The sequence below is a fragment of the Diplotaxodon limnothrissa genome, linkage group LG4 (assembly GCF_057381915.1).
Source record: "Diplotaxodon limnothrissa isolate DT_005_m linkage group LG4, D_limnothrissa_male_GT1.1, whole genome shotgun sequence".
NCBI classification, from domain to species: domain Eukaryota; kingdom Metazoa; phylum Chordata; class Actinopteri; order Cichliformes; family Cichlidae; genus Diplotaxodon; species Diplotaxodon limnothrissa.
This window is the reverse complement of record NC_140599.1, coordinates 13,017,833-13,151,915: the sequence shown is the minus strand read 5'-3', so window position 1 is coordinate 13,151,915 and position 134,083 is coordinate 13,017,833. Positions and strand designations below refer to the sequence as shown.

General features: G+C 40.7%; 1 protein-coding gene across 1 annotated transcript; it reads left to right on the top strand.

The window, feature by feature from the left end:
• The first annotated feature begins 32,089 nt into the window (after window positions 1-32,089).
• Window positions 32,090-124,895, top strand: LOC146633419 (protein kinase C beta type). The gene is made up of 17 exons (XM_085352224.1): window positions 32,090-32,489; window positions 33,722-33,753; window positions 63,082-63,164; window positions 72,301-72,412; window positions 72,777-72,905; window positions 82,540-82,696; window positions 83,231-83,365; window positions 85,487-85,583; window positions 91,373-91,516; window positions 104,375-104,548; window positions 106,405-106,496; window positions 107,516-107,578; window positions 108,555-108,693; window positions 112,188-112,268; window positions 112,765-112,872; window positions 119,716-119,856; window positions 124,615-124,895. Exons 1-17 carry the CDS (start codon window positions 32,311-32,313, stop codon window positions 124,789-124,791), a joined length of 2,043 nt encoding a protein of 680 aa, XP_085208350.1. The 5' UTR covers window positions 32,090-32,310; the 3' UTR covers window positions 124,792-124,895.
• The last annotated feature ends 9,188 nt before the right edge of the window (window positions 124,896-134,083 follow it).

Genomic DNA, 134,083 nt, shown 5'->3' with positions numbered 1-134,083 from the left:
TAAAGGCTCTAGCCCTGAGGAGAAACATTCATTTTATTACACTGGATGCATGCCACAGCTCCTTCTGCTTGTGCTGCATGTCAGTGTTGGATTTCCTTGCATGCATTGCAGATGTACTCTAAATTTGTATAATGATACATTGAGCAATGCAGTTTTGCAACAGTGTATGCACACGTGTCTTGCATTTACATGATAATGCGCTTGGTGTTTACTTCAATGTTTGCACATGCTCCATGAGTTTCATTTCTGTGAAACAGGGAGAGAATCAAGAGACAGATGCACACCTTCACGCTGCATGCTGCACAGAACGTCCATGGAGGAGTGAATACATACAAGATATCACCAGGGCACCCATTAAATCCAATAACAGCTGCATTTTTTCAAGCACCTTTAATCATCTAAAAGCCATCAGTGGTGTTACGGTCTACATAGCATGGGTGGCGTGCACAACAGTGAGGGTTCTCGAAATCCTGGCGGTGATATATGGGTTTTAGAGCAAAATGCAGATGACAGCTTTCTCGAGGAAGGCCTTTTTTATTTCAGCAAAGACATCAACAAGTAACATTTTGTTTGTATTACTGCAGTATGACTCAGAAAAATACAAATTACAGCTACTGAAACAGCCTGCATGCAATCCAAAACCATTCACAGTGTTATGAAAAAATAATGTGAGTTCCTCGTTTCCTCAGAGATTTTTTTGTTTTGTTTTTTGCATGTACATTTAGTAACTACAGCTTGTTTTGTTGTTTTCATGCCGCTGCACAGCAGGACACAATGACGTGGTGATGCATCCCAAAAATAAAAAGTTAACATTATTGTGACATTATTTCTGGCCTTACCTCAGGGACAGAAACACACTGTTTCATCATGTTTCACCTGTGGTCAGATATTGAATTGGTGTATGAAGATACAAAGTTTATAGATTCATTGCAGCCACGCCCATATTGTGAGCCCTGCCTGTTGTTGTGCCAATAATAGTTAGCTTTTTTTGGAATTTCATACCTTCTGAAAAACATTCATGTAAACTGGAACTCTACTGGTTCACTAATTTGTGCATACTAGACCATTACCAGAGGGATGTTTTTCTTTTCCTTTTCTTTATTTTGTTAAGCCACTTAACACTTTTTCAGCATGCAGTGATTCCCAAAACACACCAGGCCATGGATTGGCCTCCCCAATACCTGTAGATCAACATTACTGAAGCAGTATGGGACAAAGAACGAAACAAAAGGGAGCCAATATCCAAAGAAGAGCTTTGAATGTTTTTCAAGAAGCCTGGAGAACTATTCCTGAAGACTGCTAAGCTTTTTAAGCAAGTTCAGACTGTGTTAAAGAATAAAGGTGATGAAACCAAATATTGAATTTCAAGCTTTTTAGAATTGTATAAACTCTGTTTTTGCCTTCTTTATTCATGCTTGTGCATATCTCAAATAATCACACCATCTATTCCCCAATGTCCTCAGTAAAATAAAGAGAAATTAAGGTTATCAAAAGACTTTAGCACAGTACGGCATGTCCTGCACAATAACAAGCATTAGTTGCCAAAAATCAGCAGATGAAAAACAGCACGAACATGTCCCAGCACCGCACACATTTCTGCAACAGCAAGCTGTTGTTTTAATGTCCTTTATCACCTTTACTTTTTCTTTTTGGGTCTGCAGAGATGTTGGCAACAGTAATTTACAATGTTTCTGTCATGGTGAAATGGAATTAAAGGACTCAGGTGCGAGACTCCTTGCAGAGTGACAGTGAATTTATTCACAGTGAAAAGGTGAGTCAATAGTTCGAGTCTGTAATCCAGAAAGAGCAGTGCAGTTATACGATGACTTCTCCCCGCAGTGACAGTGCTGTAATAATCCAAAACCGCTCCTTGTGCCGGCTCCTCCTCCGATCTCTGAATCCTGAGGGCAGATGAGAAAAGCACACGCACTGTAATACAACCGTCTCTCTTTCACAAGCTGAGTATACTAGCCACGATTACGCTACCCGGTTTAGTTCAACGTTCCAGCGTTGGTTGTGACTCGACTGCACCGTTAAATAGGGCTGCTTCAGATCAGCTGTAGCCGGCGAAGTAATTACGTCCAGGTGCGACGCTTCCAGCTCCGGACCCACCCCTCGGGTCAGCTGCCGTGCCGTGCCACGGCTTCCAGAGGTACATGTCTCCGCAGCAAAACACATGCACAAGATGGAGAGGAGACACGACACAGTACACACAAACACCCCCAAAGAGTGGCAAGGTAATCGGTGAGGACCACCTAACCGTGACAGTTTCAACTTGTCCTGTAGTCCTGAAACAAATGATCAAGCAGCGTTTTAATCGGTTCTCCTATCACAAAACAGCCTGTGTATCAACTCATGTCCTTTTGTGTCTGTACTTTCATTTTAAAGGAGATTCAAAAGTGGACCTGAAATCATTTACAATAATTCATAATCTTCTGGAAAACACTGTTTGTTCTACTTTCACTTGCCCTGGATGATGTTATTTGCATTTTGACTGTGATAACACATGAATAGCTACCTCAGTTATCTTTTAGGCAACGCTTCCATTGGATGCTGTAAAGCTGCTATGCTACATCTGTAATTGCCAGTGCGCAGTGGTGCAGTAAATCATAAAGCGAATCACTTTTAGTGGTGTATAAACTTTATGATAGCCTTTTACTTTATGTTCATCAGTTTCATTTTCATTTAAGATGTAAAATCCCAATCATAAGACCATAACTGAAGAGGTGAAAGATTAAATAGTAATAATCAAGACAATAAAAAGGAGAGCGAAATCCACTGACGGATACTTTTAAAGATTTTGAAGACCGTGGGAGTTTGGGTAGTCAGCGGGGCAGTTTTCTAAAATTCAGGGAAAGAGTTGTGTTTTGATGCTCTTGCAAGGAATTGTGTGGATTCAGGTTTTCTAGTTAGTCAGAAGTGTTATCCGCTTTTTCTTTTGCTGGCAACCAACAAAGATGAGTTAATAATTAATCATTTGGGGGTTGTTGGGTTGTTGTTTGCTTAACAAGCAGAGCAAAAAGCTTCTCAGGAAAGCAGCACCCACGACTGTTTTTGTAGTTGTTGTCTGCTTTTTTAGTTTTGGTTTTTTTATCTTTCTGAATGTTATTGTGTGCAAGGGTTGGATACAGGCAGGACAAGAACGGGCAGGCCTTGGTCACGCCTGTCTGAAGTTCCAGCAGGGTAAATTTGATCCAGTCCTTCCTGTATTCTGTTAAAACATGACTGAGCTGGAATGAAAGTGGAAGTGGAGTTAGAGTGAAATGAGAAGCTGCATTTCGGCTAATCTTCGGCAGTTATAGGAAGGAGGTTCTGAGGAGGCACCGGGACAGAAAACACAAGACACACGAAAAAAAAGCAACTGTGCATGAGATCACAGTAAAGCCGTTTTCCACGAATTCCTGCAACATTTGGAAGCAATTACAGAATTTCGAACCTTACTGGAAGCCGTATAAAAATCCCTCATCCTTCAGTCATCTCTTTTCCTGCCTCATGTTAAACATTTTTGTTCTATCAGGTTGCAAAAAAACAAAAAGATTAGATTGTTATTTTTCCTTTAAGATTTATTTTCAATCTGCTTGTTCTGAGATCCGTTCCTGAGCCTTAACGTGTCTTTTCCTGCTCCACAGACTTATTCTTGGCTTCCTAGGGTTTGGTCTTGCACAAACAGATGCTTTTTAAAGGAAATATTTCTCCTGTTCCATGACAAGAGTGTGGACTTTGATTTACTTATTAGTCCTGCTAATTGCTTGTTGTTTCCTGCTACAAAGGCTCTCTGTGCTTTTAACTATGTGCTTTTAAACTGCTGTTTCCAAAGAGCCATCAGCAGAATGGCCCTGTACAGAAATTCCTCTTAAACCTACTCTTTGGATCCTCTCTTATAAGATGCAAAGGTTTACTGTAAAACAGCTACAGCAGGAGAACAGCAGTTTCATAAGAAGGGACACTCCGACGAACCGGTCAGACAGCTGGCTGACTAAACATGAAAGGAGCTTCCCCATTGTGATATTTACATTAAATGTTTTCCGGAGAAATGCACAGCCTACTAGGAAGATCTTCATTTCCTATTAACGCGGCACACAAACTGTCTCAGAAATCCGCTTTGGTCTGCTGCCAACTTTAACTTCTGATCTATTATTTGCAGATGACACAAATATTTTTTGTTCTGGGGGGAATCTAAAGGAGCTGCTGGATACAATTACTTCAGAAATGTGCAAAATTAAAAAATGGTTTAACAGGAACAAACTATCGCTAAATCTAAGTAAAACTAAAATTATCTTATTTGGGAATTCCCTTAGAAATGCACAAGTGCAGATTCATGTAGATGGTGTGGAAATTGAAAGAGTACTTGAACATAAGTTTCTTGGTGTGATTATAGATGATAAATTAAACTGGAAGTCTCATATAAATCATATACATAACAAAATTTCAAGAAGTGTCTCAATCTTGAGTAAAGTAAAACACATTCTGGACCACAAATCACTCCACATTCTCTATTGTTCCCTGATTGCACCGTATTTGAATTACTGTGCAGAGGTTTGGGGCAATACTTACAAATGTTCGCTATCATCAATCTTTATATTACAAAAAAGGGCCATAAGGATAATCCATAAAACTGGTTACAGAGATCATACAAATCCACTATTCTTAAAATCAAAAATTCTAAAATTCACAGATCTGGTTCATTTTCTCACAGCACAAATTATATATAAAGCAATAAATAACCTGCTTCCTGACAATATTCTAAAAATGTTTTCTAAAAGGGAACGGGGATACAATTTGAGGGGGGAATTAAATTTAAAATTAGAATTAAATTTAAAACATCCTCGTATCCGTACAACATTAAAAAGTTTTTGCATCTCTGTGTGTGGAGTGAAGCTGTGGAACAGACTAAGTAAAGATATGAAGCAATGTCCAAGCATGGCGCAGTTTAAAAAGCGGTTTAAGGATATGGTTTTTACAGGGTACAGGGAAAAGGTAGAGATTTGATAGGGTGTTCTTGTCTAATATTTTCATGTGTGTGCGCATGCACGGGTTTGTTGGTATGGGTATATATATATGTGTATATGTATGTATATGTATGTATGTATGTATGTATATATATATATATGTGTATGTGTATATATATATATATATATGTATATATATATGTGTATGTGTGTGTATGTATGTGTGTATATATATATATATATATATATATATATATATATATATATATATATATATATATATATATATATATATATTAAATATATATATATATATATATATATTAAATATATATATTAAATATATATTAAATATATAAAATTGTAGGTTGTGTATCCTTCAGGTGTTAATGGGGTTATTGAAAATGTGTATATGTGCGTATGTGTGTATATACGTAGGTATGGATAGATAGAAACATATATGTGTATATATTAAAAAAAAAAAAAAAAAATTACACATAACATATAATGTAATTACAAGGAGGTATTTCTGTAGTCTATTGATACTAGATAGTGGAAAAGGGGTGGGATTAAATAAGCTTATGCTTCTTCCTGCTCCTTTTTGAACATGGACGTTATTTGGAGTTGTGGTTGCTCGTTTTCCTTTTGTTTGCTTTGTTCATTTGTCTCTTTTAATTCTATTTTTTTTTTTTATACTTTTTCAACATGTTCAAAATAAAGATTCAATCAATCAATCAATCAATTATCTGAGCCGTGTTTTTATTGGGGTGTTTACTAATCAGACATGCATGAAACAGTTTTTTAACACGTGGAGAGTCAAACAAAGCGACGGGTCGGCTCTCGGTCACGTGCTTGACAAAGGGGCTAAAGTGGACATTGTGTGTCTAGTCTGTGACTGTCTTTGTTTGCTGATGTATCACTGGCATCGGGACTACAAAAGACATCATGCAGTGGAAAATTTTGATTTCTTTTGGTGGGCCTTTTGGGGAGATTCCAAACTGAACTGATTGATAGTTGGTATATGTTAATCACGTGAGCTACAATGTCTTGAAATTCACCCAGAGTTCTTGAATGGACCACTTCTGTTTACTAAATGGAAAGAACCGGTATCCGGACAAACACACTATATACAGACAATGTTTTCTAGTTGCAGGGGTGGGCCATGTGAAACCGGTTGCATTTTGGAAGGCCGGGAGATGATTTATGGAAGCAAGGACAAGAAAAATAAAATAATGATCCTCAGCAGATATTTGTTTTGTTTTATGGCAATATTATTCTACGCATTAGTTGCAAAATGACTATGAGGGTAGGAATGTGGTGGAACTGCTTACAAATATTCACTGATGCTATATTTCCCCCTGCTTTGTTTATTTAGTTTAAAATTTAGCAGTCGGATAGCTAAAGCAAATACTGTAATATATGCCCACTGTATAGGAGAAATAAATGTAACAAAAATGCACCACATATAATCCAAAACCTCAGTAAATGTACTTTCTGCCACTTCCTAAAATATGCTGAAACATCAGGGAAACATGAAGTGATACTCTATATATAATGATGACCCTGTCCAACAACATGTTTTGATGAATACGCCACGTGGGTATGAGTGTGTGCGCGTGCGCATGATTAGCACGTGATTTATTCTCATAAACCTTGTGTGTTTATGTTTACCTGAAGTGCTTCTGTCTGCGAGGGCGAGCCCATCGCCTAACAAGGTTCAGGGATGCAATGACTGCATGCTTTCATGCAAGCATCTGTTTATGGAAAGAGTTTGTGCAGTTTGTGATCATGTCACAGATAAAATATCTACACTGACCCCGGCTGACAGGCTCTGTAAAAAAGGACGAACGCTTCCTCCCCAAGCGTTCGTCCTTTTTTATTTATTTTTTTCTTTTATATTCGTCCTTCATTTCTTTTTTTTACAAACAGCGCAGTCCAGATGAATGCGTTATATAGCCACTCAATTACAAGGCGTTGCAACACTTTATGAGGCACAAATAAAACACTTAAGAAGAAATAAAAGTGAAACTTTAGCTATGGGAATTCTAGAAGCATGACTAGATTAGAAGTGAGGAATGAATTCGCTCATGCAATAACAGCAGTGTCTGACGAACTTTTTAACAAAAAACTGATCCCCGTCTCCTCAGTCATGTCTCCGTGGCTGTCCCTGTTCCCTGTCTTGTGTAGTTAATATGTCCATCGTCCTGGTCTGTGTGTTTTTTATCTTTCCTGTTCCCATGTTCTTCCTGCACTCCCCAGTTGTCGTGTCTCCGTGTTTGGTTTTTCCCAGTCCCACTGTCAAGTTTGTGCATCTTAGTCTGAGTCTCAATGTGTGTTTACTTCCTGTCTTATTTTGTCAGTCCCCTGTCTTGTGCACTTTGTCTTGTTAGTCAGATTTACTTCACCTGTGTTTCCTGGTGTGTTCTATCTCCCAAATTACCTCATGTGGGTATTCTCATACTCAGTTGGCTTCAGTTCCTTCTTGTAATCTCTCTCGTGTTGTGTGTTCTTTCATCTGTCTGGCAAGTTGCCAGTTAGTTTTATGCTGCTGTAAGTTTGCCATTTGGTTACCACTCAAGGAGATACAACGATACAAGGCGAAGAATAACTGCCACACCACTCCTTAAATACACCAGCTTCATTGAGCCAAACAGTCCTCAGGTGTGCCTACTATGGAAACCCTGTGTGCCAAGGCCTCACTCGGCCACCCACCTGTTTCTAAAAAAAGAAAATGGAGAAGAATTTAAAACCCAGCACGCAGCTACAGTAAAAAGGTGGAATCCAGTGAATCAGCTGTAACTTTAGCCAGCTGTAACGGCCAGATGCTGAAGTAACATACTGCTACTGCAACATTATGAACATCTGCACCAAAAACACCACTCCATTTTTCTGGCTATACTGCTGTGAATGATGCATTTGCTTATTTTACATTGGTGTGTGTGATAAGCAAACATTTTACCTCTGTTTACTGTCACCAAGTCAGTCCGCTCTCAGTTGTTGGCTTTCAGTGCATTTGTGAGTCATCTAATCTAATTAATTAATCTGTAACATCATGGACACGTTGCATACTTCTCATCCCACTACAGTTTTTAAAACACGCTGGAAATTTGGTGAACAGGGATTTCAACTCGCTCTCAGTTCCTGCAGGCTCGACATGCTGGGAACTGTGTTTAAACTTTGGCCTTCTGCCCTTCCTGCATAAAGTGGATACAAATGGCAGAGCAATCCTGGCACATGTGCAATGGAAGTCCAAAATGTTCCTTCCAAAAATAAATCTTTGGTTGTAAAATTATTGCTTGTGGGTTGTAATGTTTATGCACTCTTATGTTTGTTTTTTCAAACACACAATGGCTGAGATGACCCCGTTCGTTGCTGAGAATAATTATGAAACCAACCCTTAACCCTCTGTTTTGGATTATTTATTTTTTTAAGGGGAGTTTTTTCAGGAAATAATCAATAAATATTAAAGTTATTGCCAAGACACTGTAGGAGAGCAGCCAAAAATCGCATATTGTGATACACAGGTTAAAGGTTAGAGCTGAGGTTACAGCCCGAGACCTTTTCACAAACCCTCTTTGTTAACAAAAGCCATTGAAATCTCAAACTATAAATGCATAGTCACTAGAGAATTCAAGCGTTTTTAGAGTAAAAGAAAAATTAGAGCATTTGAATGCAGTTGATGTATGGCGAGGGTGTAAAAAGAGCTGTAAGGTTTCAAAATGAGAGTCAAATCGAACCACTACCAATTCCTGAACCTGTTCTTTATGTTAAGGTAGGGAGTCCTGTTCATTTGTACTTTGCTGTTTCACCTCCAAGTTCTGGGAAATGGCAAGGCGGTTTAAGACACAAAGCTGCAAAGAGTGCAGGGTTTAGGGGAAGAGGATGGAGGATTGCATCTTTGCACATACAGATTTGTAATCAGTGCAAACATGCGAGCATATACTCACAGGCTAGACAGAGGCACACCTAGCTGCGAGCACAGGCACATAGGCACGCATAGGATAAATATCACTGCTAACAGCGAACTCACCGTTGTTTACATTTGCAAGCACGCGCATACGTTCGTTTGTTTGGGTTTTTGAATTCGACTGCACGTGCCTCTTGTCTGTTGCACGGCTTGCGTGCGCGCAGAAACAATTACGGACTATTTGCCTAACAGTTTGTGTGTGTGGTCAGATTGCGGTTTCCCTCAGCAGAAATGGCCTTTTTCAAGGAACACGAAAGCGAAAGTAAGCACTCAGATCTGCCCTCTCCACATAGTAACAGATAATTTAGATACCATTTGAGATTTATGATTGGCTCTTCTGTCCACTCTGGCTTTAGGTGGCGCTGGAAAAGTGGAAAATTAACCCATGATTTTTGTTTGTTTGTTTGTTTGGTTGGCTGTTTGGTTGTTTGGTTGTTTGGTTGTTTGTTTGTTTGTTAAGGGGGCTGTAATTGAGCAGTTGTTTGGAATGCAAAAATCTAAGGGCACAGGGCTACCATCTAATAACATAGTTAAAATAGTTAAAGTACATTCAAATGATGGGACTCATTTGACTGAAGCTTTGTCGATTCTTCTTGATTTCCTCAGTGTCCCCTTCTAGCAGCTGTTGATTCTCACGTGAAAAGATAAGAATGGACATTGAAAAGTAATGCAGTTGAGCAGGTTTCAATAGAAATACGCTGTCAGTATTTTGCAATGGCAGTTGACAATGAGAGGCATTTATTGTGTTAATACAAAGTGATTAAACAAAGCAGAGGATAAGATAAGCTTTCAGTTTAAGAATGCTATCTCAAAAATTATTTAAACCGGGAAAGTTTGATTGATTGATTGATTGATTGATTGATTGGTAATTTATTTCAACATGTGAACAATATACAAGTACATTTAGAAAAGAAATGAGAGAAAAAAAATATACTATACAAATTACATACAAAAAAACATTCTGATTAATTTACATGTTGAAAGGGAGTGGGAAGAAGTATACACTTATTTAATCCCACCCCTGTCCCATAAATTATCAGTGAATATTTAGTCAGCTTCCTTACTGATATAATTTGTAATAAAAATAGTGAACAGATTTCTGATATACTATATACTATAATATCACATCATGAATTTTTTGTTTGTTTGTTTTTAAATAGAGACATTCACTTAATTTAAATATTTTCCTTTTCTTTATGTCTATCTGATTAACAAGTCAAAGGCAGTTCAGTGGCTAATCATTTCATAGTTTTGTCTTCTGTCTCCCATTGTTTGTGGTTTGTACTGTATCCTCTTGTCCTTCTCTTCTCGTTCCTCTCTCTCCCAAAAGGTTGTGGCAGTTGACCGCCTCTCTCTGACTTTGGTTCTACTGCTTTCTTCTCGTCAAAAGAGAGTTTTTCCTTCCCACTATTGAAAGTATTAACTCATAGCAGGGCTTTTGACTTTTAGGGTTTTCTCCTAAATATTTGGTGTTTTACCTTATAGCACAAAGCATATTGGGGCAGCTTTTGTTTTGACTTGGTGCTTTAAACATGAACTAAATTAAATTAAATGGAACTGATATGAACTAATTCCTGTTCTTCTGGGAGTTTTATGGGGGGTGGGGGTGTCATGGCCTCATTATCAGCCCTTATAAGTCCTGCTCGAAGTTCTTTTATGCAATAAATGATTCACTTTCAGTATTTATCATTAGATCTGCCTTCTGGTAAAGGAAGCTTATCACTGTTTGGCCATTTGGGGGTCAACAAAGCAGCACTTCCTGTGCCGTCATTCTTTGTCTAATTTATCGTCAACTGTTTCCTATTTTAAAAGATAAAGAGTCATCATATTTATATTGGTTTTACCGTAATGCTTCTAAACCTTTGCCTGTAGTGCTTTCTTTGAAGTGTGCTTCATTGTAAAACATATGATTCATCATGTTTGTATGCGTGATGCGTACACTGATCAAATACTAACTTAAACTTTTGGGTTATGTTTGTTTTATTCACGCCAATTAGAACATCATCACAGAACAAATTTTTTATATTTTTCACATTTTAGTATCATTTCACTGACACTCGTCCGTCTGTTACTGTAAGAACTCTGTGGTGACTGCCCTGACAGCGCTACTTCTCGGTTTTTATTCAGAGCTGCTGTGTTGTCACTACACATTTTATGGTTTTATTGGTGATTGCGTTGCGCCTACGACTTAATTCATAGTGTGTGTGTGTACACATACAGAGATAACAGTTTTATCTCACAACTGTGCAGCTGTAAATATCAACGGATTCAGTTGCAGACATGCTATTAATGCTTGCATTTCTGCACACATTACTGTTGCCACCAGCTACTAACTTACAGTTGTACAGAAAGTTGATGACAGGGCAGCATGTTCAGGTTGGCCTTGTGACTTCATAAATTTAACAATAGCTAATCTTACTTACTGCGAAGAGGCTTTTTCTGATATATGACCTTTTTTATCACAAGTACAGAGTTCATAGGAAGTCCTGTCTTATTAAGGCCACAAAGAACAAAATATCAAAAAAACCCAAAAACCTGTTAGATTGGTTTTAAGAAAAATAAGGTACTTTTTGCTGCATATTTTCAGAATGTATCTTTATTGGCCGACAGACAACTTAAACTTCGTGAACTTGAAAATTACTCACATTTTTTTGGCTATGATAAAATCAATCATCTAGCGACTCAAGCTCGTGCAATCATTAGGCGACTTTGGAGTCTTATTTTCAGGGCATGTGTGATTACAGAAAGCGTATATAGACTAATAACCGCGTAGAGTCAGTGTGACAAAATGAAAATGAAAGAATATATCTGCCAACTCCTGGGTGAAGTTGTTAAGTATACAATCCCTGAAACAATGACAGTCTGTTCAGCTCGAGATCTAAAATTTTAAAGCCTGACTGCTCCTTGCTAAAAAAATATGGGTGTTACAAAAGTCATTCATTTTGAAGGTATGGGTGCATCTTGATAAAACAAGTGAAAGCTAGTTAAAACTAGTCACAACTGCAACAACTGTGGCACGTCAGGATCAAATTACCGAGCTATTGTGTAAAAGTTGATAAGCCACAATCCTGGTTTGGAAAAATCAAGACCTGTCTGGACTGTAGAAATAGAAAAATGAAGCAGCTACAGTCGCGCTTAAAAGTACTGTCTCCATTGGTGCTTTCTTATCTTTTGTTCGTCTGTTTGTTTTTGGACTTGACTGTTTCAGATCATCAAATAAAGGAAATGGATAACCCGAGTAAATGGAAACTAGAGCTCCAAGGAGAAAACCACTCCTGATCAAAAAGAACACAAAGCGTCATCTCATGTTTCCCCCAAAAAACATCTTGATGATCCCTATGAGTTTTGGGAAAATACTCTGTGGACTCATGAGACAAAAGTTGGACTTTGTTACATCAGCAATTTGTGAAAAGAACATCATGGCAACAGTCAAAAATGGCGGCAGCACTGCTTTGCTGCTTCAGGAGTGTCAAGGTAGCTGTGTGGATGTGGAGAAGAGTGGAGCCAAATGTAGGACTCGCAGGCTGGCAGAGGATGTGGACGGTGTTTATTATGATGGCAGGATGAACAGAATATGAGATGACCGACTGGCTGACTGAACTGAACTGGACTGAAAACGTCCACGTCGGACAATGACAATGAATGAGAGGAAACGAAGGACTTAAATACACAGGCTACTGATGATGACAAGAGACAGATGAGTACACAGCTGCACACAGGAAGAAGAATTAAACATCCATCCATTCACTTCCACTTATTCTTTTCAGAAGAAAGGAGCCAGCTATCTTAGGGCGAGAAAAATGGTACACCCCGGACAGGTCGCCAGTCTGTCGCAGGGCTATCACATATACACAGACGACTCTATGGGCAATTTAGAGTTTCAAACTGCATGTCTTTGGACTGTAGGAGGAAGCCACAGTACCTGGAGAGAACCCACGCAAACACGGGGAGAACATGCTAACTCAACACAGAAAGACCTCGGACCGATGGTGGAATTGAACTCAGGACCTTCCTGCTGTGAGGCAACAGTGAATTAAACATATTAAATGGTAAATGGCCTGTATTTATATAGCGCTTTACTAGTCCCTAAGGACCCCAAAGCGCTTTACATATCCAGTCATCCACCCATTCACATACACATTCACACACTGGTGATGGCAGCTACATTGTAGCCACAGCCACCCTGGGGCGCACTGACAGAGGCGAGGCTGCCGGACACTGGCGCCACCAGGCTCTCTGACCACCACCAGTAGGCAACGGGTGAAGTGTCTTGCCCAAGGATACAACGACCGAGACTGTCCAAGCCGGGGCTCGAACCGGCAACCTTCCGATTACAAAGCGAACTCCCAACTCTTGAGCCACGATCGCCCCATTACACATATATTACACAGAAACAGATGACTAACACAGTAAAACAGGAAACATGAAATAAACAGAGCACATGAACAGACTGAAAACCCTGGGTCAACGACCCAGGAACCCTGATGGGGTTGATGGGAACCGTTAATGCTGCTCTCTACCAGAAACTCCTGAAGAAAAAAATGAAGGTTTTGGACTGGCCCAGTCAAAGTATGGACTTCAGTCCAATTGAGATGCTTTGGCCACGTAGGTTTGGATAGGTTCTTCTTACTTAATGAATGAAATCATCATTTACAAACTGCATTTTGCATTTTAGTCTGTTATCTTTGTCTAATATTAAATTTTAGACATTGATGGAGTGAACGGGAATGCGAACAGCCACATATGTAGTTGTCTGATACGAACAAAACCAGCGACAGAGTCAAAAGCTGAGTGCATATTTCCTGGAAACTGCTACGTCATGAATACTTTACCTCATGGTTTAATATCTTGACCTTTCCTGGATATATTACTGTGAACACAAAATACCAAAATACTTACAAGAATACCTATATGGCCATAAATACCCCCTCCACACACACACACACACACACACACACACACACACGCACACACACGCACACACACGCACACACACGCACACACACACACACACACACACACCTACACAGATGAACAAACAGTTACATGCTTAACACAGCCCTAATCGCAAACTTTAATCTTTCCGCTTCACAGTCATAAGCTAACCTTTGATAAATGCACCTAGTCTGGCAGAGATCTGTGGTCACCCTCCCTTCCACGCTGACTCAGTTAAAGCTGTGTAACCCCCCACCCCCTACCCCCAACTGTTAGCTTGGTAATAATTCTTACCTGATATTAATCATCTAATAACGCAGAAACCCATAAGCCAATGACATAATATATGAGTGATAGCATCTCTCTCTGCACCATGAATCGAGGGAGGTTTTTTTTCTTTTTTTAAATTCCACTTCTCTTTTTTCCACTGATGATTTCAAGCGTCGTGGCTAACTATAGGACAGATCTATTTTAATAAAGCGACCAGACGTTTACACCTATTTGACATTTAACCCTGATGCGGCCTCCATGATCTCATGTGTTAAAAACATCTTGCTCCTGGAATTACACCTTTCACTTTCAGCGAAATGTAACGATGAAATGAAAGTGACACCCGTCGAGAGGGAATGTTAACGTTCGGTTATTATGGTCAAATGCACTGCCCATGTTTCTCCATACTGTAGTCTCAGTATATGTGTCTTATTCTGGTATCCAAAACCATAAGAAAAAACAGGGAAACATCACTTCTCTATAATAATCTGGTATTTCAGAAGAAGAGGATGTTAGTGAGCCGTTTACAGTAAATACACGTATTCACACAAAAACACACACAAACTTTGGATTTGTTATGATTTGTTGCTGTTTCACTTGTGTTTTCAGCACTTGTCATGCCAGAAAAGAAACGGCCCATTAAGTACTAATGATGTATTTGCGCAAGACTGAGTTGTGATTCGCTAATACTGCTATAATTCTCAGTGCAAATATATGACGATGCCACAACAGCAATAAAAATCTGATTGGAAAATGGCTGAGCATTGTCATGTCACGAGCTGTGAGCATGATGGGGATGAAAAACTTTAAGTGGGCATAAGTCATAATAAAAAAAAACCCAACTCAGGTGTAAATAGTGAAAAGTAGGTGATAGGTGATGTTGGGTTGGTGTCACAGTCTCAGTGGGCTTTTTGCACAAAAGCCACTTTGACACGAAACAGTAACAGGTGGTACCAAGCTTATTAAAACTGAAGATTAGTAACGCCTGTGTTACGTGTCAGAATGCATGTTGAGAGAGGCTTTGCACTGTAGACATGTAGCCATTCATCAATAAAGGAGACACAAAGTTAATGCAACATTGAGGCGAGATATTTGCACAGTGCATACTTGCACCCCAGCCGAAAGTTGCAGGAAATTTGTTTGTTTAGCTTTGCATAAATAATGGAAACAGATGAAAGCAGCTACCCTCGAACTGTCTGATATCTTGATATCACTCAGCAGAGATATGTTTGACCTATTTTTTACAGATTATAGGCCAACAAGTCATTTATAATAGTTTTAAAGTCCCACAATCATTTTTAGGATAAATATGGGAGATCATTTTGGGCACAGCAACAGCAGTGGTCGTGCTGTGCGCCAGCTGTGACATCACCGCTGCCTCGTCCTTGTTTATATTGGCGGTGGGCTCACAGCAGTCTTCTCTAGAGCAACAGGTGTCTCCACTCAGAAAAAAAAAACACCCACTTCACACCAAAGCTGGTATAGAAATACACGAAGGCTTCTCCAGACGGTATCATTTGTTTCAGGCAGCTGCTGCATCTCACTTTCTATTATCTGGGAATCCCTGAGCTCCTGCACTTCTATGTCATCGAAATCACGGTTAAGACAAACCGATGATCGCAATCATACTCAGCTGTCTTTGGCTCAGCCCCAGGCTACAAAAATATACCCAAAATGACGTAAAAAGGGCGGTGCGTGCCAGCTGTTGTGATGTCAGTTTTGACGTTAGCCAGGACTGTGAGCACAAACCAGGTGTGACAGTGAAAGACGTAAAGCTAAACCACTTGTGATTCACAAGTGGTTTGCCAATGAGCTTCCAGAGTCCCTTGGTTTCACAGTGAAATCTACACCGTGCAAACCAAGGCTAGTCTTAAAAAGCTAAAACGGCGATCCCGAAAACACCGAGTTCAAGGATTCGCAATCTGACCTCACGGTTGCTGCATCCATCTTTTATATACAGTCTGTGCTATCTCCTCGTTTGATGACATGTTTTGTAACACTGACCAATAGGAATGAAGTGGTCTTCCTCGCACAACTGGTAGCATGACAAAAAGAGGCACAAACTAAAAGATAAGCTCCACGACCTCCCCGTACCCTAAGTGATTAAGATTGACATATCGATAAAGACGTGGTTTGACGACTATTAGAATAGTTTTTCCGATAATGGCTCCATAGGCAGAGACCACACTCACTAATATCTGACACATACCCAGGTATTTATTCTATAAGCAGGCCTGACATGTGACAGAAACTGCTCTGTCTGGAAAAGAGCTTTAAGGGTTATTCCTAGTAGACTTTCAAGGGGAGAAGAATAAAAGATACACTGCATTTTGGGATCAACTTGAAAGAAATGTAAAAGCGAGGTCAGAAGTCAAATGAGACCTAATATTTGGATCCAAACAGTAATGAGATATTTAGAATCTCCATATATAATTCCCTGTAAACAGTTTTAAGTACCTCAATATGGTATTAGTATCATTTAGACCTTCAGATCAGTCTATTGACCTTAAAGGAGAGGTCAGAGGTCACATGTAACGTGATTTTTTAAAGCTTTATTTTTCTATATGTTACACACCACACTTGTAAGACTCATAGTTTTAAGATCATGAACTAGATCGTGAAGTTGACCTTGAAGGCTGTGGTGGATGTAAACCAGATTTTAATAGATTGTCAACATGAATCCATTCTACACCCCAACAAAGGTTTATCAGAATTCATTCAAAACTTTACGAGCTATTATGTTTGCAGACAGAATGACACGCATGCAAACACTACCAAAATATAAGCCCCTTGGTGGATTTGACTAAATAATAAAACAATCTAAAAGTCAAAGTTTGTGCTTCATTAACCAAAGCAAATCGACAATGCCATAATTAATTAATAAAGCTAAACTCATCTATCTTCACCTTCTGCATTGTTACGCATTTTACTCAAGAAATCACCTCATCCTTTTTTTAATCAACTGTTTTTCCCTGTCTTCCTTTTCATGCCACTCTTTTCTTGATATAATGAGTGTCATGTTGATTTTTAGCATTGTTGGCAGTCCCTGGCCAGTTGACTTTGCACCTTCACAGCACAAAGGCTTTTTAGTCTCATATCAATCACCTGCGATCCGTGTGCGGTCCCATGGCCATGTTTAGTTTCAGTGTACAAAAGCTGCTTACAGTTGAAAAACTCAAAAGAAGTCCCACCCATATGAATCACTTTACAAATGTTTGCAATTCGCCCAGGCCTACACGTGATGTATATGCGGCTGTCACAAAAGACAACAACAGCTCATGACAAATCCTAAACTCAAACAGCCTCAGGAAAGGAGCCGGGCGTTACTTCACGGGTGCATGTGTCCAGTAGGAGTGGTGCCTTCGCCCAATCAATCACAGTGGAGCTTTGGTGATTAATAAATCAGTATAATGTATATCTGCAGTGTTTACTGTAGATGTCTGCTTTTAGTGTGTGGCCAAATCTCGTTGGTTGGGTGGAGATATTGTGAAAAGTCAGACAAAAGGTCCTTTTTAAAGACTGAAATCACACCCTAGTCAATTATAATCCTCTTGAAATTTCTTATTGCAGTAACTGCATTTTAATCAGCCGTTTATGACACACAAGTATTTCCCCGTTATTTATTCTTCAGCAAATTTAAAAAATAGACACAATTTTATTTACTGTGTATTATTTGTAAAATGTATTAGTTTACAAGATGTCTTTTTCCAGAGCTTGTCACTCATCATATTCTTGTGATGTTGGAATACTGTGGCGGACTAACAAACGATGGAAACTCGATACAGCGATCAAGAAAGCTTACAAATACAAAGCGTTGTCTCCCTCTAGTGGCAGGAAAAAAATGTCATAAAATAGGATGCACCATAACCTGTTTTGTTTTTTATTCCAAGTCTTCATGGAATCACTTTGCAGCTTCACCGTTTAAGTTTTTATTATGAGAATGAAAGAAATGTTGAAAAGCAGCGTAAAAACACAGCAAAGCTTTGGCTGAAATAGGATCAGTGGATTGGCAAACAGCAAGAAAGGGCTTGCCACGTGGCAAAAGGCTGGAAAGTACGAAAAGCATATAGTCTATGGCAGAGGGTGTCATGCATAAGGCCTGTGGGCCAAGCAAGGACTGCAATTTGGAGTCCCATTGGACCGCTTTAGAACGTGAGGGAGGACATAATTTTGGGCATTTAACTGTGTTTTTATAAGTTTTACATTTTTCCTGCTGATAAAGATCTTCCTCACACCTCTTTACATCACACCAAAGTAATAAATAAACAATTAAACGATTAAACCTTCCTGGTTTTTTTGGGACTATAGAATTTTCTGCTTTTACAGTGATTAATAAGCTTTAATTATAGGACAGTCTGAGCAATGAGATATCAGAACTTTGACCTTTTTTAATGATTTATGGCACAAAAGTTGCTGAAACAGATTTCTTTCATTTACTAGAGCAGAGTCTCTTTGTTATGCAGGAAAAACTAACATGTGCCTTTGAAATTGAACTTTCTTTTGTAATACTAACATACAGTAGCAGTCAAAAGGTTGGACAAACTTTCTCATTTAATGGTGTTTCTTTATTTTCATGACTATTTACATTGTGGATTCTCACTGAAGGCATTAAAACTATGAATGAACACAAGGAATTATGTAACAAAAAAGTGTTAAACAACTCAAAGCATGTTTTATATTTTAGATTCAAAATAGCCGTGCTTTGCTTTGGGTTTCCAACAGTCAGAAAGGGTTTTACTGCCAAATGTTGAGCAGATTTACAACATTAGGAAATTGCTGCAGTACTTTGTGCGAAACATACTATAAGTCAAGCACTTAAATAAAAATAAGAATAAGGGAGGGGAGCAGGTCAAACAGACTGTGTCCAGGGTGAGAAGGGTCAGCTAAGATCCGAGCTGCACGAACCAGTGTCCTGGACGTGTACAGGTCCTGCAGAGATGGGAGTCTGCAGCCAATCACCTTCTCAGCAGAGCGCACAACATGCTGCAGTCTCTGTTTGTCCCTGATGGTGGCTCCAGTATACCACACAGTGATGAAGCAGCTGAGGCTGGACTCGATGATTGCAGTGTAGAATTGCATCATCGTCCCTGTTGGCAGGTTACATTTCTTCAGCTGCCTCAGGAAGTACATCCTCTGCTGCACCTTTTTTATGACGGAGGTGATGGTGGGCTCCCACTTGAGTTCCTGGGTGATGGTGGTACCCAGGAAGTGGAATGAGTCCACAGTGGTGATGAAGATGATGGGGGGAGTGGGGATGTTTGCTTCCTGAAGTCCACAATAATCTCCACTGTCTTCTGGGCATTCAGCTCCAGGTTGTTGCGGCTGCACCAGCACACCAGACGTTCAACCTCCACCCTGTAGGCAGACTCATCCCCGTCCGAGATGAGTCCAATAATGGTGGTGTCATGTACAAACTTAATTAGCTTGACAACCTGGTGGTTGGAGGTGCAGCTGTTGGCGCACAGGGAGAAGGCTTGAAGGAGTTCCAGAGATGCTGAGCACTTGTTAGCTCTTTCGCCGTCACTCTGCGGTCCATCTCATCCCAAACCATCTCCATTGGGTTTAGTTCATGTGAAGGTGGATGTCAGGCCTGGTGCAGCACTTCATCACTCTCCTTCTTGGTCAAATAGCCCTAACACAGCCTGGAGGTGTGTTTGGGGTCATAGTCCTGTTGAAAAATAAATGATGGTCCAACTAAACGCAAACCAGATGGGATGGCATGTTGCTGTATGATGCTGTGGTAGCCATGCTGGTTCAGTGAGCCTTCAATTCTGATTAAATCCCCAACAGTGTCACCAGCAACCTTGCATGTATAGATCATCCGTTCACCTTTTCTGCGACGCACAAACACACGGCGGGTGGGACCAAAGATCTCAAATTTGGACTCATCTGATGTCCACTCCTTGTGTTTCTTGTGTGGCATTTATCTGGGCTCTAATCTGAGGTGCTGATAACTTGCGATTTCGAAGATTTAGCAAATTTACTGACTGACTGACCTTCAATTCCTAAAGTAATGATGTACTGCCGTTTCTCTTAGAATTCATATTATGGCAAGAACAAATCAGCTAACAGTTGTCAAACAGGGCTGTCAGCTGTGTACCAACCCGACTTCTGCACAACATAACTGATGGTCCCAACCCATTAAGAAGGCGAGAAATTCCACAAATTAACCATGACAAGGCCCACCTGTGAAGTGAAAATCATCATGAAGTTCATTGAGAGAAGGCCAAGGGTTTGCAGCACTCTCAACAAAGCAAAGGAATCTAAAATATAAAACATATTTAGAGTCATTCATCATTTTTTTCTTTGCTCTATATAATTCCATATATTTGATGTCTTCAGTTTGTGTCTATGATGTAGAAAGTAGTAAAAATAAAGGAAAAACATTAAATGAGAAGGTGTGTCCAAACTTTTGACTGGTAGTGTATCTATTAGATTAAGTGTGCAGTTAAACTTCTTCACACTGATACACTCAAGATCAAAGATGGCTGCATGTGGCCCACAGCGTAATGGGAATTTGACATCCCTTGGTCTATTGGGCGAGCTCAAATTACAGCTCAAAGCCACTAGAGTGCGCTGTTTTATCATTTTGGATCAAACTCTTGAGGTACAGAGAGATGAAAGGGAAAGCTGAAAGAGCTACTGTGGATGAGAGACAGCCAAAGACAGAGCGAGAGAGACAGGTCATAATAAGGTGCTGTGTGGGTGTGTTTGCGAGGTGAAAGCTGGAGATCACCACTAGGCTGGAGGTAGAAAGTCTCTCACTATTTTCTCCCTCTTTCTCTCTATTTTCCTCCAGCTCCAGCTCTCTCATCTGTCTTTCCCATGAGATGCAGTCTTTCTGTATAAATAGCAGTACTGTACGCAGTATAATCAGCCTTTTTTTTCTCGTTCCACATCACACATTTGATGTTCAGGGATTTCTTCAGAGGAGCAATTAGCATTAGATTACCGTATGTACAACTATATTCTTGAGTGGGCAGAGAACATATCACAGAGTGTGCTTTCTAACTAAAGAAAACGCCAGTGTGTTACTATCTCTGTACAATATCTGCCTTCAAATTAGATCATGTGAAGGATCTGAAACTTTTCGCATCAAATGTGTGTAAGGATCTGAACAGCTGTGGAAAAAAGGTGAGCTTGCATCCCATGAAAAGTGTCTGATGCCTCCGATGGGGTTGGTTGAGCGCCTTGTGTGGAGTGCGCCTGGATAATGACCCCTCCATGCATGCTATTATCTCCTGGTGAAGCTTCTCTCCAAAACGTGAAGCTAAGCACATGGAAGCATGTGCACGAGAAGAGAAATGTTGTTTACATCCTCCCCAGGCCAGTGGTGGGAGTAAGCAGCAGCGAGAAGAAGCACACAGTGAGAGGGGAATTGGCTGATCCAGTGTGGGAGAAAAAGGGAAAATGTGCAAAAAATACAACAATAAATATGAAATGTTCTCCAGCAAAACACTGCTTTCTGCGCTTCTAGCTTTGGCTGGCTTGCCAACACAGGTGCGCTAGAACAATAAGGTGCACACACACTCACACACACATGAAAAATCATTGTTATTTTGCATCTAGTGCCTGAGCACATACTGGTCTTTTCCTTTACAGAAATGATATGATTTCAATGCCCACATGTGTATCTGTCTCATCTACGCGTACGTATATGTTTAATCAAAGGCCTCAGTGTACTGTGAATGCAAATAAGCAGTGCATTCAATTGTACTAGCCCTTTAAGTTTACTTGCTTACACTGACTAATCTCTTCTTCCTAGCTGCATGCATGTTTCTTCCTTAAGCGCCATTGCCTTCTCTGAATAAGGGCAGTGATCGTTTTTTATCTTTTGGATGTGTGGTGTTGTTTTTTGAATTCACATTTTCTGAGTCTATTTTTCAGTCATCTAAAGTAAAATATATTCAGTGCATTTTACTAAGAAATACATCGAGCTGACCTATTTCAGCAGCCTTTAATGTTCACGTGACTTATCCTTTACTTACCCCCACAATAAACAGGTCTCTTAAACTCTTCATTTCAATATTATTTTTTCAAAGGACAGCCAGTATAGTTCCTCTTACACTGTGATGACTAATGGCTTAAACAAATGTGCTCAATTCCGATTTCCAGCTGTCCTTCGTGACAAACTCCAGAAAAATCTTGGAAAGTTTCCTTCAGATCAGCTTACATTAGGTTTTACATGCTACATGAAAATAATTTCTGAATGCAGAGATGATGAAATTTTCAAAATCCAAACAAAACTGATGTTTTACCTCTTAAAGTCATATGGGTTCATTCCCCTGCATGTTTGGATTTGTCCATATATCCATACGTACATACAACTGTCACAGTGAGTTTGTTAAATGAAGCCAATAAAACCACATGCAAAAAAGTGTGACAAGATCCTGCGACTACAGAATGAACACGGCTGCACCTAGACATTCTCCACATAAAATTATCAACTATTACTAATACTATGAATTATGAATTATGAAGAATCAGTGACATTTCCCTCACTATCCATTGGGTTGTACCAGTCCTGTCCAGCATTCTCCCACACTGCCTTTTCCAACTCAACAGAAGGTGGTGAACAGTTGACAGAACTTACAAAAATCATCATCAGTCTTCGGGCACAGAAACTAATAACAAGCCAGGACTTGTTCTAAGACCGCGATGGAAACAATGCTCTTATCCACTGGGGAAAACCCCAACACACAGGTGCTGAAATAGGGGATACAAGCATACCCACTGCTGTTCGCCACCTTTCATTAAGGGCAGCTCTAGAGTCCAGCTTGTCTATGTCTAGCTGGTATCTGCCAGCTTTGAGTGCTAGCTCAAGCTCCTTTCCCACCAGAGAGGTGATGTTCCATGTATCTAAACCCAGTTTCAGCAACAGGGCATCGGACTGCCAAGAACTCCACCTTCAAACATACTGTACATACAAGCCCTTCCTCATGGCCTGGCTCCAAGGAATGGGCCGAGTAACCCCAATTCAGATCAGGTATCATGAGCCATTACTTTACCTTTCATAAGGATCTCGTGATTCACACTTAGTCTGCCCTTAATCTAGGACTGGTTTGCCTTGGGAGACCTATCATGGGGAAAATTACACCTAGGATCACTAGGCCACAAAAGTTCCTCAACCAATATATGGTGGCATTTCATGGAGGCATGTTATTGTACAAAAATGGTAACTATGCTGGTACTTATACAAGGCTTTTCTACTTTAAATGAGTTTGAGTAGATTTGTACAGGACTTTATTTTATGCCTTTCTAAGCACTTTCTAACTAACACCCACCCTCTCACCCTCTGATGAATACATCAGGGTGATTTGGGCTTCAGTATCTTGCCCAACGGCACTCCAACATGCGGATTGGAGGAGATCAAATCACTGACCCTCTGATTGGTGGGCAACCCACTCTATCTCCTGAACCACAGAAAAAGGGAGAGCTGCATGTGGGTTCTATTTTGTAAGGCTTGAAACACAGAGATTTTAGTCTTGTGCACAGATCCTGAGCTGACCTGTTTGCGCTGCTCAGAGGGAGTAAACAAGATTTCTGGCAGTTTCCTTGGCCCCATTAGTAATGTGGCCATCACCCACGCCAATCAATCAGAACTGGTATGTTTGTAAAGAAGCACAGCTTACTGCGAAGCATAATTTATCAAATCATTACACTGAATCTAAAACCATTAATGAGATCAATTTTGCATCAAAGCTGAAGAGCCCAGTTGAGTGATTTGAATTCGGGGCTTGCTGTTAAAAATAAATAAATAAAATCATCAGAGAGAAAATATTCAGAATATGACATGTGATTGACCTCAAGTTCAGTAACTGTTCCTGAAAATGTACATTTGCATAAATACGACTGTTTTAGCGACCCAAAACAAAAAGCTTGTTTCTTATATAACTATTATCTTACAGTAAATACACACACACACGCAGTAAAACGTCAATAACACTGCAGACGTCATTTACATAGATCGCCCCGAAGCTGCCAGATCTGCTGGAGGTGTCAAACGGGAACACAACAGCTGTACACCCATGCAGATTCAACAAAGGGTTTTAAACAGAGTACGCTTGTACGCAATAGACACATTCATTTAACCACAAGCAGACACACAGGCGTGCACACAGCCAAGGAGAGACAGAGAAAGAGAGAGAGAGAGAGAGAGAGAGAGAGAGAGAAGTGCAGATATGCAAATCTAGTGTGAAAGCAGAAGAATGTGCTCGCTGTGGTTTCGGATCAATGATGTTTGAGCTGTATTAACCACCCTTAAAATGAGAGGGGGAGGTTGAGGGGTGCAGAAAAAGAGAGTGTGACAGAGACTAGATGAGAGGTGGAGATGAGAGTGAGACATAAAGGAAAAGAAGAACTTGGTATGTCATCAGAGACAACCAAGTTGCATAAGGGAGGTAATTGTGCCTGTAAGAGTGGGTTCACCATATACTTACCTTAATCTAAACATACCTGCGTTTGTGTGTGTGTGTGTGTGTGTGTGTGTGTGTGTGTGTGTGTGTGTGTGTGTGTGTGTGTGTGTGTGGGATGCCTAATACAGCAGGACGTATTCGCTCCGCAGACCGGCTGGTATAGGCCACAAAGAGTGTGTGGGAGTAGATAGACAAAATGTGTTTATATGCATGTAAGGGTTATAGCTTCAAAGTGTTGTACTTGTGCTAATAGCTGACCGTTTGCGTAAGCGTGTGCGTATGTGATAATGACAACCAGAGCAGATAATGCAGAGATGAAAGTATAAGGTTGTTTGCAATACATGAAGGTGCGAGGGGAAATCAAAAAGAACCGACTGGATACAAGTGATCAAAACTCAGTGCAGCAGTGCGTCTGCAGCAGCATAGTTAATGCGTGAGCTTCTGCATTTGTGGGAACTGCATCAGAGAGTGTTCTGCACTGTTGTCAGGAGATGATGAGGAAAAACAACAGGTTTATATAACAACTCCCTCCCTTTGTGGAGGAAAAAGATGGAAAAAAACGGGCCATGGAATTGGAGACAAAGGGCCGAAGACGGAGAGCTGAGACAGAAAAGTAGTATGTTGAACATAGAGATGGAAATCAGCAGAGAAGTAAAAGATGGGAGATATGGTTTGGAATATTGAATGTTGATATCAAGGAAGGACAAAGGAATTTAAAAAAAAAAAAGGGTGAAACAAACAGAAATCTCAGTGAAAATTTACTTCTGATCGGCATCTTTGTTCCTTCAACAAAAATCTACTTGGATTCCAATCAGCTGTTGCCAATTTTTTCAAAATGCTTCTTAATAAAGTAAAAAAAAAGCTTGAAAAAAAAGAAAAAAAAGACTAAGGTAGACTACATTAGGTACACCGAAAAGTATCAACTCCCACATTCAGATCATTTAATTCAGGTGTTCCAATCACTTCCATGACCACAGGTGTATACAATCATGCACCTAGGCATGCAGACTGCTTCTACACACATTCCAACATGGTACCATGATAGGATTTCACCTGTGCAACAAGTACAGGCCTTGCTACTAAATATTCCAATATTCCACAGTGGTATTAAAACAAAATGACTTTAACTCAGCTCCTTAGTTCCAGTGAAAGAACTCTTAATGCTTCAGCATACCAAGACATTTTGGACAATTTCATAGTCCCAACTTTGTGGGAACAGTTTGGGGTTGGCCCCTTCCTGCTCTAACATGACTGTAACCGGTGCACAAATCAAGGTCCATAAAGACATGGATGAGCGAGTTTGATGTGGAACAGTTTGACAGAACAACTTTGGGATGAATTAGATTGGAGACTGCGAGGCCAGGGCTTCTTGTCCTCACAAATGCATATCTGGAAGAATGGTCAAAATTCCCATAAACATTCCTAACCTTGTGGAAAGCCTCTCCAGAAAAGTTGAAGCTCTTATAGCTGCAAAGGGTGGGCTGATATCATATTAAATCCTATTTAGTTTAGAATGAGATGTCACTCAAAGTATTATGCATGTGATGGCAGACGAGCAGATATATTTGGCAATATAGTGTAATTATTAACACCTTTACCTTATGCAGTCTAATCATAATATTCCTGGAGGACACTGTAAAAGTCGTGAGTGCTGAGATTTAACAGTTTAGACATACTGTAAAAAAAAATCTGTGTTAGTTGAAAGAAGCAAAAAGAAGGAAAGAAAATCTTCCAGGATGTGTTTGCAGAATTGATGTTGTGGACAGCAATATCAGCCTGTGGTTAGGAGGTGGACCACTTAATTTATTACCAAATACCTGTAAAAACCAATGTTCCTGTGGAAGTACTGTAGTCACACATGTTTATTTGCTTATCTTATTAATCCTCTTTGAACAAACTGTTTATCTTGTGTACACTGTTATGGTTTTTATAACTACAGAAGCAGGGAACACAGAAAGAAAACTGAGAAACAGTGGAGATCAGGCCACCAGGCAGGCAAGCAGGGTAGCCATTAGGCACAGAGAAATATATAGTTAGCAGCCGGTATATACACCAAAAATAAACAGCAATAAACCAGAGCCAAGTGGCTGAAAAGCATCTGCTACCACAGAAATAGAACACCAAAGAGATATATAGCTGTGGCTCGACTGGATGATGAGGTGCAGGTGGGCTGACAGGTGGTTGCTATCTTGTGCAAGCAACATAATTATCATGTGCACACAAGATAATTATGTTGTATGGACAAGTTATTTTTTTATATGTGCAAAAAATGATTTGCTATAAAATTATAAGTCACAACAACAATTTCGGATGCACACAGTCACCATGTAACCCAGTGGAGTCCAGTGGAGTCACTATCAGCAGGTTGGCTATCATTCAAGCGCCGCATAACCATTTTCACAAAGGCACTGCAAACCTGGAGTTCTCTTGGACTTAATCTAACAGATGTGCATTATAGATGCTAGCTCAAATGTTAGCTTTTACCTGCCTTCTCCTTAGGACAAAGTCTGTGTGATTTCAGATTGGTCTGATGTGAGAGGAGACCAGCTAATATCCCTGTGTACTCACCACTAGAGAGTGGGTGTCATGTGCGCTACCTCTTGCACAATCTATCCTTATATTGAGGTAAGGCTGATGTTCTGTTTCTGATGCTATGTTGTTGTTGTTGTTTTCAGTGTACTATTAATAATAATAATAATAATAATTTAAAAAAAAAACCATTTGTTCCCATTGGCCTCGGTTGTATTTTACTCTGACTGGTTATTAAAATACGTGTTAGCATCTTGATGCATTCTCAATCATCCAGGTAACAAAATCCAGTTGATTCTGTTGATCGGGCCGTAGCGTTTTCAGTGGGAGAACTGCATGCTATCACACAGGCTGTAGAGGTTTCTCAGGGGGGCCTTGTGCGCACATTTCTCAAGAGTTGTCTGCCATACTGGATGTGATACAGCAACTACTCATTCAGGAAATGGACCAAAAACCTCTTTATGTTTGCTTTATTCACCAGCAGATTGCCACCAAAGTTTGCATGGGAGACGGCAACTTGTCTGCAAACACACACAAAAGTAAAACCTGCAAATGTGTGATGTGAACCCGAATATGGAAAATTGTTCAGCTTCAGCGTAAAAGTTGGGCAGTGTTGGGTGTGGTTTTGAGTCACAACCTTTAATCACAAGGAGATTTTTGCCAACTGGTTGCCTTGAAAGACAAAAATGCAGCTGATTTCAGGCTTGCCTTTTCGCTCTCTCTAGCCCCCATCCTGCATTGATAAAAGTGAAAGAGGCCGGTGGCTTTCATGTAAAGTGAATCACTTCCAGTGTACACATGCGACACAATAGACCAATTCAGTTAGACCTACTCACAGGTTATGCTCATGTCACTTGATGCCTGGCATCATAGCAAATTAAGCTGTCATTATTTTTTACAGTCTGCCAGCTGCTGAGGAGAACAATTATGCAAAAGCGCAGGTAGGTGTGCTTCTAATGTCAGAAGGTGTATGACTAAGAAAGTCTGGTGGCGGGGGGCAAAAAGGTTAACAAAAAAGAAAAGCTTCATTTCAGCTGCCAGCTAAATCTACAGCAATCTTCCAAATGATGAGACCTGAATGGATTGCACACTGTTATCTGTCCTGCAGCTGAATCAATCACATCTAGGTCATTTTAGCCAGCTGACTGCATGTGTGTGCATGTGCATGTGTGGGAGAACTCATTTGAGTTTTAGACCATTGGAGCAAAGATGTTTTGGAAAATATGGGCTGGGATGAGGCACTTAGGTGTGCTTGTTAGAATAAGAGGTGAGTGCAGCATGATGTGGACAGCATGGGCTATTTGGGGTAGATCCCTGTCCTGGAATGAGATCCATGCCTTTAATGCTACTACTATAACAGTTCTTTATGGATTTTTCAGTTTCTTGGCTGTGTGTAAATGCAGAATATGTAGTTATATGTAGAAGTTTAACGTGCTTGCTTTTTGTAAATGTAAATTCATCCTTCGACAGTTGAGCGATGCAGGTGGTTTGTAGTTTCTTGCCTCTTTCTGTGAAGCATCACACTGGCTGGTGAAATGACTCAGAAAGTCATGTAATTGATGGGTTTCATTCCAAAAATACCTTGACTGTATCTTGGAAAACTTTTTAGCATGAAATTCATCCAACAGTCGCAGATGATGATCCTTCAAAATCCCTTTGAAAGCAAAAGTCTTAAGATGAGTCACTACTCAACAACTGTGCTTGGTTTCAATGCCAGAACTCAAACTCTAAGAGGAGAGATTCTGTGTGTTTTTTTCATCCCCAAATGTTCAAATCTCCTTTTGGAAATGAACACTTCAGTTTCAAATATTGAGTATCGTTCCTTGTGTTTACAGATGGCTGTGTGTGATATTGGTGATGGAGATGACATTTTTCCCAGTTTTATCACATGCTAGCCTTACATAACCTGAACCAAATATAACTCAAGGTTAAAATGGAACTGAGATAAGAGAAAGGTGTCATTTCTGCATGTGTACAATCAATAGGCCACTGCACATTTGAAATTGTGTTTTTCAAACTTTACGTCCTTGACCGTGTTGTTTGTTTGATGACTCTTGACAAGGGAATGTTCAAGCTGTTAAAATCTTTCTTTTCCATCTTCCACCGCTTGAATAAACTCGTTTTTACTTAAATTTTGGGGGTGTTTTTTGTATGTATGCCATAAGACATATGCACTCACATTCCCCTTTAGAGTACATCTGTTCAGCTGTTTTTTAATGCAAATATCTAACCAGTTATTCATATGACAGCAACATTAAGCATTGTTGCTGATCATATCCATCTCTTTATGACCTTCTTCCAGCAGGATATGTCACAAAGGCATCTGAAACTGGTTTCTTAAACATGACAATGAGTTCACTGTAGTCAAATGGCCTCCATGGTTTCCAGTAGATCATTCCTGGGATGTGGTGGAAAAGAAGATTCATATCATGGAATGTGCAGTTGACAAAACTGCAGCAACTGTGCGATGCTATCACGTCAATATGAATCAAAATCTCTGAGGAGTGTTTCAGCACCTTGTTTAATCTGTGCCACTAAGAATTGAAGGCAAAGGGGGGTCCAACCAGTGGAAAAGTGTAACTAATGATATGGTTAGTGTAAATACATCATTCATCACATTGTTTAAGCCTTTGTAAAACATCACAATTATCGGGACTGCTCCATTTACTGGATGTAAGATTGAAAGCAGTCTCCAATAAATTACTTTTAACAATATTTTAAGCATTTTAAAACTTGTTGACATGTAGGAACATTAGGAGGGTTGCTGATTACTGTTTTTGTTGCTGCTGTCTGTGCCAGCTGCAGAGAGCTTCCTCTGAAGTGATGGGAGGACAAAACCCACAATGCTTATTTTGTGACTTTGTGCTTAAATAGGTTCTCAGATTAATAATTTACTAGCCTATTATCTCTCTACTTTGGGGGAAAAAACTGAGAGACTTTCCCACTGCACACTTTAAATTTAAGGCGACCACTTAATTTGTCTATCCTGTTTTTGTGACATTATCTGGCATTTTCAGAGAATCCCACATACTGTACACTATAACAAACGCTGGGGGGGAAACAGAGCCAGTAGACTTCATGTGTTCATGGGTGGATACATTTTGAAAAGTCCCATTTCTGATGACACAGTGAAGTGAGGCTAATTGACAAGTCAGGTGTTTTCTCCTTTTGTTTCTGTAGTTATTGATGCTAAACTATTAACAGTGTTTTTAGTTGTTTTTTTCCCAGGAAATAACTGTCACAGTATGACTTTACAGCTAGGTCAGAGGACTAATCCATATCCATATCCCTCACTCACTAATAGCCCTTTTCCACTAGTACCTACTTCATTGGCTTGACTCGATGTTGTGTTTTTAGAGTTTTCCATTAGGTGGTGGTCCCTGGTACCAGGTACTTTTTTAGTACCTACTCGGCCATGATTTCAAATGATCTGAGTCAATCTGAAACTGTGACATCAACAGACTGCATGCCACCAATTGGATAGTCAGTGGCATCACCCGATGAGCCACGAGAGCAGCTCCTTCACGAAAGCCAAACTGCCATTTTTGAAACTGGCCGAGCCGAGTAGGTACCAGTGAGGAAGGGCTATAATTTTCTTTCGGGGGGCAGAGCCTCCAGCTTTCAGGCCCCTCTTCTGTGGTTCATTTTCCAGTTTGGATTTTGGAGACAGACAGTCTCTACTTTTAAGATTAGACTTAAAACTTTGCTTTTTAATAAGGTTTGTAGTGGTGGCTGGATTAGCTGACTCTGAATTCTCCCATAGTTATACTGCTAAAACCAGGACTGTTGTCTCAAAAATCTTGATTCCTTTAGATTATTGTCATGCTCTATTTTCTTGTCTGTAAAGCGTCTATGAATCGCCTCCAGTCAGTCCAGAATGCTGCTGCAAGGCTTCTAACTCACACTCATAAATGCTCTCACATGACCCCATTGTTAAAGATTTAGATATCAGTTTAAAACCTTGATTCTTACTTTGTTTGGAACAGCTTACCTCTCTCTCTCCTTTTAAAAAACACCTGCAAACACATCTGTTCAGACAGGCATTTGTGTAATGCTTCAGGGTTTTGTGTTGTTTTGATTTTGTGTTTATTTCACTAGGTTTTTAATACCTTTGTAAAGCACTTTGTGACAGCTTCTGGTCTAGAAAAGTGCTATATACTTACATGCTATATACATGTAAGTAAACTTTATTTTAATGCTATGCTGCAATAGGCTTGGGTTGGTGTGGGAGTCTCATGATGCACTAAGTGAATTTTTACACCTATAGTTAATTCACTCTGATCCAAATCAGTTGATGGGTTTGTAAACGTGTAGCTATTCCCTGTGTTTGTTTGTTTGTTTTTTCACACAGAGGAATCCAAGTAAGGTCCAAGTAAACCAAAATCCACTTACTGGCCAGATGTGTCTGGGGCGGGAGCAGCAAACGTAGAGGAAGCAGGTTCTATGTTCAGGACTATAAGAGGCCACAGATAATTTACATTCATTTCATGGCTAGTTGCTAGCCTGGGGTTGTTTTGGTCCACGCCAATTACTGTGTTCACGCCTGTACTAACCAGAGTTTTATTTAAACAAACTGAGCACTGCAGGCGTGAAAACACTCTTAGTGTTTCTTCTTCACTTCCTCACTATCTGCAGTTAAAATCTTGTTATTATTATCCACAGCCTGTCTTTGGTCTTTTGCACATGACTGCCCACCCTTATAACAGAATCGTCTTCCCTTCAAAAGGGAGTTTTTCCTTCCCACTGTCGCCAAATGTGTTTTCTTTGCATTATTGTCGGGTGTTTATCATACAGTATAAGTGCCTATATAAACAGAGGTGAACTTAACTAAATTGAACACCATTTCTATTTCAGATTAGTTAAAGCGCGCTGCTTCTATTGGAGCTGCCACAGCAAATGAGATAATGTTAATAGTTGACGTCCCTCTCCCTCTCTCGCTCGCTCGCTCTCTCTGCTGTCAGAGCGCTTTGAAGAAAAAAGGAGGAAGCAGAGGGGAGGCAGTGTAGCGGCAGCCGTCTGCTCAACCGGAGGACAAGACAACTTAATCAGAGAAGGAAAAAAATAACCAAACTACCGAAAACTATCCATAAGCTGGTCCCAGCACCGCCGACAACACCTCCTCTCGGAACAACCCACGAAAGAAAGACTTTCCGCCTCTCCAGAGAGCGTCTGTTTCTGGCACCTGCAACTTGAGGTAGTTCATTTCCAACAACCATTAAGGCAGCTGCTTGAAAACACCGGGAGAATGGCAGACTCGGCGGCGGCCAACAGTGATGGGGAGGACGGACCCCGCGAGCCTATGCGGGGCTTCGCGCGCCAGGGAGCTCTCCGGCAGAAGAACGTGCACGAGGTGAAGGACCACAAATTCATCGCGCGCTTCTTCAAGCAGCCCACCTTCTGCAGCCACTGCACCGACTTCATCTGGTGAGGAGCTGGAACAGGGATGGACCTAGAGTTCATATTTATTTATTTTTTTAAAAAGAAAAAGTATTTAACTTAAGTCACTGCTTGTGTTGGTGCTGTTAAAGAAGACGGTAAATCCATTTACTGTGTACAGATAAGGCACTTTTTATTTATATAGGCTAAGTGAGTGGTGCAAAAGAAGGAATAAAAGGTAGGGATAAATAAAGTAGGGACAGAAGAATCGGTATCATGATGTATGCTGTTTTTTTTAAAGGAAGAAGAAGTGGGAGGTGGACTTGATTTAGTTCTCGCAAAAATAAAGACCGATTTCCGTCTTATTTTTGTACTTGTAGATACTATATGCGTTAGGTAGGGCAGAAAGGAAGCTAGAGAAATATATGTGGGTAGCTCTAAAGTTTTTTTTTTTATATAAAAAGAATAGCTGCAGACCACTGTTTGATGCTATCAAGTAGGCAGAGGAACTGAGAGAAAAGAAAGCAGGAAAAGAAAAAAGAGGAAGGAATGAAGCGCTGCCAGCACTGATAACCTGAGTGGTAACAAGAAAGTGTTGCCCTGACACAAGTCCAGCCTTCCGCCTCCTCCCACTCCTTCTCTTCCGCCTGCAGTTTCTTCTGTCAGTCACCTGTGCAGACAGGTCACCCTGCAGCCCCCCCGGGGTTTACTAGACCGTGAGCCCCATACTCCAGGGCTATTTATTATCTGTTCCCTAAAGCGTTTTAAATTTGTCAATGGCCAGATGATGATCGTCTATCTATCTATCTAGGTCAATAAGCACAATGATAAAAGAACAATGGGAGCACCAAGTGATTTCAGGCCCTGAGAGATTATCTATTTCTAGTCACTGTATGAAAATCAGCTGGCCTGGGTGTGTGTTTGTGTGTTTATGCATGTGTGTGTCCACCTGTGGGAATCTCAGCGTTTCACATACCACTGACTAGGTGTGGTGTTTGTCAGTGTCAGCATGTAACCTCAGTACCTGCCCAGCAAACTGTTTACATGATAATTAAACGACCTCTGTGCTTGCAAACCTCACTGCTGTATGTGTGTGCATGTGTGTGGTTGTGTGTGTGCTATTTTGGGCAGAAACATAATTTTAAACGTTTGCTTCCATGGAGATATCTTAAGGTTAAGCGATTAGGTTTCAGTTTCTGTTCAGTTTTTTTCCTTTTCTGTGTGTGTGTGTGTGTGCGGATGCACATTTTAACTTCTCTGTGTGCTTGTTCTCTTCACAGGGGTTTTGGGAAGCAGGGATTTCAGTGTCAAGGTAGGACAATTAAATACACACGCACACATTATTTGTCACCGATCTACTGAATCTGAATTGAAAACTTTGTCACCCCTTCCTCTCTTCTGTTCAACTTTACCTTTTTCTTATTTCTGCCTGTCTCATCTTACAAGCTCCCTTTTTTCCATCTACCCTTTTCTCCTGGGTTTTCATTTTCCTTTCCTAGAGTAAGAGAAAATCCCAAGCTCTTGTTTGTGAAGGAAACGTCCACTGAAGAAAGTAACAGCAGTTTTTCATTGAAACAACAACAACAAAAAAAAACCCCAAAAGAAAATAGGAACTTGGTAAAGATATAAGTGGTACAGTGCATTATATTTTTTGCACCATTTCCAAAGCTCATTTGTCAGGTAAAAACTAGCTCAACAGGCCGGCCAGCCTCCCTGGTGTGCAGCTAATCAAAGGCACAGCAGTCTAAAGTCCTAGTATGTTGGGATTTCATGAGAGCAAAGAATAACACCTCGACCCTTTGGGAGTAAAAATAAAATCTGATGAACAGAATAAGCGGGCAAAGATAATTTTGACATTTTAAAGTATGTCATCTTTGTTGAAAATGTCCAATTTTCTGTGTAAACAAAGCTGCAGACTTGGCTTCTCTTTTAAATAGAATAACCTAGAACTGTGTTTCTGCTTCTTCATTTCAGTGGGGAAAAGATATGTAGACAGCAGGAAGGTGATCTAGACTCATGAAATATGTCCTTGCAGACTCTCACCAGAAAAAAAACAACCTTTTGTCACGTTTTGTCGTATGTCTGCATCAGAAAAAGTATGTAATTTTGTGCCATTTGACTTGTCACACTGGAAAAAAAACCCTCCTCAAAGCAAGAGAGTAATGAATTGGCCTTATTTACGACCTTCTATGTTGAGGTTGACATTTGAATTATATGCAAAAAAAAAAGGCACTTTTCTTTCCTCTCTCATCCCTCCCTGCCAGTTTTGTCCCTCATCCTCACTTTGTCCGTCGTCTCCTAGTGTACTGTGGACAGACTCTGTGTCCGAGTTTGCAGCCTTTGCCACAGGAAATGATATAAACGACCACAGGAACGTGGCAAAAATGTGGAGGTGCTTTTTTGGCATTTATATTTTTCAATTTGTTTGAAGTCTGTGTTTTGTTTTTTTTTTCCACTGTATTAACTGCCAACTGGATGCTCAAGGATTTTCACGTCTCCTAGCAACAGTGAAACATTCAGACGCAGCCCTCTATATGCTGTGGGATGGAAGAGGTGTGCTTTAGCATAGCAGCAGGTTATCTGGTAATTGTCCCATGTGTGTATGTAACGGGTCAATATCATCCGTGCTGCTTGTTGGAAGAAATGTTGCACTGCAGGAGCCCCTAAACGCCTCTGGAGAGGAAGGAGTGTGTGTGCTGCAAACACCTGTGTGTCCTGATACCAGAGCTGGGAGGAGATTAGTGGCTAAATGGATGATTATAAAAGGAAAAGATTTATCTAATGGAAAATATCATGGATGCGTGTTGTTGTGAGTGAGAACTCATCGTTAGTTTGCACTTTCCTCCTTGGAAAAGTGTGTGGGTGTTTTTGTGTGTCCTGAGTTGCTCTCTGACCCTTTTGTCCGTCTGGAACAGGGTATCACTTCCTTAGAGCTCGGGGAGAAAGGGAATTCCTCCGCAAGGTCACACGCACTCATACACGCATGAAACACATCCGCTCACTGGCAGTGAGGTAAGGGATCAGTGTTTAGGTTGCGTCTTGGCCTTGCGTGGTCGTGCTTCTTTGACAGACGCGCAAAAACATGCAGTTTTAGAAGATTCAGAAGGAGAGAGCTCATGTGAATGAAGACAAGTATACCAGTCACAGTGACTACACGTTTTTTTTTTAGAGAAATGGTTTTTATGGCTCTCAAAGATAAATCACTATAGACCACAGTGGACAAGTTAGTTATAAGGACCCAGAATTGGCCCAGCAAAGACCCCAATAAAGCCCACAGGTTGGGTTTGGAAAATGTGAAAGAGGGCATAAATTTTGGATTTTTCCTGCCCATGAAAATATTCTAAGGAGCTTGGAAAGAAAGGAATCCTCAAATTATTATGACCTGGATGACTGAAAACCTACACAGACCCATGAAAAGTAATTAAATTATGGATTTCTGTGATTTTACACATTGCTCCTTACAAATTAAGCTCAAAGAGTCATGCTGACACATTTATTTCATTTGCAACACCAGCATTTCTTTACTTTACCTGTTGAAATTCTTTGTCTTATATTAAATATCTCACTGATTAAAGGCGTAATTAAACATCTCACACTGACACTGGAGTTTCACTGGTGCGGCCCACATAAGAACAAAGCGGGCTTTATAAAAGGAGTTTGACATTCCCGGTCTACACGGTGTGTATGAATCGATCTCCTGCTTCCATTTTTATGATTGATCGCTGTGATTTTCTTTTTCTCCTCTCGACTCCTTTGTTCACCTGTTCCTCACCTCGTGATTCTCGTCTCACAGACTGTCTGACCCTTGAACATTTATCTCCATATGATATGGAGGGTTTGCAGATATTATATATGCCTGTTTATTGCTGCAAAGCAGATGGTCAGATGACAATCAAAGAATGAGAATAGAGAGTGTAGCTGGTTTTAAAGAACAGCAGGCAGCAGCTTGCGGTGGTATTTATGATAACGAAGGATGTGGTATAGAGTCTGCGTCACAAATGATCAGATGTTTGGATGTTAGTTGGGGGGAGAGAAATGATATGCATCACTATCATTTCTCTCCCCCCATTAGCAAAGATAACTTTAAGTGCTTTTCGGCATTTAGCTGTTGTTTGTTGTTAACACATTATCAGAAGCGACTGGTTAGGGAAAGCTATCGTTAACAACATCAATTGGAACTGAAACTACCACCAGTGTTAGCACAAAGCTCCCTAAAAAATTCTCGACTCTCTTTTTTTGAGAACTGCATTTGAATGACAATTCAATAAGATTTGCATTATTTCCCAAATAATGTTTATATTTAATCTCAGTCAGCATCGTAATACAGCACCACGTAGTTACTGGACTGGTAGCACTGGTTGTGAGTGCAGTGCCAGTGCCAGTCTCAGCTGTGCTTTGTTGTGATGATAGTTGTGACATGTTTGTTGTCGGTGAGTGTGACGGCTGATTTAGACTTATGCTGTGAATTTTCTTGGGCCTACAGCATGACCTACTTGTGCTTGCGCTGGTGCATTACGTGTTACCAACCATGTGGTTGTGTCCTGGTGGTGCCAGCTATGATACAAAATAAAATGCTGGGACTTTTTGTCCTCGTACCTCACATCCATTCTGATAGTTTTAGCAATCTCTTTCCAGGAATTTCTTGATATTTGTGAGCCCTTATATTAATCCTATGATTGTTATAACTCATAAATTCAAAAACTGTGGTGTAAAAGTAGCCAGAAATGCACAGGAGTATGTCAGGTTACATCGTAGGTTACAGAGGGGTTTGAGGTTGCAATGTAGCTTTCCTGCTGAAGCATAAATCCCCAGGTAGGATTTCAGAGGGCTTGCAGATTATAAAAAAATTATAAAGTTCATAAAAATACAGTTAAAAGTTCCAAATTGTTGCCCCTCCTTCTCATTTTTCAAAGCCGTCCAGTTTGACACCCTGCTCTAAAAGCAGCTGCGGACAAAGAACCGAAAAAGAGCTGTGCAGGCAGCCAAAGGGGAAGTAAAGAACATATTTAAAAAATTAAAATGAGAAGTAGACAAAATGAGTTGCATATTTTATTTAAGGTCAGCAAGTGCAAAGGTTTGTTTTTCTCTGTTTTATGTCACTTTATAACTACATAAGCATGAAATGGTTTGGAAGTTATTTAATCTCTCAGTTATGGTAATGGCTTATCAGGAAAACCCAAAAGAGTTCAAATACTCTCTGTAAGCTACTGTCCTCTTCTGGGAATGCTGAAGTTATTTTCCATAGAGCAGATTAGTCAGTAGGTGGTAGTTTTGTGTATGCTGATCTCTTACCTGGAAGACAGGACTGATACCTCTACCGAAGCCACATTCACCCATTCACACAAGTGCTTTCTTCTTGTTTAAGCTTCTCAGTGCTTTCCTATGGAGGCATCGGATGCATTAGAGAGCTGGGGCAACTCGGGTTGCCCAAGGATATTTGGCTTGCAGGGATCGAACCACCAACCTTGCGTTTAGCAGATGACCTGCTCTACCTCCTGAGCTACAGTAACCCCTACTTTCACCTAAACCTGTCTGCTAAAGTTCGCTCAGGTCTGAGTGATTTAAATTTCATCCTCAGATGGTGAACGTTAGTGTCTGTTGGGACGTCCAGGTACCTCATTTAGCCGACATCCTGCTTCACAGTCCAGGACTCTTGTCTGACAAGTGAATCCAATGCAAACATGCCTTAAACCTGTGGTCTTATTAATTAATTTCTATTAATAAATTAAATAAAACTTATTTATATGACTTAATGGTCAGCAGAGGGCGACTGCCATAACTGCAAAAAGATGTACGTTATGTACGATTATTGGAAAATAACCTTAAATTCTCACCTAATTTATTGCCTTTGTACACACTCTCCTTATGTGCTTATGATATAAATTGCCTGTCTTAAATCTTATTTAACACAGCATAGTGTTCATCTTGTAAATCAAAGAGCTCAATACAGCAGGCTTTGCTTTAGGGCAGGATTACCTTGTGATTGACAAGCCGCTGGCTTGTTACCCTCAGTTTCTCAGTGACATCAACCTCTTGCTTGTCAGGCCAACAAAACAAAAAACAAGACAGCAGTAGCCAAATTGCCAGAGCGGAGGGTTCATGGTGGAAGTTCACAAACCACATTACTGTGGTTATGCTCAGTCAGCTCAAGCTGCTGACTGTGCCCTGGCCCCTCATTGTTGTCTATCAGCTCTCGGCAAATGTAGACGAATATCCAAATTTCCCAGAGCCTAAATTTAAGTTAAATCCAATTAAGCCCAATTCCACGTTTTGTCCAACAGCAGTCCAAGCCCCAGAGATTTTGAGTTCGTCATCATGAAGGTAGAGTCAGGGTGAATCGATTATAAACAGACTTGTAGTAACAGACACAGGCTGATGAGACAAATAGAGCGTACAGTATTTTTTAATTCTTGTTTGTTTGTTTTTTGCTTTTTTCCTATGACTATTAATAAAGAATTAAACACCAAGGCACTCCCATCTGTTGGAATTGCAGCTAATATTACTGCACACATGAATAAAGAGGCTGGTTCTGTTTTGCATTTTGTGCGTCTCGGTATCAAGTGTTGCGGGTTGGAGCAGCTGACTGCCTCGGTAGTGTTGCTGCTGTAAACAATAAACTGTAATGCCTCAGTGGGATTCTGCCGTTTTGTTGTCCATACACTAGAGAGACTGTGGGATTCAAAGGGCAGCAGCAGCTTGTGTTATGCAATGTGGTATTTCTAAGAAGCGCGCTTCCACGTTTGTGCGATTTTTGAGCGTATTCCCTACTTCTTTGAGTCGGGAGTGAGTGTGCATGCACGTGCCTCGTGTTCCATTTAATAAGCTGGTGAGCACTTATTTCCTTAATGGCTGCTTGTGCAAAACTGTGCCTGTGCTAATGCTTCCATGTGATTGGTTTCTGCTTGTGTGTGTGTGTGTCTACACGTGTTCCTAAATGAGCATGTTAATAATGAGTAGGGTTTCAGTTTGTAACAGGCTGTTGAGTATCTTCCACTGTTTCCTCACAGACTTAATGGACAAATTATCCCTTTGGAGAGCTCGAGAGGGGTGGAAGGGACAGTGAGTGGCAGGAAGTGTGGTAAACATTGCAACTAGGGGAATAAGGAGGGAAAGACAGAGAATTAGATGGAGAACAGAGAAAACGGCTGAAAGGATGGAAGATAAGCATGATGAGATGAGAAGGGTGGAGGCAGAAGCAAAGAAAGGCATAATGAAGAAGTGGGGGTGGAATTCATAGAGGGAAGAGAAGGAGTCAGGAAAGGGGGAGACAGTGAGTGGGAAGGGCGTAGGAAGAGGAGGACTGTGTGTTTGCAGGGGGGGAAAGTATGAAATATTTAGTTATCCTTCAGTTTTTGTAATAATGAAACCTATCAAGAATATACCGTACTCACTTGAAGACATGAAGCTAAGGCCAAAAGAAAGAGGAATTTATAAAGATAGAGGAAGGATAAATTAGCACAGATATAGAGGAGACGCACACCAAGTTCTGCATAATTTATTTAATGTTTATATTTAGCGTCCCGTATGTAATCATTTTGCAATGTGACGCCTGGATACACACACTGCTGTGCTATTTGTGTTGCTGATGATATCATTAAGTCAAAAGTGAGGTTTTTTGTGTGCGTTTGATTTGAAAGAATCTGCTCTGAATAAAGAGAACTGCAAAGAGGTAAAATGGTCTGGTTCTGCACTAATCTACTCTAAAAAAAAAAGTGGAATCAATTAAACCAGCGCAAATGGTTGAAAATGAGAGAAAAAGGTATGCTGGAATGACACTCCAGCAGATAGGTGGGAGATATTTTTTGCCAGGCAGAGAAGATAATGGACAGGGAAGAAGAGGTAGAAAAGAGGTGAGAGAGAGAGGGAAGATGAAATGGTGTAGGCACAGAGTGTAGATTGCACTTAAAACAAGCCCATAAAGGTGTTGTTTGCTGCAGCTATTAGCGCTTTTCAAACGGGGAAAAAAATGTATATAAAAAGCACCATTCAAGGGCTCTATTCAAGCTTCCCTTTGACTCATGCCGTCTTTTGTGCGCGAGTTTAACCGAGTGGTCTCTGGCTTTCACCATCTACCATAAAGCTGTTGTTGGGCACGGTGCCCGCAGTTCTTCTGGAATCACATAATACGTCTTCTGGCTTTTCATGAGTCTGTTCAGGTTCAAATGACTTAGTGAATATTTGCAAACACCAGTGTCTGTCGGCTATGGCGAATGCAGCTCAGGTGCTTCTGCAACTCCAACCTGTGTGGGTGGGAGGTCTCGGGATCTGCAACCTGCCTCCTACACACAGACACACACATATGCACACACGCGCACATATAAAAACACTGGGTTTTCATGCACGGACACGGATGAGCACGCGTCGCGTTGATGGTGAGATCACTGAGATCCTGCATGAACGAAAGTGGTTAAGAACATCTGTAATCCAGTGTGCTGTTTTTTCCTCCGTTAAGCCCTGTAGACGCCAACATTTTCTTTTCACCTACAGGTCTTTCCTCTCTAACTCACATCCTGTGCATTCATTTTTATTCCTCCCCTACTTACACATATCTCTAGCTTTCCGTGGTCCTTCTTTGCCCGTGTTGCTCCTTGTGTCTACTAGTCCTCCCTCTCTACCCCCCACCTCTTTCTCTATCTCCCCTTCTTCTCTCAAGTGGCTGTGTGCTGGAAGCTGTGGGCTTTGATGCTTTTATAAATAGCAAAAGTGTTCCACTGAGAGTACCAACAAATAGGATGGATGAATGGATGGATAGGTGGATGGATGGAGGGGGGAAGTGGTGAAAAGGGGTTGGAAGAGGAGGGAGGGCTGAACGCGTGGGAGTGTGAAGGGAGAACGGTGGAAATCAGCAGAATAAAGGTAAGGTTTAAAAAGTGACAGAGGCCGAGGTGTTTTTGTCGAGATAGTGGAATGAAGTGATCGAGCGTAAAAGACGCGTACCATTTTCAAGAGTTTCCTGTTATATAACACTATTGTGCGGGCTCTTGTGCCATGCCTCTGTAGTGGGTATAGCTCTGAAAGCGAGCCACAGTCGACTTATTGATAGGGCCAAAAATATTGCAGCATTATAGTGCATTGATTTCTCCATCATTCCCCTGTGTTATTCAGACACAACAAGCTTGCTTCCTAAACAGCTTAAGCCCATGGCACACTGCAACATAATATGAATCATATGTTTTAGGTGGGAAGTCTCACTCGGCTTATTGCTACTGGAGAAGATGCTGTTTTTTATTTTTATTTTATTTTATCGAATTTTATTCTACTACTGCATTTATTTTGACTCCCGAGAATAAAGCGTTTGTGTCCAACATAGGTGTAAATGTAAATACAGGAACAGAAAACATGTTGAAAGAGTGAATTCACCAAGTGGTTATACGCGTGTTGTCATAATCATATCAACATTTATTGACTTTAAGAGGAGTAGTGCTGCTCAGATGTTTACATTTGAACACAGGAAATGCACAGAGGCTAAAGTCTTTTTAATTTGCTGTTTGAAATTTTTAGTTTCAGTTTTTCACTTGCAGTTTGGTAACTTTTGCACCCTAAGACCATGCTTGTAGTAAGTGTTCTCACGTAGTCATTTCACTGTAACACCCAGTATGTTTCCTCCCATGACTTCCTCTTCTCAGTTTTAAAGTTGAGCACATTAAAGAACCGACATGTGCGTGCGCGTGTGTGTGTGTGTGTGTGTGTGCACGCGCGCATCTACCAATGTGTGAACATATCTGAGAGTGTGTTTCATGTCAGCATGTGTGTGTACCACTGCATGTTCAGTTTTATACAGAATAAGAGAGAAAGTCAAGAAGCTGAGCTTAAAATTGTGGTTTTTCATCAGCCCGTCAGAGGTGGCTATCTGCTGTATCTCTGTGAGTGCACATGTTATTCCACAGGTGTGCGTGTCTGTGTGTGCGTGTGTGAAACAAAGTCTAATTTTACTTGCCACTGAGGACTAGCTCCTTTTGCTCTGATCCACTTTCACACATCAAGTCTCTGATCACTGAGAGTGTGTTTGTTTGTATTAGTGTGTGTCTGTGTGTGCTCGTACTCACTTTCAGTTACACATTGACAGACGATCTCCTTCAGGGCTTGGTTGTCCTTGCTGCTGACATTTGCGGCAATTCTACACCCGTTGCCACGGTGACACCTTGGAGCCATATCAGGGCAAACCAGACAGTCCATGTGGGTCAGTCTTGTTTGACATCTTAAACAAAAAAGAGACTGGACAGTGTGTACACAGTACCCACAGTACTTCCTCTTTAGATTTGCAAAATAAACGAAGCAGCTTCATGGAAACATTGCAGCACTTTTGTGGTGGTTACTAGAGGTGGGAATCACCGAACACTCCACGATATGATGTTATCATGAAACATCACTCACAATACAATATTACTGCAATTTCTAACAGTATTACTGTTCATTTTTAACTGCAGTTTTTGCGATATGCTGAACAACTTTTCTGCTCTGTAAGAATATAACCAGTACAACCAGTTGGCAGCCTGTTGAGTCAAGCCTCCTGGAGTTGTGCTCATTGACAAAGACTTATTCAGACTGATGTGCATTTAGAAATTAGACAATAATTATTTGCAAACCTCCAACAAGCTCTCTGAGAGTGACTGCAGAAAGGTTGCAATCACATTGCAATCAAAAATGTTGTGAGTGAGCAATACATTCAGGCTCGGGGCAACCATGTAGTCAACACAAGGTGCAATTGGTTGCCGAATGTGAAAAAATTCAACTCAATCACCAGGTAGATATCAGGTTTTTTCTAGCTTGCTTTGAATTAGGAGGTAGCTTTGTGAACATTAGTGTGTTAGATGGTTTTTCAGTTAAATCTTTTGCTAATTTGACGTCATCTCAGAATGGCTGTGCATGACATGAGCTCTGTTATTTGTAGTATTTCCACAGTATTTAATTTATTTAATAAAGTACTGAAATTTGGTGTCCCTGCCTCCTGCGTGACCTTTGACCTTTGGCACCACAGTTCTTCCTTTAGTGTCACCTGGTGTAGTTTTCCTTTTGTTGTCGTTTTATAAGTAAATGTCAGACAAAAATCTAATCAGCTCATCAGCGTCATCTGAAATGTGTGCTAGCACAATGTTAGCATGCATAGAACATTATAACCATATGCCTAAAAGTGGATAGAGGTTTCTTGTGCCATCAGAGTAGCTCTAACCCACTGGGACATTGGCTCTCTTTAGGTTGTCCTGTGGTGACTGGCACTTGGACATTGAAAAGGGGAACCTTTATTAATCCTTTATTAATGTAGATTGTGGACTTTCTAAACATGCTCAATCAGGTCAGCTTCTTCCTGTGTGGAGATTTACAAAACACATAAGGATGAATGGTTTTATTGGAATTATGCTTCAGCATCACCTTGGAGTGAATCCTTCTGTCATGCGTGCTACCTGAACATGATTTTACAGGCAACTGATCAAATAAAAGTTAAGCATGCTCTTATTGCTGTAACACAAATGTGTTTGCTAAGTCTTTCCACCCAATTTACTGCCACCACAAAACTCAAAGTCCTTGGCTCGTCTTTTTAAACGACTTACTCTCCCAACACTTGTCTCCTACATGATCACTGTCACGGCACCTTTGCATCGCTCATTGTTGCCTGACTGGAGTGTAGGTGATCTACGAATTGAACTCGATCTATTGCATTCAGGGCAAATTGGTGATGATGATGAGATGAGCTAAATGTCTAAAACATGAGTCATGGTGTGTAGGTGTGATAGCCCACCTGGATTACTAACTGCTGGGGAACAGAAGCTGCTGTGCTTCTATTGTGGGTTTGAAAGACTTTCTTTGAAAAGGGATGCAACTGCATGATGGTTTTGTTGCAAAACTGAGGAAAGTATGATATAATTTGGTTTTTGTTTTTGTTTTTTGACTCAGGACAGGAAAAAAGACTCAGGAAAAATAGAGAATGAGGTCCAAAATCCTGGACAAGCAAAGCAAAAGAGCATGCAAAGGACAGAGGAAAAAAAAGTAGTAGGCAATGGTCAAATGGGGGAAAAGAAGAAAGATAAACAAAATGTTGGAGCGCTTGACTGGGAAGGACCAAGACAGTGTGGCAAACAGGAAGAGCTACACATCAGGTAGAGGAGAGACTGGCAGGCTAATTGAAAGCAGGTGTCACAAAAAACTGTCAGGAAAACAAACAAAATGAGGAAGTGAAACTGACAGGGGTGCGAGACGAACTGGAATTAGAAAATTAAAACAAAAAATAAGGGATGAGTAATGTTCAGAGTCCATGCTGTTTGTCAGTTACACTTCATAATATTAAGAGTATTACTGCAAAAGCTATAGAAGGATAATATTAGGACATAGGGCTGCTCGATTATGGCAAAAATGATAATCACGATTATTTTCATTGAAATTGAGATCGCGATTATTTGACGATATTTATTTAACCCTTTAAGACCTACTATAGAACCAAGTCCGCCAGAGCTTATATTATTTTTTTACATGTTGTAGTGCCATTTGTGGGAGCATTTCAAGTTGCTATACAACTGTTATAGCCCATATTTTAATAATATGTATGCATTAAGTCCATAGTAACTACATTAATTGCAAAAAAGTGCAATAAACTACAAAAAAATTGAAAATTGTTTTTGTTTTTTAACATATATTTCTACTTGGAGAAATTTAAGAGGTTTATCCCTCAAAACTTTAAATACAAAAAAGTTTATTTTGAGTGTCTTCATAGTTTTATTTTGGAGATACAGCAATTTTTATATACTGCAGGAAAAACAAAAACAATCCTATGATGCAAATTTGCAAAGAAAACAGCAGGTGCATCAAAATAAACTATTTCCAGCAGTGCAATTCGAGTTCTAAGCATCCCAGAAACTATTCAGAAAAGTCAAACATGACCAGTATAGGCTTTTAAGGCCTACAAGTAAAAAAAACTACATTTTCCGCGAAAATGACATCACTTCCGGTTTCGGGCAGGAAATGGCGGACATGTGATAGTTAGCGGTGACGTCTGTTTCAATGTGCAAAGTGTTACGAACAGCTGATCGGATCGGCAAAGCGTGTTTCTGGAATATTATGTTTTTGTTCCTGCAAGCGCTTTTTATGCAATTTATGTGGAAGGAAACCATGACCGAGGACAAGCTGATGGCATAAGATGTAAGTTTCATATGCAAAACAAATTATTGCGCTAGCTTACACGTTCAGGTTCTACAGGGATTTAAAAATAGTTACACAAAACAGAGCGTGCTGCTCTGACCGGCTTTAAAGGGTTAACAATAACAATGTATTGAATAATGACTTTAAAAAATAATATAAAATAGTGTGCAACACCACTGAAGTTTTTTTTACCTCTCTTTTCAACCAACGGCAGTCACTCTCCTCTCCAAATAACTTCTGCTTAGCTTTCCGAGCTTCCCTCGGGTCCTCTTAATCAGCGGTCTCCAACCTTTTTTGCGCCACGGACCGGTTTATGCCCGACAATATTTTCACGGACCGGCCTTTAAGGTGTCGCGGATAAATGAGGGAGGGGCTAATAATCGGCTCAGTCATTTTTAATGATCGTTGAAAGCCCAGATCGTAATCGTGATTAAAATTCGATTAATTGAGCAGCCCTATTAGGACATATGAATATTTAAGCTTGTTTACTGTGTTTTGTATCTTTTTCAGCCAATTATTTGCACTCAAAATATCAGTTTAAAGTTTGGCGAGTGTGAAAACAACTGCAGAAAGAGAAAAAGGAGCAATCACATTAATTATTTATATCATTAGGATATGAATGAATGAAGGGAAGGAAGGGCAGTTTTATGATACAGTGACACCACAGTATCATGTGACACTGTATTTGTATAGCGCTTTTCTAGTCCCTAAGGACCCCAAAGCGCTTTACACAACCTGTCATCCACCCATTCACACACACATTCACACACTGGTGATGGCAAGCTACACTGTAGCCACAGCCACCCTGGGGCGCACTGACAGAGGCGAGGCTGCCGGACACTGGCGCCACTGGGCCCTCTGACCACCACCAACATATAGGCATATAGGGAAAGATTTGTGGCGATTCTTAATATGCTCTTACCCGGGACCTCTGCGCTCCTCTTTAAGGTCAAACAGGGTCAAACTTTGATAAAAGATCATGTCACATTTGACCTCTAATCCCACAGTGACATTTTTTCAAGTTCACAACAAAATGTGTTTTTCAAGTGTCAGAGAAAAAGAATGAGCTGCTTAGTTAGTTAGAAATATACTGTAGTATAATATTTGGTAGTAAGCTGAAGTTATTCATGTCTAGTTATTTATAAATCAGTACAGAATATCCATTACCTGCTCCTACATAGTGTTTATGCAATCAAAGTAAACATCTGTCTTGCTTATGTGATTTGTACTGCACTACTTAAAGTACATTTAAAAAGAACAAAGAAAACGAATTAAATATTCAAAATATAATCCTATTCCCGTAAAAGTAAATACTGAGAGAGAGTGAGCTGCCTCGGTGGAGTTTGTGCTCTCGGAGTGCTTCTTGTTATTTGTGATATTATTAGGAGTGGGAATGGCAGTGTTCTCATAGTATGTCGCAATACTGCATGCAGCATGGGAAAAATAGGACAATCATCCACACTATATCACATATAACTAAAGAAGAAAAGATAAACCTAAAAGGCAAATGCTAGGAACTATATTTATTCTTTGCACTGTTTCATTAGCATTTGTATTCTTCTTATTATTATTAAAACTACACTTATTTTCTTTATGTATTTCTTCTGTTTCTGTTTATTGTCTTTACACATATCTATTTTCCCTAATGGAAATGTTACAGTTTAATATTGTATATCGAGGTCTGCTTAAACATTTGTGCAAATGTGGCTCTCCTTCTGTTTGCATGGGCTTTTGTAGTGGATCAGCTTTTAGTAGTGGCTTTTTTTTTTACCACAAAGTGCATGTGCGGAGACCGTTTCGCTGGAAAAACCTCGTCAAAATATTCAGATAGTTTAAGTTTCACAATGTTACTGGAAGGTTTGTTTCACGGGAACGTTGTTAAGATTGTGGTACGTTATGGTTTTTAGTGACTCCATCGTGTGTTTATCCTATAAGCATGTCTGGCAGTGAAAAAAATCTGAACACATGCGTTCCCAGACTTGGCACAGGTTTCGCTCAGTCCATGTTTGGACTTTCTGTCTGTGGAGTGTTTATCTTCTTGATGTGAGTTTGTTTGCATGCAGATCTTCAGTGGCAAAATCTAAATCTAGGGTTGCACACAGTTGCTCCATTTTTTGTGTGTGTATGGGCTGATGGAGATCAGCTAAACTATGTCACTGTCGCTCCTCAGATGCTTTAACCCATTCATCTACGGATGGTAACCTAGCAACAGGGGCACAAGCCGACAGGAGAGCAGTTATCCCAGACCTCTTTTTATGCCTCTTCCTCTATCTTTCTTTTCGTTTCCTTATTTGACTTTGTCCTTTTGTGCCACTCTCCCCTCACATCTGTCACTTTGTCTCCCTCATCTGACACGTGTCCCTTTCTCCTCTCCCCCTCTCTCTGATTTAACTTCAGCAGTCTTCTTCTTTCACTCTCTCCCTATTAGCTTCCTCATTGTTCACCGACCACCTAAGTTTGTGACTTTATGGGCTGTCACTTAATGACAGAGCCTCTTTCTTTTAAATATCGTCCACCTACGCTAGTGTCAATTTAGCATTATCGTTTTATTTCATGTACTCTTTGCAGATGAATGTAAACAACCTCTGTATAACTATAATGGCAATTTTCTTGTCACGCCATCAAGGGACATTCAAATTTTAGTTTGACAGTGAGAGGGAGAAAGAGAAAGAAAGACAAAACAAGTGATATTCAAGTATGTGTCATTGAGTTTTTTGTTTGCGGTCTTGGCTATAATTATTGCTAAATTTCTTTGTTGTCAAAATATGTGTATGTTTTGTGTAGCTCCTGCTCTGTTGCCCTCCAAATTGCGCAGTTACACAAGCAAGCATACATACACACACACAAGCTCTTGTTTTCTTTGTGCTACATATTCTACCTGTTAGCTAAACGCTCACATAGCACAAATTCTACTTTTGCTGAATCCTACTTTTCTAGCTGTTGTTTTTGGGCTTTCTGAATATTAGCACTGACAACTACATCAAAACAACATTGTACTGTTGCTCTCTAACCTACCTTCATTTCATTTCATTTCATTTATTTATTCATTTTCAGGCACAACAAATACCTATATTGAACATAAAATACACAAAACAAAAAACAAAACTTGCCTGAAAAAGGAGTGGGACGAAGAAAACTTATTAAATCCCACCCCTATACTCACTCATCAACAAAAAAAAACAATAAACTTCCCGCAGCTACGCCCATCATTGCATACAGACCCATCAACAGCCCCGGGCAGATACAAGCATCTAAGCGGCAGCTCGCAACCAACAATTAGAGCCTTCATAACTGAATACAGAATATATAAATTATAAATTGCATTACCACAGGTAACAGGCAGTAATAACTACCTTTTAACTACCTTAAAAGTATAGTGTGTAAAATCTCACTATTACCACCACTGACTGCAGTCAACTTAATTTTGTTTTCGTAGCCTTCCCAATTTAATAATTCAGAGTTAGAGGCTGTCTGTCCGCTGTTAACTTCAGCTGATAACAAAACAGAACCAGAAAACTTTGCTCAGCTGGTGTCCACGTCTATTTTCTCTGGCTGTAACAGCAGCTGCTGTTAGCTGCTGTTAGCCTGTATTAGCTGCTGTTAGCCTCTGTTAGCTGCTGTTAGTGAAACCAGCTTTGAAGTGAATAACGCTGTTGGACTCTGACACTTAGTGAATAAACTCTCATATGATGTGAGAATGTAACCAAACAGTTTACTAGTGGGAAAGTGGTATTGTTAGGGCATTTAAGCCTAATGTTACATAGCATTAAATTAGCCTATAACCAGCTGTTGTTATTTCTTTAGCTGGGACTAAATATGCATGTTTTTTGTGTTAGAACCCAGACTTCAGTTCAGGAGGTGAGGCTTGAGGTGAAGAGGAATAGGATGACATTTTATCTGGATGCCAGCCATGTATCTTTCTTTCACATTTTCACTTCTTTGAAAAAGGTAACCTTTTTTGGGTGATAAAACATAGGTATAACATAACATTTTCCTTAATATCTTAAGTTGCTTTCACACCACGCGGACATATGTGGCTGGTCTTAATTTGGTCCTTATTTTTCAGTGATTGCCCGCCTGATCTTTGAAGCTAAAATGTAGCTTGATTGGTATCTCCCATTAGAGATGTGCGAGGAGGTTTTTTTCTTAACAGCAAAGTTTTGGCTTCAATAAATCTGGCCAAAAGCTGAGCCTTTCTTTACTGCACTCAGTTTTATCCCCCTCAGCCTGCTAGTGTTGCGCTGCTACTCTGCTGTACAGAAGCTGCATAATGCTGTGTAAATAAGCAGGTGGACATGACATTATCTGCCTGTATCAGCAACTATGATTTATGTCGTGAAGATCCAGGTTATCAAAATTAAGAAAATTTCCTGATTGCTAACTCTCTTATCTCGTCTCTCTTTTTGGCAGAGAGCAGTCGTATGTGAAAATACTGAGCAAGCAGCTACTCGTTCTTAGGTAGTGCTGAGCATCGCCAGAACATCCTCCAATAAATAATAACCTCAGAGGTTGTTTGAGCGAGCATTAGATATATTTTGTGGACTCAATTATGTAAGACAGCATCAGTTATTTCAACAAATTCTCCATAATGACAACAGTTTCATGGTCATGTGACAAGTGTGTATATCTATATATATATTTATTTATTATTATAACCATGACGATAGGTACTTTACACCTATATGGTTTCAATTGGAGAGCTTGCCTTTTTTTATTGAAAATACCAAACATCAGTGGTTGTGTCAGGGGTTATGTGTAGTTCTTTAAGCCCTTATCTATCAGGTCGTGTGTATTAATAAGTTAAGGAGAGTTATGTTGCAAATTACTAGTGGATGCAATCCACTCTGAGTTAAAACTGACACTGTGTGTGATCACGTGATCACGTACAGCGTACCATAAATATACAGCGAAAAGCTTTTACTGAGTGAATTGTAGCTTTGTAGCACTGTGGCATTATAATGTCAGTCAGATCAATCATATTGTAGCTCTAAGCTGGAGATGTAGTGGTAGAGTTCACAACAGGTCCACAATATTTCTGCCATATTTCCTCCACTTGTATACTACGAAGGGAGTTCGGCACAGCCAGGGTTTCTTTGCATTAGCTGGGTCGGCAAAAGCTAAAGCCTCAGTTGGAGATGACAGATATTACAATCATGTTTAGCAACTTTCTCTGATAAGGCAGGCTTTTTACAGGTCAAGTGACTCTTCTTCCACACAAAATGATCCCTGTAAGTGCAGCCGACTCCAAACAGATGTTATCAGATGATGGTACCGTCAACAGATGATGATGATAAAAATCTATAAAGAAGATAAAAACACTTAACAATAAAATGCAACAGTATTGCAAATAGGATGAGATCAGCACACAGAGCGGTAAAATAAACATTTTATTTCAAGTTAATTATTTTATTGCTGAGTGCTCTCTCTGTGCTGCTGTTTATTTTTATCATGCACTTTGGAGCTCTGAAACTTGAAACTGGATGCATTTACTGTAAAAATAAAAGGTTACTGTCCCACAGCCTGTTGAAGGGGATGTGGAAAGCGCTTTAGATTGTCAACAGGTGAAAGTGAAATGAATTTGACTGATTGATCAGGTTTCTTAGAGAGTTTTTTTGTGTTCTAGTTGTTGCAGTGTAAAACAGACTAAGCAGCAGATAACCATCGAGGATAACAAACTTCTAATTTTCCTTAATCCTGCCCCTCCATATGTTAATAATAAAAATAAACTGAAACTAAAGAAAAAACTAACTAAGCTGAATTAAAAACAAAAAGTCAAAATGGAATAAAAACACAAACTTCTTAGAAAATACAAACCTGTAGTAAATATGTTCCCATAAAGTTACCACGTTGATTTAGCCAGGACACAGAAAACTCTAGGACTTTAGTCTCACGCCGTAGCACAGCCCTCTGGACTGAGTTTAGCTCCGTATATCAACAACATGATTGGCTATCATCAGCTCATTTGTTGAAGTCACATTAACAAATCAAATTGCTGCCTGTATCGGTCTGAATTTTTGTGTTTCATTCTGTAATCAGTGCTGGCACATGTACTTGTATTTCATGTATTATTTGGTATTCAAAGCTGTTCATCGGCTCTCCACTCTCACCTCGATGTCCTCTCTCACCCACTCTTTCTCCCTCATCCTCTTCATATTATCTCTCTCTCTGTTAATGAGTAACCTCAGATCAGGTAAAACTGCATGCCTGCTCTAAATACAAGGATGTCTAATGTAAAGAACCCACACTGTATACACTCGAGCGTTCACTCTGCTTTTTCTTTCCTACCCGCAGTTATTTTCTTGCTGTCTGGCCGAAAACAGCAGGTACTGTTTGCGGGGGAGTTAAGAGAGAGAGGGAGAGAGAGAGTGGCAGTGAAGGGTGGAGTGAGTGAGAGATGAGGGCAGGAGAGTGAAGCATAGTGAAGAAAAGTTGATGTACAGTACAGGAGATTACAGGGTTACCGGTGTGTGTCTGTGTGTGTGTGTGTGTGTGTGTGTCGACTGGACATGCTCAGCAGATGCGGAGGTAGATGTACTTCTGCAGTGAGAGGACACGAAGAGCCCTCCATGTGCACACAAACAGGGAGCGAGAAGAGACAACAAGTGTTGGTGCAGAGATTAACAGTGCAAATGTCAGTGTTTTTTACTGTGCCGTGCAGCTATTCAGCACATCTTCTTGACAATATATTTTTAATCCAAACTTATGTTTCGTCGTTTAAGTAGATTGTTTTTACATACTCGATTTCTTTTAGGTTATTGGTACTAATATATGCATTGCACGCAGGCCTACTTACACCATCAGTGTTACACCCATTAGAAGAAACTGATACACATGGAAACGTATGCTTCCCCCATCTTAACAAGCTCTATCAAGGTGCACAAAAAGCAAGACACCTACGTAACGCCCACACAGCAGTGGCTCAGCTGCAGACTGCACAAACACTAGGAAGCTCTCAGATCTGAAAGTTTGCAGTTGCATGTATGTGATTAAAAAGCAAATATATTAACCGCGAGGTGGAGGCGAGCCAACTTGCTGAAAAATGTGATCGAGCGAGTAGGGGATGGAATTGGGTGACAGGATAAAGAGAAGGATGAATGAGCAGAGCCTGGGATAAAATGGGGAAAAGAAGGAGAGTGAAAGGCCAGAAATCAAGAGGAGGAGATGGAGTGAATGAAAGAAAGGGAATGCAGTGAATGAGCTAGAGACGGAGCAGATGAGAGACAGAGAGAGAGAGAGGATAAGGGTGGAGGTGTTAGCTGGACCACGTGAAATCACTCTGTGCCAAAACTTTTACAGCGCTGGCACAGAGCTGAAACTGAAATCGAGCGGCGCAAGAAGCCAGACAGACTGTAGTGTCTCCTGAAAAGGCAGTTTTATTGTTTTGTCACTCTGTTATCTTCCTATTTAATATTAGAATAGCTATTGAACGAGAAACAATACATTATTTTTAAAAAAGCGTCTTCCTATTATAGTTCTGCTGATATTTTATATAATTTATTATCTGCTATTCAAGGAGTAGTAAATGAAACGTAAGACAGCTGCATGTTCCTGCTTATGATGACTGCATGTTACCATCTACTGAAGTCACACAGTGTTAACGCTGCTTCTTTCTTCCCCTTTTTCAAAAGCTGTGGCCCGTTTGTGGCTTTAGGACTGATAGTGATTGCCTTGCAGTGGACTCCCCCTATAGTAAGCTGTCAAATCATTTATAGTTAACACGTGACTTGTTTTTATAGCAGATTTTTCCTGCTAGAGAAGAATCTCTCTAAATGCAGCCATAGTCACAGCAAACAGCCACATGCCACAAACACATATGGAGCATCCTAAGAGGAGTGAAATGAAAGGAGCAAGTGTTCAAGGACCACTTGAGCAGATGGACTCTGTTGAAGTTGCAAAAATAAAAAGAATAGATGTTAAATACGCCTGAAATCTAACAAATATAACCTTTTGATGATCTTTTAGGATTTGCCAGATTTCCTGGGAAGCGTTGCGTAAAAGCACTGGTGAAAGGGTCCTGTTGTGAAAGTCTAATTGATTGTTTTACTTTGTTTACACCCCTACTTGTCTTTATGAGCATGACCAACCCAAGGTCACATTTTCGCTTGCCAAGTGAAATCCTCTGTTTTTGTGTAACAAGATGAAAAATGATCGCTGGAGAGATGGAGGAGGAGGAGTATAGAGGAGAAGAAGAGCGGATGGATTGACGGAAGGGAGAGAGAGAAAGAGGAGGAGTGATATGGGTGTGCTGACTCACTCTGACCCTTCTCCCTGCTCCACCAGCGGCATCGTGGGTATTTATACATTGGCGTAGGCTGTTCACCTCCCCCTTATATAAGAAGTTACACACACAAACACGCACAGACATGAGGGGAGGTGCCCAAGGTGAATGGTGCTCCGTTTTGTTCACATCATTGACTTTCTTCTTCTTGCTTTCGATTCTTTATCACCTCGCTCTTCTTCTTCTTCTTGCCTTCCTCCTGTTGCACCAGCCTCCTCTTTGAGTTTTTCACCCCCACTCATGAGGAAGTTTCCTCTTCACTGAGACAGTAGGAAGAGCAAGAAACAGAAACGGCAACAGTAGTGCTCGCCTAGACCTTTCCCTACGCTGTTTAAACACTGTGCCAGGTCTGCTAGGCTGCAGTCAGGGAGAAGGTGTGATGCAGGTGTTTTGTAGCCAAATGAGTGAGCCAAGTCAGTCAGTATACATTCACTGGTACACCTGATAAACTGCTCCTTTACTCAACTATCTAATTAGGCAGTCACGTTGCAGCAACTCAGTACATTTAGGCATGCAGAAGAACAGCGATTTTTAGTGGCTGGCATGGCAGTTGGTGCCAGATCAGCTTTCCTGAGTATTTCATGAACTGCCAATCTACTGGGATTTTCCAGTTCAGCCATTTTACAGAGATTAGTCTGAAAAAGAGAAAATATCCAGTGAGCGGCAGTCCTTCGGGTGAGAACGCCTCATTGATGACAGAGGTCAGAAGAGAATGGAAAGAATACTTTGAGCTTGTATAAACACTCATTACAACTAAGGTGTGCAGAAGAGCATCTCTGTTGCAGCAGAAGACCATGTACTGTCATTATAGGCTCGTTATGTCACTTTTGCATAACGTGTATGCTGAAAGGACAGTTTTATATCCAAAGCTTGTATCATTTGCTATAATTATTTTAGAAATTACAACAAAAGCTGTAAGATCCAGCATCAATGGGCGCAATTATGGCTGCTCACTACATCACAGAAAACTAAGATAAACATGCTCATTGTCAAACCAGACGAATATATACAAATAATTATTCAAGATTCAAGACCTTCATTCTCAGAAAAGAGTAAGTTAATCTTGATCTCTTATATTCAGCATGTTAATTCAGCGATAAAGGTAGTATTACTTATAGTAAGTGTCTGCAATGCAGGAAACGCTGTAGGTGACAGCCTACTATGGCTATAGATTAATAAATAGAAGTAGCTACAGATTTCTGTGTGGTGTAGCATTGAACCTGGATACTGAATCTGAAAGCATCTAAATCTGGGACATCGCTGCATGTCACTGCGTCTCGCATGCACACCAAAACAAACGCACAGGCGCACGCACGTTGGCAGCTCATTAGAGGGAAAGGCTGTGTACGACATCGTGTTCTGCCAACATTTCATAAACAGAATATACCGGAGCAAGTTGGAGAGATGAAGAGAGGAGAGGGGAAGAAAAAATCAAAGTGGAAAAAAAAGAGGTATAAATGAGAAAATTGAAAAAAACAGTAAAGTGCTTCACTGCATTAGAGCTCAGTAAATGCTGTCTCTAATAAGTGTTCCTAATGAAAACATTAATTGCGACTTGTTTCGCTTCAGTATGAGAGCAAATGATTTATTATCTGCGCTCAGAAAGTTTTTAGATTTCTGAGTAATCTTTCACAAAATGTTCTTCATGTAAGATGATGCAGTCTTACTGTAATGCAGTGTCTCTCTGTTTGATTCCTCTTTTGCACCGTATTGATGCACAGAGAGCCTGATGGGAAGATGATATTGACTGACAATAAGCTTTTATATAATCATGTCACGTGACTGTTGGGGAGGGATTAGGGCAGCGTGGCACACGTCAAAGAGCTGTAGTTGCACAAAGATATTTCAAGAGGTGTGTTTTGTATGTTTCTGTGTCTGCGTGTGAGCGGCCTAACCCAGCGGTTGCTGGGATGAACGCTTTCATTTCCTTTGCGATTCATGAAACTTTTAGCATTTTACTTCCAGTGGTTATATAAAGAACGGAACATCCATTAAAAGCAATTAGGGAATCGAATCAACGCTAATGACTGAATTCATCATAGATTCATCTGGTGGTTATTTTTTCTTCGATTAACCAGTTGTTTGCAAGCAACATTAAAAATGACCCAGAGCTCAAAATCTTACTTTATGCTTTTTGCTCTAAGAGAAACATTTATGTCCTACAAACTTATGCTATTATAAATGTATTTCTGTTGTGAAGTGAGAAGCTTTTTTTCTTGTTAAAGTAGTTACTGATGGGGAAAAGGAACGCATGCTGCGGACAGCTGACTGTGCATGTAATGACCCGCCCTCTCCTGGGAAAAAGGCCCATGAAAACCTTTGCATTGTGGACAACATGTTTGCACTTGCATAGCAGTGGATGCTTTAAATCATTTACCATTTTAGCTGATTTTATCCACCAGTTTCTCACTCATAAGAAGAAAAAAAGAGGTGCTATCTGCAACCAGCAACTTAATGCCCTGCCAAGCTCTGCAGGTGCTTTCCATTGCTTTAATATAAACTGAAGTGTAACAAATTAATGAGAGTTACTGAGATGGAGAAAAAACGAGAGAGATACATGGGAGAAACCTGTAACTGTGCCTGTTTGTAGTATGTGTTTCTGTGTTCTTGATGAATGTCATGAATATTTAATTTGTATGATAAATAATGAAGGCACGGCACGGTGCCAACTACACACGTGTGGGTGCACAGAGGGCACCGAGGGGGCAGAGATGTGTGGAGCAGGAGGACAGATAAAAGCACGGTTTGTGAGGGAGGTAGACAGGGAACAACCCTCAGTTTAATCCATGCAGGATTGCACAGTAGCGGCAGCTGTTGAATGCTGAGAAAATAATAAATCTTTTATTTTGGTTTCATTAGCAAAAACCACAACATCTACTGAGATTGTTTATGAAATATTTAGTGTGTTAGGGACTTGCAAAATGGAGGAAAGGAGCAGGATGGTGGTTCTGCTGGTTGGAAATCCTCCGGAAATATGTACCATCACTTCTGGGCTTGGCATCCCCTGAGAAATGAGAGAAAGAGAGAAAAGGTGGGGGGAGGGGAAATAGGAACAAACAGGTCAACAGGGCAGGAATACTTTTATATGAGCAGCTGAACCTCGGTTCCAGCTGTCAGCTTCCAAAAAGTTGGCCCCAGCCCACAAGTTGGCTGGATTTGGTTTGTTACCAACTGTTATTACCCACAGCTCAAGATTACAGGTGAGGATTGGGATATAGATCGACTAGTAAATTGAAAACTTTGCTTTGCTTAGCTCTCTCTTTACTGCAATGGACCGATACAGCCTCCTCACTGCAGCCACTGCCCCAATTTCCACTGTCAATCGCTTGTTCTCCTCTCCCCTCACTTGTGAACAAGATCCCGAGATGCCTAAATTGCTCCACTTGGGGTAGCAAGTGTACCCTTTTCAGGCTAAGGATCATGGGCTTAGATCTGGGTGTGCTGATCGTGAGGAGCTGGAGGCCACCCCCCTGATGAAGCTAACATCATCTGCAAAAAGCAGAGATAAAATACTGAGGCACCTAAAGTGAAAGCTTTCCACCACCTGGGTACACCTAGAAATTCTGTCCATGAAAATTCTGAGCAGAACTGGTGACAAAGGGCAACTCTGGCGGAGTCCAACACCCACTGGAAATCTGTTCGACTTAGTGCTTGCAGTGTGGTTCAAGCTCCTACAGTGGTTTTACAGGGACCAAATGGCTTGAAGCTTTCACTAAAGGGTGGCTGGCCTCTCACTGTCCCTTAGAGACAAGGTGAGGAGTTCAGTCATGTCAAAGGGGCTCAATGTAGCTCCTCCACATCAAAAGAAGCCAGCTGAAGTGGTTCAGCCACCTGACAGGTTTCCTCTGGGCGCTTACCGAGTCAGATATTCTGGGTATGTCCCACTGGAAGGAGACACCGGTGCTGACCCAGGACACTCTGGCGAGATTACATCTCTCAGCTGTCTGGGAATGCCTCGGTGTTCCCCTAGTTACACTGGAGGAGGTGGCTGGGAAGAGGGAGGTCTCGGTTTTTCTGCTTAGGCTGCTGTCCCCGCAACCCAGCCCTAGATAAGCAGGCAAAAATGCACGGATGATTTAAAAGCCAAAATATATAAAATTATAACGTTTCATTTAGTGTGACCTGAAATAAGTAACTGAATCCATATACTCATCAGGAAAATGTTTAATGAGTTCAAGCTAAATCCATCTTTGTTACTGTCTATGGTTCCCTTTTCTTTTTAAATCAGCTTTTCAACCAATTATCACTTGACCTATGCATTGTGGTACAGCAGTTGGGTAACCCTCAGTTGGCTGATTGGAGGACTCCTTTCAAGATGGCCTCCTTCTCTTAATCCAGCAAATGGGATCTGGGTTTGTGAGATTAGGTGATGCCCTTTGTCTTGCATGTGTAGCCTGTCAGTGTTTCGGGTCAGCTAAGTGGATGTGTAAATAATTGAGCAACTAATGACTAATTAACAGATTTATTGAGAAAAGGAGGGGCACATTTTAGCTCTGACAGTATTTTTTGGTGTTTGGTTTTGGCCCAAAGGTCATATGCTTGAATGGCATACAGCACTATTTTATTGGCAGATCTGCGTGTATGTGTGTATGTGTGTGCATGCATTAGTGTGTTTTCATTAGGGATTTGGCAGTAGCAATACTCGAAAAGAGCAGTTGCCTTGAAGCAATATGTGCGCACAGCTCACACCATTTCTCTCTGTACTCACATCCTTCCACCCTCACACCCTGCGTATTCAATCTGCGATATCACTGGAATGAGTGGGTGGTCTTTGTGTGTGAGTGTGTGTGGTACAGTATCATTGCAGTGCGTAGGTGGTGTAACCAAAGAGAGGATGTTGCGTGGGAGTGAAGTACCATTGAGGTGGGCATGATTTATGTGTGTGTTGGAGAAAGTTCCTTTGTGTTAATTATAACCCCTCTGATCACCACCGGTTTGCCAGTAGGTACGGATTAAATAGAATATGACACAAAGATAACTGATCCCCAAATATGTAAGTGAGATCATGGTGATAAATGCACACTGAAAATATCAGAAACATTTTTGGAAAAAGTGAAAGATCAATTTGTTAAACGTTGTGATCTATCAATCACTCAGACTGTGCATTACACAATAGTGCAGGGAAAACTGTGCGCTTGTGTTCAAAGCCATGCTTTTTCATGCTTGTGTGACTTTGCTTAAATAACATGAAGTGGTAAGCATAATTTAGTTCTGTTTCTAAACAGGAAGCAGTCATTGTGGCTTTAATGATTTGAAAGTGTTCTCAAAAGTATTAAGGATGAATTTAAAAACCAACTAATCAATCAACACTTTAAAAATCTTTCACTAATATGGTATTTTTCATGTTCCAGTAAATATGTAGGAGATTAAATAAGCACCGCAGCTGAGCATTTCCGTCTTGCTTAACATACGTTACAAACCCGAGGGCTCGACCCCATCAGCCAGGGAATGGGGCTAACATTGATCAAACACCAGCAACACGTTATTAAGCTATCAAGTCAAAGTTGTCGACGTGGACTCTTTTCATATCAGCTCAGCAGGAAAATGTCCTCTTATCTCTGTTTCAAGATGTGTGTGTCTGTGAGTGTGTGTGTGTCACTGTAAACCAGACAAACACTGCACAGTGGAGGAGACAATTAAAATAAAGATGATGTTACACAATCTGACAGCAACGTATGTTATTGCAAGTGTGCCGCGTGTCCCGGCAAGTGTTCGTTTAAGTGCTTCGCTTCTGATGACAGTTTTAATTTACACAGCTAGCAACTAGCTGTTTTCCAGTGTGCTCAAGGCAAGTGTTTGTTCATGTGTTCTGGGATTTTTTTCTTCTTTCCTTTAACCAAAACAGCACAGCACTAGATTTATGTTCCAGGTCCTCCTGAGTTAAACATTTAGCACAGATCTTTTTCTATTTTGCAAGATAACTTAGGAAGAACAGGAAGAATGGAGCCTGCGTGCAAGTGGCTGAGCGGGAGGCACAAGGGCAGATTTGCATATTCATATTATGCATGCTAAATGAGGCAAACAAAAGCCCCACAAACTATGGATATGAAATACATAATTTTATCTTTTTTTAAATTTGATGAGCATGTTTTTTTAAAATCACTCTAGCAAAGCAAACCTTCAGTAGAGTGGTGGCTGTTTTTTTTTAAGTAGTATTTTTGGTTTGAAAACAGCTTTGTTTCACAAAACACTGCACACTAACTCATTAATCAATATGTTATTTTAGTGTGCTGTAATAGAGTTTCAGTAGTTGTTTTATCATAACGTGTATTTGGGCGCCTCTGGATCTTCTATCTGACATACACGCCATGTAAATATACTCTGGGGCACAGTCATAAGGACTGTGTATGTGAGATATATTTAGCTTCCTCTGTTAGTCTTGCCTGTCAGTGGAGCTGACATTGATCAGGGGGGAAATGACAGACTCACTGTGCGTCAAAGCTTTCACATGTTTCTGCACCGCTGATTGTTACCAACACAGAAAGTGTTACGCTTTTCATCACATTTGGATTCTTATTGTATAGGCTTTCCTTTGGTCTTTTTAAATGTGTGTTGATGTGTATGCCTGTTATTTAAAAAACAAAAAAACAGCAACTCTTCAACCCTGTAAAATGGCACATTTAGATTTGAGATATTTTAATTTGTTGACACAGTAGACTTTAGAAACATAGCAAATTATGTTGATACAAAGTCATTTTTGTACATACTGTACCATAAAGCAGAGGTTACATTTAACAGTACATCCAAGACATTTAGAAGGTGCTCTTATCCAGAGTGGCTGACAGTGATTCAACGGTGCTGGAGTGACAATAAAGAGAGTGTGGGTGTGAATCCCACTGTACGTTTATCACTGCTAAAGCTTTTCTTATGTTAAATAAGTGCTGCTTCTAACAGCCCAGGGACAGCAAAACAGCTCAGCTTCTATCAAACCTACTGCTAAAAATATCGGTGCTTTTGGTTGAATAAAAATTAAGTCAGTGAGTCAGTAAATGCAGATAATACTCCTGTGCCTGGGATCATGTTTTGATCTTGATAAAGATGGTTAGTGTACTTGTTCACCCAGTGCAGTTATATAATCTGTGTTAGCCATCGTCAGCTATGAGTATATTTATTATGTGAATATGCAAAAGTCTCGAGCCACCTGTCATTTCTTTAAATTTTGCCTCCAAGGAACCAGATTTTCTTATCATTTCTTTAAAAAGTGGTCTTGAGCAAAAGTTCTCCAGGCTTTCTGAAGATCCTTTAAAGGTTTTTCTTTGGTCATTGGCTGCTTTTTCACTCGTTTTCAGTCCAGTCCTTGTACAGGTTATTAGCAGAGGAATGTTTTTGTGTTAAGCCACTTAATGCTTAGATGTGAATCATTCAAATATCACCTAACCAGGGTCGTCAGTCTGCACATAACAGACAACTTAGCAAAGAAACAATTTTAAATTGCATCCCTGGTACTTTGGTGTTAGCAGTCTGTTGCAAAAACACATAAATTGTTCCCATTTCCTTACTCAAATTTATGAGTGTTAGGGTTAGAGGTGGTAGGGCTAAAAAAGCTCTCAGCAGATGAAAAGAATCTGAAAGTCATGTGCTTAACAAATAGGAAAAAATCCAGTAAAAACCGGACACAAGACCTGAAAGATGAATCTGGCCTATCAGTTGGTCCATCTACTGTTCAGCGAAGCCTAATTCTGAAGAAAGGGAAACAGGGGGAAAGGCGTACGACAAAAGACACAAGTAATGGACTGAAATTCAGTGGTAACAGGTCTTATGGAGAGTAGAGCAGGACGATATGAAAAATATTTATCACGATATACATTTGAAAATTTGCGATAACGATATAACTGATGATATAATTGACACCAGACAAAATGCTTTACAACTCCACAACTTTATTAGTGCAAAAAAACATCAATGTATTTTCACTTAAACAAGCAGCTGTTTTTTATGTGTATTAAAGTTATATAAAAATGTAACAGTGCAAATTGACAGTTTAACCAAAAGGCATTTCCAGTGGAAACTGGCCGACATATCCTCAGCATAACCATGTATAATATCCACAAAACTTAAAAACTTAAAACGTATCACTCCGCGAGGCGCCTGCCTAATATAGCTGTAATGCTCCAACAATCCATCAAGCGGTGCGGGTTCGTAGCTTAGCAAAGTCATACTGAAACATTTGACAGATTTTCAAGCGCCGTGTACATAAAACCGTTTCGAGGTCAGTAAACACAACCAGAATTCATACATAAGGCACACGGGATTATAAGGGGCACTGTCGATTTTCAGAAAAATCAAAGGATTGAGTTTAAGTGTGCCGTATTTTCCAAACAACGCGGTAATAACGACGGCCCGCTAGCATGCTCTACCAAAAATAGTGCTTTGTTGTGTATGTGACGGACGAAAGCTAAACCAGTTCCACACCACTGAAGTTGCAGCATTTTTACAAACCAATTCTGGTTTCATTCAACGATCCGCTTTCGCTCTTCTCATGTGCGCATGTAAACATAGGCGCTGCACATGCGCGTTTTACCCATATTCTATCGCGATATTTCATTTTTCTATCGTTGCCCAAAATCACGCCGGTATTACCGTGAACGGTATGATATGGCCCAGCCCTAACAGTCAGTGTGTGCAGGCCTGTGTAAAACACAGTGGAGGCTCTGTGATGGATTGTGGCTGCATTTCTGCTTCAGAATTTAACCCACCATGCAGTAACATCTGTAAAACATCAGATTGCTTCATTTTTCAGCGTGACAATGATCCCAAACACACTTTTAATGCAGTAAAAGCAAACCTAGATCAGTCGTGGATTGGCCTCCCCTGACCGTGGACCTCAACATTATTGAAGCAGTGTGGGTTCATCTTAATATAAAACGGAACAAAAGGCAATTCAATTCAATTCAATTTTATTTATATAGCGCCAAATCACAACAAAAGTCGCCTCAAGGCAGAGACATCTAAAGAAGAGCTTTAAATGTTGGAGGTTTTTCCAAATGTGAGCTGATTTAAGCCCATTCACAGGTGCCAGACTAAGATTTTGGCTGAACAGCCTTCAAGTTAGCTTGAAACTAATGTTGACATCAGACTGTGTTTTTAAAAACAGCAAATACAAGTCAGCATGTGTTTACTGGTCAAAGCTAAAGAAAAAATGTCAGATTTTTAGACATTTTTAGATCGCAGGATCTCTTTGCTGTGTACAGAATACTGATGCTTTCTCTTCCTCTTTTTCTCTCTTCACAGTGTGTTGTTTCGTGGTTCACAAACGTTGCCATGAGTTCGTCACTTTCTCCTGCCCAGGTGCTGATAAAGGGCCCGCGTCAGACGTGAGTACAAATAAACGAATCATTTTAAACTGTGTGAGAGCAAGAGCATGCACAAGTAAGTGAAAGACACGTGGAAAGCGAGAGACACAGAGAGCACGTCGACATTTCCATTCATGAGCCCCCGTCACCTGTCGGCGCCGGTGTTACGCTTGAGCAGCCTCCATCTTTTTCTCGCTTCTCACTCTCCTTTTCCTGTCTTGACAGTTCAACCGTAACCTCCAGGAGTTTCTCTAGTAATTACATTTAAGTAAGTACAGAAGAAGTGATACCATAAAAGCCAGAAAAGACATGTAACACCTGGAGCTGCCAAATATAACCGCTGTATTACAGTAATTGCTCTTCATCACGCTACACGAAGAAAATGACGGCCTTATATTTAACCACATGGACCCAAAGTAGCTCCTATTGTTCTCTAACTGCTGCCTATGTTCACCTATGCTTCTTTTCTTCCTCTTAGAGGTTTTATATTATAAAAAACTGAAGCTCAGAGGTTCCCTTGATCTCTTTTTAGTATCTTTGAAGTTTGAAAACACCCCTCCTTGCTTGTTGAGTGTTTCTGTGGTGTTATCTGTACGAGCCACAGGTTGCAGTTCGCATTCTTTGACATGAATTCAAAGAGTATTGTCGGAGGTTAAAAGCTGTGCCACTCTCGTATTATTATTAATTCTCTTTAAACGTTCTCTTCACCTTCTTATCCGCTCTAACAACATGAAGTGCCGTTAAGTGGTATGCTGCTCTGTCAAGGAGCTGACGAGTTGACTTTTCTCTGATTCATATTCTTAAAATGCAAATCTAGTCTCCAACCGATCCTCCCGAAGGAACAAGACGTTTGCCTTCTTTTTCTCTGTCTCTCATAAGAGCGCTCTTAGGGTGCCGTTTTTATCCTCACCGAAGCCCCTCCCTACGTTCCTCAGCCACGTCTTTACCTGCCTCTGGAGTGCCCTTTCAGCCTGACGAGCGCACTTAGCGTGCCGCCTTCAGAGGAAACGCTGTTTGGCTTCCTGTAGCGTGTTCTGTATAACTGATAATTCTCCGCAATGAATAAGAGGTTAATCTTTTTATCATTTACCCATCCTGCCTCTCCTTCTCACAGCAGTGCCACAAATAGTTGATGTTTTTATAGCTTCCTTAACAGGCTGCACCTTAAATGCCAAGCTGGACGCCAAAATTTGTAAAACTTTGCCCATGTTTTGTGTCGACCGACACTGATACAATTCTTTCTTTTGACCTTAAAAATCCATTCAGATTTCCTGTAAACTGCCAGTTTAGGCAGACGACTGAACTTTTTATTCTTTAGGAATCTTTCATTTGTCTTATATTCATGCAGCTGCTGCATTGTGGACATCATAGCCTTTTTATTTTACTGTTATCCTGCTGATAAACTAATGTCTCTTTTTATGATAATAACTTGATTTTGTGTACATGTTTTTCAAACTACTTCCCCTCCTCTCGGTCTTCTCTTTCCTCTTGAGTTTTCAAAAGCCATTTTCTTCATTAGCAACTTCAAATGTCATTCCATATCTCTATAATCTCCTCTCTATTTTCTCTAGATGTCCCCTTAGCTTTACTGGCACTTATCTATATATTTCTATATTTGGTGCACATGCAACTCTCCCATGTCTTTATCTGTCTCCCATTGTTTCCCATACCACCATACCAAACTCTGTCCTCTATTTAAATGCCACTCCACCCAGGGGGCCACTGCTCTTAATTACGGGGCCTCGCCTTCCCCACTATGTCATCTCTTTAATGAGTTCATGGCCTTACGACCTTGGTTGCAGCACAGTGGGAATGCAGGGTAGATCTTCTCCTAACTAGCTGCTCATTTAAATATAGAAGACAGGAAGGCAAGAAGCCTGACGATTACAAGAAAGGAGGGTGATGAGGCCTCTTACGGCACTCACTCACAGACCTGTTTTTCTTGAAATTGGCATTTTGTAGCATACTTATTTGAGGCTAACAGAAGTGCCCAGATTTTTTTTTTTTTACATTAGCATTATCAAATTCCTAAATTAACATTTTAATAACCATGTCAGATGTGACACAGTGTCTTCACCTGTACACACACACACAGATACTGCCTTTGTGAGCTGACACGGAGAGGAGAGCTTACTATTCCAGTTATTTTCAGATCACTCAGTCGAAATGTTCCAATATTTTTGCACTATATTAGCAAATAGAGTATATCTAAATATCACATATAGATAAATATACATCAGATATGAAAGACGTGCTCTGGCTGAGTGTGTCTTTTGACTAGAAAATCTCAGTGTTCTATGGGAACACCAATTTTTTAGAAAGATTGTACGATCAGAAATATTGCATCATTCTCTGCGGCGATCAGCCCATCGCTCCCTTTTTACCTTCTGCCTCTCTCTATGTCTCTCTCTCATCCTCTCTGTCAGCTGCGCATGTTTATTAAAAGACAAATTCAATTATAGATCTGGGTTAATAGAATGGGCTCCCCGTGGGAGAGGTCGAGGGATGAGCTTCTCTAATGAAACCTACATTTCAGGCACGCACCCTTACGAAGGTGTTGTGTGTGTGTGTGTGTGTGTGTGTGTGTGTGTGTGTGTGTGTTTGCATAAGAATAGCAAGACAAGTAGACGGTTAACTCTGTGTGTGTTTGTTTGTTTTGTGGAATTTCCGTACTTCCTGTGATTTATTTGATGTGATGTATGTTTTCCATTCAAAAATATTAACTGCCTCTGTTACCAAAAAGTGGATTCTTATATGATAAAATGCAATGGAAGTTATGTGTAGGGGGAAAAATGTAAAAAAGGTCCAATTACATTATGTGAAACTAGGCAGCGTAGAAGGACGTGGAAGTAGCTCAGTAAATTTGATCATGGCGTTATCATATATCAACAGATTTTAAAAGAAATAATAGAAGCTAGTTCAGGTTAGTCATCTAATTTTGTCAGAGAAGATGAGTAGATGAAGTCCTTTTTTTTTCTCCAGAGTTAAATTAAGTTTATTTTGCATAATTTGCTCATTTGCTTTTTCCTCAAAAGCTGTTTGACTGGAGTCAGAATGTAGCATAAACACACCAAAGAGGTAAAGCTTTAGCTTCATCTGACTGACATACACTCTGAATATGTGAATTATTAGTTTTTATTAGTTTGTATTTTTAGAAACAACAAAATAAGCATTTTTGTTAAACTTCAAGGCTTTTTAAAATAATCTTGTTTCTTTGTTTCCAGTCTTTTTCTTATGCTAACATGCTGCTGGCTTCAGTTTTAGATTCTCACTTTGTTAAATTATTACCTTTTCTACCTTTTTCTGATGTTTTTTTTTTTTTTGCAGACACTCCTATACAACAAGTGCACATGCACCAATAGCATGCATTTATACATGGTCATTCTCATTTCTGCACATAAACAATATAAATATGATTTCAACATGATGATATATTTATCAGTATGTCTGCACGGGTTGTTAAAAAGACGTCAAAGCTGTGAAGTAGCCTTTGAGAGGCAAAGAGAAAGGTTGATGGAGAGATTGTTGTTAAATACGTAGCACGGCCGACTCCGTCCCCTGTCTCGTTATTGCGCTGTCTTTCTTTCAAGGCCCTTCTCCCAAGCTCGCTTGAGAGATCTATTTTGCTCAAATCCTTTAAATAATATTTCACACGCTTTCACTTACATGTTTCCCAGAGGAAGGGTTATAAGCCTGAGTCAGGTAAACACTTGGCACAGCGTTTCTTTTATTGATCAGGGCAGCAAAAGCAGCTGTTGCAGCCTGCGTTATATTACATTTTACTTTTTCGGAGGAAAGTTTACAGCCTCTTATTGAATCGGAGTGGGTGGCTACAAAAGAATGTTTGCTGGTTAACTTTCACAGCCTTTGGGGAAGTACACATAGTTTTTCAATAACAGCAATGTGAGTCATACTAACTGAAGTTTTTCTAGATTTAAAAAGTTAATCTGTGTATTTATTACTTTGTTTTATGTGACGATGCAAGCTAAAATAAGTGCGCCTCTTAAAATAAAGGCAGATCAAACCAAACTCTGACTTACTGTTTGTTTTGTTTTCATTTTGTTTTACTTTTTTCTTTATCTTGATATTATTGTAGGATAAATAACGTGTTTTTTTATGTGAGCTTTGAGTGTGTTTCATTTTTCATGTTAATAAAACAGCTTACTCATTAACATACAGTAGATCTGCTGTAGCATATTTATGTATGTTTGCTCCGTTGCTCCTCCTTGATGCGTTCAACTGGATGAAACTTACTATATTAACTGCCTATTGCACCAGGATTATCAATGTCTGTATAGCTTTTGGTAATTATTGATCTAACACTCAGATCCTTATAAATCACATAATATATTTAGACCCCAAAACAAACAGTGACATTACGTCTACATTGCACATGTTGATGTTTGTAAATACAATCTGCTAACCAATTTTTAGTGCAGTGATATTTTTCACTAAAATGTGACGTCGTGCATATGTGTAAACAACCGTTCATCAACACTAACACGCTAACAGTGCCTGTAATTCATAACTTTCTCTTACAACATGAATATGTAGCTCACAAAGATATATGTGTTTGTTATTCAGGCGTTTGATGTTTATAAACAGCTGTTTTTGCCATCTGACTATACACAATGATTTAATGAAGATAAAAACAAGCTGACACACTTCTGTGTTTTAATGCACGAGTAAAGCAAAAACTGCATTTCTTTTTGGGAAGAAAATTTAGTTTTTCAGCATTTTTTTTTTTTTTAGTAAAAAACTATTTTTGTTTTTCAGACTTGCTTGTAGCAAAACTTTCGAATAAATAATGCCTAACATGAGCATGTTTATATTGGTTTCAATTAAGCTCTGTGAAAAGTAAAAGCCACAAATAACCTTCGTGGTGCCCGTCGACATGACACGCAACGGCTTCATGACAGGTTTAGTCTGTGCAGCGATTTTGCCACCGGAGATATGTCAGAAAGTACTAGCTTGAGAGGAGTAAGTGGACTGAAGGCAAAATCAGCGCTGAAAAATAAAAAGTTTTCGTGTGAGTGACTGTGAGCACCGATCTGCCTGTCACACAGCATCATGAAAACATGACAAGATGTGTATGTAATTGTTGTGAGCTGACTGATGCTAATGCCAGGGAATTTAACAGACAGCAGAGTTTTAAAAAACAAAAGAAGAGCAGCGAGTGAGAGACAACACAGTGACAGGAAGGTGGTCAAAACAGCGCACTGAGCATGGACTAATGGCTAGTCACTGGCTGATTTTATGAGCAGGTTTTCAGTTTACATGCTAAAAAAAATCAAATTTGTTAAATCTGCTTTGAATAACTTCTTTTTGGGTGAAATTTGGCAACACTGTAGAGAAGATAACAGGTGTCAAAGCATATCTATGGTAACACACAAAAACAAATATATCAGCATAAAACTGGTGACAAGACTTTACTTTTCCCCCAGTGGCTCCATGGCATGAAGGAATATCAGGGCCAGATCAAGAAAATATTGTTCATTTTTGAGAATAACGTCAAAATGTGGAGATCAAAGTTGTCATTTCTTGTCAGACAACTGTCACGGCTGCTGTCCCCTCTACAAAACGCCTTGTTTAGATGAGGTAGTGAACTCGTGCTTGAGAATTGGTTTTAGTAGCAAGGAAATGATTTCTCCTTTAGCACATACACATCGTGGTGATAAGTATTAACACGTTAAAGAGATGGTGTAGAAAGTTGCATCTGGTCAGAAGGAAAAAAACACAGAAACTTTGAGAAGTTGGCAGTGGACAGCTGCAAGGATAGTGATGTTTACACCCTCGTGCAGTAAAGAGGATGTATGCTGTACCACAAGAAGATACCTGATCAAGTTGTTTGCAGAGGGTAGAGCAGCCGTGGCAGTTTTTTGGTTTTTCAGGAACTTTAATATCCACGTTTCAACTTTATTCTCAAAAAGAACAATAATATATATATTTTAATGTGGCCTTAGTACGCCGTCATAGCACAGTGGAGACATTTTCATGAAAAAGATCCCCTCTTTAAGTCTGGGAGGAGGCAAAAATCCCCTGGGAGGGGTTGTGTCAGAAAAGACTTCTGAGGTAAAGATCTGCCAACTCAAATATGCAGAGGCGTCCACTGTGGCGACTCCTTGTAAATAAGAGAGCGGCCAAAAGAAGCTTTAGTTTAGTGTAGATACTTTTTTTTCCCAGCATGCCCTCTCAGACACTGGGCCTGTTTGAACAGGTTAATTTCAGTACCGAGGTCGAGTTATTTATCAGCTATCAGTTATTAAAGTTGAGGACCTCTGGAAGACCTTTACAATTTCAGTAAAATGGTGGTAGAAGGACGGCAAAAAGAATGTGGTAAAATATTTTCCATCTCATAATAATAAAACAGGTTTGGCTATTTGAAGGTATAAACAGAATGTCCTGGCTCTGTTTGAAGGTAATGCTAAGGCTTACTAATCAAATTGGTTATTTTATATTGAAATTATGACATGAATATACAACTCTAATGTCATTTTGACAGAGGAAGCCTCACATGCTGCTTGGTCTCTGTACCTAAACTGAGAAACTGGAGCCAGTGAAGCTGTGACTGGATGCTATTAAATATATATACATATATACACAAATATTAGTCCAAACACTGAAATATTCCAGTTCTGATCCTTTCACACTCAAATCTAAAAGTGTTAAACACAAAAGTTGGCAGAACATCCTAACACAGTCACGTAAACCTTCCATTTTAGGATGATATATTAAGCTGATTGTTGTTAAGCTGTGATTCAAACTTACATTTCTTTGTTTTACTTTACTTTAGTTTACTGTTCACTAAGTGGAAACATTAAATCAAGAAGACCTACCGGTGTTTTTCACAGCTTGTTTTGACTCATGAAATTAACATCATCCTTGAAAACACCGTCATATTGAAGCAACCTTATAGATCACAATGTCCACGTCCTGTAGGGAGGAGGTCAGGGTGGATGGAAGGGTTAAAGAACTTAACTTATTTTTATTCATATATTGACTTCTGTGAGAAAAATGACAGAAAAGGTATTTTTTAAAAATCTGTTTAAACTGATTTTACATCAAAATAAAGTTCATCAAAGAAGGGGGAGACAATAAAAGTGGTGTCTTTTTTCTCCTAGTCACTGCTTTCATGCGTTCTTCTTAATGATTTTTCTTTCTCATTGATGTTTGAGTTTTCGCTGCGGATGCATTTAATCATTCATATTTATAAAGAAGCTGGCACTCTTTGTAATCAGCCCTCACACTGCTCTCTGTCTGCTGCTGCTCATCACTGGAGCTTCAGCAGCACAATGTTCCCTTGTTTTTATGCGGCACAAAAAAGAAACAGTAGGTGGTATTGTCCTCGAGAAAGGCGAAAAACAGCATTTGAAACAAATACACAAAGTAGCGCGTGGAAATGTACACGGAAATCACAGGCATCCACACATTCAGGCTTAGGGCAACACTGCTGAAGACACTGTGGGGACACTGGGTATAATTGACTGGTCACCTAAATTTAATGTTATTTCCAGGACAGGTGTGGAAGAGAGGAAGACATCAATCATTCTAATTTTTTCTTGGCTCATGAGATTAAAAGGCACGAAGGCACGTGTGAAAGAAAACTGGCACTCGTGGTCTCCTTCTAAATTGGCTTTAAAGGAAAATTAACAGTAAGCACTGGTCTATTTGATGTCATCAAAGCACTTTGCGCTGGAGGAGATCCCTCACAAATCATATTAAATTCTGTATCTGCATGTTTGCTAGCTGCGATGGATCCCCTTGGCAGAAATATTTTAACTCCCACATTGAAGTACGCCCGCTTCGCTGCACAGTTTGGATCCTCCACAAGCGGTATATCGGATGTGCACGGCCTAGGAGTTAATGTGTGTGTGTGTGTGTGTGTGTGTGTGTGTGTGTGTGTGAGATCCAGGTGTGGTTGCAGGTGTCACACACATTAGGCAGAAATAGCCGTGTTTCCGCCCCAGTTATGATTCAGTTCTGAACGTCCATAAAAAGTAATGGCATCCATTTTTTTGTCAGTTCAAAGCACATAATTACTGTCAAAAGGACAAAATGACCAAATTGCAGATAAGTGACAGTTTTTCCCTTTTTTTAGCCTGGGTGCAGATGCCAGCAAACTCAATAAACTGATCCGGAGGGCCAGTAATGTTGCGGGGATGGAACTGGACTCTGTTAAGGTGGAGACGGAGAGGCGGATGTTGTCCAAGATAAGGACAATGCTCCATGACGTGCTGTCCAGTCACAGGAGAACGTTCAGTGCACACACTTAATATCACGTACAGTCTGAGAAGAGAGGCGTTTTCATTTCAACCATTTACATTTGTGTTATATCCTGGGATATTTATAGTTGAGCAATCTGTATATTTTATTTTGCTATATTTTGTAACTTTGTAATATATTGTAACATTTAATTTAGTTTATTCAGCTACTGTTCTTATGGTCTTGTAGCAACTGTGACCATGTGACTATAAATTATTCTGATTCTGTTATTGATGCTCTTACATCATCGGAGCCACACCCAGATCTGTGTGCTTGACTTACCTGTGTGGTTAGGTCATCAATCTGTTTACACACTTAGACACGTTTTTGTGTAATGTCCTTTGAAGTAACACTAACCCAACACAACTGTGCGCAGCAGACCTGCACAGACAGCAAGTAGCCGTAGCCGTACGCTGTCTCTGCTATTCATTCGACTTTAACAGATGTCACGGGAGGCTGACTTCATGCAAACTTTTTGCGTCACTGTTGTTGCCTACAGACACACATGGATGTGCATCCTTCGTAGCCTTTCTAAATTGATGCCAACAAAGAAATTCAGAGGAAATGTATTTTGATCAGATTACAGTGCATGTGCCCGTATGTAAACCCCGCCTGTCAAAACTTTCCCCTGAATGCACCATTACCATTCAGAGCAGTGGAAAGTGGAAAGTCAGAGAGAGAGACTAAGATGAATGCTGGTGATAAAAGGAGAATATCAAACAGATGGAGGAGGAGAGGAACAGGCAAAGCTTCATTCATTCAGTTTTTTTGTTTGTTTGTTTTTAAGCGGTTGAACGGTGCACAGTTAAACAGCTGAACAACACAATCATTAAAGAAATGTTTAATTTGTAGTGAAAAAGTCTTTAATTCTCTGTTTTTGTCCTTTGCTCTTCAGGACCCGAGGGCAAAGCACAAGTTTAAGATCCACACCTACTCCAGCCCCACCTTCTGTGACCACTGTGGCTCCCTACTCTATGGCCTCATACACCAGGGAATGAGATGTGACCGTATGTAGTACACCCGCTGCCCATTTATGCATGTATCACATACTGCAGCCTTACGATTGTACCATCCATATTTAGATTGTACAGTATTTAGGTGGTATGCTCACACAGAGGGATGTACAATTAGGTAGAACATTATTCATACCTTAATGTTATTAAAGGGGAGGGATGGTGACTATATTGGGAAAAGGTGCTGGATATGTAGGCAGGAAGAAAAGAGGAAGACCACAAAGAAACTTCATGGATGTAGTGAAGGAGGACATGCAGTAGTATGTAATCATTTTATGGCACACATATCACTATGAATAATACTCTTGCATAACATTACAAACATATCTGTGGGTGTGTGTGAATATGTATTTTTCAGACTGTATGATGAACATCCATAAGCGATGTGTGGCCAACGTGCCGAGCCTGTGTGGCACAGACCACACTGAGAGGAGAGGTCGCATCCAGATCACCGCCGAGGTTAAGACCAATGTTCTCACTGTTACCAGTAAGTATATTCCAGAAGCATACACACGTTTACAGCCTACACACACCTGTGCAGTCCTCCGGCTCGCTTGTCATTTTAAAGTTTGAGAATACCGGTCTTCTGTCTCCCTCTGCTGTTGGCAAAGATGAAGGATGGAACTGAAATATGAGCTCACGCTTAGAAATCACTCTCGTTTGGTCTGCATTCATTTCCACTTTCATTAGAGGAAAGTGCCACACACTTTGGTCTGTAATAATGTAATAATTTATTCAGATACACCGATGTTTCCTCTGTGAAAGGAAAATGAGCCTGGAGTACAGTCAGTGTGTATCTTTGAAAACTAACACAATATACTTAATAGAAGCAGGTTTGCTTCAATCAGACTATGTATAAAAATAGTTTGTGGAATAAAATTTTGGAAGCCTCAATTTTAGGACTACGGCCATCTTGGATTTTTGGATCCGCACGTGACCACATTTGGACGAGTTATCGGCTAATGCCCACAGGCTCGGTTAGCAAATTGCAGACATGGACTGTGTGAATGCCTCACACAGACACACATTCTTGTAAATGAGTGCTCAGTGACACGCTAATAAAATACTAGAATTTCAATCACCATAACTGGGTTACACACTTATGATATTTGCTCTCTTATTGCCGAGGAGTTGCCACAGCTGATGGATCTGCATGTTTGATGACATCTTTTATTCCACGCACAGTTGGTGTGGAGCACCCACAATTTCGTTGTATGTGCGGTGAAACTAAAAGGCTATTCTCTTCCATTCTAATTGAATATTTTAAGAAATCATCTTTCGTTCAGTTGTTGAAATATACAGACCAAAAGCTTTATTTGAACCTGGCTGCAAACATGTTTATTTCAGATCTAGAGTTGGACTTTTTTTTCAAAGCCTATCCTGTCAGCTCAGAATTGTGATCTGAACACACGTTTTGCTTTTCCAAGATGATCTTTACAGGTTCTGTTTGGTTATTTATTAACCATTTAAAGTGCTTTATTTATATTTATTACCATTATAATGGCGCTATGTCCAAGTAGCCCCACTGCAGTTACTGGTATTATTTCTGGGCAGACTGAGGTGTGACTGAACATGAAATCATTTACCATTCTCGACTCAGCTAGTGAGAACACGGCCTCATTTCTGTGAAGTGTCATCCCCAGGTCCAAAACTCACGAGATGCTGTCAGTGATTAAAAAGGTCATTTGGCAACTCTATCAGATGCTGGACTCTAGTGCTTAACCACACCACAACCTAGAAAACTATTAGAGTGATGCAATATTAGGGATGATGATAACAACTGCAATCTCCCTGCTCTCGTGGTCATTTGGCATCAAGTCATCAATCTGGTGTTAGAATAAAGGAAAAAACGGATTCATTAATTGTTAATTAATTCAGTTTTTTACGTTACAGTTGTTACATTTTCAGTTTCAGATTGCAGTGTGTCGCATATCAGTACGTTAATAGTCTCACTTTTCATTGATATCATGGCTGTTTAGCTTTCCTCCATCAGCTGACTTAATTTATGTGTCCCCTATGAAGTCGCTTCATGCACTGAGCCGTCCTTCACGCTGTGATTTAACCAGTGTATTCAGGCAAAGCTAGCTCTCTCTCTGGGTTAAATATATTGAAACGATGATGGGATACACTGGGTAAGCAAGTTGAGTCAATTCCAGTGTGTTGTGGACTGTGTCTCCATTTGTTCTTCGGTTTGTCTGATTTTTTTATTTGCCTGCCAGACGTTACGCGTACCACTGACATTTGCACAGTAGTGAAAAATGTTTGTGAAACCATGTTTATGTATTTGGCAGTCAGAAATTTCACCTGCTTCGCTCGGTCATGTCTGGCAGCCAAAGAATAAATAAAAAAGCAGGGTGCTGCTCAGAGAAATCACTATCTGCCAAGCTTTCAAAAATATGAAATATTAATTATTACCGTAATAAATTCATCTGGTTAAACTGTTTTTTTCTCAACAACTCAGAGGAATGTTTTATTTGTGAAATATAAGTTATTAAAAACTACAAAAATCTTTACTGTAAATTAAGTGATGGCTCTCATTTCGTGCACATATAAAAATGGTTATCGTGGCAAATGTTAGTATGCATGTCAGTACAATATGTAGACATTCATGTTGTATCATTTAAGCAAGTGTTGTTTCAAAGAGATATACTATTCACTACACTGTGTGCTCACATCATTCTTGGAACAATGTTTCTGTCTATTTAACTGAAAAAAAATTGGAAAAGTGGAGAGAAACGTCGTTACATTGATCCGCAGTGCCTTTTATGACCTGCAGGTGGCTGCAGAGATTTACATTAACGTTTTTCATTACCCTGATAATCACAGCTTTGCCTCAAACGAAAAAATAACTTTATTGAGGATCCGTACTCCAGCTGTGTGATGTGAGTTCCTAAACACGGCTGCATAAACCTGCTCCAGCTTCAGATGTGTCACAGTTCATACTCGAGCAGCAGGTGACGTAGTGATAATTAATGTGCATTTTTCTTCCCTTTTTTTGTCCTTGTCTTTTCATCTAAACTTCAGCATATGAATAAGCATCTCGTAAGATATCCTATCTCAAATCTTAAGCCATAAAACTCCTGTTGTTTCCTAAGCCATGCCGAGTCTTCAGTTCGCTTCATCTCTTATTTTTTGTTGTTCCTCCAGCTCTGTAAAAGCAAAGAGTTTGTAAAGTAGTTTTTGGCAGTGCATCTCCTTACAAAGCATAAATAAATGGTGGCTGACTTCTTCCTGATCTACAAATGTATCCAGGCATTTTGCTGCAGTTATTGATTGGACCCATGAAAACAAACAGTGTCCTCACTAAATATTGCATAAATGTTAGCGAGAACTTGTAACAGCACATTCATAGGCCTGTTATTTTTGCATGTAGGATATTTTCCCTTTATTGGCTCTTGCTGGGTTTAATTCAGAATCAGAATCAGAATCAGAATGGGTTTATTGCCAGATGTTGAGGTTTACAACATTAGGAAATTCCTCTGCAGATTCCCCTCCTCTGTTCTCTTTTTCAGATTCCCACGCTCGTAGACTGATCATTAAGTGGTGGTTACTCTGGGAAATGATAAGAGAGCAGACTTATCACATGCAGACTGCTAAGACAGCAGAAAAGGCTAAAAATTCACTGGTGCTGCAAACCAGAGCAGATGATAGTTGAGCTAGATGGTAGAAAATGTCAAAGTACATTAACTAAAGCTATTTACCATGAAGTTTAGTCTCATCTATATTTCGGTCTTTCACATACACTGATTTTTATGTTAATGTGCATATAACTTGTGGTTGTGTTTTGCAGATTATAGTAAAAGGAGGATTTGGAGGAGTAGTGCTCGCTTTTGTCCACAGGGGTCAGTGTGGAGCTATGATTGGCGTATACCCTCTATGCAGTGAGGTAGAGGTGGGGGGAAATGCCACCACTGAGAATGAATTGCAGAACCACTAGGAATTATTTTACAGCTTAATGTAGCGGGATCTGGTGAAAACAGCTGCTACGCTGAGAAGTGCAATTGGGTTGTGGATTTAATCAAAGCAATTGACATTGGCGTAAAGTGACACTTTAATAATCAATTTTAATTCACCTCCGGCCTCTTTCATAGTCAGATTAGAGCTCAGGTCACTGGCAGTACAGTGCACATGGAGATGGGGGGGCGCGTCAGCCTCCAGCAGGGAGAATTCAGTGGGACACTAAAAGGTGCCCTCTGTCTTTGGTACTCCACCCAAGCTGCCTAATAGTGAGGTAGGGGATCATTTACCTGTTTTATACAGCCTGTTGTGTGTCTCTAGCTGTTCTGAAAGGTGGGATGTATTGGTATATAACTACAAAGACTGAGGAGAACTGCATTAAAGTTTAAACCCTTTCCAGCTCCTCTCCAATCAGTGCATAGCTGGCCAGTTGTTTAGTGAAATGGCCTTCTAACTGATCAGGAGCTGGGAATAAAAACTTGATGCAACACAAACAAGGAATGTTGCAGCATTTACATTAGACGCTTTTACTAAAGTCTAATTTAAATCAGAGAATGAAAAGGGGAGGTGTGGGTTCTGTCCAGATATTCCAGCTTCCTCCTACAGTCCGAAGACATTTTATGTCAATTGGTGAGACTAAACTGGCTGTAGGTGTGTGAATGTGGGCTTAAATAGTTGTCTGTCTCTCTGCATTAGACCTGACATAGGATGTGACCCACCTTTTGCTAACCCTAACCCTGTCCACAACCAAGAACTGGATGAGCAATTAAGAAAACAGATGAATGAATAGACATATAGGTGTAGATCACAGGAGCAGGAGGGGGGTGCAAAGGAAGTAGGCTTGTCCCAAAACATGACCATGTTTTTGATTTTTGTTTTTAAAAATAGTCATTATTCTGAAACTGAACCAGGGACAGATGGCTAGCTGCAAGCATGTACGGTATATTGCATAATTCATTAGCTGAAAAGCAGCAGCCAATCAAGAGCAGAGAGAAAACGTGGGTCAGGTGACACTGCAGGCATTTGGAAGTACAGGTGGGAGTAGCAATGCCTGTCTGGGAAAACCACAGAGCCACAGCACATTATTTCCTGCTTTGTGAGGCTCAGATAAGATGTTAAATATCTAGACTCTTCAGACTTTGGGTTATTATTGTTGTCATCTGTTCAGGCATCCCAGACTGAACACTGTCAACATCCACCGGATGACATTCTCAGAAAAGCTTTTGCAAGCAAGAAGAAGGTGGATATAACCCAGTAATCCTACTTACCATCCTATGAAGCTGCTTCACAGGGGAAAAGGGGCACAGCCAACACCCACGCAGCACTTCACATGTAGTATTCTGCTGTAACTGCACTCTTATCACCTCTGCCTGCCCCTCACACACAAACACAGACCCGTACATGTGCCTTTCAGTTAGCACACACTGGATGCAAGCAAGAATTTCTCACCTGTGCATACACAAACAGGTCCATTCACTTCTATAAAAACTGCACGTCTTTACTGTAAGTGTCCTTTGAGACTCTTTGGCATGCTACCCTCTTTACAGCTCTCCTCCTCGACCTGCATTTGATGGTCACTTTAACGGGCATCATCTAATATTTATTGAGCTGCTTCACTGAGGGCTTAATGCTGGCCAATGGCTGTGTGCTGTGGTTAACCTCCTGGAGTTTAGTGTAGAGTAATGGTTAAAGAGCATGAAGACTTCATCTCTCTGACATCTTTGAGGTTTTTCTCACACTGTGAGTTCACTGGCAAGCTGCTCTAGTTTCTCCTCTGGCTATGCTGCACGTCCCCCAAAGGATTATTGAGTAACAGTGTGCAACACTTTTTGTCAGTATGCAAACAGACCTTTCACCAAATTTAGCTAAAATAAGTCACAGTGCGTGCTACTTTTTCTCTCGCCCTCCACTCGTTAAATAGCACAAATTCTTCTGTGCTGCACTGGGAGATCAAAGCCGCTACTGAGTCTGCTAAAATTCACACGCTCAACCCAGATTGCAATAAATGTTTGGCTTAAAAGTGGCAAAGTTATGCACTTCTTTTATGGGCCACATTTGTCTTTGCCCAGGGTGAATCTGGCTGCCTCAGCTCAGCCAGAGGTCCAACTTATAAAAGGCCAGATATGAGATGTGTTGTGACATTTGAGCCACATCTGGCTCATCCTACATCTGCTGGTGCAACAACTGTGCTGTAAGTGAATAAAATAGGCAAAATTAGTATGTCTCCTATCTGGGTAAAGACCCATTGTCAGAAAATGGCAATATAAGATGTACATGTAGTCCTTTAAATGCACCTTTATAGTAGGGCTGTGCACTATGGCAAAAATCTCATATCCCGATATAAGACATTTATCGTCCTGACAACAATATAAATCACAAAAATGTAACATTTTCTGTAAATTCAGTGAATCTCGGGCAACTTGACTTGTGTGAAGTTTTTCCAGCTGGGCGTCATGTACCTGGAGTCGAGTGTTTTAACCGATGCATGAAACTATACATTTAGACATAAGTTGTAACGGTCACCAGTTTCTTTCAAAGTTTGAGTCTAAGTTTTATTTTTTAGCACCTGATGGCTCCTTTTTTTCTTCTCATCCGTAAACTCTCTGCATACTCTTTCACTTGATTCAGTTTATTTTGAAAAGTCTCAACAGGATCTTGAGCTTTATTGTGAAAGGTTTATGTGGAAAACAAACAAGCGGACATCGGAGCCACGCGATGGTTTTACCGTCATTGTTGCTAAGGACAACACGTAAAAACAGGCTTGTCGTCCATAGTGTGGTTATTAGGGGTGGGTTTTTATAATCGATTTATCGATTAAAATCGATTCTGGCTTGGATAACGTGAAATCGATTCATTAAAATCTTGAATCGATTCATTAAAATCTTGAATCGATTTTTTAATATAAATTTATTTTTCCCGAAATGCCAGAATCTCAGGTGAAACCTCACAAAATTTCAAGAACCACCAAACAGCTAAAACAGTAAATGAGAGCAGGAACACTGATTCTGCACAAAGACTTAAATACACAGCGGGACCCGCGGATCAGAATCAGTGAGATGTCACCTTTCTCACCGACGGCACGGACACAGTCGGGGCTGAAAGCCGACAGCTCGCAGATTCTGATCTGTCGGCAGGTCCGTGCTTTGTATTTACGCCCTTTTTGCACTGATTCTAAAGCTGTTAGTTTGATCTCTCTCCAAACAATATTGACCGAACCAGCAGCAAAAGAAGATCCAAACCAAACTTCACATAAACATCGTCATGGACTCGCTCCGACTTTTGCTGTTTTGCTTCCACCGCAATAAAATCACACATCATGCACAGCTCGCTCTCTCTCTGTACTTTAAGAACAGTTTCCCGTCTAAAAATCTGTTTTCTGCATTATTCGCTTGCTTGTTACGCACAAGTCTACCGTTGTTTACAGCGCACTCGGCCGCTGTTTGTTTCCTTTTACTTACTTCCGAAAAGAAAACCTAATTTCTGCCGTTCAATACTGAACAAATTTAAACTTTTTAAAATTATGCAAAATGCAAAACGCTTAGCTGTGTCTCTAATAAAACCGCTGTAACATCAGAGGTAATGTTCATAAGTTGATTAATGGTTTTCTTTCGTTTTTGATGTACTGCAGAATATTTTTATAAAATCCCAGGCCAGGAAAATCACCTTCATGTTTTTCTGTGTTTTATCTTCAGCTACTTTGACACAAAGGCATCTGCTGTGACACTTACACCTTTGATAAAGTCTTGCGTGTGTCAGTTTCCTTTTTATAGATACAAAAATATGTAAATGTACTGATCCGAATAATAATATTTCTGACTGTCAAAATTTCCCAGATTCAAATCGAATCGAATCGAATCGAATTGAATCGTGGATCGAATCGATTCTAGAAATCAGTGACGATACCCAGCCCTAGTGGTTATATTAAATATAAGAGAAAGAGAGAACTTTAAGAAATTAATATAGCCACTACAGTGACCATCAAAACCATGAAAAAATATTGCTGTAAACAGTTTATTTTATGACACCAGGAAACAAACGATAGCGTAAAATGAAACGATAGACGTTTTTATATCATCATCCGATATATATCGTTATATGGAACTGCCCTACTTTATAGGTCAAAAGTCCAAAACAAATCCATACAGACAACCTGACAAAGAGCAAGGAAAAGACAGCATGATTTATACTCTCACACAACCGAGACACAACCGAGACACACAATCACAGGGGAGGAAGTAATAATGAATACAAAGCACAAGAGAAAAGGGAGTACCAAAATTAAACAGGAAGTAACCAATGCAAAGGTTAGACACAGCAGGACTTTACGATAAGGCAATCACTGGGAACAACTAGTAAAGCATAGAGTCCTGTGAGATCGATGAATGGAATGAAAGTGCTTATCTGTTTTCTTTATATTTAATTTTAACAGGATGTGATCATTTGCCCTGAAAGCAGTGTAGATGAAATATTGCACATAACACCTTAGTTTATCATGTTTTGCCAGGAGGCCCACAACCAAAATGACAGCGCTCTAACCAAACACATTTGTTTTCTGTGTGTGTTGCATGTGCAGTGACAAAGGTCTCGTGTGCTTTTGTGTGTCAACTGCTTTCCTAATGGGCTGCCTAAGACACAGCAGCCCCGCTTTTGGTAATTGGATGTGACCTCACAACTTGACCGGGAACTGTAACTGTGCGCACATGCAATTTAACCCACACTCTGACCGCAGGGGATTTTACACCACTGGAATACAATTACAGCCCAATAACAAACAGCCACATAAGAGGGATTAGTGTTGGAACTGGCAACCTTCATCGGTCTACACGGTCATTACAGACAGACTCTGTTAACCTCAAGGCTGTAGCCTCCTGTATAGTTAGGTTAAGCATGCCGAAATTTAATTTGTTGATTTCAGGGCAGAGTTTTGGTTTCCAATCTAAGGCTCTTATTTGACTGAATTGCAGTAACGAGTAGGACAAAACTGCTAAAACAAGTACGCATTCTCTGAAACACAATGTCTGGAAATAAATAAAGGTTGAAGTTGAACTGTTAACTTGGTCTAAAAGATGGAGTGACTGCAAGTTTTTTAAGGTGGCTAAACCCAACTTGGGTATGCAATATATGAGCAACGTGTTAAGCAAAATTCCTTTAATTTTGCAAAATCATTTATTACTGATTATTTACAGGGTCAGTAATAAAAGCTACTGCTTTTGGCCTCGACTTCGTATGCTCCGTTTAAATCTGTTTGGTAATTATGACATGAATTTTATAAAAATGTCTGATGGGATTAAATGAAATGATGACCATTTATATCCAAAAAGTTGCTCTGACATTATGAGTGTTCTGCGGAAACTCCTGCCACAGTTCTGACCATATTTCACATAGTACCCACCCTGAAATGGTTGTAGAGCTTTCCTGCTGCAGGCTTGAAGACGTGTGTAAAGCACGTAGAATTTGTAGCCTGTTTGTAGCAACATCCAAATTTGTTCTGTCAAAATCTGCTTTATTGACCAAGCATGAATAATAAAGTTTCTCTTATGAACCAGCGTGGATGCAATACAACTAAAACAACCAATAGATTGGTTGGCATGGGTATTCACTGCCAGGCAGTAATTCTATTTAAAGCAATGTCAGCTCATTCATCACTTTAAAAATAAAAACAAATGCATATTTGCTTCAGCTTCACCAAGCAGGAAAATTCATACGAGGCAGCAGAAAAGTGAGTGCAGATATATGGGATTATAAATATTTGGCTAAAACCAGGTGGTGTGTCCTTAAAAGTTAGTCAAAAATTAAATTTGAATAAACATATTTGTTCTTTATTTTAAGTTTTAAGAATAGTAATAATTAAAATTATGTCTGCATTTATTTATATTCATAAATTCCCACCATTCCTAATTCAGCTCGTTTTATGAGAGTGATCATTAAAGTTATTTTAGCTACATTTAGTTACATTTATATGTAGAAATAGTTCACCTTCATATTAAAGCTGTGGTTTCTTACACGCTTGTGTATTTTCTGTCTCAGTGTTGTGCAGAGTACTTCTCCTAAAGAAAGGTTTATAAATTAAAACTTTCAATGCTGCTTTAAATTAGTGTCTATTCTCTTTTTTTCCTCCCTTCTCTCCCCTCACACATCTTGTTTCTTTTTATTTCTCCCTTCAGTCAAAGAGGCCAGGAATCTGGTTCCCATGGACCCCAACGGTCTGTCAGACCCTTATGTGAAGCTTAAACTGATCCCGGATCCCCGCAGCGAGAGTAAACAGAAGACCAAGACCATAAAGTGCTGCCTCAACCCCACCTGGAACGAGACCTTTAAATTGTAAGGCTTTATCACGCCAAGTGTGAGGCTATCTTATATATTTATCAGCCTGTCTTTCCTGTGTCCCTTTATCTCTTTTTTGTCTTCTCCTCACTCGCTCAGTGCAATGAGTTGAGACTGCGTCGCATTATGCTCATCTTTCCAAGCATGTGTAACCGCTGGCGCTCAGTTAAAAACATCTGGCGCCTCATTTTTGTAAAACCTTGCTTTTGGGGTCGTTTGCCACAGTTGGCTCCAGTGACTTACTTAATAAGGCACATTGAATTTACTGTGGAAGTGCAGATGTTCACTCTGAAATGCTATCATTTCTATCAATGTGTCTAAAAGAAAGAAAAAAGTATGCACAGAAGAAAGATGGAAAGCTTTCCTGATACCTTATCAGAGGAATGATCCCAGGAATAAATGTGGAAGATGAAAAAGAATGAATTCAACACTGCTCCCGTGTGTCTTTAAAACTCAAACCTTTGACAATAACCACACCTACAGTTATCACTCTCAGCCATCAACTGTTGTTTGTCCTTCCTTCTCTCGCAGCCACCTGAAAGAATACGATAAGGACCGCCGTCTGTCAGTGGAGATGTGGGACTGGGACCTGACCAGCCGCAATGACTTCATGGGATCACTGTCCTTTGGCATCTCGGAGCTCCAGAAACAAGGGGTGGATGGATGGTGAGATGAAAAAAAGGAGGAATAGAAGAGGGTGTAGAGAGGCATGAGGCAGAGAAACTGTGGTGGTAGAGGAGGAGGAGGGAAAGGTGACCTTGTTCATTAATGCGCTGTAGGAGAAATACTTTAGTTAGAGCTCCTCTTTTTAGTCTGATTATACTCAGCGCCAGAGCAACTCTACCCCCATCTCTTTATCTCTGCTTCTTTATCTCCACCACCCTCCCTCCCTCCTTCCTGCACTTTCTATCTGTAGCCCAGTCTCTATATCCATCTTCCTCTCTTTTGTTTTTTGCTGACGCTGCCCTGTCAGGGTTTTTAATGAGATGCCAGGTTTTGAGGTGGAATGGTGGAGGTGGAAAGATGCCATTAAAAACCTGATGTTCAGAGTGAACCTGTGCAAGTTTTCCTCTATTCCGTCTTCGAGCAGCCCTCACACTCGCTGGTGAGAGGAGATACAGAGCGCGAGTAAAGCTAAAGCTCTGTGTGAGACTGTGGTATTTGAAATAATGCTAAAACATACTTGTGTCCTAATAATAGTTTGCAGATATGTACAGTGTGAACATTACTGCAGAAGTCTTGAGTCACCCCTGATTTATTTACTTTTTTATTATTCTGTATCCAAGGAGACACACTTTCTTCTGATTTCCTGAAGCTCTTCTAAGGTTTTTCATTGGACATTGGCTGGTTTTTCACCCACCTTCAGTCCAGTATTTTTCTTTATTGAACTACTTAATGCTGACCTAAGAGTCATTAAAGCATAAAAAAGGCATTCATAATTAGCAAAGAGCCGTATAATAGCATCTTTAGGTGCTTTGTTACTAGCAGCCTGTCTCATAGGACAATTGTATTCCAATTTCTTTACTTGAAACTAAAAAAAGATGTCAAAGTTTGACACATAAAACAATATTTTTGCACCAACAGGGTGATTCCCAGAGTGCTATTAGCTGCAAACTTGGCACTCAGCACAGTGTGCAGTATGTCCCTAAAAAAATTTGAGGAAACTGGACAAGTAGAGGACAAAGGAAGAAGTAGCAGTCCTAAAAACTATCTACAACACATGACTATCAGCAGATGAAAGTTATGTCCTTAAGAAATAGGGAAAAAATCCAGCAGAGACCTGACACAGAGATGCAGCCTAATCCGAAGCCTAATCGGAAATGTACTAACTCTGTTTTTGTCTTATATATACATTATTTCCACATGTGATTGCACATGTTTCAATAAATTTCCCATTTTCCTAAAAAAAATATAAAGAAATGAGGGGCAGCCTGAGACTTTAGCACAGCACTGTAAATGTACACATGTAAGAATATGAGTTCATTATAGGATTCAAAGTTTTGGTGATACCTTTTATATATTGTTGGCAGTCTGAAGGAGCTAGCACAAACTCCATCAGTATGCAAACATAGTCGCTGTCATTAATAAGTGTTTATTATGAGATAAGCAACCATGACCAGCTTGTTATCATGTGTTAATTTCGGTAACAGCTCCACCTTGCTGCTTAAAGGGCAGATTTTTGCTAGTAAGTGGAGTACAGAAACCAGAAAGGTAGCTCCTGATAAACAACAGTGTCGCTTCATATCTGTTTCCCATGTCATTTTTTAACATCGATTAAAATCTTGCACAAGTGGTTCAGAGAATAGGGAACAAGCCAGTTATATTATCTACTTATGCTTCATCACTGCCAAAACAGGAAAATGAAGAACGATTTTAACAAAAAATAACTGTGGCATGAGACATAACTGCTTGAAACACAGCTCAGATCTGACAGTCTAACTGGCTGAGGAGGCATATTTCCTAACAGCAAAGAAAGTAAAGAGCAGGGATCTGTTTCCCTGCATCTATAAAGGCCAAGCACAAATGATTTGCTATTTAAAAATGTGAAAACTATATAGTATTGATTTTGTGGGACGATAAGCGTCTCCACTGTGTTTTGAGCCCATCTCAGGCTTTGTTAAAATACCATGAAGGGGAATGAATTGGTAAATAATGGCCTGATTATTCTTTAGGCCCTTAAATTGGTGCAGTAACTGTCAGCAGCTTCAGTTAATGGCAGCAGTTAAACACCCCAATTGTATAAACTAATTGGGAATTGATTTGACTGGAAATATTCTCTCACTTTAGGTTTAAGCTGCTCTCCCAGGAAGAAGGCGAGTACTTCAATGTACCCGTCCCTCCGGAGGGGGAGGAGGGCAACGAGGAGCTACGGCAGAAATTTGAGGTGTGTGTGCATTAAAATCTTAAAAGTTGACGTACAGTGCAGGTGATTAAAGGGTTACCTGTGTGCGTGCGTGTGTGTGTGTGTGTGTGTGTGTGCATGTGTGTGAGGACTATACATCTGTGTGTGTCTGAGTGAGGGCCACTCTGGGAGAGCTGTTAGCAGTTGGCAGGCACACTTATAGCACCATCCGGTCTGGCACACTGCAGGCCCAGTGTGTGCGTGTGTGCGTGCGTGTGCGCGTGCGTGTGTGTGAGTAACAGCTGACCAGTAGGCCCATTCATTTGGCAGTGTTGAGGATAACCACTTTGTTTTTTTTCTCTCTCTCTTTTACTCGCCTCCTTCTGTCTTTGTGACACTCAGCCACAAACCTGAAAGACTTTTTGTGAATGTGTTAAAATAGTGATGTTAGTAGCAAATTTGCTTCTGTCACAGTTTAGGAAAATGTTCTTGCAGGGCATGTTAAAAAAAGAAGATGAAAAATACACAGTTTGTTTGAAATACAGTCTTGTCCAAAGGTCTTTAACCCCACCCCCAATTTTTTCATGCATTAAATATTTTTTTTCAGGTCTGACGCTTCTATTGTTCTCAACTTGTACAGTTTCCTTAAATTTTTTAGAGACATGCTGCACACCATACTGAGATCCACTCATTTTTCTGATTCTAGCTAATCCTGATGGTGCAAAAATATTACTTTTTATGTCTGTGAAGCTGCATTACCATTGGCATGTTTTTTGGCAGGTTCAAGTGAAGAAATGGAAACAAATGATGTATGAGGGGGATAAAACTTTTAAGGTTTTGACCAACAAACGGTGAACTAAAAATGCAGGACACAGAATCAGAGTTTAGAAGGTTGATTGTGGAGGGAAGTGTAGAGTGGAAAGTTCCAGGCAAGTGGCGTGCCCCGGAGGTCTGTGGCTGAGCTGGCGGGGAGGAGAGAGGCAGGGTTTGCAAACCTGAGAGGTGAATTGCAGGCGAGTGGGTTTAGAGGGCAGCTGGCTGACACGCACAAGGAGAGATGAGTTCACAAGAGCTAGAAAACTGTTAATGGATCGGACCTTGCATGCGGAACGATTACAAAGAAGAGATTTTCCCTTCATTAGATAGTTTTGCTATAATCTTCTTGATTGTGCCTTTATTTTAACAATCACAAGTTCAATGTAAGTGCGCTGCAGTATTCTTTATGGCTAATTGTTTGAATGTTGGCTTCATAGGGAAGCTATTCCTGCCTTCTATCCTTCCTTTCTCTCAGCGTTCCTCCTCCCTGTCCTCATTCAGCTTCCCTCTCCCTCCTTGACTTATCTGTTTTGTCCGCTGTCACCTTTGCAGCCCGCCTTGTGATTTTCTTTCTTTTAATCTGTATTTCTTTCCCATGTCTCCTCAAGGTCACGCTCCTCAGACGTTTACTGAGACAAATTCTCGGGGGGGGGGGGCAGATGTCACACACGCACACACAGAAACATGCGCATCCACACAAGCTTGAATTCAACCTCTGGGGTGAAGCCTTCAGAGAGGTTGCAATGAGAAAGAAAGACACAGATGCCTCCATCTCATACACATGATGAAACTCAGAATAAGATATGAAGGAGAAGGCGATTTGACTTTTACGATAAATTTGCTCTCATTTTCCTGTATGCTGATTACATTCGGTTTACAGTTCACTGTAAATGTGTGGGAAAAGCATCTAGAACAGCTTGTTGGAAGACAGCTGGGACTTCAGCGTCACCACTGATATTTGGGGGAGCAGTGTTTGCCTGGTGTCACGGACTGATATCAATTGATTTCAAAGGAGTTTCTGCAACACACATTGGTACCATGTGGTAACTGTAACTTTTAGAGTAGGAAAACCACATCACTAACAAGTGCTTTAAATGTATTTTAGGGGTGGAAATCAAGACGTAATAACACTTTATTTTACCGTGTCCGATACTTTGCCTTTTTGAGTTCCTTCTTCCTCTGTGAGATTGGTAAACGCTCTTCGGCACATGTTCTGATCTAATTTGGCACCACTATATTGATAATTGTGTCACCAGAGAAGGCAGTAAAATATATTGGTACATCAGTATTTTGTCCCAGCCTTATTGTACTCAGCCAGTACCCAAATCTACTTGTAATTAAGAGGGCACAGAGTTTTGGGGGGTGGGGTTTCAGTTCTGAGGACCTTTAATGACATCCTTCTGTTTGCATTCAGCATTTGTCTGGTGGTCTTTTATCATCTGCATGGCTTTAGCGTCAAACATAAGGCCTGCGTGCCAGAATCAGCCTGACAAAGACCCCAATCTGGCCCGCTGGCAGGCTTTGGAAAATGTAAAGGAGGGCATAGATTTTGGTCTTTTAACTGTAGTTTTAAATCTCATGGACATTGACAGTACAGCAAAGTAATTCAGTTATAGATTTACACACATTCTTCCAATCTAAGCTCAAAGAGTCATGCTGACAGATTTCTTTCATTTACTACAGCAGCATTTCTTTACCATGTAGAAAACCTGAGACATAATGTTACAATTGCTCTTCTTTGTCTTACATTAAGGTCTCTCATTGATTGAATGCGTAGTTAAACCTTTTACACTGACAGAAATTGGAGTTTCACCAGTTCGGCCCACATAAGATCAAAGTGGGCTGTATGTAGCCCGCTGTATAAAACGAGTTAGACATTCCTGCTTTAGACAGAGTTAGTGCGAGAGAGCGGCATTACTCTGCAGGCTTTGCCTTCAGCATGCTCCGCTGCTCGCAAACACCTTGACTGTTCCCGCTTGTTTGTGTGTCTGTGTGTGTTTGCGTGACAACAGATGGAGACAGATAGAGGCTTTTATCCATTGATGAGCTGAGAACTGTATGGCGTGCACCACACGCAGTGCAGGGAGCCGCAGAGCAGTGGCAGTGAGGAAATTACTGCAGCGGCACAGGACAAAAAGTGCAGAGACCGTCAGTGTGGATCATCAGTTTAAGATAAGATTGGAAAAAGATTAGATGTGCTCTGCCTGTACCTCTGTTTCTGAGCGAGGAGGCATGTATTAATTATTAAAGATTAATATACTAAGAGCATTTTAAAACTGAAGCGCGGCTTAACAAAGTAGAGAATACGATTAAAATTCTTACAAGGGAGATAAGACGAGAGGGAATGACAAGGTCGAGACAGAGAGATGGTTAGAAATGAAGAGCGAGCAGAGGACTGACAGCTGCTGATACACACGAATAAATGGAAAGTTAGAGACAAAGGCCAAATCTATAAAGATGAAGGTGAAAATGAAACAGAATAAATGATAAACGAAACACAACGAGGAAGATTTCTGTCTTTCAACACATTTTGATTGTTTCACAGTAAAATTTAAAGGCATGGAGTTATGTTTACGTCTGGGGCTTCAGTATCTTAAAGTCAGTAATTATTTGTGTGCGCTTAGTGGTTTTTATATAAACTGAAAAAAAAAGATAAAAAACGATCTTTCTGGTTTTTGCCAGTAAAGGTTGCAAATGCAAACACAAACAAATATCATACTTTACACATGAGCACTATGTAGAAGTCTTTTTGCCACACTGTGTTTTAATTTTGCAGTCAGACAAAGGAAAACAGTGGTACATGTCACTGAAACCGTAAATGCTTTACTTAGTCCCTAAGGACCCCAAAGCACTTTACATTCAGTGATGGCAAGCTGGGGCGCACTGACAGAGGTGAGGCTGCCGGACACTGGCGCCACCGGGCCCTCTGACCACCACCAGTAGGCAACGGGTGAAGTGTCTTGCCCAAGGACACAACGAGCCGGGGCTCGAACCGGCAACCTTCCGATTACAAGACGAACTGCCAACTCTTGAGCCACGATCGCCCCGTAAAACCGTGACACGATCACAATTACTGTGAGTGCGTGCAATGAACTCACAATCTTTGTTGCACCAAGACAGCAATAAAATGACAATAAGCTGGCAACAAGAGTCAGTCTGCTACCAGTTGTGACTGAATGGGGTCAATTTAGCAATTACATGCAATCTGTTCATGATAATACAGAGATTAAATGTGATAAATCAGGGAAAATCTCAAATATATTCACATTACCTCCTTCATTCAGAGGAAATTTCACCAAGCATAGTTATCAGAAAGAGGGAAAACGTGGCCCCAAGGAGCAGACTCACAGAAATGGAGGACATTGAAAGGGATTTTATTTACAGTGAATCAACAAATTAAAGTTAGTGAGGCACGACTGGTGCAGATTTAGTGGGATGATCTAAAAGAGGGAAAAAACTGAGTTAGAAATAAAGGAGCTTCTGTAACTAAATTAAACAAAGGGAAAAGCAAATGGTGCTTACTCGTCACACTGTTGTGCAAGAGGGAACAGAGGGGTTACCAAGAGAGGCCAAGATGGGGAGGCGAGATTGCAGGCAGGCAGGTGAGTGGGGAAGCCAAGTGGGTTACTCCAGGAAGCTTAAGGTTTGTAATTCTTCCAAATATGGTTTCATGGGTCTGGAGAAAGTAAGACTAAACTAAAGTAGCACAGGAAAAACAGGTTTATAACTTGAAGCAAAGGAATAGGAGAAACACTAGAGATCCTAAAGGTTACCATAAAGGCTGCAATAATGATCTGGCAAAGAACTGCCGCTCCGTTGCCGCCCTGATAAGGGAGATCAGACACAACTATGTGAGGCAAACCATCCCCAGCCTGTCCAGACTCACAATGGTCAGTCTCAGGGCGTTAGGGCGTTTTCACACCTACAGTTCGTTTACTCTGGATTGAATCAGTTGATGAGTTTGTGAACTTGTAGCTTTTCCCCATGGTTTGTTTTCTTTTTGCAGAGAGAAAAATCCAAGTGAACTCTAAGCAAACCAAAATGCGTCACCACTTACTAGATGAGAATATTCAGTCTGCTTATTGGCCAGCTGTGTCTGGGCCGGGAGCAACAAAAGTAAATACAGGAAGAAGGTTCTGTGTTCTGGAATACTACAAGCATGAACATGGAGAATGTTCATTCCACAGCTAGTTGCTAGCTCATACAGACGTTTGGACATCTATACTACCTCCTACATCCCAGAGTACAGAGCATGCATGGCTCCAGGAAGTTATTAGCTCAGACTTGAAACGTACACCCGGTAGTTGGTTTGGATCGAGGTCAGATCACATTCACACCATAGATAAACTGCATTAAAGTTCATTTGGAACCAAACCATCTAAAAGGTCTCAGTGCGGTCGTTTTGGTCCACACCCAAGTGCGATTACCGTGTTCACACCTGCACAAGTGAAACACACCAAGGGGGAAAACAAACCAGATATCAATTTAAACAGAGTAAACACTGCAGGTATAAAAACATCTTCAGAGTCGGACCTAATTGTTTGGTGACCTGGGGTTGAGGGTGTCGCATGTTCTGAGCGACCGGTAACTTGTTATAGTGAATGCAAAAAGCATTCTATGCAATCACCAGGAAGCCACGACAGCCTGGAAGTTTCCAGAAAACTAGAGCTACTGTGACTGGTCCATATTATGTAATTACGGTTTTAAATCATATAAACCATTAAGAGCAGATCTTTAATTCTCAGTTGTTAGGTCTTATAGTCATGCTTACTAATCTGTCTCTGATTTGATCTTTGTTTATGGCAATTATGCAAGTGTTTTCAAAATTACTAATAGTATTCATTAACATTAAAATGCTACAAAAAGCACTTCTTAATTAAGTCCAGATGGCTCAATAACACCAACATCCTCATCCTGACATTTTAAAAAAATATTAGCTCACTATGAAATCCTGGATTTCGGGTGCCAATTTGTTTTGCCTAATTTCTCCTTTATTTTCTCTCACCCCCATCTAGAGGGCTAAAATTGGTCCGGGGAAGAACACAGAAGGGAAGTCAGCCAACGCCGCATCCCGGTTCGACTCCAATGGCAACCAAGACCGCATGAAGTTGTCTGACTTTAACTTCCTCATGGTGCTGGGCAAGGGCAGCTTTGGCAAGGTAAGACGTGATGTTTAAGTGTGTGTGTGTGTGTGTGTTACTGTTTTTGATATTTAACACCATCGACTTGGTGGGGATGCCAGATGGAAATTAGCCTGCATGGCTAAATCTGGCACATTTGTATTATATACCCTTCTGCCAATTAATATTTTCACTTTTTAAATAAAGTAAACAAAAAATAAACATTTTCTATGGGATACAAGGTACAGTCAAAAAGAACAGCGGCCTCACCCTTAAAATCCAAAAATCAGCACAATCATAGCTTAACAACTTGCTATACAGTGGGGGAAAAAAGTATTTAGTCAGCCACCGATTGTGCAAGTTCCCCCACTTAAAATGATGATAGAGGTCAGTAATTTGCACCAGAGGTACACTTCAACTGTGAGAGACAGAATGTGAAAAAAAAATCCATGAATTCACATGGTAGGATTTGTAAAGAATTTATTCGTAAATTAGGGTGGAAAATAAGTATTTGGTCACCTCAAACAAGGAAAATCTCTGGCTCTCACAGACCTGTAACGTCTTCTGTAAGAAGCTTTTCTGTCCCCCACTCGTTACCTGTATGAATGGCACCTGTTTGAACTCATCATCTGTATAAAAGACACCTGTCCACAGCCTCAAACAGTCAGACTCCAAACTCCGCCATGGCCAAGACCAAAGAGCTTTCGAAGGACACCAGGAAAAGTATTGTAGACCTGCACCAGACTGGGAAGAGTGAATCTACAATAGGCAAGCAGCTTGGTGTGAAAAAAATCAACTGTGGGAGCAATCATCAGAAAATGGAAGACATACAAGACCACTGATAATCTCCCTCGATCTGGGGCTCCACGCAAGATCTCATCCCGTGGGGTCAAAATGATCATGAGAACGGTGAGCAAAGATCCCAGAACCACACGGGGGGACCTGGTGAATGACCTGCAGAGAGCTGGGACCAAAGTAACAAAGGTCACCATCAGTAACACACTACAACGGCAGGGAATCAAATCCCGCAGTGCCAGACGTGTTCCGCTGCTGAAGCCAGTGCATGTCCAGGCCCGTCTGAAGTTTGCCAGAGAGCACATGGATGATACAGCAGAGGATTGGGAGAATGTCATGTGGTCAGATGAAACCAAAGTAGAACTTTTTGGTATAAACTCAACTCGTCGTGTTTGGAGGAAGAAGAATACTGAGTTGCATCCCAAGAACACCATACCTACTGTGAAGCATGGGGGTGGAAACATCATGCTATGGGGCTGTTTTTCTGCCAAGGGGACAGGACGACTGATCCGTGTTAAGGACAGAATGAATGGGGCCATGTATCGTGAGATTTTGAGCCAAAACCTCCTTCCATCAGTGAGAACTTTGAAGATGAAACGAGGCTGGGTCTTCCAACATGACAATGATCCAAAACACACCGCCCGGGCAACAAAGGAGTGGCTCCGTAAGAAGCATTTGAAAGTCCTGGAGTGGCCTAGCCAGTCTCCAGACCTCAACCCCATAGAAAATCTGTGGCGGGAGTTGAAAGTCCGTGTTGCTCGGCGACAGCCCCAAAACATCACTGCTCTCGAGAAGATCTGCATGGAGGAATGGGCCAAAATACCAGCTACTGTGTGTGCAAACCTGGTAAAGACCTATAGTAAACGTTTGACCTCTGTTATTGCCAACAAAGGTTATGTTACAAAGTATTGAGTTGTATTTTTGTTATTGACCAAATACTTATTTTCCACCCTGATTTACGAATAAATTCTTTACAAATCCTACCATGTGGATTCATGGATTTTTTTTTTTCACATTCTGTCTCTCACAGTTGAAGTGTACCTCTGGTGCAAATTACTGACCTCTGTCATCATTTTAGGTGGGGGAACTTGCACAATCGGTGGCTGACTAAATACTTTTTTGCCCCACTGTATATTATGCTCCCTGTGACTTTGGCCTCTTAATTTACATGTAGTTTAAGTCGATACATGAGCCAGCTATCATGGACACAGAAAACCTTGTTTTTTCTATAACTTGTGTGCTATAGCGAATATATCTGGGAGGCTCTTGTTTGTCTGTGTGTTTGTTTGTTTGAGCATCAGAGCTTTGCTGTATAACTGCAAACAGAGCTTACAGCAAAGGAAAGAAAACATGGCCAAAAAGAGGAGATGGAGACAGAGGGAATCAAAGGTGATGAAGCACGAGTAGGGCGAGGTGGATGAAGAGAAAGAGGTGAGGAAGATGATGCGACAAACAGGTAGGCGATGGAAGAAGAGAGGCAAGAGATGTGAGGCATCGCGACAAGGTTGACGTGAATAAAATGAGCGAGAGGTAAAAACGTTGGACTGAATGAAAAGCGGGAAAAGGCGGGGGGCGGGGGGGGGGGGGGGATGTTAGAGTGATGTGAATGAATGAAAATCAAGGCAAGAAACAGAAAGAATGGGAAGATGCTGTGAAAGCCAGACAGAGGGGTAGAGCAGCAGGGTGGAGGGAGGCCGAAAGTGACATAAAGAGCACGAAAGAGAGAGAGAGAGACCATTGTCTGAGTATCAGACTTGTATGCCGGCTGCCTGTTTCCATGGTAACAAGCATTTAAAGCTACACTGATGCGTCATTGTAATGGAGCCTGAGTTGAAGCGCGATCATTACTGGAATACCCAACTCACACAAACGCAGACTGCTGAAGCATGCAGAGATGCACAGCTTCAGCAGAAGACAAAGTGTACACACACACACAAGCAAACACACACATGTTGGAAAGCACATTCCTGCAAATGTAAATCCAACAGTCATTTTAGTCTGTGCTATGCAGACGCACACACGCACCAGAACATTTTGTGAGACGAGTCGCTCACATGACGTGTGTGTCACTTTAAAGGTTCCTGAGTGTGCGTGGGAGGCTGGTAGGACCTGCTGCCACACAACCGGAGTAACACAATACTGCTGCAAACACTTCTCTGTGATTATAGGACACATGTGCAGTCAAGAGGGCACGCTTCATTTTGGCCTGCCTCATCATTCTTTATACGCATGCATCGCGGCGTAATAAGAGCTGGAGTTGTACAGACACACAAAAATAACTTCAAGTTTACAGCTGCTGCTTCCCAAAGGCAGTTGGTGTCTCATTTTCATACGGCGCCACAGCAAAAACAGGCATTGCTGTGCAGAATAATGAATTTTAGCAAATTTTATGATAGCCAAAAGCAAAAATTGTCATTACTGTAAGGTCAAGGGTATCAAACATGAGGCCCAGGGACCAGAATCAGCCCAGCAAGGACTCCAATTCGGCCCACTATACAGCTTCAGAATAATGAAGGAGGGCATAACGCTTTTTTGGACATTTATCGTATAGTTTCATTGGTTCGGTCCACTCAAGATCCAAGTGTGCTGCAAATGGTCCACAACATAAAATACATTAAGGACTTATATTCTGAGAGTTTGTAGCCTCCTTTTTTTGAAAACACTGTAGAATAGACAGTAAGGCGTGAAGATACCACAGGGGGGACTGACACAGTTCCCCGGGTGGGCTCCCTGCAGTAGCCTTTGAGCATACGGGTGAGGAATTGTGTTAGGATACATGAATGTTCCCTTTAGTTTTTTGGTGGGACACAGTAACACAATACCAGCAATAACACTTCAGCTGAGAGATGCATGTATTTTTAATCGCTGTAAAATCATTTTTGTGTTGCCAACATCCTTGCCTGGATTTGTGGCAATGGCTACAGTGTTGAATTATCCCTGGAAGCACAACATCAGGAATTATTTAAAAAAAAAAACATCTCTGCACTTTCCATACTTTGCGCAGCCATCCAGTGGGCCTGGTTTGGAAGCTCTAATAGGCCACAAACCTCATGCTTGACAATCCTCTAGACCAGCTAAGACTGTGTGGTAGTGGGCTATTACACAACAAATTAGTTCTTGGTTACAGTTTCCCCCCTTTCTCCTCACAGAAGACACTGCAGCCTGAGATTTGCTGTACACAGAAGAATAATTATTGGAGTAATGAACAAACTGATGGTATTTAAAAAGAAATGTTCTTCAAGCCCACCACACAAACACTGTAACTAAAGCCACTGCAGACATGATCCAAATGCAAAAGGAAGTCTTAAAAGTTTTCATTTAGGTTTTCTTGGAACACTCAATGCCTCAGTGGAAACAACAGCTGCGTATACTATATATAATAAATGACCGTTTTTAATGATACACACAGCCCACTGTGATGCAGCACAGTGCAGATTCTTGCAGGGCAGCATTCATTTTGCCTGGATAAATTCACTGTGCAAGGTCAGCAGAGAAAACACAGCGGCATCATTTACGACACATGACAGCTAATATCCTCGAGACGGCTTTCTGGCAAACGACCCTGAAAAACTTCCCAGGGTGCAAACAGTGACACACATGCTGCAACCGGTCTATGAGTGGATCAGACACCAAACATCCTTGTGGTCAAGCACAATAACTGGGAAGGTGAAAAAACAAGGATAATAAATGCGGAAGTTAAAATGTGTAATCGATGGTGGTGTAATGATGCCAAAAAGATCATGTTGTTACTGTCTGACCTGTGCGTTTTATGTCTTTCTCCTGTGCTGGTCTTGTCCTTGTGGTTGTATAAAATGAACTTTGGGCCAGATGGTGTCCTTCCTCTCTGTTTCAACTCTATAAAGTTTGTATTTACATAAAGTCACGCTGCCACCATATGCACACACGCACACACTCAGTTGTGTTCAACAAAGTATACTACCAGCTGAAGTTTTTAAAACTGGCAGCTGTATAACCAAAAACGCATATTAATACCCTGATACGTGCTCACGCACACACCCGTCTACATGTATAACTGCGTCTCTTTGTCCATATGTGCTGCACTCCCCACAGAATACCGAACCCAGTAACCTCTCTGCATTATCATACCTGAATATTTATAAGACATAAACAGCAAAGTTGCTAAGTTTCTCATCTCAGAGGGGGAAAGCGGGAATAAGAGGTCACTCTTATTGCTCCATTCTTAAAGAATTTAGAGAGAATAACGAGTGTGACATCAATGTGTTTGCACCGCGAAGCTGATGCTCATTTCCTGCCTCTAAATAATGAGTAAGAAGAAGTAATTTTTTTTTATTTCTTACGTCTTTGTGGTATATGTTTCTATTTGCAGACATACAGCCTGTAGAGATCAAGCTTGTGTTCTTTCTCACGGCTGTGTCTGTTAGCCTCAGAGGAATGGTCAAGTGGAATTTTGGTGACTAGGTTCGCCCTGTGGTTTGTGCAAATTAAAATCGAATGTTTAATAATAGATATAAATGCACAATACAACTGAATGAAAAACAACTTCTTGAGGTCACAGAAGTCATTTGGCCTTATGGGAACTGCACATGGCAAACACCGCAGCCTTTCCACAGCATTCTAAAATGTAAGTTGGTGCCTTTGCCCTTATTCCAAGCAAGAAATCATTGAAATATCTTCACTACTAAGCAGAGATGGGCAGCAATGCGTTACAAGTAACACATTACTGTAATCTGATTAATTCTTAAGGTAATGAGTAAAGTAATTATTGCAAAAAAGTAATTAGATTACTCTTACTTTTCCGCAACCACGCTGTGTTACTGCGTTACTTAATCGTGATTTTTGTTTGCGAGAGTGTCTCATGACAATGACGTACGAGCGTGTGACGCCCGTGGCAGCAACAGACGTGTGCAGATCAACAATGGATCATATGGAGTGCAGGAGATAGTACGACCATGCAGCATTTAAAGCGTGGAAGTACTGACATTGCTTTGAGTTTGAGTCCCTAAAAAGTGACAGAAACATTAGCATCCGTTGTACAGTCTGCGTGGAAAGAAAACTTCTTTTTACAGCGAAAAATTAAACTTCAAATCTGAGCAAGCACCTAGCACGCTTCCACGGGAATGTGAAATTCACAGAGCGAACCTCAGATCCCCCAACTGACATACCGCTGCGGCACCAGGCAAACCTCCGCGTGCTCCACTCTTGCTAAACAGGTGAAAACAGATTTAAGAGCAACAGGATTTAGTGCTGCTTGTTAACTCAAAAGACACGACGTCGTACTCTCATTCACAGCGCTTTATTCGTTCCGCCATTTTACATACCGACCACAACAACAACACTTCGCGGGCAACCGTACTCTCGCGATAAAACAGAAAATAACAAGTTAACAATCTCCCTCTTTCTTAAAAAAATAAAATAGGAGTATAAACACACCCCAGTAAACATTTGTATACACACCCCTGTAAACATTTGTATACATATATGTATATATTTATATAAACAAAACATTTCAAAAGTGCTTAGCTTTACTTAAAGCATACTATCATTGCACACAATAAACAATGGTACATTTGAATGCAAAGACAACTTTGTAGACAAAGGATTACAGTATCCAGAGTCCTTCATCTAGCGCCTTTAGAAGGGTTAAAGGTGAAACTCCCTTTTTCGTCAGACAATCAGCAAGTTGAGATTTTGAATCTGACCAACAAACCTGTCTGATTTTCTTGCCTTGTATGAGCTCTTTAATGCTGCTCATTTCTAGCCTCAGTCTCTTCTCTGTAACCTGCTTAGTAGACTTGAGTGCATCAAACAAGGAATGATTATCAGTTACACAGATCAAAGGAAGAGCGTTTAGACCAGTGTTACCAGTTGTAAGCTCAGAAAAAAGTGTTGCCAGGAAGACAGCACTGTCTATTCCATCTGACATGGCAAGAGTTTCTCCTGCCAGTGTACTTCTGACCACGCGCCTGATTTTTTTAGACTGCCAGAAGAGAGGACAAAACTTTCCTCCTTTACCCATAAGGACGATTAATGCCCCTCCTTGAGTACCGCCATCAGGAAGGTTGCCAAATGAAGCATCACTGAAAACAACCAATGCCAGATCCTCACTGTTACCCAAGTGCTGAAACTTAAGAGTCACTTTCTCTGCCTTAAGTTTACGGATAACTTTGTTCACTTCATGAATAGACTGTACAGTTGCATCTTTGATATTAGATCCAAGGCTACATGTGTCAAACATAACATCAGGCCTTGTTTGTTTGGCAACCCACAAAATCTGTCCTATTTTTGACCTGAGTTGCTCACGTTCTGTTTCACTTAAGGGAGCCTCCCTCTGTACAGCCCGTGCTGCTTGTAGCTGAACCGGTTGTAGGTTGTCAATGTAAAGTTGTTGATGCACCTCTATTACATCATTAACTGTACAAATGTCCATACCAACATAAGAAAAGCTGTCATGTTCTTCACGGCCCACAAGGAAGGTAGATTTCAGTACAGGAATGATATGAGTTGCAAAGTGACTTGAACCAGCCCAAAGGAAATCATCAACGTGACATGCAAGCACTCCTGTAACCTCAGATTGTTCATTCTGCCAATAGAACACTGCAGGATCAACCTGTGATATTTTACCACCAGTTTTGAGCATAATGTCTTTGACCTTATTGTACCAATAAAGTGAAGCATCTGCAAGTCCATAAACACACTTTTTCAGTTTCCATAGAACATTGTCCTTGCCAGCTTCAGGTGGGGGACGAAGATAGATGTCTCTTGACAGTTGCATTCCCTGCAAGAAGGCAGATTTAATGTCCATTGAATTTACTCTCCACTTGTTTTGACATATCACAGCTAGCACCAGTCTGAGGGACTCAGACGCACACGTTGGAGAGTCTTTCTGTAGTTCTTTAGTATTTACCTCTTCAAACCCCCGTGCCACAAGTCGAGCCTTTGGGACAACACCATTAGTAGTTTCTTTGAGTGTACAGACCCATTTAGTAGACACACATTTTTGACCCAGGTCTTTCACTTCATCAAACACACCATTACTTTGCCAGCTCTCAATCTCCTGCTGCTTAGCAGAATCAAAGGAAATATCTTTTGTTATGAGTACATCTGCATCTCTGTTTTCAGCTTCAGTGCAAAGACCATCAACAAGTGACATGTCTACAGCTTTCTTTTCACCTTCACTACCATCATGCTCAAGATATTGCACATTGTACCAGTTTTTGTATTGCCCTTTTGCTTTTCCCGCTCTGCCTAGCACTCTGGCTGTGTGTTGAACACCGTTGTCTCTGTTGGTAAAAGCAATCAGCTGTCCTGATCTTAACTTTACATTTGCAGAGACATGATCAGTGGGTGTAGAGGGCTCATTTGCAGTTTGTGTGACAGACATGTTTTCTGTAGTGTGTGTGACAGACATGTTTTCTGTAGTGTTAGTTTCTCTGTCAATAGTGATGTCTTCTTCCTCACTAATACTCTGTTCACCATCGGGTGTGTCAGTGTCATCATTTTCAACTGCGTCTTTGTTGTCATCATCAGTAGTACTGTGTGGTATTTGTTTATCTCCAGTCTGTGAATCCACTTTAGTCAATCTTGACTGGTGTACTCTTACAAGAGTCCCCCCATGTCTTACAAATACAACAGTTCCATCCTGCCCAATAACTACACCTGGACCCTTCCACTCTGTACAGTCGACTCGTTTGTAGTATACTTTATCTCCTGCCTCATATTTGTCATCTGTAGGCCTAAGTTGTTTGCGTAGTGCTCTCCTGATCCTTTCTGAACACTCTGCCTCAGTAAATGCTTTTCTGGAAGCATGTAATGCTGAGATATGTTCAGCTACTCTTGCACTTACAGTTGTGCCCTCTAAGGCAGGTGGCTTATCCATCAACACAGAAGGAAGGTTGGGGTTTTGGCCAAACACAAGTTGATGTGGACTATAACCATGTACATTAAGCATACTGTTTTTGGCCATAAGGGCCCAGTCTAGCGCAGTGTGCCAGTCACATCCTCGTTCCTTTTTTACCTTCAGGAGGATTTCTGTAAGTGTCATGTTATGTCTCTCCAGTAGTCCGTTGCTCCAGGGACTATACCCCGCCGTTGTTTTTACCTCAATGTTGAAGTTTTCAGCCATGTCCCGAATGTCTGTGTTGTTGAACTCTCCGCCGTTGTCTGTGTAGAGCCGTCTGGGGGCACCGTGAATGCTTATCCAGGTGTGAATGAAGGAGTTGACGATCTCTGCAGCTTTCTTTGTCTTTACGATGCTGCCAGCACTGAAGCGTGTGAAGTGGTCGATGATGTGAAGGTACCACACATTGGGCTCCAGCTCATGTAGATCCATCGCTACTGTCTCATTATACTCAGAAGCCAGGGGTAGACCAACAGCAGGTCTCGGCTTGGTTTTGCAATATTTCTGACAAATGTCACAGTCACGAACTATCTCTTGTAGAATAACTGCACATTGTTTATCTGTATTGCCAGAGCTTTGGATGAGCCTCAATATCCTCTCTGCAGATGCATGACCAAACTGCTTATGAAGTTTCACAAGGACTTTCTGTTTCTCTTTTGTAGACATTTCAGCAGTTACCATGAGAACTTCATTTTCATTGCAGCTTTCTGTAGTATTTTCATCTCTAATGTCCACACAATAGTGTCCCGAACTAGTGAGCTCTAGGGGAACAGGCTGCTTGAACATGACAACACTGTCATTCTCCATGTCTAGAACAGTCCCTGCTTTCTTGAGAGACGTTTTGCTCAGTAGTAGTGGAATGTCAACAGGAACTACTTCACTTTCAATGTCACATTTTGCTTGTCCAATTTTTGCTGGAAGTTTCACTTTTCTGCTGGAATACACTACAATACCATCCCCAAAGCGAAATGGTCTGGAGCTGGGGGTTTCTGATTGCAACAGCTTGTTTACTTGGCCTTGGCTGAGGTCACGCATGTAACTATCTAGCCACTTCTGACCACAAACTGTACGTGTACATGCAGTATCAATAATGGCTGACCCCAGTGCCTCAGTCAGGAAGATTTCAGAGTCTGTCATTGAGGCTTTAGTATACAAGGTAATGTTACACTCCTCCACTTTCCCATCTTCAGTTAGCTTTACTTGGTCACCATTACGATGAGGACAGTCTTTCGCCCAGTGGTAAGTGCTCTGACAAATAGCACATCTTGTTCGCTTGCCAAACTTGTCAAGTGGGTTGGTACCTTGTAGTGGTTGTCGCTGTCCACTCTGCGACGAAGTACCGTTGTTTCGTTTGTATTTGGGACCTTTTTGTTCCGTAAGGAAAACTGCTTCTTGGTTCAGTTGAATTCCGCTGAAAACTCCGGTTACTTTCCCTCCGAAAATCCGTTTCAGTGCAGACTTCATAGACGCAAACGTTAAGTCCGTGCACGCTGTCAGTGCAAGCTGTCGACTTTTCTCATCAAGACAAGCTGTATCTAGAAGCTTAAATGCTAGCACAGCGTCAGGCAGCGTCATGTTGTACTTTTTCATCCGGTTATAACGCTGTTCAAAGTCTATAATGTAGTCTGCCATGGACACGCTGTGGTTCTTTGCAATGGAGTCAAAACACGAGTAGGCTTCATAAGCGCGGTCTTTCTCTTCTCTCTGAAACACCGCGTCAAGTAGTATTTCCATACCGTCATCTTTGTCTAAATCTTCCGCGGGTATCTCCATGGCCGTTTCTCTGGCTCTTCCCTCGAGGCCCAGCGCCACCGCGAGTGCCTGTTTCTTTTTATCCAGCTCCGTAACCCGTCTCCAGATATTGACTTCATTCTTCCAGCATTCGTATGGCCTGGCTTCATCAAGCTTTGGTGGTACTTTGTAATTGGAAACCATCCTCTGCTACCAATGTTAACTCAAAAGACACGACGTCGTACTCTCATTCACAGCGCTTTATTCGTTCCGCCATTTTACATACCGACCACAACAACAACACTTCGCGGGCAACCGTACTCTCGCGATAAAACAGAAAATAACAAGTTAACACTGCTGAATCTTTGGTTTTATTTATTTTTTGCTGTGTTTTACTTGCATCTATTTGAAAGACACAAAAAAACTATTTTTATGCTGGAATATGCAGAAAATAGGTTTGAATGTTAAGTAATAAATAACTAAGTAATAAAGTAACTAATTACTTTTGGAAAATAAGTAATCAGTAAAGTATTGGGATTACTTTCTTGGAGAAGTAATCAGTAATTAGTAATGAATTACTGTTTTCAAGTGACCACCACTGCTACTAAGTCACAGTGACTTTCTGGAAAAAAAACAGACAAGTGTGAAAAATGAAGCACAACCTTATTGCTTCCATAGGAATGAGGGGGTAACATTAGCCAAATTATTAGCTGATTATTAGCACGTGGAAAGATAGAAGCAGAGGCTTTAGCAGTTTGCTGCTCTGTAGCATTCAGGTGTCTGTTAACACAATGCCACAATCTTCCCAGGAGTGAACGTCCCAGCAAATTCAGTTCAAGGTCAGGGTCAGAGAAACTACCGACAGATTGTGCAGACCTCAGTTAGCATGTTAAATGTAAAAGCTCATGACAGTACAGAAACAAAACTGAAGGAACCACAAGAGTTCTTCCACAATATGCTTTGAAAAGAGGAGAACGAAGCTGTTTGGCAACAAACAAACACAGTATATGGGCACAAACGCCTCATACCAGCTGTCAAGCACGGTGGTGGAGGGGTGATGATTTGGGGTTGTTTTACAGCCACAGGACCGGTGCATCTTACAGTCATTGAGTCGACTAGAGTCACATGTAGTAGTACATTAATATGCCTCTAGGTTAAAATTCAACATATAAGGAACAGTTAATTTTGTAGCTGTGTGGTTAGATAGGCTGAAACACACCAACTCTCTGCATTTCTCAAACTATCTCAATGTTACCTTAAACATGAATGCTGCACACACACCCTCAACAGGCTCCTGTAAATCCTTTCTTTCTTTGAAGGTTGAATTTAATTGAACTTTTGCTCTGGTCACAAGTCTGTGTGAACCTTTCATGACACCTGGTCCGCATTTGGCAACCACATAAAAGTAATCACAATTCAGGGTGTGTTTATTTTCATTTATGTGCATCTCATAAGTGGATTACAAGAAGCTGTCATCCTTGAATTCCCAATAAAAAGTCAAACTTGAGTGCTGCCAGGCAGTTTCTGAGTTCGCCCATGTGTCCCTCACAACACCCTGCCCTTCTTAAAATTTATTTAACCTTTTTTTCTGTTTTTTAATCCCAGTCTCTTCACCTATCAACCTTCCTTTATCTACAGTTTCCCCACACTGTGAACCATATGATCCAGGAAATGTGAAATAAGCCCTTTTTACTTTGATTTTTGTCTTCTTTGTCTTTTTTTCTCTCCTTTGCTTCATCCTTACTGTTCATGAAGGGCAAAAGGAAGTCGAACAGTATAAAAATCTTTGAGAAACTCTGACTAATATTAAAGTTATCACAAGAAGAACCACTGGCTAAGCGCTTTCTCCCCTTGCAGGGAGATTGCTGCAGCAGCTTTTAGGTTTTGCGTCCTCTAACGGCATCATTATGTTTAATACTTGTAAGAGTGGCGAGTTTCGAATTCATTATATAATTAATGTTTGTTAAAGCCTTGCTAGCCATCCAGCAGGGGTTATTGAACACAGATTTTGTGGCTTACAGAACAGGCCGTTAAAAAATGTCTCGATTACGATTAATTTTTGTTATCTCGCACAAATTGTACCCATGTAATGTATGTGATGTATAAAAATGGCTTTGAGTGACTCTGTAAGAGGCTTCACATCATCCCATTTTCCTCTTTCTCTCCTTTCTTATTCCCCTGGTTATTTCGCCTCCATTGGCGTCTTGAAAAGTGATGAATCGGTTTCTCTTTGTCTTTTTTCTCTTTATTTCTTACTTTGACTGTCTAACCCAAAACAGTCAGAGAAGCTTTCCTTCATCGCTCTGATCCTTTATCCCCGTCCTTCACAATACCTCCCCTGTTTCTCCTGTTTCTCCTTTTCTCTCTCTGTTTCTTTCCCTTCTTTGTTGGTACAGAGCCATGACAGCAGCTGTGAGCCTTAAAGATTTTGAATATTGATGAATTCATCTTCTCGCATTTCCCACATGTTCTTTGTTCGCCCTCTCTCTAAGGTGATGCTGGCAGAGCGCAAAGGAACCGAGGACTTGTACGCTGTAAAGATCCTGAAGAAGGACGTCGTGATCCAAGATGATGACGTAGAGTGCACCATGGTGGAGAAGAGAGTGCTAGCTTTATCTGGAAAGCCCCCGTTCTTAACACAGCTGCACTCTACCTTCCAGACTATGGTGAGTGGGCCGACATGTTCCCACCGAATATATCTCACTGAGATATATTCATTTTATTTTATACAAACTTAAAAGCTGCCCTGTTTTAACTTGTCACTCCTTAAATTTAATTGGCACTTTCAGAATATACTGTCATGTTCACCATCATGGATCTCAAACAAGTAATAGACATTAATACCAATGCTGAAGCTAACACTTTTTTAGGTACACCTTGTTTTCACCTTGAGAATTTCCTTCATTCTTCATGGCACAGATTTAACCGGGTCATGGAAACATTCCTTATTTATTCTGGTCCATGTTGACATGGCTGCATCACACATGTTAATCTCCCATCTCACCACAACTCACTGTTGCATTCAAGAAACCATGATTTGAGCTTTGTGACACAGTGTGTTATCCTGAGGATGGTGCACTGTAGGCAAAAAGGCTGCTAAGTTGGTACTAAAGGGCCCACAGTGTGCCAAGAAATACTATTACACCCCCACACAAGGCAGGAGGAATCTGAGGTTTCATGTTGTTTATGCTAAATTCTGACCTTCAACACTAATCAGACCAATGCTTTTCAAATATTTTAATCCAGTTTTGTTAAGATTGTGTGATTTGTATTCTCAGTTTCCTGTTCTTAACAGGAAACAACAAACACTCCACATTCAAAGTCACCTAAATCCCATTTCGCCCCCTTTATGATGCTCAGTTTGGAGTTCAGCAGGTCACCTGCACCGTGTCTACATGCCTGAGTGCATAGAGCTGCTGCCATGTGATTGGCTAACTGGATATTTGCATTAACAAGTAGTTGAACAGGTGTAGCTTCTAAAGTGGTGGTCTTTGTATTTGGAAGGAATTTTAGACCCGGTTTCTCAAAATGTAATTTGTACTTTAACTTTATATTGTGTATCTTTTATTTATTCGTTTTGTTATTCAGTCTACATGGATTATATTAACCTTTCAGTGGAAAAATGTGGAGTTTTTTGTTTTTTTAATATATCTGGTTACACATGCTACCAAACACAAGAACTACAACCTAAAAAAAACATCTGGAGTGACTGCTTACCTGTTGTCCCAAGTTTACAGCTGGAATGCACAAACTTTATAATGTGCATTAGTCCTAATGATGAGTCAGCAGAGGGGTAAATATAGCTCTCCTGCTTCATTAACACTCATCTCTGCATTCTCACTGATTAGTGATGTGTTGTAAATGCATTTGAATGACAAAAGTAAATAAAACCGATCTGATACTGACACACACACCTACACACACACATTTTGTACATCAAATTCAGTTATTACATGCAGGCAGTTACAATGCAATTACAATCATGCATGCACACATCCATACAGTAATATGGCGCCTATGCAGTGCATACGCAAGTACAGTTAAACCACACACACTCACACACACACAGATACTATAGGCTCGCACACAGAACAAGCAACTGCTCATAAGACTTATCAGGGAGTACAGACTCTAACACTAAAAAACTTCGCAATAAACTCCAGAACACACAGACACACACACCAAATCCCTCCACATTTTCTCACTTACTGAAACTTATTGGCAATTTCTGTAGATAATGGAGGACTACAGGTCCCTAAATTGATGTCACCGTGTTCCCTCAGTTGAAGACTTATTGGATCCACCGACAACCCAATCACCACTTTTCTCCCCGTCCTCCTCACTTCCTCTGTCATATTTTCTGCATCTCTCCTCTGATCTTCTCTCAATTCGCGCATCAAACTCACAGCAGTCCCTTCCACCTCCACAGTATTTTACGCTCCTTTGACCTCTCATCCATTTTTATTAACGTGCACTTTGTGACCTGTCTTTCTCTGCTTGCCCTTCTACGCCCCCTCCACAGGACCGTTTGTATTTTGTCATGGAGTACATAAACGGCGGAGATCTCATGTATCAGATACAGCAGGTCGGCAAGTTCAAAGAACCTCACGCTGTGTGAGTACACACACACACACACACACACAGAAAATCAGAGCCCCGTGAAAGCAGGTGTTTCACACTTTAGTAATACCTGTTTAAATCGTGGTGAATAAGCCATCATCAGCTTGACTGGTGATGGATGAGCAATCCCAGCAGAGCCCGGAGGTGAAATATGTTGTTTGCCCCCAATGCAGCTTGCTGCTCTGAAGAGCTTCAAAGAAATGAAAGTAATCCAGCAGCTCCTGAGAGTTTTCAGTGCATGGCGCAGTACCTCCAGAACTGCAGAATATAATTACGGTGGCTGGCGAGATCGCTGGTGTCAAGCCCAACCAGCAGGCTGACACATTTGACAAGTGGGGCTGTCGGTGTCGAGCGAGAGCTGTTGAGGAGTTAGCCCTTCATGTAATTCATAGAGAATTAAAGTTTCTTCCCTATGGCTGAAGGTTCAGACTGCAGAGGGGGTAAGTCGAAGTACACGAGGAACTCTTTTAACTAAGGCCATCAGCTTGTTCGCTCTCTTTTTTTTATTAAACAGGAAATCCTTCTCCACGGATGATTAAATTGCTTTGAACTTCAGTGTTGCAGAGTCTTTTTGTATATTGAGAGCTTCAGTATTTATTCTTTAATGCTGCTGCTCATCATTCTGAGCACAGAAAGAACATCTAATTAGCTCCAAACGGGCTCTGCACAGTTTTCACAACCAAATGACTCTTGCTGTCTTTAAAATGCGCTTTTTAAACGCAGAGAGCGCATGCACGCCCGCGCAAGCGTGGCCGACTGTGCGGTCTGTCCGTCCAGACCTCTGCCGCTGATCTTATCAGTTGCTTGCTGGCCTTGAAGAGACAGGAGTGACCTTTACTCTGACACGCGCATACACGCACACAAATGATCTGTTTTCCTGCTGTCCTTTTTCTCGGCCTCTGTCTAATTGCCGTTGTTGTTGCCGTTTGTGTTTTTTGTGTGTGTGTGTGTGTGTGTGTGTGTGTGTGTGTGTGTGTGTGTGTGCGTGTGTGCGTGTGTGTGTGTGTGTGCAGATTCTACGCTGCAGAGATAGCGATTGGTCTGTTTTTCCTACATCAAAAGGGCATCATCTACAGGTAACATCCATAACACAACCTACTAAACGCAGAACATTAACCAAATATAGCTGAGCTCACACAGTAGTACGTACCTGAAATAGTGCAAATGAAATCCACGGTGTGTCTTTTTTCCAGTTTCCCCCTGTCTGCTCCTCTCCAGCGTATGTCGGCAATTTCTTCCTGTTAAAAGGGAGTTTTTCCTTCCCACTGTCGCCAAGTGCTTGCTCATAGGAGGTAGTTTGATTGTTCGGGTTTTCTTTGCATTATTCTAGGCTCTTTATCTTACAGTATAAAGCGCCTCGAGGCAGCTGCTGATGTGATTTGGCGCTATATAAATAAAACTCAACTGAACTGAATGAATTACTGCCATGTGCCAAATATACTCTTATACAATATGGAAGTTTATAAAATCAGGAAGTTTCAGAGTGAATTTGTGACTTGTCAGTAAAGTAAAGTTTCTTTCAGCACAGTATTAGCAGCTAGGATAATTAAAATGAACCTGTTGTGCTCATTTCCAGCACTGTTGTGTTCTTCTTGGACTACTAGAGAAGTTTTGTATGACTGGCAGTTCAAAATAGTCTTAATTTGTTAGAGTGATGTCAGTTTGATCACTACTGGTGTATTGCTACAAGCCAAAGGTGAATGTGAGCTATTCAGTACTATATATGTTTTATTATAAGGTACTTCACAAATGTAAAAGAAATGAGAAACAATGTAAATTTAACCTTTCTTCACATCTAACACATTGTTTGGACTAACGCAGGCATTCACTTCAACATGAGCTGGAAGTTGTACATAATGTAGATCCATCTGTAATGTTCAGAAAGGGTTGTACAGTCGAACTGATGCAGTCTCAATAGCTGAGGATCACATTTCACAAACCTTTTGAGCCTCTAAATTGAATTGTAATACAGATTTGCCGTTTCGAGTATCGATGCCAAGTTATGTTGATTAGTCTGTTGTTCCTTTTTGACTTTGCTTCACCCTCTCACAGAGACCTGAAGCTGGACAATGTAATGCTGGACTGTGAGGGCCACATTAAAATAGCAGACTTTGGCATGTGTAAAGAGAATATGAATGATGGAATCACAACCAAGACCTTCTGTGGCACACCGGATTACATTGCTCCTGAGGTAAAGTGTGTGTGAGAGTGATGGTGGTTGGATCTGTTGTATTGATCTCTCACTGTTCTCCTGCAGTAGCTACACAGCTCAAAAAGAGGCTAAATAAAACTTTTATTTTGGAAAAAACTTTGCTTTCTTGCAGACAACTAGAAGAGAATACTCTCGTGTTTGCATGTATGTAGCTGGAGCCATGCTTTACTTATTAATAGTACTTCTGTCCTAATGTAACAGGAGCACTTTCTAAAGCTCACTAAAATACTACATTAAATTTGTCTAATTTGTTAAAATACCCAAAGCTGAAAATGACACATTTCAGTTTTGCACCGGTTTTTGTGCCAGACTATTTCTTGGCCAGAAGCAGGGATTTCCTCAAGTCTTGCCGTCTTTTTATGTAACACTCAGCAGAAACGCCAACGAGCATCTCTCCATGAAAATAAACTCTCCCTTAAAGTGTCGGTGGTAGTTTGGTAGTTCTATTAGCTGGAATACATAATGATACTTTAATTGCATTTCAGCCTCACTATCAGTTTGCTCTCATGTCAGTCAGCCCATGTAGTCTAAACGTCCCTCAAAATTAACTGACTGTGTAGGTATTATATTTGGGAACATTATTACCTCCTGGATTCACACAATAAAAAAGCCTTTCAGTAAATTTACTGCACTCTGCTAAAGTAAATAGTTCTACCACTGTGAACTTGGTAAGTCAAATCAAAAATCAAATCAAATTCAAATTCAAATTTTATTTGTCACGTACACAGTCATACACAGTACGATATGTAGTGAAATGCTTGGACAACTGCTCGTGACCTAAAGAAAACAAAAAAGGAAAAGGCTATGAATAAGATAGGAAATAAATATGAAAAATTAAAAAGGGTAAATTTAACTAGGAAGGAATAAAATATAAATTAAGGTTAAAAATGAAATAACTGTACAACACAAATTAGAATGAAGGGTAAATTTAACTGGGAAGAATAAGATAAAGATAAATATATAAATTAAAGTTGAAAATAAAATAACTGTACAACAAAATTCACAATATAGAACTATATAAGAATGTATGAAGAAATATAAATAAATATATACACAATAACAGCAGCATATACACAATAACAGCAGCGTGATTTAAGTAATGAAGTGAAAACAATGTCCAGAATGTCCAGTGTGTGTAAGAACCATATGTGTGGGTCAGTACTGTGTGGTGGTGTGATTGAGAGACCGTATCGCCTGCGGGAAGAAGCTCCTCCTCAGTCTCTCTGTGTTGGTCTTCAGGGAGCGGAATCGCTTTCCTGACCTCAGCAGAGAGAACAGTCTGTTGTTGGGGTGGCTGAGGTCCTTCACGATCTTCCTGGCCTTGGTCCAGCACCGCCTGCTGTAGATTGAGTGCAGGTCAGGGAGCTCGGAGCGGATGGTGCGCTCAGCTGACCGCACAACCCTCTGTAGAGCTCGTCTGTCCTGCATGGTGCTGTTCCCGAACCAGGTTAAGATGTTTCCCGTCAGGATGCTCTCTATGGTGCAGGAGTAAAAGTTCCTGAGCACCTTGGAGGGCAGTTGGAAGTCTCTCAAGCGTCTGAGGTGGTAGAGACGCTGACGGGCCTTTTTCACCACGGTGTTGATGTGACAGGACCATGACAGGTCCTGCGTGATGTGAACTCCGAGGTATTTGAAGCTGTCCACTCTCTCCACTGGGCACTCGTTGATGACGGGGGTCTGGTAGTTCCTCTCCTGCTTAGTGCTGAAGTCCACTATCAGCTCCTTTGTCTTACTGACGTTTAGAAGGAGGTTGTTCCTCTGGCACCAGTTCTCCAGATTCCTAATCTCCTTCAGGTAGGCCGTCTCGTTGTTATCAGAGATCAGGCCCACCACGACGGTGTCGTCAGCAAACTTGATGATGGTGGTGGAGCTGGTAGTGGCCACGCAGTCATATGTGTACAGAGAGTACAGCAGGGGGCTCAGAACACACCCCTGGGGGGCTCCAGTGCTGAGAGTGGTGGAGGCTGAGACATGTCCGCCCATCCTTACTGCCTGTGGTCTGCCAGTTAGGAAGTTGGAGATCCACTGACACATAGATGAGCTGAGTCCCAGATGCTCCAGCTTGGTGGTGAGTGTGGAGGGAATTATGGTGTTAAATGCAGAGCTGTAGTCTATGAAGAGCATTTTAACATAATTCCCCCTTCTAGTGTCCAAGTGAGTGAGTGATGTGTGGAGGAGATGAGAGATGGCATCGTCTGTGGAACGATTTGGACGGTAAGCGAACTGTAGTGGGTCCAGTGTGTCTGGTAGTGAAGAAATGATGAAGTCTCTGACCAGGCGTTCAAAGCACTTCATCACTACTGAGGTGAGGGCTACAGGGCGATAGTCATTGAGAGAAGCAGGGTGGGGTTTCTTCGGGACAGGAACAATGATGGACTCTTTGAAGCATGTGGGGATCACCGACTGAGATAAAGAGATGTTGAATATCTCAGTGAACACAGGAGCTAGCTGGTATGCGCAGTCTCTTAGGATATGACCTGGGATGCCGTCTGGTCCTGCTGCTTTCCTGGTGTTCACTCTCTTGAAGGCTCTCCTTACTTCATGCTCGGAGATGACGAGCACGTTTCCGGTGCTGGCAGTATCTTCCTGTCTGCAGCCGTTAGCGCCGCTAACACTAGCATTGTTGGAGTCAGTTGCAGGTGTGGTGCACACGTCTTACTTTTGATCCATAAAACTCATAAAGCTCATCTTGCACGTGAAGCAGGTGTTTTTCTAATTGATTTTTTTCTCATACAAAATAAATGTGGTGCACAAAAGTCTTTCACAAAATAGTATCTGCAGTGTTGTCTACGGTCCACAAAATGCCTGTACTGGTTTAAAAAAAATGCTGCTCTGCCCCTTAAGTGCTCGTTAAGTATCGGCAGTAACCCTGTGGGGACGCGTACTGTGCTTGTATTACAAATAACAAGAAAAAGTGAAGTCTAATTTTAAGCACTTTTAAAAATACAGCAGCTGTTGTACAAAATGAGTAAAATACATAAAAACAATTAAAAAAAAAGAGAGCATAAATAAATAAAGCAGCATAAATACAAAGGGATCAGAACTTAAAAATAGATTTCAAAGCATCTAAAAGCCAAACCTGATCTCCTCTGGGTTTTAGTAGTTTAGTTTTGAGTATTTGACCAGCAGACCTCAGTAACCTAGTGGGAGTGTGCAAAGTCAAAAGATCAGAGAGGTCAACCCAACCCAGTGCGATGCATTCAAAACAAACAATAAAATCTTAAAATGATTTCTAAACCTGACTCACTGGCAGCCGGTGTAGGGGGAGCCAGTATGGGTGATATGTGGTCTCCCAGTTAATAGCCAATAACGCTTGATGGAAAGAACGACTTATCACTGTTGACTTTTTTTTTTTTTTTGACTGGAGCTATTGTTTAACAGATAGGATCATTTTCTTTAATGCTGACTACCTTTGTATCATAGACTGAAGCGATGACTGCAGCATTTCTGAACAATGTGTCTCCTATGCTCAGATTATAGCCTACCAGCCTTACGGGAAATCTGTGGACTGGTGGGCCTTTGGGGTCTTGCTCTACGAGATGCTGGCTGGACAGGTTGGTCTGTGTGTGTGTGTGTGTGTGTGTGTGTGTGTGTGTGTGTGTGTGTTTGTGTGTGTTCCTGTGTCTGTGTGTGAGAGAGAGAGAGTGGGTAATTGCACAAAGGATTTATTAATCTTGGTTAAGGAAAAAAAAATATAACACCATCTTTGGATCTACATGAATGTGTGATTCACGCTCCTTTCAGAGCAGTGTTTTGTATTCACGGCTGAGTGTGAATAAAAACAAACACTCCTGATCTCAGCCTTTAAAATGTGACACTGTGTAATGAAAGGTTAGCTATTAAATTATATGCTATAATGAGATTTTCTCTCGTGGCATTAATAATTGTTAAGATGTGACATTTTGAAATTCTGAATATTTCATTTAGAGGCCTGCAGCTTTTAGATTCTTGGGAGAAAAAAGCTGCTTTTAATGAATGAATCAAGTATCCTCTATTTGTCCTGTGCTGCCTTCTGCTTCTCCTCACTCATTTCTCTCCTGTCCTCTCAAGCCTCCATTTGACGGAGAGGATGAAGATGAGTTATTTCAGTCAATCATGGAGCACCACGTCTCCTATCCCAAGTCAATGTCCAAGGAGGCTGTCGCTATCTGTAAAGGGGTGAGTGTACGAAAAACACACACACGCACAAAGCACGCTTTAAGCCGCGAGTCCTTGCCCGTCTCTCAAGCTCAACCTCGCTCCCTCCTCGCAAACTCACTCTCCCGCTTTCTGTCTCGCTTCCCGTATCCTCCTGACACTCTTCCCTCTTGAACACAAACATGCCGAGGAGAGAACGAGGAAGGGATTAAATCCGCTTGAGGAAAGGATGCGGGAAGAGGGAGGAGGGTGAAAGGAGGAAAAGAAGGAGACATCAAAATTATCTGCATAATTAAATCCATTGTGGTGGAACATTTATTTGGAGCGAAACAACATTGTTCCCCTCTCGCTATCTTCCCCACTTCCATCTCGCCCGCCGTCTCTGTCGTAGCGCTGTCCTCGTCCATCCTTCCCCTCGCGCTCTGCAGTGTCCATTGTCAAGCTATTGTTGTGCCTTTTTTTTTCATTGTACATCCCCTCTATCTCTTTATCACACACACATACACACACATTAGATGGCTCTAATAGCTTGAGCCTGTGCAGTTGGCTGTAGAAACTCCTTTTCAGAATAGACTGGCCAGGCCTGATTGCTGCACTCGGATTATTTGTGTTTTGCGGACACACAGTTTGTGTCACACACCCTTCGTCACATACCAAAAAACTGGAGAGAGAAAAAAATATCAATAAAATATTATTTTATCTTTTGAAGTTCTGCAGTACCCACAGAAAGCACCTACACATTAACATCAGTGTGTAGCGCGAGCGTGGATGAGGACACACACGCACACATTTGTTCCAGCATGACCTGAGTCATACATCCTCCTACTAAATTTAAAGGCAAAGGCATTCATAGGTAAATTACTGACAAGTACGTTCGCTGCATTACAAACGCCCACACTGGCTGTGTTATGTATTAGTGATGATTACCGGGTTGTAGTGCTGCAACAGTGCATCCTCAGTGGAGCATGAAAGCTCGCCTCCGTCCACCCCCAGAGCTCCCTCTGCACCCTGCTAGGACTGCCTGAGTTAACTCAGTGTGTGTGTGTGTGAGAGAGAGAGAGAGAGAGAGAGAGTGAGAGTGAGTGAGTGTCTCGGTGTGTATGTGAAGACAACATGAAGGCTTCATTTTAAATGCTACAAGATAATTCCATTATTCTGTTCATAAAGTGGATTTTTTCAGTGGACGCTACCTTAAATAACCTGTTGTTGTAATGGGAAAATTACCACAGTTCAAGTAATCATTTTTAATAGAAGGTGATCATTTCTTGACAAGAATGAGAAGTAGTCTGATTAAAAGCAAGCATACTGATTGCAGTGTGCCTGACTCTCATCTGTTTTCAGTTTGTGTGAACAGAGATACAGGTCTCTCTGCCTCACCTCCTTCAAAACAGAAAGCTGAATGTCTTAGGCTTCAAATAATTGAAAATAACTAAGTCCATGCCAGCCAAATAAAAGCAACACTGCACGCCTCCGATCCATTATCAGATGATTAGCGCACTTTCAGGTATTAAAAGTCCAACTCTGCTGAAGTTGCGGCACGATTTCACAGCATCTCAGTAATCTGAGTTCAAACAAGAAGTAAATAGTTTAATTCTTGCCAGCATGCAGTGTTTTAATGGGCTGGTGTATTTAGATCAAATGCTTAAAAATTGTGTGTGTGTGTGGGTGTGTGTGAGGGGAGGTGGAGAGGGTTAGGACATGTGTGGAGAGGGAGTGATCATTTCCACTCCCCTGCTTCCACCCAATCAAGCATCCATATTTTATAGCCAGCAATGGGCAACCCGCACACAAACACACACACACACACACATACTCTGTTCCAGTGTGTTTTGTAGCGCTGCAGTGTTAGGTACATGATTTGTTCAACTTCATTTGATTCTACAGCAAAGAGTAATTGCTCAGATGTGTCCTCACAAAAGCGAACACAGGTGCACACAAAAGCGCAAAAGTGTTTTCTGCCACTGTTCTCTTTCTGCACTAACCACAGGAAGCTTTGTGAATGAAATCTCTGGGCCTCATGAGGACAGTCGCAAGTATGAAGTTTATTCATTCATCCATTTTCTTCCACTTATCCAATTCAGGGTTGCAGGGGGGCGCTGGAGCCTATCCCAGCTGCCATAACACAAAGAGACAGACAACCATTCACACTCAGATTCACACCTGTGGGCAATTTAGAATCACCATTTAATGTAACCCCACTAGCTGCATGTCTTTGGATTGTGGGAGGAAGCAGGAGTACCCGGAGAGAACCCACACAGTGTTGGGACAGTGGCAGGGGGAGTGTGACTGGGGCGGTACACCTGTCAAACAGCGGTCCTGAGATCAGAGAGGACAGAAACTTCCCATGGAGCAGACGGGCAAATGAAAAGCAGGGCCGCATGATCCGTCTGAGTTTTGGGGTTTTAAGTAGGAGGCGTCAGAAATGTTACCACAGTGATAACTGGCCTGTGGCAGCCAAGAGTTCATAGTGATGTCACCCTTGGTGGCACCAAGAACCTGCAACCTGGGAGCACGTGGCCCTTCTCTCCATCCATCCAGCACTGTGTTATTTGTTTGTTTGGCCTGGTTATTTTAGGTTTTACACCATACAACATTATGCATCCTTAACATTGAATCCCCCATCCAAATACTGACACATAGATAACACTCTTTAGCACACCTCATGAAATATTATGGTTTTTAACCCCATTCAGTTAATAAATTGTTTGTCATGGCCCTCGAGCCAGACTGTCACACTACTGATGATGTGTTGCTGCAATAGCAATCCTGCTCTGTATGAGAGGAACCGCGGGTTGGTGTATGTGTTTGGTGTGAAGCTACCCTCTGAAGGGTTATTACCGAACGCCTCTAAGTCAGAATCCTGCCTAGATGCATTGATATCGCAGCGCTGTGGATCTTCAGTTGATCTCAGTCTCAGATGGCCCATCTCCAACATTGCAATCATGTAAATGATTTCCATCTGCATGGGATGGGTCCCTTCTGTGCTTACATGGAAAGCCAGAGGCAGGGAGAGCAGCAGCAAGGTCCTCCATGCAGAAAAAATGGAGGCATTAGTGAGAACAGAAATGATACCAAGTCAAATACAGCATGAAAAGGAGCTGGGGTGGAGGTGGGTTGCAAAGTGGCTTGCGTGTATTCATTAAAGAAGTTAGCCTACCAACACACATACACAGAGCCCGCTCTATGTATGTTTTACTAATTGAATGCATACAAATGTATACATACAAATGCAGCCAGCTGTACTCCGAGATATTTGTGGAAACTTAAAATATTGGTGACTTATTGGGTTAAAACTGGAAGCATACCCTTCAAAATGAAGACTGCAGATGTACATGGTTAGTATAGGCAGATAACTTTATTCCTGTTGATCTATGAGAGTTTCAGGTATTTAATCAAATCCAAGGGAAATTACATTATACATTGACAGCATGTCAAACTAGTGTTTGCCAGATGGTAATTGCCCATTAGTATAGAGATGAGGGAAATCCTGTCATTTTCACATATGCCATTATTATCCGCAGTCAGTGGCCCAATTTTAGTTTGGCTGCTATGTGGTCGACTGAATACGATGCTCTGTCTTTCTCCTGATGAGTGAAAAAGGGTTCGTTCATATTCACTGCAGTTTTTCTTTACAGAAAACTAGCTGCTGTACCTGTACCTACTGTTCAATAGGTGACAAGTTTGGGGTTTCACTTTTAAAATGAAGTCACTAAAGGGATTTTAATCTACTGTAGGACAGCTGTGTTTTTTAAATGTGCCTTAAAACTGTTGCTACATGACAAGAGTCAGATTATAACACACTGATGTACAAATAACTGACAAATGTGATTCTTCAGGTCTTTGACACTGTCCAGCTGTCCAGTCTGTATCTGTTCATTCAGCCTATGACAGCAGGGTTAGACTCCAGTGCCCGGTGACCCTAAACCAATGGCCACAGCATCTGAATCAACTCACTTTCATACAAATCAGACAATTCCCAGCATTAGTGGTCAAGTACACCTGTATATATATATATCGCTATGCCTGTTACTTTAGGTAGAGAAAGTGGATTTGTGTGCGCGCCCATGCATTATGAGCTGCCAATGTGTTTCATGCAGATTCATGCGCATGTGCAAGCAGTGCAAGATTGACTGACCCCTGGAAAATGTTATTCTTGCTGCAATGTAATGAGTTATGACTGCTGCTCCTAAGGGAGGCACGCCCCACCCACACACACACTCACTGTAGCATCACTCCCCCATGGAGGTTTTGTGTGGACAGACATTATAAACGGTCTTTAATTACGCCTGCGGATGACTACTGTGGCAAAAGAGGAAAGAAAGACAACAGTTATTCATTTGTCTGCAGGCTGTTACTTGGTGGCTTGTATTTGCTCCCCAGGGAGAGGCATGCAAGATGACAGTAAAATGGAAGGATGGTTAAAATTAAGGATTAAGAAACTCTAATAACTATAATGAGCTTTTTCATAAACGGCAATGAAAGTGGAAGAATTGTGGTTTAAACCCAGGGCAGGAATCAGGAATAAATGAGATGAAACTTTAATGATTCCAAAGGGGAAATTTGGGGCACTGGAGCAGCACACTGTTGAGCACAGATCAGATTTAGACTCCTCTTGCAGGTTAGTAATATGGCTCCTACTTCCTTTATGTAACTGTGTGTACACATGAAAATAAAAAGTTGTAAAATCATGAGTTTCCTGAAGTGTAGTTTCCTGCAGATCATTTGTAACTTGGAAACGGTTAACACTTAAAACAACATTTTTCCTTTGGCAAAGACGAAATGATTAAACAGCTCGTTTAATGTTTTGGCAACACCAGAAGCATTGCTCCAGGGCTTGTAATGTTAGCTGTCGGATCACTATATCATTTTGATCCACACTAAAATATCTCAACAGCTCTTCAGTGGATTGCAGTGAAGTTTTTTGCAGACATTATGAGTTCTTGTATTCTAATTGCATTTAGACTAATGATCCACAACACCTATATAAAAGTCAAAAAGCATCACCAATTGGTTTTTGAAGCCTGGAGTCCTAGCTGCAGGATTATGACTGAACACCTCTAAGTCAGAATCCTTCCTGCATGCACTGATGCCATATTAGCAGACTGGTCATCATCTTTGTGATTACTTTGGTCACCAGTAGTTTGTATGAAAGACGGTAACTTTTCTGCAAACACTCACCAGCTACTCGCCAAGCAGTAGTGAAAAAGTGAAAAGTGTGACACACACCGTGAACAAAGTAAACCCTTTCAAAACACGGTGGTTGCAGCAGTAAGGCGCAGTTTCATTAGCACATGGCGAGTAGTTTGACATCAGTGATCTGCCATGGACCAAAGCAATCACAACCCACATAGCAGACACGTCTGACCCGGATCTGATGTCAAGCCAGCACTGCTGGCTGACTTCGGGCATGGTAAGTGGTATGTCATCCAGATATGGGCCAGGCCTGGCGTAGATGGCACTGTTTATGTGATGCCATGCCACATCTGGCCTGGTTGTAGTTTGGTGTATGTGGCCAAGGCTCATAGAAAACAGGTCTTCCCCGGATCCGGCATCAAGTTGGCACTTCTGACTGACCCTATGTCATGGCAGGGTGTATGTCAACCAGATGTGTGTCAGGTCTGGCAATGATGTCAATGTTTATGCTATGGCATGCCATATCTGGCCCGATTGTGGTTTGGTGTATGTGGCCCAGGCCCATAGAAAACAGGTCTTCCCTGGATCCGGCATCAAGCTGGCACTTCTGAGTGACTGGTGTCATGGCAGGGTGTATGTCAACCAGATGTGGGCCAGATCTGGCAATGATGGCACTATTTATGTTCCTATTTTCCTATTTTAGTTAGAAGACCCACATGCCATGTTGCAATACTATACTGCTACGGTGGCCAATGTTTCAAATGCAGGTTTGACAGGTTTGTGAGTGTACACTTTATCCAAAACCTAGTGAGGGTTTACTCATGTTTACCACTGGGTGGCTGTAGCTCAGGCGGTAGAGCAGGTCACCTACTGATCGGAAGGTTAGTGGTTCGATCCCTGGCACCTCCAGTTTGCCTGTCAAGAGTATGAATGTAGTTAGGAAGCACTCAGTTTAGAGGTAGTGTGTGAATGTGGCATGTAGAGCACTTTGAGTAATGTGGGGAGTAGAAAAGCGCTGTATAAGAATCAGTCTAAAGAGTTTTGTCTTTTGCACTATTATGTTCCGGCCAGACATGAAACTGTTCTGGACCACCACAAGACCACTGGTGTGTCTGCAACTGGCCTTGTGCTGGCCCATGTGCGGATTACCACTGGCAAACTTGATCTGGGCCACCAAAGGGCCGTCATTCTTTGCGGTATGTGGACCATGTGTAACCACATTGTGTGGGCCAGATCCGGGCCATACCAATTTTGCTATGTGGGAAGGAGGTTTTTGGTGAAAAACCCTCTTTTAGACTGATTTCACCTACGCTGCAGCCGGCAACTTAAACCAACCAATCAGGAACCACAGATTTTTCATTAGTTATCAAAAGTTGCCAGGGAGACGCCAACTTGTCTCTTGGCCTTGACTTTATTTTCTCAGTTATAGCTTAAATCTAGTGCCAGTTAGCAATTACAATGCACTGTTCTCTGAAACTATGACGGTGAGCGTGGTAAACATCATATTTGCTAAACATCAATATGTTAGTATTGTAAATGTAAGGTTTACTTCACAGCACAGATGCATGAAAATGCAGCCTCACAGAGATGCTAATGTGGCTACTAGCTTTTTTTGCAGTGTCAAGACTACCAGAAAGGTAGAAAGATGAATAAGCATTCACTTAAAAAAACAAACAAAAAAAAAGCAAGGTGGACACACAGTAATCGTTTCTCTTCTCCATGTCTGCACAGCTGATGACAAAGCATCCAGCGAAACGCCTGGGCTGTGGTCCAGAGGGGGAGAGAGACATCAGAGAGCACAGCTTCTTCCGCTACATGGACTGGGAGAAACTGGAGAACAAGGAGGTGCAACCACCCTTCAAACCGAGAGCTGTAAGTCCGTCCCCGCCAAACCCGACATGACCGCAGATAAGCATGTGCAAGTCACAAGTCGCACAATAATAAGTGCGCAAAATACTCTTTGACCGGAGTAGAGACGTGGAGTTTAATTCATTAGAGGTTAAACTCATAATAAAAACTCTCTCTTCTCTTCTTTTATTCTAATTTCCTTCTCCTTCCTATTTTCTTTCAACAACTACCTTTCTCTTGGCTTACTCATCTTTTCACTATCAATGTGATGTTTCTGTCTCTTTCCTTTCCTTTAATTTGGGACAATGCACACAGGTAAGTCTCGAAATGGTGCTCATGATGTTGACAGTGATGCTGAAGGATGTGTGGCGATGAGGGCAGCGTCGGTGATGATAACAATGCCGGGGATGTTGATGGCGAAAACACTAAAAGAGGCTCAGTGATGAACGTGGGCTAGATGAAAATATACTGGACATTGACTGCACTTTTGGATGCACATGCAGAAAATTGGCAGCTACAGTTTGGTGCCGTTGAAATAAAAGAGCGTTTGGTTTCTCTGAGGTTAGCCTGAGTTTAGACTAAACCTCCAGGGGATAATAAGTCCGTACAGAGCAAATGTGTTTGTGTTGTTCGTTGTTAGACGACGACTTTTTTTTTAAACTTACGACAAAACAAGTTTGATCATGAGCCGAGTCAGAATGATGTCATCTAATACTCACACAAACCCCAGCCACGCAGCCTGAGGCTACAGTGCTGCTAAAGAGTTTTTCAGAGTTGAGCTTTTCCTGCAGCCTGCGGTGTGTGTGCATGCATGTGTGTTGGACCAGTAATACTGCAGTGTGTCTCTTTATTCAGGACATGTATACGTTCTCGTGTGGTAGAGGTCTCCATTAGGATCTGGCTTTTTTTTTTTTTTAAGACTTAGACGTGTTTCTGCAGAGTCACACCGTCTATTGTCTGAGCTCTTCTCATCGCTACTTTTTCTCCCTTTCTCTTCATCTCTCTCTTTGTTCTGTTTGATCTCGTCTCTCCAACATCTTGTATCTTTCTCACCCCTGCCCCGTCACTTGCTGTTTTCTCTCTTACTGCCTTTGAGTGGCAATAATAAATAGGTTTGGAACCATTGCGTTTACGCCACATCAAAGTTTAGCTCGGTTTAGCATCTGAAGGCAGTTCTTTGATCTTTTATGGTGCTATGTTGCCAGATTTCTTTCAGTAACCTGTGATGGGTTTTGTCTCTGTGTTATTTTAAGGAGGCTCTCCTTTTATTTCTCACTAAAAGCCTTATCACCACGAAGATGTGCGGCAAAAAGAAAAACAAAACAAATTCCCTGAAACTTGAATTATTTTATCTTTAACTCATAAGAGTTTAATCTTTAATCTTTTGTACAGTACTGTGTAAAAGTCTTGAGCTACCCCCCATATATGGAAATACAATCTATAAACAAAAACAGAGTTTTAACTCTCTTAGGCAGCTTTCTTGTCAGTAGTCTTTAGGAATAGTTCTCCAGACTTCTTGAAGGACATTCAAAGCTCTTCTTTGGATGTTTGCTGCCTTTTCTTCTATTCTCTGCCAAGATGATCCCACACTGCTTCGATCATGTCGAGGTCTGGGCTCTGGGGAGGCCAATCCATGACTGATAGTGTTCTACTGTTTATTTTGCTCTGCAGGTTTGCTTTGGCTGCCTCTGAAGTGTTTTTGGGATCACTGTTAAGCAAAAGAATGAAATCATTTCCAATCACACGCTTTCCAGATGGTAGTTTTTTATGTTCATAATTCAATTTTGACAAGATCCCCAACCTCACTGGCTGAAATTAGGCACCAAACCAGAGCCTCCTCCATGTTTTACAGATGCAGACGCTCACTCTTTGAACCAAAAATCTCAAATTTGGATTCATCACTCCATAAGATCTGTTGCCACTAACTTTCAGTCCAGTTCTTGTGTAATTTAACATATCACAGCCTTTTCTCCCTGTTTCCCTTCCTTAAGAATCGCTTCTTGTCACCCACTCTTCCACCAAGACTATTTCCACCCAGAAATGCCAAGTTTTTGACCGATAGCTTTTTGGAATTGACCTTGCTGGTGCAAAAATACCGTTTGATGCCCTTCAAACTGCTTTATCTTGGTCATTGATGCTGAATGATGTGTTTTTCTAACAGGCTACTAACAGGAAAGTGCCTAAAATACAAATTAAAACTGTTTCTTTGTCTGAGTAGACAAAAGACTGATTCTTGAGTTGAGTAGTTTTTATGCTTGAATGATTCATAGGCCAGTATTCAGTGGTCTATCAAAAAAAGAAATTCTCAGAAAATGGTTAGAAACAAGAACTCAACTGAAAATTAGGGAAAAAGCAGCCAAAAAAAATGTTTAAAACTTCAGAAAACCCGGAGAACTCTTGCTCAGGACCACTTAAAAAAAAGACAAGAGAAAAAACAATTCCTCTGAGTTTAAATGTAAAGAAATGAGGGGTTACTCAAAACTTCCGTACAGTACTGTATGTTTTATTTACAATATAACTCATAATACTAATCATTAGCATTATGATTATCTTTTACATTTTCCTTATGCAACACATTGTTTACTTTATTCATAATAAACAAAATTCTTATGCTTATTTTGCATTAAAAAAAATGTGAAAAGGAGCCGTTTTAATGAGGAAATAATAGCATGGAAAAATAATTTGTAGGAGACAGACAAACATTTATAGTAAGTTTGTTTCTTTGATGCTGTTTTGGTGTGGGTTGTTGTTTCTGGAGGATATTTGATTCCAATAGGCCTTATTGGTTTGATCAGGAATTAATTTGTTAATATTTTGTTGATTTTTGTCAGTTTGTGGCTTTATGTGCTACTGATGCTTTAATGAATTAGCTGACAAACAGGAGCTGATGAATTAATGAATGACTGACCGATCATCCAACAGACAGACTGACTGGCTGCCTCCTTCATCCACCTGACATCTAAAAAATGTTCCAAATACCATTTTGTTTGGTAGTTACTGTATCGCTGTGCCGTGTTTCCACTCATCTGTCTTTTCAGCAACCCAGTGTCTGTCTTTTTCTCCATCATCCTCACAAAGATATTATCCATCCATCCATCTTCCCACTACTCCATCCATCAAGCCATCTGTCCTTTCATCTACACATTTTATTTGTCCTCTATGTTCACGGTTTTTTCGTATATATTTATTTGCATGCTCTGTGGGAAGTCTCAAATGAAACCTGGAGTGCACTACAAAAATCTTACAGTAGTATACAGTTTAAACTATTACAACTTCTAAATAATATAGTAACTAATACTTTTGTCCAGTTTTTTTTTTTTTCTTCTAAACGGACAATTCCCAAAATGAACCCCGTTACCTCCATGGTGTCCCTCGGGTTGTGGCTCTTTGACTTTCCATAAACTTCTAAACTTTGTGGCACTCATTTTATTTCCCTTCTTGGCTGATTTTTCCCATCTGCCTCCCCAAACAGGTTAAACAAATGTGAGTAATTAGCTGCAAATACTACTGACCCTGGCGTATTTCTCATTTCACATTATTTCCCCAAACTATAAACACTTTGGCTTAATTTCATTAGGTTTTTTTGGAGTTGCAGAGATTTAATGAGTTTGTAGTTTTCCTCTGGGTGATGTTGTCAGAGGACACTGAATTCTTGTTGTGTTAATTAAAGCTCAGTGCAGTGATGGAGATGGGGGAGGGGGCAGGAAGTAGCTCAGCCCACCGTCCCTGTGAGGGATACTGCCGGGAAAAATATAGTTTTCAAGTTAATAACCAGTTTTATGTACTTAGATGGGAACGCATCTCAAGGGTATATAAGCTTGATTTGGCTTCCCAATGGTCAGAGGAAGGAAAAGGACGAGAAAACAGATTCCATCTGATGTAAATTGGACACTACGTAGAGGAGATGATTTCACTCTGGCACCAGTTACGTCTTTGTAAGTGCTGACTGTTGCCGAGACTCAGATTGGATCATGAAAGCCACATGTCAAGGGTTTCAGTTAAGTGTCACATGTAGGATATTGTGAAGGTTAGTAAATTATTTTGGCAAACTGCACATTTCCTAAGCAAAAATCCAGAGCCTTTTTTCCCCAGTCCTGATGATCTGATTTGGTCTATCAAATCTCTGCAGGTCTCCACGGCTGCAGCATATAATTAACCCACAATTACACCAATAATTATCTTGTGGCTTTAAGCCTTTTCTAGTGTGGCTGTTTAGAAATCCATTTAAATCCAAGTTTTGCAACCGCTGTCCTTAAAAGAAAGCAGAAAAATCTGTTCGTTTGTTTGTTTTTGCCAAATAAAGGGGAAAAGTCCACACGCCATGCATTAATGCTTGCATGGTCACCAGTTCGGTGTAGTGCACTTCCATAGGCTGTTTGAGACTTCAGTAACCTTGTTTGGAAGTTTGAGTTGAAAATGCTTCAAATATTTGAAAAAGGGAAAGCATACCTGAGGCGTGCTTCATTTATCTTCTCCAAGAAGTGATTTACTCTTTTCTTTTTTCACTTCTAATTAAAAAATGGCATTTTATGCATGACTAATGGAGAGTTAAATCAAGCGCACCCCAAGTACTGCCACTTGTTCTGATATTTGAAACCTTGTTCAAAGTGATGTCATCTCACACCCTGGTTCAACCTGCCATCCCCCCCTTCTTTTGTTTTCCTCTCCTTCTACCCCCCACCCAACTTTGATCCATCCACTCCTATCCATTCCCACTCTTCCCCTTCCCAAATCCCCCCCTGCCTTGTACTCCATCCCTCCCCGCCCTCCCTCCCTTAACAGTGTGGACGAGATGCCGAAAACTTTGACCGTTTTTTCACACGCCACCCGCCAGTGCTGACCCCTCCCGATGAGGAAGTGATTCAGAATCTGGACCAAGACGAGTTCCAGGGATTCTCCTTTATCAACCCAGAGTTCACAGGAAATGCTGCTGCCACCACTGCCACCGAGCAGGCTTGATTACAGCTCACGCATGGACACATGGACACACACGCAAACATACACAACTGTTTCTTCAGGATCAATCCCTACCTAACCCTGAGATACACGCACGCATGCGCAAACGTGCCATCTTAAATTTCTGATGATTTCTGATGATTGTGTCGTTAAACTGACAGACAAAGTAAGGTTTTATGAGAAGAACACACATTGTTCACACTGTTGCAGCTTGGATAATTTGTTGGCCCCTTCTTGAGATTTAAAAGCTTGATTTCGTGTGCTGTAGCACGATTTAATTACAGATTTCATTGAGAGCTTTGGATAAATGCATTTATACAAATTTGTCACGATTAAACACAATCAAATCACAGCTGTAACTTAGTACAGTGCAGCATACAGTATGCAGTTAGCCTTTTCTTAGCACTGAGAGGGTTATTACTATACATCAATCATCCGCAACATTAAAACCACCTGGCTTTTATTGCCTAAATCCCTCTCATATCACCAGAACAGCTCTGACTCATTGCAGACACACAAGAGTCCCTGAGATGTCCTGTGATATCGAGCACCAAGATGTCAGCAGCAGATCGTGTAAGTTAGATCTGGGGAATTTGGAAGTTAAGACCTTGAGCTCTTTAAAAGCATTCCTGAAGACGTTTTGCAGCATTATGCTGCAAAGTCAAAAGCTGCTGGTGTGTTATTCATTTCTGCTGTCGGTGGTTTAAGTGTTGCGGATGATCGTTCTAAACCAGTTTAGAACAATAGCGTGCATGACACAGTACATACCAAGAAGCATCTGACGTGCTTTCTAAATCTTTCTTTTTTTCCATCTTGGGTGATTTTCAAATTGTGTTGCTTGCAGTGTGAACAAAGAGTTTGGGTTTAATTTAGCATGCGCAATCAGATAAAGGATTAGAAATTAATTAGGATCTTTTAAAGTTCATAAATCATGGATTTCGAAACCGAGGGACCAAAATAATTGGATTTCATATAGCACAGTTAGGGTGTGACTAAAAGGGTGATTATATTTTAATAAATGCATTTACTAAAACTTTTACAATCTAACTATAGGATTTCACAACTAAACAACCGCGAGACGTCCTGTGTAACATAGCTTTGGCACTCCATTTTCTAACTTTTATTCAGGTGGGAAATGTGATTTAGCTTTTCTTTTACCCATTCCTCAGCTTTTCCAGTGCATTTTGATAAGCCTATAATTTTAGTGTGCTTCTTAGTGGGCTTATATTAATAATAGTGTCTGTGTGTTTATACCTATAAACTGGAATGCTTGACATGCATGCATGAGTTTCTATATCAAGAGTAGCCCTGGACCTTATCTCCCAACTGCATTTTAGCATATTTGCTCATGGAGTATTATTTTAATAATTAATACTGCGAGTTTTCAGGTTTGTACCACAAATATCAGATTGCATGTAATTTCTGTCCATAAAAAATGCTGTTGGGAAATGTAGTCTTTACCGAGGGTTTGAGTCAGACAAATAGATAATGCCATTTCTTGTACTCTGATCTGATGTCTGTTAAGCAGTATTTAAGCGATGAAAAAGACTAGCAGTTATTTCTTTGTGTTTTATAAAAGCATGATTCCAATATCTGACCATTTGTTTACAGTGTGTGTGTGTGTGTGTGTGTGTGTGTGTGTGTGTGTGTGTGTGTGTCGGTATAAGCGTGTTTGTGTTAGGGAACAAGTACTGTCTATGCAAACACACTTATGTGTTTGCATTTTTGTGAGTCCATACAACCTTTTACTTTTGGTTGTAAATGTCGGCAGCCCTCTTTAAATCGAGCAGTATTAATGTGGTAGAGGCAGAATAGAAAAATCTATTTGCATTTTAGGAAAGAAATAAAAGAAATTAGAATAAAATGTTTTACTAGCAGTCAAAAAGGTACATCTCTTTCTAGTCACAAGAGTGATCCAAACCCTTTAGAGACCAGTTGGCAACCTCTCGCAACCTCCGGTCACTAGGACTGGTTGGCAAGTGGTTGGTAACAGTTGGTAGGTGAAATTGGTCACAAAGAGGGTGCTACACCAAAAACTTGATCCTTGATTGCCACAGTCACCCACAGTTTGCAAAGAAGACACTGGCTTCTTTGCAAACAGTCTCCAACTACTTTCTGACTGGCAGTGAAACTTGAAGTAAATTTGCCACAAACTGGAGACAGTTTGGCCTTTCTAGTTTTGCATTGCACTTCTCATGGTTTCACTGCTTCAGTTGGTGAGAGTTTGAAGAAAAGTTTTAAAGGTGAGCAACGCAATCCCAAGAAGGTTTTTGGTGCAGCATCATCGTATACCTCTTTTAGATCAAGTTCACATAGCAGTGCATCAATCAATCTCTAGCATCAACCAGTTGACGAGTCTCCACTCATATCCACTAATATCTACTGGTATCCACTAGTATCCTCTCATCAAGTGGTTGATGCTAGGGGTCACAGGTTGGTCTCTAGGTCTGTGCGGCTAGGGCTTTAGAAAGTCCAAAAAAATTTTAGTTTGGATGAACAGTGATGCCAAATTCCACCTCTGTAGACCTTGGAAAGCACCACCTCAAACACACAGCTGATTTGCAGGTTAGGATTTCTTGTCTGAAAGTCAAAAGTGGGCCCAGGTCTCTGCTGTCAAAATGCATGTTTAAGTCCTTGAGCATCTTTAAAAGTCACTTAGCCTATGAAAAGTTTCTTTAAGGACAGAGAAACAGAAAATCAGAACAATATATCAGGCTTTCCTGGGTTTTTGGTCTACTTTTCTAGAAGTAGGAGTTGAGGTTTAACCCACTGTGATTTGCTGTCTGTGTTTGCCATAAGAATAACTGGGACAGAAGGTAATGTTACAGTAGGCCTGCTGAAGTAGAAAACTCTGTGTTTTCTCTTTTGTTTTCCCTAGCAAGCAATAATCCTGTTAGTGATTTACATATTGAGGTGGTGAGGTTAGCAGTACGTCTGTTCAGCTCAGGCTTTGTGTCTCTTTGACTCTAGCCACTTATTAAAGAGGGACAGTGGAGGAGGTCGTTGGGGGGGTTTGTTTGTCTGCAAAGTTGGTGTGTTAACACTCTGGTTCAGTAACTTTCTTCTTGTATATCTGCAGCTGATGGTTTTTGTTCTGGTGGCAGTTGGAGGTCTTCAGGCATCCACTTGATCAGAGTTGAATGGGATCTTTATAATGCATAGTTTAAATGTTAATTATTGTTATTGCCATCAAACGTAACTCTTTAAAATGAGTTTAGGAGAAAATATCAAGGTTTGTTTTTTTTTAATTGACCTTACTTGAGATTGGGTAGAATATATCCTCTATGTCCCCACCAAAATATTGAAAGTCTTGGTGCAGGAGGTACCATTTACTTGCAGATCCACTTATTATTTGATAGCCAAAAAAGCAACTGCAGGAATGTTTAGATCCAGTATAATTATCCTATTCAAATATAATTCCCTTTTGTGAAAATTATTTGGCACACCTGGATGTTTGCTTAGGTTTAGGGGTTCATCATTTATACTGGGATTAGGTGATAGATTGCAATTATCCTGTCGGCTTCAGTCCAAACAAGCGATGCTAGCAGATTGTAGAGGTTTGTGCACTGCGTAGAAATGCTATCATACAGTAAATTCACTTGAATGAGTGGCAGCTATCAGTGATGCTAAGAAGCTTTAAAAGATAACAGTAAATTAATCATATGTGACAGCTATACTCACAGTAATGTCTGATTTAGCTATAGTTGCACATACTCTGGGCTTCTTCAATGATTGTAATTTTCTTAATTCATTACTTTTTTAAAAAAATGGTAGATATAAAAGAGCCCTGTCGCCTACAGATAGAGTTAAGGTTGTGTCTAAGGTGAGGAAGGGTTAGCAGGAAACTGACATCGCTAAGATTTTTTATCATCATCATTTTGTCGCAGAATACTGTAACACACGGTCCCTCTAATCCAATCAGATGCGAGCAGAGACAGAGGCCTATAATATACCGTAATTTGGCTTTTGATTAAAGCGGTCTCGTTTGGATGTCTTTTGAGTTTAAATGCTGAGTTCAGCAGGGGAGAACATTTCAGTTTTCTATCGTTTTTCTTGAGTGTGAATGAAAATGTGTTTTATGACTCGATGTCGCCTGTGTCTACTTTCTATGTCGAACCTCCATTGTCAGTATTTATTTCAGCCACTGAAATCTAACAGCAACAGCAACTATAGAAATATATATAATGAAACATATATATTACTGTTAAAAACTGATATATACATATAATTATACATGTGGAGGGGAAGAGAAGTCTTGCTCCAGGATTTGTGTCTGTTTCGATGATTCCTTCCTGCTGATGGAGAAGCAAAAAAGGACTGTGCATGAAAAAAACAACTTTTTTTTAACCTTTTTTATTAGTTAGATATGATATATATTTAACATATTAGGATGATCCATGTTTCTGTGTCAGCAGTGCTTCAAAGACTGTGTGATTCCAGCTACTGTTATTAACGTTATGTATGAGCATAGGTATATACTGAAAAAAGGAAAGAAAAAAATGCTTTCCATGTGCCATTCTTTTTTCTTTTCTTTTTTTTTGCTTGTTTTTCAAGAAAAGCCGACATACCCAAAATAAAGAATTTCAATGACGCATTACAAGATGTTTAGTGTGTTTTCGAGTGCACTGTGTACGTTTTAATCTGCTGCAGGAACTGTCTGTGGCTCCGTGGCTCCATGCTTTCATATTTTTTATTTCAGCCCCTCATTTACTTGCTCTTTATTCGTGTCATTCTCACACAAACGCACGCTCCGTTTCTGTCCGTGGAGACCGAACTGATTTGATTTTAAAAGAGAATGACGGGACGGAGGACAGTGAGAGAGAGCAAAGGAGGTAAGAAGACAGAGAGATTAGAGTGATGAGGGCTGACAGACGGGGGTTTTGCTGAGCAATTGGAAAAGAGAAACAATATAAGATGAAAAGGAGAGGGCGGCATTGAACAACAATGAAGGGAGGCAAGAAGAAAAAAGCATTAAGAAGGGACAGTGGCTGGGAGAATAAGATGGAGGGAGGGGACAAGGAAGCGAAGCGAGGCTCCACGAAGCAATGCAGGCGGCTACGACAGGCTGTGCATATTTCATGGCTGCCACTTATCATAAGAGCCTTTTCCTGATGGGGGAGCGTAGGTCTGATGACTTCAAGGAAATAACATGCAGAACACGGCCTACATATACACAGCCCTGCTGAGCCACTCAGCCGCTGCTCACCGCCTCTAAAGCTGCTCGCAATCCACTGTAGTCAAGCAGCTGCTGCTCCTGCACATTTACTTTTAATAACTGTATCGTGCACCGTTTATTTCTCTTAGTCCATTTCAGTGTCAACAAGTGTGGAGACCGGCTAGATGCAGAGTTTGTGAACCATGTCTGACCTGTGCTAGAGTGTGATGGGAAAACAAATACAGCACCAGGAATGCTTCTGGCTGTTCATAAACCCAGTGAAGCTTCAAAATCCAAGAATGAAGAGTAAAATCAGGCTAGTTAGGCTTAACGGTTAATGAGAATGGTAAAAAAGATGCCCGATGTCCTGTGAGAAACATCAATGAATCATCTACATCGGTTCTAGTTTTTGCTGGATCGAGCATTGAACATGTGACCGGTGTTCCATGGTAACAACAGCTGCTTTTTAGTGTTAAACAAACCTGATGAGGCTTTCACCCGACCTCAGATATGCATAAAATACTGTATATGTATGGGCTCAAAATGTGGTCATAAATATTTTGTACTTGTAAATCAGGATTTGTATGTGTAAAAAGAATTTGTGTATGTATAAAAAAGATTTGTGTGTGGACTTAGCCAAAGAAAACCCTGTTCAAAACCCAAAACCCAGTTCAAAAAAAAGCGCCCCTCCAACAGCCAAACCCATCTGTTCTCTGATTGGATTGTTACATTTGTGATTGACATGACATTGACCAATCAGATGAAATGAAGAAAAATAGGGTCAAAATTTGTACTTGTAACTTGCAGGGGTTTTTTTTGGCTAAGTCCACACACAAATCTTTTTTACACATACAAATCCTGATTTACAAGTACAAAATATTTATGACCACATTTTGAGCCCATACATATGAGAGTATCAAAAGAAAGGTATTTTTCATTGTCAGTAATACATCTACTTTTGAAGCAGTCTCCAAAAAAAGGCAAATGCCTTCCAAATTACCCGGGAACACAGCGTCACGTCTGTATGTAGCAATTTACAACATACAGGTATAAACGTCTACAGCTTCAGCAGTTAACCTGATTTATTTTGCACACGTACAGTTCCACATTTATACGCTGATGTTAAAGTACTTTGGCTCAGGCAGCAGCCATCGGCTCTGTGACTCTTGTTGACATTTTATCACAGAATGTCCTTAATTTTTTTAAATCAATGTTTCCTCTACATAAACACATTTGTAATGTTGTTTTCCCCAAAATGATAACTAGTTTGACATTTATGGAAATACTCAGACTTGTTTCCCTGCTGAGTTAGATAAGAAGAGTGATTCCACTCTAGCGTCTATCCATATGAAGCTGGAGTGTAGCTTAAATATTCAAAACAGCGTTTTCTCCAAGTCTAATTCTTCTACCAGCACTACTGATGCTTCTTAATTAACAGGTTACACGTACACGGGGTCTTTTGAGGCCATGTTCTCTGTGAGGTGCAATACATTTTTGGTTTAAAGATAGAGGCCATGCAGGGCTATAAGCATGAATAAATCTAATAAAACAAATTTTTAACTTACTATACAGGACAACAGTAACCTCTCACTGAATCGTGTCGGACTGATGAATAAGAGGACCGTGACTCACTGAACATTCTTTTATTTATTTATTTTAAAGAATGAAAGCAAAAGATATTTTATTAATTGTGAGTTGTTGGGGTTTTTTTTATATAAGACTTGTAAAAAAAATTAACAAGGACATTAGACAAGTGCACATAAACACTTAAAAAAAATAAAAGACTATAATTAACACATATGCAAAGACTGATTATAAGTTTGATTGAATTGTTAAAACAAATGTTAAGGCTCCACAAAGACAAACCTTTGCTAGGAACTTGTTGCACCATAATTTTGCTTGGATGTGTTATGAGCTGATTCAAGCAGCAGAATTAGACTCAAAACTGAATAAACTAAAGTTGGAAAATGCTGCATGATAAAGTAAGTTTAAACACTTTTTATCCATATTCTTGAATCACAGGTTTACTTTACAAAATGTCATGCATCTTTACAGCCCTTTCTTTATAGTGTAAATTTATAGTCACCAACCACTTCTTCAGGTCTTTGGTCACTTGGTCAACTACCTGTTAACACAAATGATTAAACAGCCAATCACAAAGCAGCAACGCAGTGTATTTAGGTATATAGACATGGACAGAACTGGCTGATCTGCTGAGATTTTCCCACAAAAACATCTCGAGGGTTTACAGAGAATGGTCCAAAAAGCGTCAGTTGTCTGAGTGAAAATGTCTTGTTGATGTCAGCAGGCTCATAGCAAGGCAACAGTAATTCAAATAACCACTTGTTACAGCCAAGGTATGCAGAAGAGCATCTCTCAGCACACATTTCCTCTAACTGAGGAGAGTGAGGTTTCAACGAAACTGGATAATAGAAAATTGGAAAAATGTTGTCTGATGTGGTTAATTTCAATTTCAACTACAACATTTAGATGTTAGGATTAAAAGGTTGAAAACATGGATCCATCCTGCCTTGTATCAACGGTTCAGTCTGCTGCTGCTGCTGGTGTAACGATGTGGGGAATATTTTCTGAAAATTATTAAAACACCACAATCTAAGTATTGATGATCATGTCCAAACCTTTATAGCCAACATCTGATGGCTGCTTCCAGCAGGATAATGCACAAAACTCACAGAGCCCAAATAATCTGGTTTCTTCAACATGACGATTAGTTCACTGTACTCAAATAACCTCCACAATCACCAGATCCCAATACAGTACATTTGAGATTCACATCACAGATGTACAGCAGACAAATCTGCAGCAACTGTGTGATGCTGTCGTGCCAATATGGAGCAACATCTCTGAGGAATTTTTCCAGCACCTTGTTGAATCTGTGCCACAGAGAATTAAGGCTGTAAAACAAAAAGGGCTCCAACCCAGGACTAGCAACCTGTACCTAATAAAGTGGCCGTCAGTGCTGTAATCATTTATTGGAGGACAAGAATCATGTTCGCTAATTTCAAGTTTTGATATGGAGCTAGGCGAAAACCTTAGCTCTGACATTGAAAACAAATGATACTGTGTAAAGAACATTTCCCTGATTATACAGTATAATAGGCTACATACATTTTAATGGTCAAGAATAGTGTTTTCCTGTTGCCTTAGCCCACAGCCAGAACAGAAAATATACTTTACCTCACGTCCCTCTGTTAACTTTACACTAACGCTGTAGTGCAGCTGTATTTTATGCAAATGTTTTTTATAAAGCAAGTCAGATTCCTGTGTAACAGCAAGTTCCAGCACATAAGCTGTATAAAGTTTGTATTGGAGTGGATGTAATAGCCAGTGTACACAGTAAGCCACAGCAGTGCTGGAGTATGTATGATAATTAATTCCAAATGTTGCGGCCCCCAAATTAAAGCCAGTGGCTTTAGCACAAAGCAGTCGGCGCTTATCAGCCCAAAACAGGTCAGCGTTCGATACCGCCTTTCATTCACCCTCCTCTCCTCTTCACCTCCCCTTTCCCGTGCCTCCCACTCTCCCCACAACCTCAGCTGACATCGGCTCGTCTCCCACTAATCCTCTTGTTACTGAAAAGAGATGGGATGAGAGAGAGGTGCAGGGGAGTCGGGCAAAGGGAGAAGAGGAGAGGAAGGGGAGGAAAGGTGTAAGGAGGCAAATACAAAATTCAAGATTCAGCCATGTTCCTCCATTAAAATCAATGCTACCAGAACACAGTCGTGTGTAATAAAATTGTGTGTCTTGCTTAATGTCACTGCATATTCTGAGCTTTCTAGCTATGTATCTATACCAAGAGCCACTGATATTTATCTCCCTCTCTGTCCTTTGCTGCATCTTTCTCTCCCTCTCTCTCTTTTTTTCTCTTCATATCTCTGTCTCTCTGCCTTGCAGCATTAACTGCAAATGAAGCGTGTTGAGATGGAACACATTATGAGCTGGCCTACATGGCTGGCAGCTGTGTGTGTGTATGTGTGTGTGTTCATGTTTGGTAAATAGCTGGAATGCACACAGCGGACCATTTTCAAGGTTTTGGGAACGTACACACGCATGCATCTTTTCATATGTGTTTGTGCTTCCTGTCTGCATAATTCTATTGAAGGATGCTCAGTGCTGTCA

What these genes read in the sequence shown, in the direction of transcription:
- LOC146633419 (XM_085352224.1), top strand. Translation starts at nt 32,311, where the DNA reads ATGGCAGACTCGGCGGCGGCCAACAGTGATGGGGAGGACGGACCCCGC. An exon ending in CCAGGGAATGAGATGTGACC is followed by an intron (nt 72,413 to 72,776) that starts GTATGTAGTACA and finishes TGTATTTTTCAG; the next exon opens with ACTGTATGATGAACATCCAT. An exon ending in AGCTACGGCAGAAATTTGAG is followed by an intron (nt 85,584 to 91,372) that starts GTGTGTGTGCAT and finishes ACCCCCATCTAG; the next exon opens with AGGGCTAAAATTGGTCCGGG.